General features: G+C 41.8%; 3 protein-coding genes across 4 annotated transcripts; 2 read left to right on the top strand and 1 right to left on the bottom strand.

The window, feature by feature from the left end:
- The first annotated feature begins 2,623 nt into the window (after positions 1–2,623).
- On the top strand, positions 2,624–41,102 carry LOC124286700 (lysosomal alpha-mannosidase-like). Of its 2 annotated transcripts, none has more exons than XM_046723116.1 (27): positions 2,624–2,733; positions 13,728–14,170; positions 14,585–14,702; positions 15,211–15,387; positions 15,779–15,972; positions 16,694–16,802; positions 16,976–17,052; positions 18,070–18,123; positions 21,983–22,099; positions 22,548–22,751; positions 24,686–24,749; positions 26,445–26,484; positions 27,036–27,105; positions 27,823–27,930; positions 28,298–28,414; positions 29,441–29,570; positions 29,779–29,843; positions 33,853–34,125; positions 34,672–34,790; positions 35,016–35,117; positions 35,422–35,509; positions 36,344–36,430; positions 38,204–38,294; positions 38,789–38,919; positions 39,100–39,246; positions 39,748–39,871; positions 40,403–41,102. In XM_046723116.1, coding segments are annotated over exons 1-27 (3,351 nt in total). In that variant the 5' UTR covers positions 2,624–2,732; the 3' UTR covers positions 40,504–41,102. The 2 variants fall into 2 exon arrangements, with proteins under 2 accessions (XP_046579072.1, XP_046579073.1); XM_046723117.1 differs by lacking the exon at positions 2,624–2,733 and adding an exon at positions 7,901–8,050.
- Positions 41,103–48,771: 7,669 nt separating this feature from the next.
- On the top strand, positions 48,772–84,500 carry LOC124286669 (lysosomal alpha-mannosidase-like). The gene is made up of 27 exons (XM_046723073.1): positions 48,772–48,831; positions 50,277–50,571; positions 50,915–51,032; positions 51,712–51,888; positions 52,382–52,575; positions 52,739–52,847; positions 53,360–53,445; positions 53,854–53,907; positions 55,597–55,713; positions 57,125–57,329; positions 57,824–57,887; positions 61,975–62,003; positions 62,300–62,322; positions 62,991–63,110; positions 63,958–64,074; positions 64,556–64,685; positions 65,848–65,909; positions 67,407–67,673; positions 67,926–68,044; positions 68,579–68,680; positions 70,068–70,155; positions 70,457–70,543; positions 79,627–79,717; positions 80,057–80,193; positions 80,645–80,800; positions 81,675–81,801; positions 84,321–84,500. Exons 2-27 carry the CDS (start codon positions 50,299–50,301, stop codon positions 84,443–84,445), a joined length of 3,177 nt encoding a protein of 1,058 aa, XP_046579029.1. The 5' UTR covers positions 48,772–48,831; positions 50,277–50,298; the 3' UTR covers positions 84,446–84,500.
- A 368-nt stretch (positions 84,501–84,868) lies between these two features.
- Positions 84,869–135,545, bottom strand: LOC124286708 (lysosomal alpha-mannosidase-like). The gene is made up of 26 exons (XM_046723132.1): positions 135,525–135,545; positions 127,302–127,537; positions 124,886–125,006; positions 111,576–111,752; positions 110,871–111,064; positions 105,482–105,590; positions 104,853–104,941; positions 104,324–104,368; positions 103,576–103,692; positions 101,457–101,657; positions 99,157–99,220; positions 98,491–98,530; positions 96,524–96,593; positions 94,531–94,764; positions 94,192–94,318; positions 92,329–92,387; positions 91,816–92,022; positions 91,180–91,301; positions 90,681–90,782; positions 89,155–89,242; positions 88,620–88,706; positions 88,154–88,244; positions 87,634–87,782; positions 86,673–86,831; positions 85,953–86,076; positions 84,869–85,444 (listed from the first exon to the last, which is right to left on the bottom strand). Exons 2-26 carry the CDS (start codon positions 127,479–127,481, stop codon positions 85,311–85,313), a joined length of 3,090 nt encoding a protein of 1,029 aa, XP_046579088.1. The 5' UTR covers positions 127,482–127,537; positions 135,525–135,545; the 3' UTR covers positions 84,869–85,310.
- Positions 135,546–144,179: the final 8,634 nt, after the last annotated feature.

Below are 144,179 nucleotides of genomic sequence, written 5' to 3'. Positions count from 1 at the left end.
CAAACAAACACAAAATCTTCTTCATCTTGGGGGTTCATGCTGCTCTTGTCTCTCGGGATACAATGGCTGCTATTGCTTGGAAGTCCTTATTTTTATACAATTGGAACAAACGTGCTCAAAAGCTGACCGGCGTCCACGTTTCATCCGTAGAACATTTTGACAGAACGCGCCAAGCGTGTCAAAACCTTGATGAAAACGTGATAAACGTGAGGGAACGCATCAGAACGCGACAGGCCGGGAGGAAACGTAATGACATCCGTAGTGGACTGCGGGCCGAACCGTAGTGCGCCTTTGAGCTTCCGGGACTCAGCAGCCCGTTTATCACAACGGCCCATCACGAATGCCGTGATAGACCGAGCAAAACTTGACTCTGGAGTAATCAAAATGGCCAAAATCCCACGGCGCACTACGTTTCGGGGAAACGGGGTCGCCGTGGCCGCCGGGAACATAGTGTAACCCTAGCATAAGATAGATTTCAAACCATTAATTTTCAAAAGATTGCTGTGTAGACCGTATTTTTGTAGTTTATAAATGATTCCTTTATGCCATACTCAGTCAAACGCTTTGCTAACGTCGCACAAACAGCTCGTACTTCCTCCTCTTCGTCTACTGAACCATCTCGGAAGTTATAGAGGTACGTGAGCCGATTGCCTGTTGTATAACCAGGTATAATCCCCGTTGCAAGTTTGTCCAAGTGTAGTGGTACATGTATCTAGGGAAGTTAAACACATGTTTAAATACACATTTCTCAAAAATCTTACCTAAACACCTTGTAAGTGCTATTGGTCTCTAGTTTGAACAATCATGTTCATCACTTCTATTATGGAGAGAAATAACTGATGCTGATGTCCACAGTAAGGAGACGTATTGTTTCGAAGGGACATGCTAAACACTTTTGTCAATATCGGAGTTAGCGTAGTCGTTGTTACTTGAGTAATTTGTTTCCTATACCATCTGGACCTGTTGCTTTAGATGTGTTCAACAAGAATATCACCAACTCCTTCATACGTAATGTTGATTGATGTTTAAAGGATTACCCAATAAGTACAGATCAATTACTAGACGATCTGAATCGGGGTTTCTGACTTTTGATTGATCTGAGAAGAAATTGTTGAGCAGATTAGTAATGTCTTGTAGATCATCATACACTATATGTTTTTATTGAATTGATTGGAACGATGGACATTTTATTTTTAAATATAATTTGTAACTAAACGCCACCGTGTCTTGACTCCGTGCGTATTGTAAAATTCATAAAGGGTCCTTAGTTCGTTCAATGATAGTCTTGTATGGTATTTCTCTATTTAAAATATATATTTATATACACGTCAGATCCTCGGTGATGTTATTTACGTTTCCTGAACATACAGTATCCTAGTTGTTCTCATTTGTACCATCAATTCTCATTGATGCCATCAATATTTGATAAGGCGTAGTTATAGTTTTCCTTTTAACAGTATGATTATTACGTATCATGTTGCCGTCTGTCGAGGAAGATAGGACAGTGATCGCTACATGGGATCAAGAACTCCAGAGTCCCTAAGATCCGTAACACTTGATACCATGTGTTAGAGTTATTGGTTAGTTTGTGATAGCTTCTGTCATTATTTGTTTTAGGCCGTAGATAGATTGCAAATGCTCAACCTTCTAATTGGTTTCATGGAGTATATCAATATTAAAATCGCCAGTAACGTTAATGAATTCATCAAGATTAACTGCATTGCCTATTGCTTGACCTATTAGGTTCCAATAATGTGTGTTTTTATCAGCGGGGTAAAATGATCCAATTAAGTTATTTAGAGATTTGCATTTAACCTATATCCATGTCGCCTCAAGCTCCACAATGTCTAAATAAGTCATTATTGTTGCACAGAGGTTATCTGGTACATAGACTGCCACACCACCGCCACGAGTTTTCTGAAAGGTGGTTTAAAACCAGTGATGTCATTACTATCTATATCCGCATTTAGCCAAGTTTCCGTTATAAAAAGTACTTCACAAGAACCGAATTCTGCGTTTAAGATGTCAAGTTTGTCTTTAAAGCTACGAAGGTTTAGGTGGAAAAGCATTACATCTGTACGCCATTGTTGTCCCGGATTACAGTGGACATCTACACAACATGAGTTCTCGTAACCTCCGGGGCAGGTTTGGTTGGAAACAAAATACAAAACAAGTAAATATTTCGCTGAATATTGTGCATGAAGTCGAACAGCAAAAATAGCCACTGCATGTCAACATTGTGTTTAATCATCCGTCATCCGTAACACCAGATGAGAAAAATATAAAGAGGATCCCAATTGAGCATTTAAATGAAGGCAGACACTAACTAGCTGTGAAGAACTAGCATGTAGATGTATATTTCTTGACAAACACACACAAAAAAATATTCACTCAAAACAAGGGAAAAGAAAGAAAGGAAAGTAAATGCATGAAATATATGAAATTCGAGAATAACAATCAAACCTTCGAAATCAAGATGCCCGCATTAGAAATATATCTATGCCAGTAACGCATACATATTTTATTCAAATGAAAGTTCAAACATAGAAAAAAGTTAATACAATAATGTGCTTAGGGCGCATAAATACGCATTGATAACGTATTAAGAGCATTCGATTGCGTTACACGCTCCAAGCGACATGCACGGACTGCACGCTTTCCACCTTTGGGTTCAGAACAGTGGTGTGTCATGTTGCACATTCGGATGCCATGCTCGCTGAGATATTCCAGAAAGTGAGTACATTTATATATGTACACTGTATTCCATGAAGGCTTATATTAACGCCGAATGTTTAACAATAATACGATAAAGGTTGGTCAAAAACACAAATGTGCGCGATGTTTAACCACGTGACCTTTGTTTACAAACAAGCAGTGCTGTTTCCATTTACAGTCCGTTTGACTTCATTTGAGACCGATGACTTGCTCACTAACACAAAATCTAATAAATGCAACAAAATCAAACTTTGCACAGTCACATGAAATCGACAGACCAACTCTGATGATTTGTCTCATAATTTTGGACACCCGAATAACAAAGTTGTTAAACAAACGATCATTATTTGGTTGTCACTTTTCGCTATTTTTTACGAGGGGTGACCACTTGCTGGTAGAACAGCCAGGTGATCAATAAGCATGTGCAGTGAAATTTCAATTTCACACGTTCAACTCGCACACCTGGCTGTTCTACCAGCAAGTGGTCCTCCCTCGTAAGAAACAGCGAAAAGTGACAACAAAATAATGATCAAACGGATATGTGATATTTGGGATTACACTTTCTTTGTAAAGTACAGATTCTAGTACTTTTTTGGGTTGAGTCCTATCCTGGATTCGAACCCACACCCTCAGAGTCAGGCACCTAATTGCCAGCACACAAAGTCAGACGCCAAGACCGCTCAGCCACCGCGGCTTCCACAAAAATGGAAGTCGGACAACTGGTAGTCTAGACTGCGGACTTTGTGTACCCCTCTGACTAGTGTTAATTGGTACGGCTCCCACGGCCGAAGGCTATGAAATACACAATGCCATATTAGAAAGTATTCAAATGCAACATATGTTATATTTGGGATTACACTTTCTGTGTAAAGTACAGATTCTAGTACTTTTTTTAGGTTGAGTCCCATCCGGGACTCGAACCCACACCCTCAGAGTCAGGCACCTAATGATCGTTTGTTAAACAACTTTGTTATTCGGGTGTCCAAAATTATGAGACAAATCATCAGAGTTGGTCTGTCGATTTCATGTGACTGTACAGAGTCTGATTTTGTTGCATTTATTAGATTTTGTGTGTCAGAGTGTGTCTCAAATGATTTCAAACGGACTATACGTCCGTGTGTCTGTAGACGCAGAACATGCAGATGAAGATGAAATATTCGATAGAAATATAAGAAAAGAATGGAAAACCCTCCGGATCTATCGAATAGTGCTTTAAAGGAAAACTGACTGATGTAAGAAACACAAAACCCAGGGAGTGTGCTCTTAACTGGGAGTGGACATGAAACAAATATTATAATTGGACTCTTGTGCACAAATAGTTGCGAAGCGATCAAGGACATTAGATTTAGAAAAAAAACCCATTGCGTTAAATATATAGTTTAAATGGTTATAGATTAGATACGGTCTCCAGACCATGTAAATTGATAATGCACTTTGGAATATTCTTGAAATCATTCATGTAATATATACGTAATATCTGTGGCGCGTCTGTTTGGACCAACAGTAACCTTCACAAAAGTGTTAGGTGCACTTTGGCACACTTCAGTTTATTGACCATGTATATCAATGCTGGGCGCAGTTAGGTATAAATAAACCAAGTGAAAAGATTGACATGTAGCTATCTATCTGTACTAAAACTTGTAAAGCGCTGATATCGAGGAACATGCTGCTCAAAAGCTCTGTTGTGTCTGAGAAAAAGAATTTCACTGATCAAAAAAATGAAGTTGAAAAAGTGTGTCTTTAAGTTTTGATTTGAATCCAGTAAGAGTGTTTTGGGATTTTACATGGATTAGCAGTTCATTTCACAAGCCTGGTCCGGCATATCCAAAGGCTCTTTCGCCAAAGGTCTGTGTGGGTGATGTTGGTACTTGTTGTTGGAGCCCCTCTTTGGATCTGAGTGAGCGACGTGGCTGGTATCTGTGAATAAGACTGGACAGGTAGGGCGGTGCTGATCCACCCAGGCACTAGAACACCAGTACCCGTATCTTATACTGAATACGGTACTTCACTGGTAACCAGTGGCCCATGGGGGTGTTGCAGGACGGGTGTTATGTCGCCATACTTCCTATTTTTGCTAACAAACCCTGTATGTTTCTCATAGATAAATGCCACATCAGCATCAATTGGTATTTCTTGAACGACGGATAATACAATCGGAGTTGAGCATAAAGAACAATGCATTCTCAACTTACCACGAGTCTGTGTGATTTGCATACACATACATATATACATGTATACATACATACATACACAGTCCCACATCCATACAAATGTATATATTAATGTGACAATGATTGTTCACGTGAACAATTCTATTGACATCATTGTGAGTAGTGTCCTGGTGTTAAATGGTGGTGACGACACACGTCTTTAACTTGAAAGTTTCACTAGAGATTGTATTAACTTGAGTTGTTGAATTAGTAGACTACACTTATGACCGGACGCTGGGATAGCCTACTGGTTAAAGCGTTCGCTCGTCGCGCCGAAGAACCGGGTTCGATTCCCAGCATGGATGCAATGTGTGAAGCACGTTTCTAGTATCCCCCGCCGTGATATTGCTCTAATATTGCTAAAAGCGGCGTAAAATTAACCTCACTCCCCAACACTTGTGACAGTCATATCAGCCTGCATAAGGGCGGGATCTACACACAGATAAATCCTCAATTTGTAATCTAGTTTGGTCATGGACTTACTGTACATATGTGTTAGTAGCAATATTTCCTCAGCTTAAAATCCTTAAGTTTCACTAGGATCAGACCCCCAGGCCCCCAGGTTGACTCGGTGTTCTTTAGCTGGACAAGTACCCTGGACTGTTCAGCGTGGATCGGTCTGGTTTTGGTAAGGTCTTCATTTATGAAGACTATTGGAGAGTTAGATTGTGCAGTCTTCAGCTTTAACCTATTAGCTAACAAGCGCCTCTTACTACGATGGCTAACAAACATAACAATGATGGGTCTATGATGTGTCTGAGGTGCTGGAGGAAATCGTGGAACTCGGAGACCGGCATCTCATCAGTATCCTTACCTGATGCCCCTGGAACACGCGCGCCGAGTACTGTCAATAAGAGTCTATCAACAGAAACAGTTCCTGTTTCAAAGAGGCAGTGATCAAACCTCTTCTTAAGAAACAGGACTTAGACATGTCTACCCTCAGTAACTACAGACCTGTGTCCCACCTATCATTCCTTTCTAAAGTGCTTGAAAGGTTTGTGAAGTGTAGACTCTCCTTACATCTTGACAGATTTGGTTTACCGGATAAGAATCAGTCTGCATATAGACCAGAACATAGAGCTGAAACAGATTTGTTGACATCTGTGGATGGTGGTTGTGTTGGCTTGTTGGTATCGTCAGATCTCTCAGCGGCATTTGATACCATTGATCATGAACAACTCTCAGCAACACTGAGGGAGTCGATAAGTATTGAAGGAACTGTGCTGAAATTGTTTATTTCATACCTTTCTGGTCGAATCCAGTCAGTTTGTATCGGTGATTCAGATTCTGAAACTACTGTCTTAAAGTATGGTGTTCCCCAATGATCTGTGCGGGGACCCATCCTATTTACACTGTACACTTCTGATCTGGGCGCATCCCGTTCAACCTCTAGTGTAAATCATCATATGTACGCAGATGATACACAGTTACTCAAGGTTTTCTACCCCTAAAATGCATGCCACTGATAGCATCAAGTCCTGAATGACTATACACAAGCTGAAACGTAACGACAGCAAAACGGAGTCTCTTCTTGCAGGAACTCTGCCAAAACGGTTGGCTGCTGGTGTGAAGACTGTTCGAGTAGGAAACTCTGAGATTACAGTTTCAGAATGTGCCAAGAACCTTGGTTTTGTTTTCGACAATAATCTATCAATGGATGACCACATATCTAAATTCTGTTACACTTGTTATTTTCATCTCAGGAATGCTGGTTCCATTAGAGATCTTCTCCTTGCTGATACGTCACATACGCTAGCAAGAACACTTGTATTCACAAGACTTGCCTATGCAATAGCTTGCTGAGAAATTTAACCCAGAAACAGTTTGCCAAACTCCAACGTGTCCAAAACACTACAGCACGGATCGTGACCCGAACTAAGAAGTGTGCACATGACCTCCCTATACTGGCTCCTAGTCCAAGCGCGTGTCCAATACAATATTCTTACCGTGACATATAAGTGTGCCAATCAACCTGACCCTGCCTATCTGACAGAATTCATTAAGAAATATGAACCTTCTCGGACACAAAGATCAGCTGATCAGTTACGTCTTAAACTGCTCAAAACCAGCCTCAAAAAGTATGGACAGAGATTATTAGCTTACATGGCCCAGACTCTGTGGAACGATCTTCCCTTGGGAATATAGAAATTCCAATCACTGACAATCTTTAAAAGCTACCTAAAGACATATCTCTTCCAAAAGTCCTGTAAAGATTATATTACCAGTGAAAATATAGCATCTCTACTGCAGTGTATTTTAATTTTGTGAGACCCGTGAAGGTCCGGGTTAGAATATTGATCTTCAGTAACCCATGCTTGTCGTAAGAGGCGACAAACGGGATCGGGTGGTCAGGCTCGCTGACTTGGTTGACACATGTCATCGGTTCCCAACTGTGCAGATCGATGCTCATGTTGCTTGTCACTGGATTGTCTGGTCCAGACTCGATTATTCACAGACCGCCGCCATATAGCTGGAATATTGCTGAGTGCGGCGTAAACCTGAACTCACTCACTCACTAATTTTGTGTAGCGCTATGAGCAGGCGCTAAGTGCCTGGAGGTTTTGGCGCATTACAAATCTGCTGTATTATTATTATGCTTATTACTGTTCCGTCCTACATAAATAATACATGCTGCTGCATGTTACTCATTTTCATGTCTTGAACAAGGTGCTTGAACATCAATAAATGTAATATGAATACTTGTATTTATTGTGAAACGAAATATAACATGTGCCAGTTATTGTGTTCAATTTGTGTGACAATACATGTATTTCAGACATTAAAACAAAATCATATAAACCTTCCTTTGCCAGATGGTTTAAGATAAGCTATTAATCCTTGTAATGTATGTATATGGGATATGTACATGAGTATCACAGTAACCAACACTCCCATGTAACTGTGGGATACCTGGCACAGATCGATATGTGCAACAATAAAGCTTAACTACCAAGCATTGTCTGCAGGCAGTGTCACGGTTGGTTTATTCAGGACGGGAAGCTTTTCCGCGTTCATCGCTCACTTTGCACAACATACCTGCACAGTCCTACATACGGGTAACATCTGAATGTCCCGAGTCCGCTTGTGGGCTATATGACCCTCTATCCCGGCGACATATACCGCAGGTAGGACTAAAAGTATACTCTCAACATGTCAGGCTTTGTCTGTGTGTTGTGTTCAGATGTTTCGAGCTTGTATGATATATATGCATTATTTTCTGTACTGGGATACCCGCTAGACCGGAAACACAGCCTATGGAACCACCATTCCGGATTAGCGGGTTTTCCTGTTGACATTTAAGACAAGTGTTATCAAGTCAGTATGTTGTAAATTGTGATTTGGTATGACAGTTTCTACGGTGAGCTTGTATACTGAGGCGATATTTACACGCCAATGGCGGTGTAGATAAAAACCTATATATTATTTACATAAGAGACTTTGTAACTTGGTTTTGTTGATGAGTAAAATGCTAGTTTGGTGCATGGCAAGGGGTGTATTACATTTACGATATATCAAAACTCATATTTTATTTCCTGTACTATATGATTTCTAACCGTACATTATATAGTTATCACACAGCGTCGCCCATTAAGCTTATCAGGTCACGTTGACAACGAACACACCACGACATTGATAAACACCGGTAATAAAGGAGAGCAAATTTAGATCATAAACCAGTCGGGAAGCAAACATAGCCTTAATCGATAAGGTAAATATTTGAACTGAGTGTCATTCGCTTGACCTGGATATATGGGTATATAGGGTTACCTTGTTTGTTACTTATATGTGTATAGGCCGGTGGGGCGTTGACCGCACCCTTGCCCATACCGCGCCCTTGCCCATACCGCGCCCTTGCCTATACCGCGCCCTAAATGCTGTAGACGTGATGTTACAGGTGTAACGCACTCCGTTTTGTCAAGGTTTGATTCAATAACAAGTAATTTGTGAGAGGACGTAAAATCTAAACGTAGCGCTTTACAAAGTGTGGGGATCAATTATTGATCTTGTATGCAGAACACCTTGACGAAGGATGTTGATCGATCGCAGTTGTTGTGCCTTGGTGGGTAGATTTCACAGCAGCAAGCGGCAAACCTGTAAAACTGTTACCCTTTGAATAGGCGGACCCAGAGGGGGTGGGGGTGCAGGGGTGCGCAATCCCCCTTTTGCCCTGAAGTTTATTAAAAGACCAAGTCTCGTGAAAATGAAGTGTGCACACCCCTTCCCCTCCACCCCTTTCTAAAAATAAGCTGTATCGGTCCCTGCTTTGGGATCGTATACTGGGGAAATACTAGAATGAAATAGGTCAGGTGATTTGAAACAATGATGGCGCTGTTAGCGGCTGTTGGTTCAGGACTGACCATCAAGAACCTCGACAATTTACTGGGAACATACCTCATAGCTCAGGTAAGAAGTCATGGTTACGATATATGAGACCGGACTGATGTTGAGAGATAGCTTAGAAAGGCCATAGTTTGACTGCAGTATCAGGTCCGTCCACGCATGTCTCCGTGTTGGTTTGTAGAAGTTTGTACACCATGACTCTTGTCAATGCATTATTGCCTATCGTTATTTACAATCACATAATGAATCACCTCTCTGTCATCACCCGTTCACAGGTCACTCTGCTGCAGTAACTATTATAATTGACACCGCTGTGTGATAGACATAGTTATCTTCCATGTGCACTGAAACCAGTTGTCCTAAAATAGCATTAATCGCTGTCTGTGATAACATCAAAGTCAAGTAAACCTTTAAGAGACCGATTAAAATTCTAAAAACAAGATACTGACTTACATATACTTTTCTGAAGTATATAAACCGGTTGTATATCACTGCTATAGTTACTCTATCATCTTTCTTACCCTCTGATCAGGACGGCCGACAGATTCTTTCATGTCTGCACGCGCACGACCCGTGGATCTGTTAAGGCGACTTGCAATGTTCCACGCGTCTGATGTTTTCACTTGTATATTGCCTCGAACTTTTGTCAACCACTGCGGTAATGAGAGAGTTGGCCACGAGGACCCGTATATAACATGAGCGACCACCGGCAAGCTAAATGTCAAATCCAACAACTTGTTCCACGTACGATGATGCAGAGCTCAGAGAATATGTTAAAGTATCTCGTGCAGCTCGAAACAAAATGGCCCTAGTGTAGACCAGAGGGATATAATTTAAACGATATTTCCTCCGATGATTTTCATGATAAATAAGGTAAGCATTGCATTCTTGACAACAGTAATCGCTGCGGTTACAAACATGCTTATTTCGTTTTATGACAAAGCAGGTTTAAACATGTGCCGTATGTCAATATAGCTGAACACCATAACGAATGGAACTGGTTCATTGCACATTTTCGCAAGGCTGAAATTATTGATCTTGACTGCATAACAAATAGCAAACACTTTCGATTTTAGAAAGTGGTCATATGTAACGCATGTTATATCTGGGATTACACTTTCTCAATAAAGTACAGATTCAAGTACTTTTGTTGGGTTGAGTCCCATCCGATCCCACCTAATCGCCAGCACAGTTGTCCGACTTCCATTTATACGGAAGTCGCGATGGCTGAGTGGGTTAGACTGCTGTTTTGTGTGCTGGCGATTAGGTGTCTGACTCTGAAGGTGTGGGTTCGAATCCCGCATGGGACTCCACCCAACAAAAGCACTAGAATCTGTACTTTACTGAGAAAGTGTAATCCCAAATATAACGTGAGTTAGCTCCGATCGGTATGTACTACAAATATCACTCATCTTGCTAGAACAGATCGCAAACCCTATTAAGTGTTTATTGAAATATATAGAAATGTTTTCACAAACAGCGTATGGGCACTTGGAGGGATGTGGTGGAACGATACTGTGTATAAAATAACTCTTTAGCGCGGTAATAACAACCTCATGATCTGGGTCCCGATCCGCAAAGTATTCGTAACGTTACGATCTGTCGTAACTCTATAGTTTATTATAGGCTTGCGAATGCCGCAGCGCTACGAACGTTTTGTTGATCGGGAACCAGGTCGGTAGAAAAATACCACGGAAGAAGAGATTTCAATTTAACGGCAATACTGAATCGGGGTTATAGTGTCTCAAGATATACCACTTTGTTGGCCGGGGGTTATAATGTCTAATGGCATCCTGATTTGTTAGCCGGGGTTATAATGTCTGAAGGCATCCTGAGCCGTGGTAATAATGTCTGAAGTCATCCTGAGCCGGGGTTATAATGTCTGAAGGCATACTAAGCCGGGGTTATAATGTCTGAAGGCATCCTGAGCTGGGGTTATAATGTCTGAAGGCATCCTGAGCCGGGGTTATAATGTCTGAAGGCATAACTAAGCCGGGGTTATAATGTCTGAAGGCATCCTGAGCCGGGGTTATAATGTCTGAAGGCATCCTGAGCCGGGGTTATAATGTCTGAAGGCATCCTGAGCCGGGGTTATAATGTCTGAAGGCATACTGAGCCGGGGTTATAATGTCTGAAGGCATCCTGAGCCGTGGTTATATAATGTCTGAAGGCATCCTTTTGAGCCGGGGTTATAATGTCTGAAGGCATACTGAGCCGGGTTATAATGTCTGAAAGGCATCCTGAGTCTGAAGGCGGGGTTATAATGTCTGAAGGCATCCTGAGCCGGGGTTATAATGTCTGAAGGCATACTGAGCCGGGGTTATAATACTAATGTCTGAAGGCATCCTGAGCCGTGGGGGTTATAATGTCTGAAGGCATCCTGAGCCGGGGTCTATAATGTCTGAAGGCATACTGAGCCGGGGTTATAATGTCTGAAGGCATACTTGTTGCCGGGGGTTATAATGTCTGAAGGCATACTTATAATGTCTGAGCCGGGGTTATAATGTCTGAAGGCATACTGAGCCGGGGTTATAATGTCTGAAGGCATACTGATACTAAGCCGGGTTTGTCTGAAGCCGGGTTATAATGTCTGAAGGCATACTGAGCCGGGGTTATAATGTCTGAAGGCATACTAAGGGGGTTATAATGTCTGAAGGCATACTGATTTCTTGACTAGGGTTATATATGTCTGAAGGCATCCTGAGGCATCCTTAGCCGGGGTTATAATTTGTTAGCCGTGGTTGACTAGAGCCGTTATAATGTCTGAAGGCATCCTGATTTGTTAGCCGTGGTTATAATGTCTGAAGGCATCCTGAGCCTAGGGTTATAATGTCTGAAGGCATCCTGAGTTGACTAGGGGTTATAATGTCTGAAGGCATCCTGATTTGTTGACTAGGGTTATAATGTCTGAAGGCATCCTGATTTGTCTGAAGGCATCCTGAGCCGGGGTTATAATGTCTGTTCCTGAGCCGGTTATAATGTCTGAAGGCATCCTGATTTGTTAGGCTAGGGTTATAATGTCTGAAGGCATCCTGATTTGTTGACTAGCCGTGGTTATAATGTCTGAAGGCATCCTGATTTGTTAGGGGTTATAATGTCTGAAGGCATCTGATTTTTCTGAGCTGGGGTTATAATGTCTGAAGGCATCCTGATTTGTTGACTAGGGTTATAATGTCTGAAGGCATCCTGATTTGTTAGCCGTGGTTATAATGTCTGAAGGCATCCTGAGCCGGGGTTATAATGTCTGAAGGCATCCTTGTTGACTAGGGTTATAATGTCTGAAGGCATCCTGATTTGTTGACTAGGGTTATAATGTCTGAAGGCATCCTGATTTGTTGACTAGGGTTATAATGTCTGAAGGCATCCTGATTTTTTGACTAGGGTTATAATGTCTGAAGGCATCCTGATTTGTTGACTAGGGTTATAATGTCTGAAGGCATCCTGATTCGTTAGTCGTGGTTATAATGTCTGTCCTGAGCCGTGGTTATAATAATGAAAGGCATCCTGAGCCGTGGTTATAATGTCTAGGTTGATAATGTCTGAAGGCATCCTGAGCCGTGGGTTATAATGTCTGAAGGCATCCTGATTTTTAGCCGGGTTATAATGTCTGAAGGCATCCTGATTATAATGTTAAGGCATGGTTTATAATGTCTGAAGGCATCCTGATTCGTTAGCTGATAATGTCTGAAGGCATCCTGGCATACTAGCCGGGGTTATAATGTCTGAAGGCATCCTGATTTGTTAGCCTGAAGGCATACTAAGGTTATAATGTCTGAAGGCATCCTGATTGGTTATAATGTCTGAAGGCATCCTGATTTGTTGACTAGGGTTATAATGTCTGAAGGTATCCTGACTGGTTGGCCGGGGTTATAATGTCTGAAGGCATACTCAGCCGGGGTTACAATGTCTGAAGGCATGAGGATTTATTGGCCGGGATTATAATGTATGAAGGCATGAGGATTTATTGGCCGGGATTATAATGTCTGTAGGTATCCTGAGCCGGGGTTATAATGTTTGAAGGCATCCTGAGCCGGGATTATAATGTCTGAAGACATCCTGAGCCGGGGTTATAATGTTTGTAGGTATGCTGAGCAGGGATTATAATGACTGTAGGTATCCTGATTTGTTGGCCGGGGTTATAATCTCTGTAGGTATCCTGAGCCGGGGTTATAAATTCTGTAGGTATCCTGACTTGTTGGCCGGGGTTATAATGTCTGTAGGTATCCTGACTTGTTGGCCGGGGTTATAATGTCTGTAGGTATCCTGACTTGTTGGCCGGGGTTATAATGTCTGTAGGTATCCTGACTTGTTGGCCGGGGTTATAATGTCTGTAGGTTGGCTTATAATGTATTTCTGTGCTTTTGCTTTATTACTGATACTACTACTACTACTACTACTACTACTACTACTACTACTACTACTACTACTACTACTACTACTACCACTACTATGTTACCACAGTGATGGGAGTCCTGAGGCTGGTGTGCTACCGCAGACGGAAATGTCTACATATGATTGTCATACTGGTCCCCGTGTCGCTGCTCATATCCTACATCTACTTTGGTAGCAACAGCTACACCCCAATACAACATCTACAGCAACAGGCATTAAGAGGAGCCGGTCTGGGGGTCGACTCGGTGATCACTGGGGAGAAGAGAGCGAGGGCCCGGCCAGGCCATGTCTTAGTGGCAGGACATGATGAGATGGTAGAAAACATCCCTCGACAACCGGTTCAACACGACATGCAGTACAAACTGAGGATGTACGAAGTGAAAAAAGGAATGGAAGTGCAGAAAGAGGAAGAGAAACCCTCCCCCAAACGTCCAGAATCACGAGAGGGTATACGGAACGCGAGCGAGGGTCCTCGTCACCCCCCACAGCTGTCCGGCACGTGTGACAGTACGGTGAGTGACGGCAGACTTACATCCACATATATCGGTGGTATATAACTACTATGTGACACGACACTAGTTAAGCTAGCAATTCACAATGCTTTATGGCCATCTGTTCAGTTTGTAAATCGAAACAATAATGATTTACATGGACCATGTCATGTACGCTGAAGTCACGTGGTAACAAGATTTGTCACAACATTGATAATTTGAATACGCATTGCCGGTTAGGACAGATTATATAATGAAACTGTATCCGACATCGATTTATCTACTGATACCTTAACATGCCATATGTGTAGCTGCTGAGACACAACAAGATACAACGTACTTTGTAAATGATATGTGATTGGGAATCTATCAGAGCTACTCTTCCAAGATTTGGTCTTCAATCAGCCTAACTCTAGCTGCATATTCTATGCGCAGAAATGTAACCCGACGAAGGACGGCATGCTAAATATCCACATCGTCGCCCACTCCCACGACGACGTCGGCTGGAAAAAGACGTACATGCAGTATTACAACGGGAAGTCTGGTGACTTTGGTATGTGCATCCTGATACGTCGGTTGATGTCAGTCCTACAGATGATGATGAAAGAGCTCATGATGCATCTCTTGTATCACGACATGGCAAATGATCAGAAGTATCAAGTGAACGGTTGTTTCTTGCCGAGGTTTGGATGTCGCAAGTCCCAAATATACTTCCTCGTGTTATTCAAGCATTTAATCTATATCCATAAGACAGGTTTTAATGCGACGAATAATGCAGTTACTTATGAAATAGGATCAAGTGTAGAGCTGGAGTTGGACAGGTTTCTATTAAAGTATATTCTTTATACCAAATACTGAGTTGAAACATTATAAACTGCCATAAAATACTTTGCTGTAAGGAATTCTGTGCGGATCGGTTTTATTGTATGACACTTCAGCACTGATGTACACGAAAGCATTGCCAATAACCATCCAGCTTGGATATGTAAAAACACTACACTGAGACACCCAGAAATAATTGGTAAGATGAGTGTCTGCTGTAATTCTGGCGTACCTTCCAGAGGAGACCCAATATCACGGCGGAGAGTGTACTCGCTGTATCCTCAACTCTGTTATCCCCGAGCTGCTGAAAAACCCAAGTCGCCGCTTCATCTTTGTGGAGATGGCGTTCTTCTCTCTGTGGTTCCACGAGCAGGACAAGCACAGGCAGGAGGAGGTCAGGAAGCTCATCAGGGAACGTAAGCACTACTGGCCTTGCGCCATCGTTTTACATATAACAGCATACAGCAGCCACATGCATGCATTGTTTCTGGCACTTGTACATGGGCCGTCAAAAGGTGTATGCCGGTACAATATAGTTTCCCAGCTGGCTGAACTTGAATGAGACGAAAAGTGGATTACATGGCCAGGTTTGTTGACGTAATGGATTGGTGTCATAGTAATCCCTTGGCTTGAAGCGCTGTTCATAGTTATGTTCTGTTTTCTGCTTAACGGATTCGAAGAAGGTTTTGCCAACAGTGGGTAATTGGGTAGTTCGAGTTCAAGCCAAATAAGAATTGCTTCTGTCTATGCTTGCACGCTTTCACCTGTGTCATCAACAATACTATGTTTATATGTTTGTTACATCAGGAAGATTGGAGCTGATAATAGGTGGATGGTGCATGAGCGACTCCGCCACGACGTACTACGACGACGTCATCGACCAACACACCCATGGGTTTCAGTGGATAGAACGGCAGTTCGGCGAGTGTGCTATGCCGAAAAGTGCGTGGCATGTAGACCAGTTTGGCCACTCGAGGGAACACTCGGCATTATTTGCACAGGTAACCGTAGAATCAGATCATAACCCGAGGAAATTATCGACATTTACATTTCATCTTTCCAATCTACAAGAGTCATCTCTTTCCCTATTGTCCTCATATCACATCGCCCATGACATCCAATATATGAAATGGTGTATTTGCTATACCACGGCTTATTCTCTGAACATATATCATTTTGATAGAAGCAAACGACTAGACTTATTGAAATGAATCCTCCGTGAGATAGGAGATTCAGAACATGAACCCTTTATCAATCTGGACTTGAAACATTCAGATGTATAGGAAGTCAGTAAAAGGTTGGTGGAAGGCAATATGATACGGGACTGTGAGAAAGACTAAATGTGTTTACCGTTAACAGAAATATATTCACGTGACAGTATATTCATTTCCACCGATACATACAGTGGGAGAGAACTAATTGAAACAAAGGATTGTTTTACAGAGATACCTGTCTTCAGATATTGAGTTCTCACCTCATTACATAAATATTATAAAGGTAGAATTACGTTTGCAAATATGAGTATATTCATGAAAACTGTCACAAAAGTGATAAAGTTGTAACACAGGTGACTTTAATATCTTTCGACTATCTCTTGGCTGTGTGGCCTGAAATAGACATGATTGCACGGTAAGCTAGTGAGAAGACAGCACGTAAATAATGTAGTAATAATGTAATCTCTGTAGCAGACAGCCGACATTGTCATGATCATGTCCTTCACAGTTTGGCTTTGATGGCCTGCTGGTGGGGAGGATCGACGTCTGGGACCACGCCCGGAGAACAAGCACACAGAACATGGAGACCATATGGAAGACAAGTCCTGATAACCTCGGTTGGTTAGCTTTTATACTGTGTAATGTGACACTTCAGCTTATTCTCATGTCAGAGGCCCGTGCGGCAAACACTTCCTGTAGTGAAACTGACACTTTTATTGACGAATGTGTGACAGAATACAATATAACTGCATACCTGTGTTCATGAGTGTGTGTCTCGGTTTGTGTCCAGGTGACAAGACGGACCTCTTCACCAGCGTCCTGTACGACGGCTACTTCAGCCCCGGCTCCTACTACGGTATAATGGATGTACGTACTGCAACGTGCATTCTTGACAGATATATTAGACCAGCTAGTTAGTTGAATACGCTGCTATGTGAATGTTATGTGAACAATTATAATCGATTCGGTTGTTCTCTGTGGGAGTATGGGGCGGTGGGGTAGTCAAGTGGTTAAAGCGTTGGCTCGTCACGCCGAAGACCCGGGTTCGATTCCCCACATGGGTACAATGTGTGAAGCCCATTTCTGGTGTCCCCCGCCGTGATATAGCTGGAATATTGCTTAAAGCAGCGTAAAACTCACTCACTCACTCACTCTACGGGAGTATCGTTTCAATGTCGGTGCGATATTGCTTACACCGCTGATGGAATACTGAGAATGACACCAATTCGTTGCTACCACCATTGCCACTGAACTTTGGTGCTGTCGTCATAACTATCAACTACTACCACCTCTACAACTACAACCTCAGAAACACTATGTACAATTACCACTACAGTTGCACCCACTACTACTACTACTACTACTACTACTACTACTACTACTACTACTACAGTCGCGTCCACAAAACATGCCAAGAGCTACAGCTGCTTCTACTACTTCTTCTTGTACAAATACAACACCTACCGCCACTACAGCTTTGGCTACCACTACACGTAATACTGCAGTAACCACTACTACTACTACAACTGCTACTGTTAGTTCTACAACTCCAACTAAACTTACGTTACTTCTACGTAACTGCTGAAATCGCCTCAATTAGCTGTACATAGTTGTGCATAAAACCAATGATAAACACGGATAATAGCCCCGTCCGATTATTTGATTTTCGTTAAGGAGGAGAGAACACCATATGTTTAACGTCAAACCGTTAAAAAGAATTGAGGAGCATCGTTCATAACTTCTAAAGGTTTTCGTGTGAATTTTCTCTCCGTCACCATCAACTCCAAAGAAATAACTGGTTCCTTGTGAATACATCACTGTTGCTTCTGATGGGATGATGGTGTTTAACTGTGGATTGCATGACATTATTGTTTCCCATTGCAGGACAGACGAAAGGACAAGACGGCTGAGGAATTTGTTAAGATGGCATCAAAGCGGGTATGTGAACTCATAATTATTAACGAATTACGGGTGCACTGAAACCCAGGAGGTCGACAGTTTGGAAGGTGACTATACCACGGATTCTTTTAACATCTCTGGATCAGTTTATGTTGATCTCTTAATCGTGCTATCTGGACTGGATTACTCCCAGTCATGGTTATATAGGAGCATCAAACCCTATAGAAATGCTGTGGACTTAGACTCCTACAGGCCATTATCCACACCTGGTAACCTGTTTTGATATTGTTTTACTTCTGTAATAGATACGAATGACTTCTTGGAAATAAATAAACTATTATCGCCAGTTCAGACAGCATCCAGTAATAACAATTTTCTACAATCTACTGACATCAAGATAACAACTTCTTTTTATTCTTTATACGACGTTTCAGAGCTAATTCTTGCTCCTTCATCTGGTGAATGCTGAGACAGTGCACAGAGTTAAAATATATGTAGGGCACGTGTTTAAACAATTCAGGGTGGGAGAATGTTTACACAATGCAAGGTGGGAGAGTGCCAAAAGATAACAATATAATCACGAAGCCAATTAGATGGGAATATTGTACAAAGATAACAATGTAAAGACGAACCCAATGTGATTATCAGTAACGGTAAGATGAAACCAGTGATTATAGCACAACTGAGTACACACTGGGAAGGTAGATGACTTGGTCTCGGTTAATGGCTGGCTTCATCCTGTGGATTTCAATGCTTTCTTGAAGTTCCTCTTTTTCAGTGGTTGATGATGGTATGCAGAATCTTGTTGCCAGGAAATATGATGGTCATGATTTTTGATGAAGTGTTCCGAAAGGGCAGATTTTATGTCAGATGTTTCAACAGCGGTCTTCTGGTTTTTTATAATCTGGTGGCTATGGGGCGTGATATATATTCCGTTTATTTGTCTTCACAGTTGCATAATATTTCATACAGACATTTTCTGGGGTTTGGGGTGGACTGAGTGAGACCTTTCCCATTTGCATGTAACATGTTTTGAGTGTTCTGTCAGAAGTGAAGATGACGTCTGTTTGGGCTGTTCTGGTGAGTAGTCTGCTGATCTGGTGCCTGGTAGGTTCCTGGTAGGTTCCTGGTTTGGGATGCTGACGAGGATGGGTGATGGGACTGGTTTTTTGACTTGATTGTCTACGAACGTGTTAAAGAGCTTCATGAATTCCTCTGTGTCCATGATGACAACAGCTCTGTGATGGTCTCATCGTGCTTTAATTCTGCTACATGGACTTGGTCTCATCGTGGTTGAGGTTGTGATGTGTCTTGGTGGGATTCTTTAATATGGAGATGTTTTTTGGCTGAGATAGTCTACGTTGCCATTTGGTGTCTATTCTGTTTCAGGGATAAATTCATCTGTTTTCCTCTTGGTGGATGTTGGTATAAATATAAGGCTTTAGCTAGCAGTTTCCTGGATATATGGGGCGTTTCTCTAGGATAACTTTTGGATCTTGTCGTAGACAGGTGGTAACAGGATTTCCTTCAGCAGGGTGTTTTTGTGGTCCAAGGTGTACTGTACATGGACTTTGTGACTCCTAGGTTGCTGCAGCAGGATCTTAATTAGTCGTGTGGTGCTTGCCGGATGTAGTACTTCAATTATGTCACTGTTGCATGGTTGGACAGGTGACATCAAACGAAGGCCTTTTCGAATTATCTTGTTATCTCTGAGGCTTAGTAGAATAGTCACCTGATGAAGGAGCAAGAAGTAGCTCTGAAACGTCGTATAAAGAATATTAAAAGAAGTTGTTATTCATAAAATGTGTCATGTATTCATGTTCGTCCAACTACTAAATGCAGAACACTACTAACCAGGATATTGAATAATAAAGAGAACTCCATTGTTCCTTTTTAGACTTTATTAAAGCATTTGATAACATGTGGAGAGCTGGGCTCTTGTATCAATTATTAAATAGTGGTTGAACATTGTCAGGTAAATTCTTTACATTGATGCAAAATATGTACGATAACATTAATTCGTGTGTACTTTTCAATAATATACTGAACATCATCGAAAACGCACCACTTATAAAAGTTCAGATTATTAAAAGCACGTGTAAGGAATCGATATTTTTGAGTGGATAATAACAGATGGACGACTGACAAAAACAACAACACAGAAAAGACGCTCATTCATTGAAATGTTCCAGTCAGAAAGGATCAAACACACGTGGGGTCAAATCGAAAAGTCAATATCGCGTGTGACCGCCATTTGCATTGACACATGCAGTTCAACGTCTCCTCATTGAGTCAATAAGCGTCCGAATAGAGTTCTTGAGGATGGCATTCCACTTCTGCAGTAGTGCAGCCTCAAGTTCCCGGATGTTTCGCATCTGTTGTCGCCGCGAAAGACTTTGACCAATTTCGAACTACAAGTGCTCCATGGGGGATACATCTGGCGACTGTGCTGGCCAATGAATAACCTGGATGTGTTGTTGGGCCAGATACTGCATGGAAAGACTTGTTGTGTGTGCCCGTGCGTTGTCCTGTTGAAAAGTAGGCATGAAGGCAGTCCTGTGATTGTTTGTAATTTGTTCCACCCCAGACCATGACACTCCCACCACCCAAAGGTATGTCTGAACCATACACTCATCAGCATAACGTTCACCACGTCTACGCCAAACACGTAATCGGCCGTCAGCATAACGTAGATGAAGACGTGACTCGTCAGTGACTACCACACCATGCCATTGTTGTAACCTTTACTAAAAATGCCTGCTAGCCCATTTGGACGTTGGAATTGGACGTCGAGCATGGAGCCCTGTAGCGTGTAGACGGCGTCGCATGGAGTCAGCGCTGATGACCCTCACGTCAACCTTGAACTGGTGCAGCAGCCCTGGCAGTCGCCAGTCGCCAGTCGCCAGTGTTCAATCACTGATATGGACAAGGTCAATATGGCGAGCCTGATGGAGCGTCGTAACACGTTGTTGCCAATGTCATTGAAGGTCATGGGTGCTGACTGTCTACTGATGTCGTCTATGAAGCCTAACGGTGGTGGAGTGGCCAAGTCCAAGTTGTCGAGCAATATCCCTGCTGCTGGTGCCAACATGAATCATGCCTAGTGCACGTTCCCTTTCGTTTCGTGAGGTGTTAACCTCGGAATCTCTGTCCTCGTTTCACAATCGTTAGTGAAGCAATGAGAATCGGTTCTCATACACCTGCTTTGAATGTCACAGTCAGCATAATTTCAGAATGAAATTCGCGCTTTTTCATGGCGTGGCTGCATGTTGATGCATTTTGGAATTAAGAGTCATAATGTGGACAGGAATTTGTTTCTAAAGCATCTTTTCAACTGGACATGCCCTTCGACTTCATGTTAGTTATATTCATTGATCTTTGTCATGCTGAAATCCATTTTGATGAAAACATGAAAAATTTTAGGCTGGTGCGTTTTCAAAGATGTTCAGTATATTATTACAGTATTTTACCCCAAGGGATCGGGAGTAAGGCATGAAGACTATCTGTGAGCTTTGCTCTTCTCTATTACTTCATGATATGAAATCTTTGATGCAGAGGAGTTAATGTACAGTGTTCCAATCAGTTCTTACTTCTTGTAGATGATATAGCCATATTTAGAGATTATTCTACAACTATCCAGCAGTCAATAGATGCATTGTAGGACATAAATACTCAGGGTTTATATATGTGAGACCTTCATAGCTGTTTTTGGTTGAGGAAATGCAAAGAAACCTAAACCGTTAACTTCTTTGAGTGGCTGTTTAGAATTTGTGAAGTACAATATAGAACAAACTTTAGAAGTTGTTATCCATAAAGTTTGTTCTATATTAAAACTAAACCGTCCTTCAAGAAGGACAATAGCCGATCTATGTCATGTACTTGTGATCATTTTCCGCAGGCCAAAGCGTTCAAGACACAGCATGTGCTGATACCCTTCGGCGGAGACTTTGCCTTTAACAGCGCATCCTCGCTCTACGACGTCATCGACAATCTGATCAAACATATCAATGGAAAGGTAATTGCTTTCATTTGAATATCTGCACATTGTAGTCATGTTTGTGTGTTGTTGTATTCAGCAATGCTCCAGTTGTATGACGGCGGCCTGTAAATAGCCTGGGCCGGACACTCCAACAATTGACACCACCAGCACCAATCTTGACAGGCAGGTGGATACAATAAGATGCAATAACAAATTAGCTAACCTGACAAGTCGACCTCGTTCCTCGTCTCTCACGACAAGCATGGTTAGCTAGATCCTAACCCTGATGTCGACATCTGGGTCTCTAAGTATGTTTTAAGGATGTCATCACGTTCAATACTTGACCTTGAAGGTATAGCGTCTCCAAGATAACCCATTAACACAAACATATGTGCATGTAATACTAACTAGTTGTGCTTTTGTGTGATTGCACACTTACAGTCTACATAGACCGATATAATTAATTTCCATCATTTGTCATCAGCAAAATACCGGCAGCAAGGTGAACGTCCTCTACTCCACACCGACCTGCTACATCAACAGCGTCAACAGAGAAGCGGCAACGTTTGAGACGATGTCGACCGACTTCTTCCCCTACGGTATTATCCCCAACACCTACTGGACCGGCTTCTTCACCAGCAGACCCGGACTCAAGCGCCATGTGAAAGTGGCCAGCAGTTTGTTGCAGGTATTCATTAAAATGAGGGTATTCCTCAGCCCCTTTAAATATCGGCCCTTGTCTGTATGGTGTGTTGGTTGGAAAACCTATTTTATCATTAGCCAAGAGGGACTATTTCCCGCCTACATGGAACACATGATTTAACATCTCACAGATACGTTCTATATGGGCTATGAATCTGTTTGTAGGCTAAGATAGAGCTATAACAAGATGAACAATAAAACTATGACTATGAATATCGTCATTCAGAACGTACAACTATTGCACCAGCTGGCATCGAAGCTATTAATAACGCATGGAGCAGCGATTTAAATGAATACAAAGTGAATTCTGTGCGACAGCTCATGAATGTGCATTTACTAAAAACAGAACTTCCTACCTTGAAATAATTTTCAACACCAAACCCTCGTTATTCCGAACTCTCCATCCCGACAACGTCTTTCCTTTGTATCAGGATTACCCGTTAACATGTTGGGGGTAGAACGTATATCGTTCTATGTGTTTCCAATCAATCAATCAATCCTTTATTCTCATAAACCTCCTTGGTGGTACAAGAGCATATTATGTAAACATATATAAAAATAGAAATATCCATCTGCGATGCTTTTACAAGTGCATAGTTGACATGTTCTCTCGTCCCTTGGAATATTACACCAGCGGCCCGTCTCAATAGGTAAACTATGGTGACATGTTCTAAATCTCAATAATGGTAAAGAAATACGTTTTGGAAGAAGGAGATATACGTCAAAATTAGGTGCTGATAGTAAATTCCCTTGGGACTAGAAATAATGTCATTGTGCCAGTTTTGGATAAATTGATCTTTAAGAATATGTTCAACTTTTGAGACCAGCCACTGGGTTGTACAAATTGAGGGATTTTCCAAAAAACATACGACAGTCCAGTATTGTCTAATATATTATTAATGTGCGAGAGCCAGGGATTATCTTATTTATTTATTGTTCTTTGAAGTGATAAATAATTGTAAGTTAAGTTGGTAAGTTTAAAAACACCATCTTGGTAAGTTAACTTGTGCCAAACTTGTGTTTATAAACGTTTATATATCATAATTCTAATGGGGTATCTTCTTAGTTCTCCATAAAGCATAAAACGAGGGTTTGAATTTCTTAATCCTGTAATGAGTCTTAAGAATTTTAAATGAATTTACTCAGAAATTTCAAGGTTTTCGAAAGACCAGACTTCTGCACCATAGGTCAAGATAGGTATTATCATTAAGTCAAATGCTAACAATAAACAGTCTAAAGGCAAGTCTAATTTTCTAGCTTTTTTCACTAAACTATGTATACATTGCTTTTGAAGCACTCTATCAAGTATTAAAACTGTAAGCAGTAGCTTTCTATTTCTGTGGAGCGTTATACCGAGGTAGGTATAACTATCAACTATTTCAAGTAATTTACTATCCAAATAAAATTTAATTTTTGTGCTTGTTGATGGTCCTCCCCCGAATATTACTATGTTAGTTTTGTTTCTATTCACATTTAGCTTCCATGAATCACAAGTCCTTAAATGAGTTCAAAGCATCTTGTAGTCCCCCTGGCGATTCATCAAATAATATTGTATCATCTGCATATAATAAAACTAACAACTTTACAAATATCACCATATCATCGTCTTCAATATAGTTTAGATTTACACCATTACAGTCTGAAGTAAGTAAATGAGATTTAATATCATTTATGAAAATGGAGAATAGTAATGGTGACAAATTCTCTCCCTGTCTGACGCCATTGTTACATGAGAAGTAGTTTGATACATCATTATTACATTGTACAAGTGATTTGATATTGTTATACATTGATTTAACAAGATTAAGAAATTTACCCTCTATACCAATCATTTGCATTTTTTTCCACGGTTGCCTCTCGTGGTATCTGGCTCAGAATTCCATCTTTCCAGAATACAGAAGTTACTGCATCTACTTTCAGACCTGCAAAATGCTGGCTGTTGTTGCCGAGTTGAAGGATGCTGTTCGCGGTGTTTCTGATCTCAGTAAGTGTGAGACGTTAGCAAGAACTCCCACATCACTAAAGTACTGTCGGAAATAGAAAAACAACTGTTTTAGGCAAATAGCATATGTCGAAATAACCCACATCGGCCTAACTGAGCGTTCAGTAGGATGCGTAACAGGACTTCCAGAAAAGCATGTTTACTCGTAACATAGGGAAAAACTTAGAAAAAGTACGAATAGCTGCTGAAAACAATAGATCAGACTATAGATGGCAATTAGGTCGCTCAGCCAGGTATGACGACAGACCGTCGACTCACCTGGCATGAAATGCATATGCTGCGTACAGGCACAAGGGGTCGTCTGAAAGATATTTTATGCTTTTTCATGTGCGTTGTATATGTCTCATCTGTTGATTAACATCTTACGTGTCTTTCTTTCATAAAGTTTATGTTGAGATATGTAAGAGAGTATGATACCCATAGATTAGCCATCGTATTAAATGTCTAAAAAATATATAGGTGAAATGACCACCAGTGTGAGTGAGTGAGTTTAGTTTTACGCCGCTTTTAGCAATATTCCAGCTATATCACGGCGGGGGACACCAGAAATGGGCTTCACATATTGTCCCCATTTGGGGAATCGAACACGGGTCTTCGGCGTGACGAACGAACGCGTTAACCACTACGCTACCCCACCGCCCCTGACCACCAACAGATCGGCAAGACTGGATATTATTTGTAAATTGTTAGGACATGCCGTTTATTTCCCCAGTTTAATTCCCCTATTATAAAGGATTATCTTATCTCAGCTTATATCTCTATCCCCTAGCCCGACCCCCACCACCGTCTGCGACACCCGTCCTGGTTTAGCTTTGAGACGACCCCTCATACCTGTTTCTTTTTATAGTGATAGCGAGACTCCTTGGTAGCTGCATCCCTAATAGTTTCAGTCTTAAAGTTATTATTTTTTACGTAAGCTCTCGTTTATAATGAAGCTTATTTTAATTTCAACATGGGCATTTAAAAAGTTTCCTGGGTAATACAATATCATCGCACACTAATTTGCACAAAGCAATGGTCTGTTCCAAATAAGTCGCTTTCGACTTGGAAAAAAAACTGCATTGCTCATTTCTGCACTAATCTATCCTGAGTACAGGCCTCTTTTTACGTTTCCTAGTTCCCTACCACTGAGCCTGTAGTTAGGCCCAACTTAGCTTTACAGATATTTCACATTTTCACATATTAACTACATAAATTTTAGATATAAATGCGAAGAAACAGGGTTTTTTTTCTTTTTCCGACAGTACTCTACCATTCTCGTTACCTGGAATATCCAGCCACTGGATCCGTTTGTCCGTCGCCCGACATGTGGTGATATTACCACACTGCGATATATAGTGCACGGACCATACGTCAAGTTCGCAAACGATACTCGTAGCCCATGAAAACGAGCTGTTTTCTGAGGGACCAACATCTCATTCCTCTGTAATATGTACATTAATATCTTTCTCTGAAAGGAGGAGACTAACCTCTATTTTGGACACACAACACTCTCTATAGAGTGTCCTTCATGTCCAGTGAACCATACACTGTTGGTGTTGCAAAACCTGGGGAGATGCTATTTCATATTTCACAGTGATTATATTTCTAAAACATACTTTATACGTTATAATTCAAGGTAATCAATTACATTACATTCTTCATGTGCATTTAAATGGTAAATGTACGACCTTTCAGAGGAGGCTGTGGGGATCCTCCAACACCACGACGCCATAACGTAAGTTGCTGACTCCAGAGAATATTCTACAGCGAGGAATTGTAAACTTATCCCTCTACTACCCATGATAACCTTGAACTCACTCACGTCACCGTGAAGAGGTTGTCAGTTGGGTTTATCGCCATACTGACCAATATTTGATTTATATCACGTCAGATATAGGAGATAGAATAGACGCATGTCTAAGACGTTCACTGCGTTTGTGAGACACGCATACATCTTGGTTGCTGAAGGGAATAGAATGAACGGCCAACGAATTAATTCAGATGCATCCGAGGTCCCAATCTATGTATTTGTGTATAGAAACATGAGGACAAATCAGTTGTGTTCCCTGCGTACGGGAAAGGCACTGTTGATTACTTCATGCTAGTCTGCCCTGGACTGTTTGTATAGCTCTGTCGTGGCAGAAGATGAGGTTTTCAATGTTCATACTTTCAGCCATAGCTTTGTCTGTTCCCGACTTCATTCGTAAAGGGATGCCGTTATGTAGCTAAACTACCTCGGCGTAAAATAACGTTCACTTACTTCGACAAACTTTGAATGTATTGCAGAGGGACCGAGCAGCAGCACGTAACAAATGACTACAACCTGATGCTGAGTGCTGGTGAACAGTCGTGTCAGGTAGGAGTGCCCGAGGTATCAGGTAGGAGTGCCCGAGGTGTCAGGTAGGAGTGCCCGAGGTGTCAGGTAGGAGTGCCCGAGGTGTCAGGTAGGAGCGCCCGTGGTATGAGGTAGGAGTGCCCGAGGTGTCAGGTAGGAGTGCCCGAGGTGTCAGGTAGGAGTGCCCGAGGTGTCAGGTAGGAGTACCCGAGGTGTCAGGTAGGAGTGCCCGAGGTGTCAGGTAGGAGCGCCCGAGGTGTCAGGTAGGAGTGCCCGAGGTGTCAGGGTAGGAGTGCCCGAGGTGTCAGGTAGGAGTGCCCGAGGTGTCAGGTAGGAGTGCCCGAGGTGTCAGGTATGAGTGCCCGAGGTGTCAGGTAGGAGTACCCGAGGTGTCAGGTAGGAGTGCCCGAGGTGTCAGTTAGGAGTACCCGCGGTAGGAGTGCATGAGGTGTCAGGTAGGACTGTCCGAGGTGTGAGGTAGGAGTACCCGAGATGTCAGTAGAAGTACCCGGGGTGTGAGGTAGGAGTACCCGAGGTGTCAAGTAGGAGTACCCCAGGTCTAAGGACGTTGACGAAAGAACGAGTGACATTATACACGAATTCGACAAGTGGGATAACTCTGTTCCTCAATAGATCATCATTAAAACTAGATTAAAAGAAACCATTGTAACATGTTAACGTTATCGGGGCAGGTGTTGTATACCATGTTTAATGTACTGTCTGCCTTTATGACTTCAGTCCGTGGTATCGAGGGCCTACCAGTCACTACTGAAGGTGTCCAGCCCTGTCCACTTCTGTCCACTGCTCAATATCAGCGCGTGCGGGCTGACGGAAAATCATACTGAGGTGAGGTGTCACCTGTGGGCGTGTGGGACTTAGTGTTACGTGTCATATGTCAGTTATATAGTGACTTGAACGCTGCATGCAAGTATTACAACACCGTCAGCAAACACCAGTATAATGACGATTGATGGATAGAAATACTTAAATTAAAACCAAACAAACCTAAACGTACTCTAATGTCTATGCTACCAGTACATATGTAGATGGCTACATTTGTTATAGATTGGGATTAAATCAAATACAAGGACGTTCCTATCTCTACCAGTGGCCAAACAGACAACTTGTATTACATTCTATTACTTCGCCAGCTACACATCATATATACAGAATGTGCATTCCACTTTAACGCTTTACTTCCCTTCTCACCTAGTTTACAGTGCAGGTCTTCAACCCTCTAGGCTGGAACGTCACACACTGGGTTCGACTTCCGGTTCCGGTGGCGGTCTACACAGTTGCTTCCCCTGATGGAGGAAACGTGAAAACTCAGGTAATTTCATTTGCTGTTATAGAATTTATTTCTCATCCAGTAAGTAGTATTATGAGAAACCGATATATATCAAGAAACATTTTGTAGTTTATAACTTCACTGATCTGCTCCATTCTCGATGTTAGTTATGTTAGTGTCAGGGTAGCGTATTCCCAGCCCTTTACACTTAGATCAAAGGGGAAAAACTGTCCTGGCGAATGGATTCTATCGCGGCTCCTTCTATTTTCTTAATGTCAACTTGCCCAGTAGATATTTATTCACATGGGCACTCGCGGATCGCGCCTCTGACTTAGAACATTTGTAAGTAAGTTAGTTAGGCTCACACTTAGGCTCGAACAGTAGCTGAAATGATATAACTGCATCTCAGTGTAAGGAAGATCCAACACAAAATCATCGTACCGTGGTACCACTGAAACACTGGATCCTGACACCTCCAAGTGACGCAACTCTGCACAGGAATATATGTATATTCCTCGTGATGACAAACACAGTCATGTATACTGTACCAGACAAGTGCATGATACGTTCCGATAATGTAAGGCAACACTAGCTCCAGGTGGTATGTCCAATTTAATTCATAGACAGTCTTTTCTAGGTATTTATAGATGCACGGTCGGCTCGTTAAAGTTATTTTCTACATGTATGTTTTCCACAAATGTCAGGGGCAGTTGAGTTTGGCAGTTCAAGCCTTTTCATTTGAAACCCGGTTTCGATTCCACAAACATACAATACTCTATACTCAGCAGCAACAAAACGTCAGTACGAATTCCAAATTAGATAGGCACTGTAATCAAACCATTACAGAAATGGACATAAGCGGATCAAAAACATTTTTTGTGTACAATATCTTGACCATCAATGAATACCTCAGCACAATTTCAAGACATTACGTGAACGTTTGCAGTCCATTCAGACCCTTGACTTCAGCATCTTGCACTGGACTCAGATGAACCCCATATTGCTAAGACATTGCAACATATTCACACATGCTGCTGGTGTTTGTCATCATTTATTGTTGTGAAGCAGCTTGTGCCCATACCGGAGTCCACAAAACACATTCCAGAACGAGGTTCGTCCAGCAGTGTGGCGGAGCTGGTGTTCAAGGCCGCACTCCCCACTCTCGGCTACAGCGTCTACTACATCAGGAAGGCTGGCGGTATGTTGCAGTAGTCGCAAAGTTCCTCAAACCATTTGATATAACCACGAATTAAGAATTGCTGTGTTTTATCAAATCCAGTAAAGGTCATAAAAGCTGGCGACTGCTGTTTAGCTTTAGAAAATGTATTGTTTATGTCAGATTTCACACTGACGTATGTGTGGATATTTACCAGAGGCACCACTATCACAAGGACCTTGTTTTCTAGGTTTGAATTCCCAGCCCCAGTCAGAAGATCCGGCAGGTCAGGGCGACATTACCATTGGGAATCAGGTGTGTGTCATGTCCAGTTGCATCATCAAACTGTGTGCACATGAGGGTTAATGCATGAAACATCGTGTATACCATATGTGTCTCTATATCCAATCCTTGGGCTGTCATACAGAAAGATTGCAATCAATGTACTTCTAGTCGATCTCCGTGCGCTCGGATCGCTCCGGTAGAATACTTACCAGCTCTAACATTTAATATTGACACTCCACGTGTCCCGAACGACTCTGAAAGCATGGTCCCCATGACTTTAGATTAACATGTGTACACTCATTCTTCATTCGAAGCTTGATTTGAGACAATCGACTGTCAAACAAAGTGGTGTTAGTTGTTGTTACCCAGCCTGATCGGCGTTATAACAAAACACGGACTGGTTGGCTTGTCGCCAGTAAGTAATATGGATAGGTTAAGTGAGCAAGCACACTCACGCGTGTATATCTTGATGCTAGTTTGTCTTTGAAATTGCAAGTCAACCATCTTTACAAGAACAGTCACTATTATCTTTGAGCCATCAGCTCCATTAGAAACCTCATCACAACAGAATGTGCTCATTCCTTGGTGCGATCCCTTATACCCTCTCGACTCGACTATTGTGACAGTCCGCACTTTGGCATCAGTTCAACTCAACTTCAGAAACTTAAAAAACTACAGACCTCAGCAGCTCGCATCGTCTGCCTCAAGTCCAGGGAAGATCCTATCACACCTTCACTGATGTCTCTACACTAGTTGTCTGTCAAATTCCGGATTAACGTCAATATTCTAAGTATCACTTTCAAATCTCAACATGGACAAACACCTGAATACCTCTCCAGTCTTCTCAGTCAGTACAACCCAACCCGACCATTACGATCCCAAATCACCAGCTAGTTGTCATGCCTAATTTCGACTCTCATCCTATGGGAAAAGATCATTCCAACACGCAGCCGCCAGTCTCTGAAACAACCTTCCCAAAATGCTTAACCTTTGGACTCACATAAATCTTCTCTAAAATCCCACTTTTTCCGTCTTGTCTATGTTTATCTGTCTCTCTTTGTCTGCTGTATATAGTTTTATCTGTCTCTCTTTGTCTGCTGTATATAGTTTGATCTGTCTGTCTTTCTCTTTGTCTGCTGTATATAGTTTTATCTGTCTCTCTTTGTCTGCTGTATATAGTTTTATCTGTCTCTCTTTGTCTGCTGTATATAGTTTTATCTGTTATCTGTCTCTCTTAGTTTCTGCTCTCTTTGTCTGCTGTATATAGTTTTATCTGTCTCTCTTTGTCTGCTGTATATAGTTTTATCTGTCTCTCTTTGTCTGCTGTATATAGTTTGATCTGTCTCTCTTTGTCTGCTGTATATAGTTTTATCTGTCTCTCTTTGTCTGCTGTATATAGTTTTGTCTCTCTTTATCGTCTGCTGTATATAGTTTTATCTGTCTCTCTTTGTCTGCTGTATATAGTTTTATCTGTCTCTCTTTGTCTGCTGTATATAGTTTTATCTGTCTCTCTTTGTCTGCTGTATATAGTTTTATCTGTCTCTCTTTGTCTGCTGTATATAGTTTTATCTCTCTCTTTGTCTGCTGTATATAGTTTTATCTGTCTCTCTTTGTCTGCTGCTGTATATATCTGTTTTATCTGTCTCTCTTTGTCTGCTGTATATAGTTTTATCTGTCTGTCTCTGCTGTATAGTTTTAGTCTGCTGTATCTGTCTCTCTTTGTCTGCTGTATAGTTTTATCTGTCTCTTTGTCTGCTGTATCTGTCTCTTTTGTCTGCTGTATATAGTTTTATCTGTCTCTCTTTGTCTGCTGTATATAGTTTTATCTGTCTCTCTTTGTCTGCTGTATATAGTTTTATCTGTCTCTCTTTGTCTGCTGTATATAGTTTTATCTGTCTCTCTTTGTCTGCTGTAAATGGTTTTATCTGTATATAGTTTCTATCTCTCTTTTGTCTGCTGTATATAGTTTCTTTGTCTGCTGTATCTGTCTCTCTTTGTCTGCTTTGTCTGCTGTATATAGTTTTATCTGTCTCTCTTTGTCTGCTGTATATAGTTTTATCTGTCTCTCTTTGTCTGCTTTGTCTGTCTCTATAGTTTTATCTTTGTCTGTCTCTCTTTGTCTGCTGTATATAGTTTTATCTGTCTCTCTTTGTCTGCTGTATATAGTTTATCTGTCTCTCTTTGTCTGCTGTATAGTTTTATCTGTCTCTCTTTGTCTGCTGTATATAGTTTTATCTCTCTTATCTGTCTGCTCTGTCTCTTTTGTCTGCTGTATATAGTTTTATCTGTCTCTCTTTGTCTGCTGTATATCTCTCTCTTTTGTCTGCTGTAAATAGTTTTATCTGTCTCTTTGTCTGCTGTATATAGTTTTATCTGTCTCTCTTTGTCTGCTGTATATAGTTTTATCTGTCTCTCTTTGTCTGCTGTATATAGTTTTATCTGTCTCTCTTTGTCTGCTGTATATAGTTTTATCTGTCTCTCTTTGTCTGCTGTATATAGTTTTATCTGTCTCTCTTTGTCTGCTGTATATAGTTTTATCTGTCTCTCTTTGTCTGCTGTATATAGTTTTATCTGTCTCTCTTTGTCTGCTGTATATAGTTTTATCTGTCTCTTTTGTCTGCTGTGTCTGCTCTGTCTCTCTTTATATCTGCTGTATATAGTTTTATCTGTCTCTCTTTGTCTGCTGTATATAGTTTTATCTGTCTCTCTTTGTCTGCTGTATATAGTTTTTGTCTGCTCTGTCTCTCTTTGTCTGCTGTATATAGTTTTATCTGTCTCTCTTTGTCTGCTGTATATAGTTTTATCTGTCTCTCTTTGTCTGCTGTATATAGTTTTATCTGTCTCTCTTTGTCTGCTGTATATAGTTTTATCTGTCTCTCTTTGTCTGCTGTATATAGTTTTATCTGTCTCTCTTTGTCTGCTGTATATAGTTTTATCTGTCTCTCTTTGTCTGCTGTATATAGTTTTATCTGTCTCTCTTTGTCTGCTGTATATAGTTTTATCTGTCTCTCTTTGTCTGCTGTATAGTTTTTTATCTGTCTCTCTTTGTTTGTATCTGTCTCTCTTTGTCTGCTGTATATAGTTTTATCTGTCTCTCTTTGTCTGCTGTATATAGTTTTATCTGTCTCTCTTTGTCTGCTGTATATAGTTTTATCTGTCTCTCTTTGTCTGCTGTATATGTTTTATCTGTCTTTTATCTGTCTCTCTTTGTCTGCTGTATATAGTTTTCTCTCTGTCTCTCTTTGTCTGCTGTATATAGTTTTTATCTGTCTCTCTTTGTCTGCTGTATATAGTTTTATCTGTCTCTCTTTGTCTGCTGTATATAGTTTTATCTGTCTCTTTGTCTGCTGTATATAGTTTTATCTGTCTCTCTTTGTCTGCTGTATATAGTTTTATCTGTCTCTCTTTGTCTGCTGTATATAGTTTTATCTGTCTCTCTTTGTCTGCTGTATATAGTTTTATCTGTCTCTCTTTGTCTGCTGTATATAGTTTTATCTGTCTCTTTGTCTGCTGTATATAGTTTTATCTGTCTCTCTTTGTCTGCTGTATATAGTTTTATCTGTCTCTCTTTGTCTGCTGTATATAGTTTTATCTGTCTCTCTTTGTCTGCTGTAAATAGTTTTATCTGTCTCTCTTTGTCTGCTGTATATAGTTTTATCTGTCTCTCTTTGTCTGCTGTATATAGTTTATCATCTCTTTGTCTGCTGTATATAGTTTTATCTGTCTCTCTTTGTCTGCTGTATATAGTTTTATCTGTCTCTCTTTGTCTGCTGTATATAGTTTTATCTGTCTCTCTTTGTCTGCTGTATATAGTTTTATCTGTCTCTCTTTGTCTGCTGTAAATAGTTTTAACTTTCTTCTCCTATACTAAATTTCCACCCATCCTGTCTTGATAACTCATCAGTGTATATATCGTATAAAGAAGAGTAAAAAAAACCGTTTCTTTATTATTAAGTGATATGATGTAAGCACATTTTGATTCTTAATATGTTCTCAAATCTTGTACAAACCTATGAAACTCGACACTCTATATTTTCAGCATTTATCGCTTGTCGTCAACGGCACAACAGGCCTTACACAGTCGTTAAAGAACGTCGCAACCGACGTCACCATAGACTTCGTACAGTCTTTTCTGTATTACATCGGGAGTGAAGGTGGAACCAGAATCCCGGGGGACAGAAGGGGAGGAATGGGGGGCTTCTTTGGGGGTCACAAGAGAGCGTCCGGGGCCTATGCATTTGTTCCCAAGGAAAACACGCCGCCAGTTCCTTTGATGGGACATGACGGGAAGGTCAAGGTCAAGGTGGTCAAGGTGAGATGCCGCACGAAATGGAAACACACGTCTCCATCCGGGTCATGAACTGAAACTGCCTGATTCCCATGTTAGTAAATGTAACACGTAAACGTTGGCCTGCCCTTGCATGTGTTTGTAACGTGTGCCACGGATAGTGCAGGAAATGCTAACCTTTTCAGCGAAAACCTGAGTATCACTTTTTAATTACAATCTTCAACTACATAGTTGTGATATAGCGGATATCGTCCCATAGACTCTTTTCACAAATTTCCTGTTACTATTGAAAGGGTTCGGTCAATTTGATTTTATGTGATGCAGAGTGTTTCGATTCAGAAAAATATGGATTATATTGATACATGTTGATCTAACACGAGAAAATGAATGAGTTGAGCTGTCATTTGAATTCCAGTAGTGGGACATACTTCATTGTCGGTGGGTGAAACAAACGAACACAGCTAGTGTGTTGACAAACCAAGGTCCATGATAGATTCAAACACCAGAATATAACTGTAAGATCAGCCTGATAAAGTCCTGGAGTTAAAGCTTTCCTGTTCGTGTTATCAGGGCCCCAATGTCCAGGAGATACACCAGGAGTTCAGCCCATGGGTCAGTCAGGTGGTCAGACTGTACGATGGCGCACCATACCTGGAACTGGAGTGGACGGTAGGACCCATACCAGAAAGGTAGTCTAAGATATTTCATTTCATCATTTCCTGAGAACCTTTTAACGCGGGGTCATGACATCATAAAGATTCTTTCTGATTTTATGTTACTCGAAATGTTGTCAGAGAACAACCATATTTAGAAGGATGTGTTTTGCAATAACAGCCTTCAGTGACACAAACTACAGCCACATAAAACGTGTGTTCGTTACCTTCTCGTTAGGTCGTATATGTGTATTGTTTCAGTGCCCGGCAGGCCAAGGAGGTGATATCCCGGCTACAGACAAACATGCATACAAGGAAGACCTTCTACACAGACTCTAATGGTCGGGAGATGATTACAAGAAGGTACATCATTTCCTCTTCCTTGAAGACTCGAGTCGTTAACTACGCTGGGTACAATGTGTGAAGCCCATTTCAGGTCTCCCACGTCGTGATATTGTTGGAATATTGCTAAAATTACTTAAACCTAAACTCACTCACTCACTCATTCGCTAGCTACACAAGTGATGGCCTATCAGTACTGTCAACACTCTTACTGTGATGATACATATACCTGCCAGTGAATAAAGTGTACATGTGCTGACTGTCAGTGTAACTATCACCGATACGTCTGCATGGGATCCTGGTAACTATGTATTCCTTATTGCAGATTGAATGTCCGGGAACCATTCCCCTTTAACGTGACCTGCCCAATATCAGGCAACTACTACCCAGTAACAGGACGGATATTCATCACAGTAAGCATGACCATTCTCATTGATAACATGCACCTGTACCAATGTACAATTGACCATGGAGATATTAACAATGACAAAGATGCCACCTGTTTATCTACTGCGGACGGATATAACGCATGTAACTCACATTTTGAACAGCGCATTGTCTCTCTTGTTTGTGAAGAGAGGAACAGCCAGGTGTGCGACATAGGCTGGACACGGCACAGCACAGGCAAATGAATCAATGACTTTGTCGGCACTTGTGCACGTGCCCCGCGTACACCTGGCTGTCCCTTTCTCTGCACTCCTCCCTCGTAACACATAATGAACTGTTTCAACATTTTAATGATAGTTTGTTAAACAACTTTTTTAATTTTAGGACATAAATCCTGCAAAAAACTCGCAGAGTTGGTCTGGTGTTTTGATTATGATCAGCGTTTCATTGAGTATTATATGTTTATTAGGTTTCGAGTTCGATTGCAATTCATTGGTCCGCGTTTGAGCCAAACGTACTATAGTATATGAGAAGCTTGAGGCGGACTACTCTACCTTGTTGCCAGACACCGCAGACACGGCGTCATTGATATATGCGTGCAACATGGCTACAGAAGTGAAGCGGTGGTTTTCCCAGAACACCATTGAACATCTCGAAAACATTCCGTGACAAAGCGGTTATCAGTTTTAAAAAACGGACGTGTTTTCGTCCCAATGATAATGAATGACTAAAAAATACCAGGACCAAACTAAAAGGTACGCTCAAATGCTGAGCTTTAACCCTTGCATAATGCAGTTGTGACAGATAGAGTACATGCCACCTTTTGAGCAGTGGTGTATGGTTTGTTCTGTTTTGACCAGGACGATGAGAGGAATGTCCAGCTGACAGTTCTCACTGACCGGTCCCAGGCCGGGTCCAGTCTCCAGGACGGACAGATGGAACTCATGGTGTGTATTGTGTGTAGTGTACTGATGGTGTGTGTAGTGTACTGATGGTGTGTATCGTGAGTAGTGTAATGATGGTGTGTATCGTGTGTAGTGTACTGATGGTGTGTGTAGTGTACTGATGGTGTGTATCGTGTGTAGTGTACTGATGGTGTGTGTAGTGTACTGATGGTGTGTATCGTGTGTAGTGTACTGATGGTGTGTGTAGTGTACTGATGGTGTGTATCGTGTGTAGTGTACTGATGGTGTGTGTGTAGTGTACTGATGGTGTGTATCGTGTGTAGTGTACTGATGGTGTGTAGTGTACTGATGGTGTGTATCGTGTGTAGTGTACTGATGGTGTGTGTAGTGTACTGATGGTGTGTATCGTGTGTAGTGTACTGATGGTGTGTGTAGTGTACTGATGGTGTGTATCGTGTGTAGTGTACTGATGGTGTGTGTAGTGTACTGATGGTGTGTGTAGTGTACTGATGGTGTGTATCGTGTGTAGTGTACTGATGGTGTGTGTAGTGTACTGATGGTGTGTGTAGTGTACTGATGTTGTGTATCGTGTGTAGTGTACTAATGGTGTGTGCAGTGTACTGATGATGTGTATCGTGTGTAGTGTACTGATGGTGTGTGTAGTGTACTGATGGTGTGTATCGTGTGTAGTGTACTGATGGTGTGTGTAGTGTACTGATGGTGTGTATCGTGTGTAGTGTACTGATGGTGTGTGTAGTGTACTGATGGTGTGTATCGTGTGTAGTGTACTGATGGTGTGTATCGTGTGTAGTGTACTGATGGTGTGTGTCGTGTGTAGTGTACTGATGGTGTGTATCGTGTGTAGTGTACTGATGGTGTGTATCGTGTGTAGTGTACTGATGGTGTGTATAGTATACTGATGGTGTGTATCGTGTGTAGTGTACTGATGGTGTGTATCGTGTGTAGTGTACTGATGGTGTGTAGTGTATAGTGTGTGTATCGTGTGTAGTGTACTGATGGTGTGTATCGTGTGTAGTGTACTGATGGTGTGTATCGTGTTGATGGTGTGTATCGTGTGTAGTGTACTGATGGGAACACAACAGGTCACGTGTCTTCCAGCATCCTTACTGTACACAGCTAGACTTCACGTTTGTATATAAGTACAAATGACCCCATATGATTTCTAAAGTAGTTATATCAAATTCAGATTTTGTACACCAGGTGTGAGTAAGTGTAATGTTTCAAAGGGGAAACATTTGAAGTTAGGATGTTTGTTTTTCCATTTTGAAACAATTCATTGGGTAAACCATGATTGTCAAGATGTTGTTTGTTATATACGCACTTAGCACATTAATTAACGACTAGTTCCCAGTATGTAAACTTACTGATTACCTAAATGTATTGAGATAGTTTCGGTTTACATCTGAATTATCTCCTACCGCCTCCGTGGTGTAGTGGTTAGAGCGTCCGCCCGGAGAGCGGAAGGTCGCGGGTTCGATCCCCGACCGCGTCATACCAAAAGACTTTAAAATATGGTACTTGTTGGTCCCTGCCTGGCGCTCGGCATTAATGGGTACAACAAGGACTGGTCGGCTCGGAGTCAGTATAATGTGTCTGAATGGGGTATTCATGCTTCACTGCGGCATGGTATTTCAGTGGGCTAGCACTATAAAACCAGCTTAAGTCTGGGCTAGTACAAGCAGCCGCACATACACATACACACGCATGCACGTCGTCATATGAGCGTAATATTCTCAAGCACGACGTTAAACCCAATTTCACCTCGCCTCACCTGAATTATCTCCCCTTGTCTAGGTACATCGCCGAACATTCAAGGACGACGATTTTGGTGTGGAGGAACCGCTGGATGAGAAGGGAGTAGATGGAAAGGGCCTAATAATAAGAGGTTATTAATTATGTATTGTCCCTTTATGTAGGTGAACAATTTTGTAGTGTAATGATATTAAACCCCGGACCAAGGTAAGGCGTGCCAGTCCTCACAGTGAGGGTGTAGCATTTGACGCAGTGTACACCTATAGACGTCCACCAATCACGTGTGTCGTCGTCTAATGCCACGACCTGAAGGTAACAAAGTTCAGTTACGTTGAGCAGATGGAACGGGAGTATGCTTCACACAATATACACATAGGAGCAATCGATCCTTCAGCTCTCCACATTAATGTTATAATAAATAGCTGTGTCACCACAACCCGAAATGTTAAGCTTTGAAATAACTGTTGTGACTAATTTGATGGGGGTCAATATTAAGAGACCGTATAAAAATGGGAAACACGTGACCAGGTTTATCTTTCTTATTTAATATTTCCCATGTACTGTGATATTAAATAAATGATGTTTCGGACAAGTAGAACTGTGAATGTATGCTATGTGTCTTGGCAGGTAAGCATTACGTAGTTCTGAACACGATTGACCAAGCAGCGGAGGACTATCGCCATCTTGGGCTACAGGTGCATCACTTCCCTACACTGTCCTTCATGTCGGGGGTTGACATCAAGGCGAGCAGGTCAAAGGTGAGTTGGACACTTAACCCCTCAGATCTGTGCTATCCCGCTAACTGACGCCTTAAATAATTGTTACTCATTATAGTAGATTGGCAAATAGTTAAAAATATAATTATATAACATTATCTATTACACTAAAAATTACTTTGCATGATGCACTATGATGTCCTCCATCTGGACATATTTTAGACGAGTTGGCTGAAGAGAAGCCTACCGGACAATGTCCATCTCTTGACACTTGACCAGATCCACGGCGACCCCAACCTGCTCCTACTGAGGCTGGAAAACTGCTTTGAGAAGAAGGAAAACCCACAAACTGCAAAACTGGCTTTGCTTGTTCGTATTCATTATAGTGGGGAGTGGTTACGTGTAATGGTGTACGGTATACCTATATAATCGATCTGAAAAGTATTCCAAAGAAATAGAATCTGGCATGAACATAATATAAGTCTACCAACTATATACCTGATCACTGAACTTATTCAATCAAATGTCAAACTCAGTATTCACTGCAAGTATTCACATGTAAATATGAATGGTATAATATAGACCTTTGATTAAGGATATGGACACGATACTCAGCAGTTGTAATATATAATGAGTGAGTGAGTTTAGTTTTACGCCGCTTTTAGCAATATTCCAGCAACATCACGGCGGGGGACACCAGAAATGGGCTTCACACATTGTACCCATGTGGGGATTCGAACCCGGGTCTTCGGCGTGACGAGCCAACGCTTTAATGTAATATATAAAGGGTAATGTAACAGTACACTGTGTACCTTTGTGTTGAAGTCAAGGTTCTAGGTGACGGTTTAATGCCTGCTTGTGTATTTGCAGGATTACATCGACGGCATCAAGTCGGTGCTTGAACGCAGTCTCGGCGACAACCACAACATCACAAACGTCAAGCGACTCCGCTGGCACACCCTGGAAGGTCAAACAACGCCGGAAGATATAAGCGGTAACTGCATCAATGTCTAGTCGTTCCATCTTAAACGCGTGTTATTTAGTATATACATCGATAGCCCAGGGAAAACGTTACCTCTCTTGGAACAATCAGAATACCCAAACTTGTTATACAGCATATCAATATGTAGCAATCTCACTACAATTCGATCCTAGAACTTAAATTTGATTTTACTAAGACTGGAGAGAGTAATCACTTCAGCGTTATTGAATATTTGTACATCTGTAAATAGTCCAACTGTAGAGGTCCCTTCTGTGGTTTTGTACATAGAAGCCAGTCTGGGATTTATGCTTGTGTTTGCACTATAACCGCTGATACGCTTCTTAATTGTTCCAGGCTGGCTGGCTTGGTTGACACATGTCATCGGTTCCCAATTGTGCAGATCGATGCTCATGCTGTTGACCACTGGATTGTCTGGTCCAGACTTGATTATTTACAGACCTCCGCCATATAGCTGGAATATTGCTGAGTGCGGCGTAAAACGTAACTAACTCACTCACCTAACTACTCATTTCGTTGTTGCAGATGCAGTCGCCGACGTTCATCTTCCTCCGTACATCATATCATTAAAGCCAATGGAAATCAGAACGTTTCACATACATATAGAGCGCTCAGTTGTGACGTAGCTAGTACATATAAACATAAAGACATATATTATGCATTACTGATAAAATCTCATGTGTAAATGTTGTAATTATTTAAGTATTTTGTTCGCGAGTTTTGTCATGCTGTACAAACTGAGTAAAACTGTTGAAACAGGCGCGGTATTGACTCCCGATACCGGAAATGAAAATATGTCAATTATGAGAACTGTATTGTTGACAATACTCTTACAATACAAACTGGAAAGAAGACTTTCAATAGACGTTGTGAATGCAATCTTGAATTGTGTTCCACAGATACACCCGGGGTAGGTATGAAACTCACTTAGATAAGTTTTTATAAAAAAATTTATGGATTTAAGTTGGGGAGTTTAAAGCTAATTACACGTGTGATAATAGATTAAAGTTCACAACTGAAGTGATGGGTAGGTTGGGTTTGTCTACTGGAAACATTTTGGGGCCTAATCTTACTTTTTTCAAACTTTGTTGTACACCATACCACTATGAGGGGTATCCCGTGTTGTGTGTCGTCCAGAGGATTTTCTTACCTTATCACTTACAAAAAGATGGATTTGTATTCTGATACCATTTTGTAAATAAACACACGTCATATATATGGACAATATTACTCCTGTTTATTCATTAATTATTTATGGTGGTAAGTTGAACATGGAGAGCTCGATTGTGAATGATGAATGCCAAGAAGGAGATCAAGATATGCAGATGTGACCCTGAACACGTGCAGATGTGACCCTGGACACGTACAGATGTGACCCTGAGCACGTGCAGGTGTGACCCTAAACAAATGCAGATGTGCCCCTGAACACATGCAGCTGTGCCCCTGAACACGTGCAGGTGTGACCCTAAACACATGCACCTGTGCCCCTGAACACGTGCAGATGTGACCCTAAACAAATGCAGCTGTGCCCCTGAACACGTGCAGGTGTGCCCATGAATACGTGCAGATGTGACCTTGTACTGAAAAGACATGCAGAAGTGACCCTGAACACTTGCAGAAGTGACCCTGTGAAGAAATATATATGAATGATCTCATCAACATTCCGGCGTGAACACAGTGTCATTGAACATTTTAAACCCAGGTACATATCAGATTGAATGTTTGTGATTACGCTTCAGTCCAGTGCACACAAAGGCAGGTATTTGTACTCACTGAAAGACAGTATCACGAGCCGATCTACACATGACGTTCCGACACGCTAACCCTGTGGCGGAGAAGTAAGTACCCGAGGCTGACATCCGTGCAGGAGGTGTTGTTCGAGAGATTAATGCGGTGATCGTTGAGGTACGTGAATATAGTAGGATGGATGTGGCTTAACGTATTTCTAAACAACACTTCAGTGATGTCACGGCGGGTAAGCTCGACGTTACCATGTCGTGTTATATTCTGTACCTCCTTCCACAACATCGTCGATGCAGGGGGTTAAAGCGTTCGCTTGTCGGGCTTAAGTGCAGGGTTCGATTCCCCACATGGGTACAATGTATGAAGCCCATTTCTGGTGTCCCCTACCGTGATATTGCTGGAACATGGCAACCCCCTGGATGCCACAGGGACATATATATCCTTCCCCTTCAACCCTCAATTTGAAGTCGAATAAAAATCAAAATATCCCACGCACACAAATACACTTCACAGTTTCGAATTCTGCGGGAAATGTCCTGTTTCTTGATACCATCCAATATTATTTTAGACAAAGCTCAAGTGCTGAAAATGACCTTTCAAAATAGGCTTCATCGAAAATGGCGACATTTTTGACACAGTATGAAATCGCGATTCACAGCGTTATTTGCTGTATGTTTTGAAATGTGAAAATCGGATAATTCCTGGGAGTACTGAATTTCAAAACTAACCTATTCATGATCACTGATATCAGTTTTACATGAAACCGCTAATTATAATTCTGAAACGTTGCCGATGAATCGGTTGGGATGTTTTCGAAAATGCACTTACACGAACGCCGTAGAGCGCTTTCCGCCATATTGGATAGTGTTTACAAAATCACGTTTCGCGAAGGCCGGTATTGAGACGCCTATTACATCACGTATATTTCATATTCAGCTTCGAAAAATGCATCACTGAATTCCCCATACATTTTAGAATCAAATTGCAACTGGTCTGTGTCACCAATACCAACTGTCTAGATAAAATGAGACGAAACATATTGGGTGTGAAAACGAACGCTGTGCTCGAAAGACTACGCTGGTTCGAAATGTAAACAAAGGTATGGATGCCACAGGGACATATATGTCCTTCCCTTCAACCCTCAATTTGAAGTCCAATAAAAATCAAAATATCCCACGCACACAAATACACTTCACAGTTTCGAATTCTGCGGGAAATTTCCTGTTTCTTGATACCATCCACTATTATTTTAGACAAAGCTCAAGTGCTGAAAATGACCTTTCAAAATAGGCTTCATCGAAAATGGCGACATTTTTGACACAGTATGAAATCGCGATTCACAGCGTTATTTGCTGTATGTTTTGAAATGTGAAAATCGGATAATTCCTGGGAGTACTGAATTTCAAAACTAACCTATTCATGATCACTGATATCAGTTTTACATGAAATCGCTAATTATAATTCTGAAACGTTGCCGATGAATCTAGAATCGGTTGGGATGTTTTCGAAAATGCACTTACACGAACGCCGTAGAGCGCTTTCCGCCATATTGGATAGTGTTTACAAAATCACGTTTCGCGAAGGCCGGTATTGAGACGCCTATTACATCACGTATATTTCATATTCAGCTTCGAAAAATGCATCACTGAATTCCCCATACATTTTAGAATCAAATTGCAACTGGTCTGTGTCACCAATACCAACTGTCTAGATAAAATGAGACGAAACATATTGGGTGTGAAAACGAACGCTGTGCTCGAAAGACTGCGCTGGTTCGAAACGTAAACAAAGACAAATTCCGATTTTACACTGCGTAGCATTTTCTGAAATTTTCCAACATTCATCCGTCTATTCATAGCTTGCAATAGCTCAATACCTTTTGAATATGCATGGAAAGAGTATCGTAGTAAGAAATAGGAAATTATAAATAGATACAATGCAATGATTTGATAATTCATAAGAAATTGTCAAAGTTTCCGTGCAGCGTGACGCCATGACTGGCGCAAAATCACGCAGAACGACAACTGTAATATATCAGCATTTCTGGCTTCTTCTCTTACTTACAGTGAAAACGATAGAAACATATAACAATACACAGTTAGTCAGAATCATTCTGATTACTTACATCTCATATTTATGTACAAACGATCCCTGAATCAATGGAAGAGTCCTCGCAAAATCCTATCTATCCTTGTCAGCAAAGCCGCCATTTTGTAAGAAATAGGTCATCGGTAGTGATGTCATACGTCAACATTGTTGTACATATTAGGCAATTTCTTTGAGGTGAAGGTCGGTTGAACAAGAGTAAACACAATCGCCCAATCCTTCCGATTACACTGTCAGTATTATAATGTATATTTTGCGGATAGTTCAGATACTTTTTCATGAAACTGACCTCAGTATCTACATTTAGCCTTGTCAAATATCATATCATACTTGCATATAGGGTTTACGGTGTTTTATTCTTTGAAAGGTTTTGATTGTTTGAATAATATTTACATAAGAAATTGACACATTTAGTGCAGTACACCATATTCTAAACCTTTACACAAGTGTTAGAAGATCAAACGTAGCCATAACTGCAATATTACTTTAGTTCCTATGATGTACAATATTCAATGCATTTGAACTAATATTGCAGTTTCACATGAACAGGTTAATGAATGGCGATTTGATTAAACCTTATAAGTAAAACTGATAATATTTAATGAAAATGATTTATGTATGTTATGAAATGTATATGCACACACATTTAAAGGAAATGTCTTGTTCATTGCACATTTTTGTGTCGTTTTATAGAGAAAACAATGATGTAAATTGATTGGCCAGGTGCGCGTTTGTCGGAAACGTTTTATGATTCACTATCATTGTTTTCGATAATATAATCAATTCATATTCGATTTAAAAATATTGTGATGACAGGATATCAAACTCTAACTATATTTATACGAAAATTGTTTAAAAAAAATGTATAAAGCATGTCATGTCTTAATTTGGACAAATCTTACATCCATATTCTAATATATAGTACGTACTAGTTCCATATATAAAAAGCTATCTTTTTTGCATCTTCCATTGCATACGTATGAAGAGAAATAGCTGCATAATCATAAATAAAGTAAATTCCTATCCTAAACAAAATATTCAGGTGTTGTGAATTGTTATTTTTCATTTACGTTAAATTGATGCCAAACAGGTGCGCGTGTTGCTCATGATAAGATACACAGTCAAACTGTCTAATTGTTGATATATTCAGGACACTATTTAAAATGGAAAAAACAGGCATTTTATGTTTTGTCTAAAGAGTGTTAATTCTGAAAAAGAAGCCGAGACCTTTCACACAATTAATGGAAATTAGGTGAGATATATACTAATCAGAATACCAATGTCGTCACTTTCCGACGTCGCAAAATGCATAAAACAAGCAATGACGTCAACTAAAATGTTGTATTATTTTCAGCAATTTCAATACATTTGAAGATATGGCTAGTATTCTGGTAATAACGATGCAAAATTAGTCAAAATACATCTACACAAACAGGAGAATATGGGAATCTAAGAACTAACTTATATATCGGATAGGGCCATCCAAATCGCTATTACGTGCTTTCACATGTAGTACGTTGTCATCTTTTCTTATAAATTGTGAAACTACCAAAGCGTATCCGCTCACATTGGGGAACTTTGAATTGGAATAGTTTGGTTCACCGTGAACAAAAAATAACGAAAATATAGCGTCCGTATCCACAACAAATACTCTCCATGTGATTAGAGTTACATTGACCTCGTGTTAAGAATAACGGAGTTATGCCCCCTTATCATTATACGTGTATGACCTCTCTGTCGTCGTTTGACGTCGTAGAAGAAAATCCATTTTTGACATTTATTGCGAGTCATTTTTAATGTTGAGCGTATAATGTTATGCATAAGCACATAAATCCAATTCATATACACTTATGTCGTTCAGATATCAGGCTGTATTTTCTTCGCTCACACTTTCCGTAAAGATGCCAAAATAAAAAATTCGTAGCACAGTGCTTTTATGGGTGCGCGATAAAAAGCGGAGAAATTTACTGTTTTTTAACGCATAACAAAAATTTGGACAATATTTAGCAAGGTCTATTTTTCAAACCGCCGAGGTAGTTGCACTTATATTTATACCAACGGATAGGAAATTTAATATTCTACATTTCTGTGTAATTTTATAGCCGTACGTAGATCCAGGACCACGCGAGCCCAATTCTCGCTCACAACGTTCACTTTTCAAAGCTCGTATGAAAATGTGCTGCCTGAAAAAACTCGGCAGCCAGGGGTTAACTTGCATCGATTAGCTGATCGGGGAGTCTACAGAAATCATTTTTTGTCTCACTCTCTTCACGTGTTGACAGCTATACATCAAATAAATCGCTAAGCTATCGCGACCGCCTCCGTGGTGTAGTGGTTAGAGCGTCCGCCCGGAGAGCGGAAGGTCGTGGGTTCGATCCCCGACCGCGTCATACCAAAAGACGTTAAAATATGGTACTTGTTGGTCCCTGCCTGGCGCTCGGCATTAATGGGTACAACAAGGACTGGTCGGCTCGGAGTCAGTATCATGTGTCTGAGTGGGGTATTCATGCTTCACTGCGGCATGGTATCTCAGTGGTCTAGCACTATAAAACCAGCTTAAGTCTGGGCTAATACCAGCAGCCGCACATACACATACACACGCGTGCACGTCGTCATATGAGCGAAATATTCTCAAGCACCCAATTTCACCTCACCTCACCTAAGATATCGCGCCTCACGGTACCGTTTATTTCTTTATAATTGACAAATTTATGAACGTCCATGTACGTTATACGAAATACCCCACAAATCGGAATTAATTTTGAAAGTGAGAAATAAATTCTAAACAGTATGTATGTAAGTAGATAAAAAGTAATTCATGTTTGTTTTGGGTTTTTTATGGAGTTCACAATTAGTATTTGTTAATGTCACTGTATTTTGTTTACGTGCAGGAAGCAATGTCTGAAAAGGGCAGCGTGTATGATAGAGAGAACTAAGGTTTTACGTTTTATTTGTCTTGAGTAAATCGTTCAAAACACGGTGGGGCGGTGGGGTAGCATAGTGGTTAAAGCGTTCGCTCTTCACGCCGAATGCCCGGGTCCGATTCCCCACGTGGGTACAATGTGTGAAACCTACAGTCATTGGACATAAGTATTCGTCACTGTGCATAATTTCCATAGACATACATGTTAATTTGGTGCAGCTAGAAAAATTATCTTGCATTTATTTGTCGTTTGATCTTCTTCATATTTTGCACGTGTCATGAATCTTCTCAGCTGCAAAACATAATTTCCGTTTTATTTTCCTTTCAGTATCTCAAGAATGACTGCACTTTGATTGATGCGTGTCATGGTTAAGACAATTTTTAACATGGCGGTCTATGGGGAAAGAATACACAATGTTGCATATATGTTTCTCATGTAACTACAATGCGGAAAATACTTGCGGGAACATTACATGGAAATTATGTATCTGTGACCAAGCTGATTTCCTAACAACCTGCAAAATTTGACAAACAAATAACGAAAACTGAATTAATGAAAGTTATTACAGCTACACTAAAATAACGTGCAAGTCTATGGTAATTTTGCCGACTGACGAAAACTTACGTTCCATGACTGTATTTGTGGTGTCCCCCGCCGTGCTGGAATATTGTTAAAGCGGCGTAAAACCATACTCACTCACTCACTCAAACCAATGTCAACATGATACCTTTTTTAAATGAGAAATATGATACAGTATGTGTCTAGTGAAATCCGATGTGTCTGATCTGGTGACGAGGAAAAGCTTGTTGAGAAAGTCATCATATTTCACTAGACACATGCAATATCCTCAACAGGTTGCCGTCATATATCTGGAATAATATAATATAGCTTAGCGCCGCTTTAAGCCACATGATGGTGGCTTGTAAATATGTATGTGTAAACTAGACCAAACAGTGGTTGATAGCATGAGCAAGATGGGCTTCACACATTGTACCTATGTGGGGAATCGAACCCTTGTACACGGCGTGACGAGGGAACGCTTTAACCACTTGGCTACCACACCGCCCAACGAGTAATGGGAACCGAGCCCACTGTGCCAGGCTGGCCGTTTAACAAACTCCGTAACCACTAAATATGCTAACCCCGACCTTAAAGGGTTTATGAGAGAAAGCAGCCCGAGGTTGAGTGAGTGAGTGAGTGAGTGAGTGAGTGATGTTTAACACCGCGTCAGTAATGAGTAATAGGTTAAAATCAGAGTTGAACCGTCCTCATTCATTCCATTGGTTATCCGCTGCTTAAAGTAACCGCCACTTGTTTCTCGCGGTGTATGATCGAAGCTGTGGTAATATGAAAGTTCAATGTCGGAAGCATAAACTGTTCAATCTGAACCACCACACCTGTTATTGATTTTCTAATCACCATCCCACGCAGTCGGGATGTGATGGCGCGCAGCCATCTCAGTCACCGTGTCCCACCACCGCTGCAACAGGTCGACTCTTCAACAAACATGTGGACCTAGTCTGTGTACCCAACGAGCGGTGTTGAAAGATGAATGTATCCTTTTCTTGACATCTTTAGTTAGCAACAATTTGTTTCGGTAAAACTCAGCAGAATCACAGTTCAAAAGCGCCACTTGTATGTGCAGAGAATTACCTGTACGTCTTCGTAGCTTGTGACAGCTGTGGGTACAGTAGTAAATGAAGGATCTAACGTGGTCACGTGGTGGACGAGATCACGACGTTTTTAGCTCTGAGGAACGTCACGCGTGTAAATGTATCCACAAACAGCGATTTATCAGTTAATAATGACATAGCTCTGTGAACTATCAGTAACTGAAAAGGCCAACCCTGACCTGATGCAGATAACACACCTTCACGTTCTTCCCCTTTCGGCTTATTTGCTCTTCAACATATCAAGTCAAACCGGTGTGTTCGGGCCCTGTATTCTTTTAATAAACGGCCTTTTGCTTCACGCTATCAGTTGATTTACGATGGTTATCTTCAGTTCAATATGGGTACTCCTCGCCACCATTCTGTTCCCTTGCTGGGGGTGTTGTGTTACCTGTAGTTTCAAAACATGTTTTACCTGCGCACAAAGTCGACTCTCCCATCTTGCACGTGCACATCGCCCCCTCGCCACGTTGGGTGTTGACAATAAAGCGGATTTACTGGAGTAGATCAGGTGAGAATAATCAGGTGCATTTATGATCAAGTAGTGTGTTCGAGATACTGTGGGACAGAATACAGTTAGATTGCTGTGTGTATGGTATTCCTGTCTTTAATACGGTACATGTAGTGTTCACAGTCACACCAAGTTTAACGACATTTAATGTATTTACCTCAAGACCTGCCCCCGTCCCAAATCATATTTCCAAGCTCTGTTAAGAAATAATGACCTCAACATTTGTTCTGGAGTGTCAGATTCTCAAAAGTGCGGAAGTGGCTCAAACGCTTCATTGATGGACGTCAAACCGCTTGGGGCGTGGCCATAAATCACGTGGTAGAGTACACTTACGACTTTATTGTAGATATTTACATACCTGCCAACTCTAACGCCCTTAGAGCGGTGGGGTAGCCAGGTTGTTATAGCGTTCGCTCATCACGTCGAAGACCATGGTTCGATTCCCCACATGGGTACAATGCATGAAGCCCATTTCTGGTGTCCCCCGCCGTGATGTTGCTGGAATATTGCTGAAAGCGGCGTAAAACCATACTCACTCACTCACTCTAACGCCCTTGGTTGAGACTCACGCTTGTATTACTCATGTCACGCTGTCACGGCAAAACTGGTAAATCTCTCGTCAAACTGGGTTCATATGTAAATATATACAAATTCGTTTCTCGATTCCTGTTGAGGTATGTGTAGTTATTTTCTGTAGCATGTACACTTTGACCACTTACAATCACACCAATTGGTCTGTATACGTCATTTGTCAGTAATGTTTCTGAGACGGAAACGTTTTTCTCTCTTGGGACTAGCAGCTTTGTGTATTACCTACTCAAGAAATATAACTATAGTTATTCCCCCCTCAACTTTTAAAAATGCAACATGATAAACTGACCTTATATTTGTGGTCAGCATGTATGCACATCACGTGATCAGTGAGCCAATGTCAGAGTTGGTTATGTTCCTCTCTAACCCTGGAGACTCGATTACATTTACTCATGGTATCACCCTCTGGTTTCCTCCAAGACAGTCTCGATGTGAAGCTGAGACGTTCCTGACGGAGGCGAATGTTGTCAGAGAGGCGAAATAGTCAGTGAGAAAATGAGCATGATTTCAAGCTGCTTTTTGCCGTATTCCAGCAATATTGGGCCTCACACACAAAATACTATGGGCCTCACACATTACTTGACGGGAATCGAACGCGGTTTCAGTGTGAACGCTTTAACCACTAGACTACATAGACATCCCCGTGGAATAGTAGTCAAGTAAGAGGTACAGTATATATAGATATTATGGCGACTGCCCTCGACTATCAACAGTGAGATATTGTAAATCAGAAATAAATGTTTTGGTGATGTTCAGTTGTTTAATCCAGTGTAAACGTTAGCCAGACATCCCTGTGTGGGGCTTCGACAGAAGCCTCTTTGATGACGCCTTTACAGTGTATATGTGTCTCGCAGTGTACAACGTATCCGACGAGCCATGTTTCGAGCCCGGACGAAGCGTCTAGTCTGCACAATAGCGGTGATAACAGCCATTCCATTCGCCCTCTTCTTTATGGATTCTCTCAGCCTTGGTTTGAAGTTCCTCAAGGGAGATCACTCTAGATTAAGTCCAAGAGTGATGATAGTCGACGACGACCGTCCTGTTGGCGTTGATGACACTATCCTCGAGGAAGAAAATCTGGAAAATGAGAAAGCAGACTCCGACGTGATTGAGCCGGAACCACTATCAGTTACTTGCCGCAATGACAGAGTGAGTTCAGGTTAACTGAACCATAAAATGTGATATTTTATATATTTTGTCGTCTACATCCCTGTCGCTCTTTGTATCGCCCAGACTATTATATTACCCCATCTCTCATGTGTGTGCGTAAGTAATTGTGCGGATATGTGTTTGTTGTAGTCGTTGCTGTTTGAAGCCTCAATATAACATGGTTACATAATATTGATCATCACAGGCTTACACCCGACAATAACTTTCAGAACAACATGATGAAAACTCATATGTTTGCAAAGGGTACATTTGGTTAAAAAAAGTGTAGTTCATTAAATGGTTGATTTGCACAGTATGTTCGAATGTATCTTCAATGTTCTAGAAATGTAATCCCACAAGATCGGGGATGTTCAACGTACACATCGTCCCTCACTCACACAATGACGTTGGCTGGAAGAAGACGGCAGACCAGTATTACGCTGGGAGGGGCGGCGGCAACGGTAACAACATCTTCATTCTAAACTATAATAACTTGTTTTAAAGCACGTTTTTCTATTTTCATGAGATGATATGTAATCCCATTCCTGTTGTACACACATACAAGCAACTCTTGATACCAGCTGAGTAACCTAATGTCCAGTTCGTGTGTCCATGTTATTATTATTTTAGCTGTTATCACCAGCCAAGAAGTCGGAAGGGGATATAGGTTTGAGTTCCGTCGGCCGTCCGTCCGAGATGATGGGAACAGAGTTTCTCTAAGACCACTATAGATAGGGAAACCAGATTTGGTATTCATTTTCAGGACATGAAAGCCTTGATGGAGTTGGAATATGGAAACCGTGTTACAATTGTTAGAGTTATGGCCCTTGTCATGCGTTTCTTGACTTAGTGCACGTTATCTCCAATGGGGACAGATTTTCTAATTTAACAGCTTTTGTATCTCTATTTGTAGGAAGAATAGGAACAGAACAGTTCTGTGGTTGGGGATATTGATGATCATGTCTTCTTGTTAATCATGTTATTGAATAAACAGTTTGCTATGCAATACACGGCATTTATTAGTAAATATCATCCGGTGTGGATTAATGCTCATTATGTCCACCGCTTGTTCTTCTAGTCTGAGTTGTATCAGGTTGACAGAGCCAAGCAAGATTCATTCAATCCACTGCTATATTGTAGCCGCGTCGTTCTATAACGGGGCTGAGTGCAGCCACTGCATCCTCGACAGCGTCATCCCCCAGCTGCTGAAGAATCCTACCAGGCGCTTCATCTTTGCGGAGATGGCCTTCTTCTCTCGCTGGTTTAACGAACAAGACTTGAAAACACGACGAGCAGTCAGGGGCCTTGTCGCGCAGGGTAGGTACGAACATTTTCAGTTTTTTATTAATTACAATTTAGTTGACAGAGCGTCATCAGCATCGAGAGCAGGAGGTCGGTGATTCCATCCCAAGTCGCGCCAGACCTAAACACTTTACAAGATGGAACTTGTTTTCACCTTGCCTGACACCGGGCAGTTAGGGGATAAGTCAAAGACTGCTTGGCTCGGAGTCAGTATACATGTACCTTTCTCTGAGCGAGGTATCCATGTTAGCTTGGGTATGGTATCTCCGAGGGCTAGCTGCTGTCACTATAAACCGGCATTAATCATGGTTATTTCCAAAAGACACACATTCACTCACGTTGCCAGATTAAGGCAGTTATGTTGAACACGACGTTAGGCCTATATCCCCTCATCTGTTCCTCAGCTAGATCACTGCGCAGCTCAGCCTCGACACTGCCTGTGGTACTTACCGTTTATCTTGGGACTTGTTTAGGATTGCCTATTGCGTAAACCAATTATCTTTTTTAGGACGTCTCCAGATTGTAAGTGGTGGCTGGAGCATGAGCGACTCTGCCACAACCTACTACGACGACATCATCAACCAACACACACTTGGTTTCCAGTGGATACAGAAGGAGTTTGGAGAATGTGCGATGTCGAACATCGGCTGGCACATCGACCAGTTCGGACATTCTCGGGAACACTCGTCTTTGTTCGCTCAGGTACTGGATTGTCTTGAAATTATCAGACTGAGTGTATTTGGCATGGGTTCTGGAGTATCTCGAGGACAACGCACGCTTTCATATAGTATTGAGGAATATAGTATTGTGTGGCTGTCGGTATGTATTGTACAAATGTTCTCAGTTCACTCGTACTTATCCACAGATGGGATTTGACGCCATCTTTCTCGGGCGAATAGACTTCCAGGACCACACAAGAAGAATCAAGTCTCGGGACATGGAGACAGTGTGGATGACCAGTCCACGAAATCTGGGTACGTCCTACTTCAGTACTATTTGGTGGTATTTTCCTGAATGTGTGAAGGAGCCAATGTGTTTGGTTGTGATCAGCTCAGACCCTGTGTCACCCTATGTCTTTGCCTCGGTCTGTACCTCGGTCTGTACCTTGGTCACAATATGCTAGGTATTATATATGTGACGTTAGATCAGCACACATGGCGTGGTTCAATGCTCACGATATCAACCTTTAGTGTATCGGACCGGAAGTCGATGACATCAAAGCCCGACATGCACATGGAGTTAAGTGCCAAAACGGTTCTGAGTTATCTGCCTGTATCTTCGTTAGCCTGACACACGTCCCTTTCATATCCAGTCAAATACATACAACAAATTGTATCGTAAGACATGTGATACGTCACTCGTCCGTATGTTGTTCTCTTACTGTCTAACTCACGATAAGGACCTGGATACGTTGTGCATTTGTTTATGCTCGAGGTGTTCTACTGGAATTGTTCAACTGGAGTCATACACCTGGTTGATGTTCCAGGAAACAGCTTGTTTACCAGCGTGCTGTATGACGGATACTTCAGCCCAGCCAGCCTGGCCTGGGAGGGACGCCCACCGTCAACGTCCGTACGTCATCATTCTACCGACTGAGCTCATCACATTGAAAAATAATGTACTTAAGTACTCATGTTAAAAAATGAAGGACCGAGTTGTATACAGACTCTCCGATACAGCGCCTGGCTAGGTAGTGGAAGGTCGGATTCCCAGCACCGTCACACTAAAATACGTTGAAAGATGGTACTTGCGCATACGTATATTCGGCCCGTTCTCCGGCCCATTTCACAAAACGATCGGAAGAGTTTGTTCCTTTCAGCTCATGGTTTGTTGGGCGTTATTTTCGAATCCAAAAATCTTTGTCTTTTTGGATAACCCATGTTTTCCATGATAGAACATACGTGAACAAAGAACTGTTATTGTACATATGAAAATATTAAAAGTGTTTTTGCATTGTGATGCAACGTATTTATGTTTCAGAAACGGATACAAAAGATTGAGGCTAAAACGTTGATTAACCTTGCAGTGAAGTGGGTATGTACGATTGTGTGAACGGCCTGACTGTGTAGGTGGTCGTGTATAGAGAGATGGCAGCATTTGGGTCTGCTCCCGTATATTTTAATGGTGTAATGTGTCATGCAAAAACCTAAGCATTTCTGATAATATATAAAGTGTTCAAATCCTCCACTGTATAACTGTACCCCTATGTATACCCCACAGTGAAACAATAACTGACTAGATGCTGGACCAACTGAATGTTGGACAGGGTGGCTGCATCGCTCCCTGGTTTTACAGAAGCATGGGGTTATAGTACTGTCGGAAATAGAAAAAAACTGTATTTTCTCATTTATGTCTACAATTTATGTAGTTGATATGTGCAAGTGTGAAATATCTCTTAAACTAAGTTCGGCCTAACTGCAGTCTCAATGGTAGGGACACAAGAAACGTAGAAGAAGGACTTTACTGAGGAGATATTAGTGCAGCAATGAGCAATGCGATTTTTTTCTAAGTCCAAAACGAATTATTTGGAACAGACCATGGCTGTATGCAAATTAGTGTGCGACGATATTGTATTATACAGGACACTTTTTAAGTGACCAATTTGAAATTAGACGTGGCTTCATTATAAATGATAGCTGGCGTAAAAACATAATAACTTTCATGCTGAAACTATTAATGATGTAGCTACCATGGAGTCTCACTGTCACTATAAAAAGAAACAGATAGGAGGGTTCGTCTCAAAAGCAAAACCTGGACGGGTGTCGCAGACGATCGTTGGGGTCGGGCTTGGGGATAGAGATATTAGCTAAGATACGATAATCCTTTAGGGCAATTATACTGGGGAAGTACACGGCATGTCATAACAATTTACAAATGATATCCAGTCCTGTCGATCTTCGCGATCGGGTGGTCATGCCACCTATATATTTTGAGACATTTAATACGGTGCGTTTCAATGGTTATCAGGTATCAAACTCTTTTACATATCTCAACATAACCTTTATGAAAGAAAGACACTTCAGCTGTTAATCAATAGATGAGGCATAGTCAACACACATGAAAAAGCACAATATATCTCTTTGAGATGACCCCTGGGGCGCCTGTAGGCAGCACGTGCATTTCATGCCAGGTGAGTCGATGGTCCATCGTCATACCCGGCTGAGCGACCTAATTGCCATCTATAGTCTGATCTATTGTTTTCAGCAGCTATTCGTATTTTTTCTGAGTTTTGCCCGATTTTACGAGTAAACATGCTTTTCTGGATATCCTATTACGCATCCCACTGAATGCCAAGTTAGGCCGAAGTGGGTTATTTCGACATGTGCTATTTGCAGTTGTGTAAATTTTAGGGATACACAGTAACAGCCTAAAAATAGTTTTTTTTCTATTTCCGACAGTACTATAGATTCCTCGATGTAGGTAATAAGTGCGTCCGATATGTTTATGTCCTTTGTCATAAGATAGTTGTGAGCGCTAAAATAGTTTGAAATCAAACTCTGTAACCTAACACATAGTACGCACAATGGCCTTTTGTAAAGACTTTCGCTGAATGGCGAGTACTCGATGTGCTACACGGTACACTGTATGATCGATCACATTCCTTGTGACCCCCTCCGATATTTTGCTGGGGTATTGCAAAAACACGTACCCACTATTAGTGGAACTAACATGAAACTTACGGCGTGAAACCTGACTCCCAGCTTCCTTGTGTGTGTTCTCCAGGCGGAGTCGTACAAGTCCAGTCACATCCTGATCCCCGTGGGTGGGGACTTCGCCTTCCGCTCTGCCCCCAACTGGTACCGGGCCCTGGACCAGCTGATAGCCACGGTCAACGCTGAGGTAAGTCCAGGTCAACAGGCTAAAACATGGTCTTTATTATTTGCATTGGGATCAACCGGCGAACGTGTTGCCTCGCATACTGTTCAGGAATGTTGTCAGAAAACTAGATGCCTGTAAGTATAACGTTATAACGTAACGTATTGGGATGGGACAGCCTCATGTGTAATTAGCGCAATTACCTCCGCCTCGTGGATAGGGCGTCTGTGGCTTTGTCACCGCCCCGGACATACCAAAGAAAGGTCACAAGGTAGTCGTTGTTGGTCTGCCCTCGGTATTGAGGGGATGAGACAAGGAATGATGGACTTCTGCGAGGAGTCGATGCCCATGTTGTGGATCACTATATCATCTGTTCCAGAGTCGATTACTTACAACCCGCCGTCATATAGCTGGAACATGGCTGAGTGCGGTGTTAAACAACAAATAAACAAACAAACCAACGATATGCTGTGTCCGAAGAGGCAGTCCATATGAAACTGCAGGTTGGGCTACCACTATCTTGCTCGCATTAGTGTTGAAGCATCCTAAGCACGTACAAGCACGCACGTCACTAAACATGTCCAAAAATGTTGAATGCAAAGTCACATAACCTCACCTGGGGCGGTGGGGTAGCCTAGAGGTCAAAGCGTTCGCTCGTCACGCCGGACGCCAGGGTTCGATTCCCCACATGGGTACAATTTGTGAAGCCCATTTCTGGTATCCCCCGCCGTGATATTGCTGGAATATTGCTAAAAGCGGCGTAAAACCGTACTCGCCTCACCTCACCTCACCACACAACACCACACCCACCCACACCCACACCCACACGGTTGTACATTGGCCCATTTTCTGTATGAATATATTGAACACATCAGGAGGTTAGAATGTGTCACACAAGACTTCGGTCGAAGTTCAGGTATTCAACCTTCAGTTTATCGGAGCGGAAATCGATGGCATTTCATCCCCATCTTGATAAACTGACAACGTGGTGCTTGTTCTTCCCCTGCCTGGCGCGCGGCGGTTAGGAAGTGAAACGGTTTGACTGGTTCTGAGACGGTATACTTTCCTTAGTGGGTTATCCGTGTTATAGCGTTGCACGGGGCGGTGGGGTAGCCTAGTAGTCAAAGCGTTGGCTCGTCACGCCGAAGACCCGGGTTCGAATCCCCACATGGGTACAATGTGTGAAGCCCATTTCTGGTGTCACCCGCCTTGATGTTGCTGGAATATTGCTAAAAGCGGCGTAAAACCAAACTCAGTCAGTCAGTCAGTATAGCGTCGCATGACAACTCAGTTCGGCTGGCACTGTACTAACATATCACTATACGTCCGGACAAGCACACACGAACTCACACGTGCATACAAACGTACACACACACATACACACACACGTACAGACATACACAACCACGCTTCCTATATGTTTTTGCAACTTCAGCAAAAAGTTCGGCAGCGTCGTGCACGCTTTGTACTCCACTCCCAGCTGCTACATCAACAGCGTCAACAAGGAGGGTGTAAAGTTCAGCACCATGTCCGGCGACTTCCTCCCGTACTCCACCATCCCCAACACCTTCTGGACCGGCTTCTTCACCAGCAGACCCGGACTCAAGCGCCATGTGAAAGTGGCCAGCAGCTTACTACAGGTGGGTGAAAATACCACAGCCTGCGTTGATAGTATCTTAGGCACTATAATTAAGGAAATTATGGCACTCTCATAAAAATATGGACCCGGGATGATCCGGGTGAGAATTGATCTTCAGTAACCCATGCTTGTCGTAAGAGGCGACTAACGGGATCGGGTGGTCAGGCTCGCTGACTTGGTTGACACATGTCATTGTATCCCAATTGCGTAGATCGATGTTGATCACTGGATTGTCTGGTCCAGACTGGATTATTTACAGACCGCCGCCATATAGCTGACTGCGGCGTAAAACTCAACTCACTCACTCACTTAAATATTAGTTGTAGGAATGTCCACTCGGATCTTGTCTACACGTAGTGTGTACACCGTGTGTAACTACTGGGTGATATGTGTAATAAATGTAACTTCTCAATTATGTTTCCTAATGTTCAAGACACTATCAGATTACCCATAATATTCATTCACAAAGTTAAGACGCACAAGTTCTCATTTCAGACGTGCAAACTGCTGGCTGTACTTGCACGCCTGACTCAAGTAAGCCGGGACATCGCAGTGTTGAGTAGGTACCTGTACCTGAAGGACTTGTTTGTCCACTACAACACGTGTGTGTGTGCGTGTGCGCGTGTGTGTGCGTGTGTGCGTGTGTGTGTTTTTCTCTCCCTGTCCCGCTCAAGTAGGGCAACTTAAATACTATTGTCAATGTTGTATCATTCTGTTTTATGATTCTGTAGTTTTAACATTCAGTGGAAGGTGGTCAGTTCACTCTAAGCTATCTGTTAGGATGACTTTCATTTCCCACAGTACCACGTAAGATCCGAAAACAGGGTGTCCTTGGTCAACAGCACATGTCCATGAACAAATCGACATTTTTTGCCAGAGAACAATTGTACTGATTGGAACTGGGTGAATTGCCGACGGTCTCTTGTAATGTTTTGAGATGTGTCAGTCACCCTGGACTTTCCAGTTGAAACATCATACAAACATGAAAGAGTCACTGTGTGTGTGTGTGTGTGTGTGTGTGTGTGTGTGTGTGTGTGTGTGTGTGATGTGTGATGTGAGATCACTATGCCAACTGGATGTTGTCACTGAACTTCTGAAACGGCTCCACTAGTTGTGTCGTTTGCGAGCCATGTTTGTCCACGTTCTGTCTTTCACACCCCCTGACCCCGTGCACGGATAACCTCAAGCAGACAGACATCTTAGGGATGCAGTGCCCATCAATCAGTTCTGGCCATTATTTTCTTTTACTTCAAACCCCTGTCGTATTCGTTTGTTGCTTGTACCATTAGTATACAGACACCTGTCGTATTCGTTCGTTGTTTGTAGCATTAGTATACAGACACCTGTCGTATTCGTTCGTTGTTTGTAGCATTAGTATACAGACACCTGTCGTATTCGTTCGTTGTTTGTAGAGGGTACGTAAGTCCCAAAACATTTCCAGTAAATTTAAGTATATCAGGTGTTTTAATCGTAGTATTTTTGTCATTTTAATGTATGGCTAATTCTCGGTATAAACGCCAACAGCTGAAGGGATGGTGTAAATCCAGCTAGGGTCCATGCAGGTAGCAAAAGTAATGTAAGTCCCCATGGCTCCTAGTACGGTGATCTACCTTTAGTTGTTGGCGATCTATAGCCCATTTTTATATTGTGTTGTCCCCTATAGTTAAAATGTTTTAGATTCAATTACTAGTTTTACATATATATCTGTGATACTCTAGTTGCTTTACTGTCCTTTGTCGGCAGGTTTTATAATCTCTATATATATTCTATTTCAATGTCAAGTGTTCTCGTCATGATATGGCTGAAATATTGCCGATGTGACGTTAAATAATAACTCACTCACTAACTCGTTCGTTGTTTGTACTATTAGTATACAAACACCTGTCGTATTCGTTCGTTGTTTGTACCATTAGTATACAGACACCTGTCGTATTCGTTCGTTGTTTGTACCATTAGTATACAGACACCTGTCGTATTCGTTCGTTGTTTGTACCATTAGTATACAGACACCTGTCGTATTCGTTCGTTGTTTGTACCATTAGTATACAAACACCTGTCGTATTCGTTTGTTGTTTGTACCATTAGTATACAAACACCTGTCGTATTCGTTCGTTGTTTGTACCATTAGTATACAGACACCTGTCGTATTCGTTCGTTGTTTGTACCATTAGTATACAGACACCTGTCGTATTCGTTTGTTGTTTGTACCATTAGTATACAGACACCTGTCGTATTCGTTTGTTGTTTGTACCATTAGTATACAAACACCTGTCGTATTTTATTCGTTGTTTGTACCATTAGTATACAGACACCTGTCGTATTCGTTCGTTGTTTGTAGCATTAGTATACAAACACCTGTCGTATTTTATTCGTTGTTTGTAGCATTAGTATACAGACACCTGTCGTATTCGTTCGTTGTTTGTACCATTAGTATACAGACACCTGTCGTATTCGTTCGTTGTTTGTAGCATTAGTATACAGACACCTGTCGTATTCGTTCGTTGTTTGTAGCATTAGTATACAAACCAGTGTCGTATTTTATTCGTTGTTTGTAGCATTAGTATACAGACACCTGTCGTATTCGTTCGTTGTTTGTACCATTAGTATACAGACACCTGTCGTATTCGTGTCGTATTTTATTCGTTGTTTGTAGCATTATTCGTATTACAGACACCTGTCGTATTCGTTCGTTGTTTGTACCATTAGTATACAGACACCTGTCGTATTCGTTCGTTGTTTGTAGCATTAGTATACAGACACCTGTCGTATTCGTTCGTTGTTTGTAGCATTAGTATACAGACACCTGTATACGTATTCGTTCGTTGTTTGTAGTATACAGACACCTGTGTTTGTTGTTTGTAGCATTAGTATACAGACACCTGTCGTATTCGTTTGTTGTTTGTACCATTAGTATACAGACACCTGTCGTATTCGTTCGTTGTTTGTAACAGACACCTGTCGTATTTATACAGACACCTTCGTTGTTTTGTAGCATTAGTATACAGACACCTGTCGTATTCGTTCGTTGTTTGTAGTGTCGTATTTTATTCGTTGTTTGTAGCATTAGTATACAGACACCTGTCGTATTCGTTCGTTGTTTATACCATTAGTATACAAACCAGTGTCGTATTTTATTCGTTGTTTGTAGCATTAGTATACAGACACCTGTCGTATTCGTTTCGTTGTTTGTAGCATTAGTATACAGACACCTGTCGTATTCGTTCGTTGTTTGTAGCATTAGTATACAAACCAGTGTCGTATTTTATTCGTTGTTTGTAGCATTAGTATACAGACACCTGTCGTATTCGTTCGTTGTTTATACCATTAGTATACAAACCAGTGTCGTATTTTATTCGTTGTTTGTAGCATTAGTATACAGACACCTGTCGTATTCGTTCGTTGTTTATACCATTAGTATACAAACCAGTGTCGTATTTTATTCGTTGTTTGTAGCATTAGTATACAGACACCTGTCGTATTCGTTCGTTGTTTGTACCATTAGTATACAGACACCTGTCGTATTCGTTCGTTGTTTGTAGCATTAGTATACAAACCAGTGTCGTATTTGATTCGTTGTTTGTAGCATTAGTATACAGACACCTGTCGTATTCGTTCGTTGTTTATACCATTAGTATACAAACCAGTGTCGTATTTTATTCGTTGTTTGTAGCATTAGTATACAGACACCTGTCGTATTCGTTTGTTGTTTATACCATTAGTATTGTTGTATTGTATTCAGTGTCGTTTCGTTTGTTGTTTGTACCATTAGTATACAAACCAGTGTCGTATTTTATTCGTTGTTTGTAGCATTAGTATACAGACACCTGTCGTGTTCGTTTGTTGTTTGTACCATTAGTATACAAACCCAGCACAGTCTGTTCATGTTACCGTTAGTCCTTCCTTTATCTTATCCATTCATTGCCTTCACTCTATCCCTCTTGTATTTCTCTTGTTATATCTTGTGTTCGAATATACCTACTGTTTGTGAGGGCATATATGCCATAGGAGGCAGATCAATAAACAGATCAATATGGGTTGTAATTCATAGTGGAGCTCTTTTCTGGTGTGTTTTTCAAAGAATTTATTAACTTTAATCAAACATGGTCATTTTCCAGTCAGACGTTTTCGCCTTATATTCCCTATCTAATTTCCCGTATCTAGCTAATGCTTTCTACAAGATGGAATTGAGCGTATTTCTGTATTCTTCTCAATCTTGATTCGCTTCCCCGGGTTCACGTATAGGATGGCCTCAGAATGACATAGTTTCGGCGCACTGCGTTGTTTGTGAAGTATTCGTTCGTCAAGCCAAAACTCGGGATTGGATGTTTGGTATTGGTATAGGCCTCGTGAAACTACTTCTGGGATAACGGCCTGTAATATTGACACCATTCGCAATACTCGCTCACTTTTATTCGTTTCTCGTCGCGACTTTTCAATCAACGCGTCAGACATTTTCCTCAAAACAGGAATCGGAAGCTATTTATATATACTCCTCGACATATCAACATAAGTCTGTGTCTAATGCTATCAGCAGCAGCTTGCTTGCGGTACAACATCTTCAATCACATTTATTTGGCTACATCAAAATAAAAAGACACGATCAAGACAGTTGCTCGTCTCATGCGTGGCAGTTTATTTCTTTTCAGAGAAAGCCGTTTCCCTCCTGCAGCACCATGACGCTATAACGTACGTATTGGCACCTTAATACATGTGCACATTCTGGAAACCACAGCTACAACTTGGTCTGGTGACCAAGGGAGTTCTATGGATATACAGCGCGTGCGACGTTGCTGAAAAGATATCTAACTAGATTTTAATCTATGTAAAACAGTACGTGCGAATGTATTTTGTAGATATTATTGCATTGTGTACTAATTTCTACAGCAGAAAATGAACAAATCTCAGTTTTGTCCTGTGTTTCAGGGGCACGGAGAAGCAGCATGTCACTGACGACTACAACAAGATGCTGAGCGAGGGGGGAGAGAGCCTGTCAGGTCGGTCTTCATCACACACAGGGGGAACCTATGTCGGTCCTAGGTCGGTCTTCATCACACACAGGGGGAACCTAGGTCGGTCCTAGGTCGGTCTTCATCACACACAGAGGGAACCTATGTCGGTCCTATGTCGTCTTCATCACACACAGGGGGGAACCTATTTATATAACGGCCCCCACTGCTACATGAGATATGACTGTCTGCCTCTCACTCTTGAAGAACCTGATTTACAATAAGTCCGCACAACAATGTACTGCATACGACCAGGAGATGTTAAAGGCTGATATCCTGCCTAGCCATCGGGGAATTAGTATCCTGCGTCTGTATATAGTATGTATATTAAACTACAACCGGACATTGCAGTGGGCATAATTATTAGTCCGGACCAATATAAACAGACACACACATACATGTGCACCGACGCGTCTGTCTCTTAGTGCAATAATCCTGAACGAGAGGTAAATCTCATTGCTGACACTGTTAATAGCCACACTTTCCTAACATATCCAAACTTTTCCACTGTATATTGGACAATGGCCGTTTGCCTTTGAAAGTGTGTGTCCTATAAGTCTGTACGTTACTGTACCTGTATGTGATCGGCAGTGTCGACCACTTCCTGCATACTGTACTCCACATGAGGTTGGTTCTCCGTCCAATGTTTGTTGCAGTACGTTATTAGCACAGCCTACCGGAAGCTCCTCACACAGAAAACCAAAAACCTTCCGACGCAGCATTTCTGCAACCACCTCAACATCAGCGTTTGCCACATCACGGAGACGGCCGACAAGGTTTGTGTAAGACAGTTAGGCGTACGGTACACAAATGTCCAGCAGATGGGTGTACGGGACGTAGGTGTCCAGTAAATGGGTATACAGTACATAGATTTACAGATGTACGGTACATAGGTGTCCAAAAGATGGATGTACAGTACATAGATGTACAGATGTACGGTACACAGTTTAACAGATGGATGTACGGTACATAGGTGTCCAAAAGATGGGTGTACAGTACATAGATGTGCAGTAGATGGGTGTACAGTACACGGATGTACAGTAGATGGGTGTACAGTACATAGATGTGCAGTAGATGGGTGTACGGTACATAGGTGCCCAAAAGATGGGTGTACAGTACATAGATGTACAGCAGATGGGTGTACGGTACATAGATGTACAGTAGATGTACGATACACGGATGTGCAGTATATGGGTGTACAGTACACGGATGTACAGTATATGGGTGTACAGTGCACGGATGTACAGTAGATGTACGATACACGGATGTGCAGTATATGGGTGTACAGTACACGGATTTACAATAGATGGGCGTTGCTGATTAGTAAGTCTGGAACCCCAGAGGAAGGTTTGGAAAATGTGTACGTGAGGATATGGTGTTGGAAACACACCTGACTATAATGAATGAGAATAAGTCATAATCTCGAGGGCGTCTTTCGTTGCCCATTTCCCTGTAAACCTGCCTGGCCCATGCTACCCTCAGGCCATCGTGATATATCTGGAATATAGTGGACGTTAAACTACATTCACTCAATGTAGTACATTCCTGTAAAAGTATGAGTAACGATGGTGTCCAAAGTTTTCTTATTACAACACTGATAACTAAGGTTCCCGCATGTTGCAGGTGTTCGTCACTGTGTTCAACCCCCTGGGACAGCCTACATCCTACTGGGTGCGTCTCCCTGTCACAGTGCATCACTTCATCATCACTGGGCCCAAATCACAGGCTACAGAAGCTCAGGTAAACACATGGGAAATATGAACTTGTGTTACATCACATTTCCTAAATATGCAGTGTATGTCTATCTATTGATTTACCGAGGTCACTACCTGGCACGGTGTTCATCACCACCCAACTAGTCATGGAGACGTGTACGTAATGAGAACGGTGATCACGTGATATCCCATCTTTGATGTCAGTAGCTAGGTGGTGGATTGGAAAACAATCGCCGTTCAGCGTGTTCGCAGCTGGGTAGTTTGTATAGTGTGCTGTTGGTAATGGAATTCACTGTCCGGCTCAGGAAAGTGTTCTGGAACAGCCGTGTGCCCGTGTCCCCTGTGTACACTCTTGTCATATGGGCAAAGAAGATGGATACTGGCAGGTCAGAGCTTGTGATCGGTCATAGTGTCTCGGACTCTTACAGGCCTCCATGATATGGCTAGAATATCACTGCCCGTGGTAGAAAATACCATTCACTCGTTGTCTATTCCATCGTGTACAGATTGTGCCATTAACGGAATCCACCCTCAGAATCCCTGAACGAGGTATAAAGAAACCCCGGGTCGATGTTGTTTTTGAAGCGAATCTTCCACCGTTTGGATTCGCTGTGTACAAGCTTGAAACTGATGATGGTATGACATGTGTTTATCCCCACCAACATACAATACTATACTTCTAAATACTAGGATCCTCGAAGCATTCATATTTTAAACTGTCTTTAAAATTTAGTATGTATGTGAACGCAACCATGTCAACAATGAACCTCTGCATATAAACGTGAAGGTCCGGGTTAGAACTGATCTTCAGTAACCCATGCTTGTCGTAAGAGGCTACTAACGGGATCGGGCTGTCAGGGCTGTTGATTGACACATGTCATCGTATCCCAATTGCGTACATCGATGCTCATGCTGTTGGTCACTGGATTGTCTGGTGCAGACTTGATTATTTACAGACCGCCGCCATATAGCTAGAATATTGCTGAGTGTGGCGTAAAACTCATCTCACTCACTCACCATTTCAACAATAATCAAATGATTGCAATATCAGCCTTCTAGTCGTTTAATTAAAGCACCGTTAAACGTTTATGCATGGTTCAACAGTGCAACAGTAATTCCGTGCTCCTACTTCATGTTGTATTACAGTACAACCAGAAATTATTGAGAATGTAAAGATTGTAATTTTTTATATTTTTTTCACTCATTACTCACGTATTAATGTGAATATTAGCTGAACATAACTGCAGATTCAAAGACAGGTGAACAGTTAGTATTTTGTCAAGTCACCATGGGCAGCAATGCAGGCTTCAATGCGGCGGGGCATACTACTGATCAAAGAAGTTAGAAAGTCGTGGTCCATGCTGTCCCAATATCGGACCACCTCTTCTTTCATTTCAGCAATATTTGTCAGATATTTCTTATTGACACTTTCCTTCATAAGTCCCCAATCATTTTCTATTTGATTTAGGTCAGGGCTACAGCTTGGCCAATCTAATAATGTCATATTTTGGGTCCGAAACCAGGCCTGTGAATGCTTTGAACGATGTTTTGGGTCGTTGTCCTGCTGGAAAATCCAAAAATGTCCATAGAACACGTGAGCGAGATGGAAGTAAATGTCCCTCGAGACTATCTGTGTACCGCTCACTGTTCATATTCCCTTCACATACACAGAGAGGCGTTGCCCCTAACACATATATGCCACCCCTCACATTTAATACGCGAGTAATGAGTGAAAAAAAAAAAAAAAAAAAAATAATAAATTCTCAATAATTTCTGGTTGTACTGTATCTGCCCACAGACGCTACCCTGATACCACCGCAAGAAGAGATTGGGACTGGCCGTTACTACATCACTAACCAGGTACATGTATTTGTATCGACTCAAATCACTAAGTCACATATGCTATAGAAAGCACTAAAGTACCGTCGGAAATAGAAGAAAACTGTTTTTAGGCTGTTACTCTGTATCCTCAAAATTTTCAAATTTACAAATAGCATATATAGAAATAGCCCACATCGGCCTAACTGGGTATTCAGTGGGATGCGTAATAGTATATCCAGAAAAGCATGTTTACTCTTAAAATCGGGAAAAAATACGAACAGCTGCTCAAAACAATAGATCGGACTATAGATGGCAATTACGTCGCTCAGCCAGGTATGACGAGGGACCGTCGTCTCACCTGGCATGAAATGCACGTCCTGCCTACAAGCACAAGGGGTCATCTCAAAGATATTTTATGCTTTTTCATGTGTGTTGAATATGTCTCATCTATTGATCATAAAGTTTATGTTGAGATACGTAAAAGGGTATGATACCCATGGAAAAGCTTCAATCAGCCATCGTATTAAATGTCTCAAAATATATAGGTGGCATGACCAGCCGAAGATCGACATGACTGGATATTATTTGTAAATTGTTATGACATGCCGTTTGCTTCCCAGTTTAATTCCCCTAAAGGATGATCTTATCTCAGCTTATATCTCTATCCCCCAGCCCGACCCAACCACCGTCTGCGACACCCGTCCTGAATTTGCTTTTGAGACGACCCCTCCTGCATGTTTCTTTTTATAGTGATAGTGAGACTCCATGGCAGCTACATCCTTCATAGTTTCAGTATTAAAGTTATTTTTTTTACGTCAGCTATCGTTTATAATGAAGGTAAGTTTAATTTCAAAATGGACATTCTTAAACTGTCCTTTGTAATATAATATCATCGAACACTAATTTGCATAAAGCCATGGCTTGTTCCAAATAAGTCGCTTTGGACTTGGAAAAAACCCTCATTTCTCATTTCTGCACTAATCTCTCCTCAGTAAAGTCCTTTTTCTACGTTTGCTATCTCCCTACCACTGAGACGGTAGTTAGGCCGAACTTAGTTTGACAGATATTTCACACTTACACATATTAACTACATAAATTGTAGATATCAATGCGAAAAAAGATTTTTTTTCTATTTCCGACAGTACTTTAGTATTCGTTGAAATTCATGTCTGCCTTAATGGCAATAGGGTAACCTAGTAGTTACAACATTCAAATAAGGCTAGCTTCGAGTCCCTTCTCAACCTTCCAGCGTCCCTGACTATTGACTTCCCACCCCACTACCACGGGTAACTTGTGTTAGTATTCATTAATAGAATCACCTTCCAGTACTTGTCCTGACTATAACACCACGTCCACTTCACGGGGTAACTTGTGTTAGTATTCATTAATAGACAGCGACTTAACACCACGTCCAATCTCCACCTTCCAGTACTTGTCCCTGACTATTGACCCCACCCCACCCCCCACGGGGGTAACTTGTGTTAGTATTCATTAATAGACAGCGACATAACACCACGTCCAATCTCAACCTTCCAGTACTTGTCCCTGACTATTGACCCCCGCACGGGTGTGCCCCAGACCCTGAGGAACAAAGAGATCGGCGTGGACATCAAACTGGAACAGAGGTACCTGTATTACCTGACCAGTGCGGGTCAGGCGAGGGACCCCAATGACCGCACTGGTGGGTTCCTGGGATCCCACAAGCGGACCTCGGGAGCATATGCCTTTGTGCCCAAAGAGTTCTCAAGGCCAGTTCCGCTCAAGGGGCCAAGTTCCAGAGGTGTTAAAGTTCATGCGTATAAGGTAAGATCTTCCTCAAACTACGTACGCCACTTATGTCCACGGAGCCAAGCGAAGGACCAAATGCCACTAGTCATACCATGCAGGTCAGTTCGTATTGTAAGCACTGTAGTATGTTAAACCAGCCTCTGGAAATGTAGTTTGGAAAGCCTGGCTTTGTGCTATATCATTGTTTCTCCGAATGTGTCCGTGACGTACATGCTGTGTGTCGTTCCAGAAGTGGCTCAAGCCATACTCATGGTATTACCTTTCCAGGGCCCCAATGTCCAGGAGATTAGGCAGGAGTTCAGCCCATGGGTCAGTCAGGTGATCAGACTATATAATGGCGCACCATACCTGGAACTGGAGTGGACGGTTGGACCCATACCAGAAAAGTATATCGTACTGTTAGATCCGCGTGATAACAAGCTGTCCGACAGAGATACAGAGTAGATGTAGGTTAAAGGCGTCCATCTCGCGCACCATGGTTATGAAAGAACTGAACCCACTCGTTGTCCGACAAATATCTTACCCGTAAAGGTCCGGGTTAGAATACTGATCTTCAATAACCCATGCTTGTCGTAAGAGGCGACTAACGGGATCGGGTGGTCAGGCTCGCTGACTTGGTTGACACATGTGATCGGTTCCCAGTTGCGCAGATCGATGCTCATACTGTTTGATCACTGGATTGTCTGGTCCAGACTCGATTATTTACAGACCGCCGCCATATAGCTGGAATATTGCTGAGTGCGGCGTAAAAACTAAACTCACGTCAGTTTCCTTCCGTCCTGGATGATATGTCATTGTTATATGTGTAAAAGTTCAATCAAATGTGTAGCCGGCAACGTTACAGAGGTTTCAAGTAGCGTAGTAATGTTACACACTCAAGTGTGTTCTTGTAATCATGTTGATCAATTTCTTTGTGCCAGCATGCAAGGAACGAAGGAGGTTATATCAAGATTCACAACCGATCTCAATACGAATGGAATGTTTTACACAGACTCTAACGGCAGGGAGACTATCCTCAGACGGTAACATCCGCTAGCCTATAATCCTGCTAACAACCGCCAGCCTATAGTACTGCAAGCCTATAATCCTGCTAACAACCGCTAGCCTATAATTCTGCTAACAACCGCTAGCCTACACTACTGCAAGCCTATAATCCTGCTAACAACCGCCAGCCTATAATTCTGCTAACAACCGCCAGCCCATAGTACTGCTAACATCCGCTAGCCGATAGTACTGCTAACAACGGTTAGCCGATAGTCCTGCTAACATCCGCTAGCCGATAGTACTGCTAACATCCCCTGGCCTATAGTACTGCTAACATCCGCTAGCCTATATTACTGCTAACATCCGCTAGCCTATAGTACTGCTAACGTCCGCTAGCCTATAGAACTGCTAACAACTGCTAGCCTATAGTACTGCACGTTATGCATGTCACTGTGACTGTGTTGCAGTTCCCCTGTATCTTATAAGCATATTCCAGCTCCAGGGACTGCAAGATTCGTAGGATGAAAAAGCTAATGTAGAATAATCGTTCGCTGACTTGGATTGACACATGTGATCGGTTCCCAGTTGCGCAGATCGATGCTCATACTGTTTGATCACTGGATTGTCTGGTCCAGACTCGATTATTTACAGACCGCCGCCATATAAGCTGGAATATTGCTGAGTGCGGCGTAAAATAAACTCCTATCCTCAGACGGTAACATCCGCTAGCCTATAATCCTGCTAACAACCGCCAGCCTATAGTACTGCAAGCCTATAATCCTGCTAACAACCGCCAGCCTATAATTCTGCTAACAACCGCTAGCCTACACTACTGCAAGCCTATAATCCTGCTAACAACCGCCAGCCTATAATTCTGCTAACAACCGCCAGCCCATAGTACTGCTAACATCCGCTAGCCGATAGTACTGCTAACAACGGTTAGCCGATAGTCCTGCTAACATCCGCTAGACGATAGTACTGCTAACATCCCCTGGCCTATAGTACTGCTAACATCCGCTAGCCTATATTACTGCTAACATCCGCTAGCCTATAGTACTGCTAACGTCCGCTAGCCTATAGAACTGCTAACAACTGCTAGCCTATAGTACTGCACGTTATGCATGTCACTGTGACTGTGTTGCAGTTCCCCTGTATCTTATAAGCATATTCCAGCTCCAGGGACTGCAAGATTCGTAGGATGAAAAAGCTAATGTAGAATAATCGTTGGGAAAATATTGGAACTTCTCAGGTCATTGCATTTCAAGGAAGAGGGAGGTGAGACAAGGCGAAAGAATTACGAAGGACTTGACCCGTATTTCAGTAATGTGAAGGTCTGTGGGTGGGAGGTAGAGGAATGTGGAGGTGGCTAGTAGTGGTTGTGGAGGGAGAAGTGTAGGATAACCTCATACTGTTTGTGCATAACAGGAGGGACTACCGGGAGACGTGGTCACTGAACGTCACGAGCCCCGTGTCTGGGAATTACTACCCTGTCACAGCGAGGATGTTCCTTCGGGTAAGATTATACTTCCGGCAGCTTCAGCAGCATAACATTACTTCGGTAATATACACAACACCCATTGACAAAAATCTGGGTTACCATCGCAGTGAAGATAATAGATGACTTGTCTTGCTGACAAATACAGCACCAAGCGCGCGTCCTATCTGCCATTGCCGTTACATCCGGGGATCAGATTTACGTACGACCTCTTCATTGATGTACGACCTCACCATTGCTGTTTGTTTACCCATCTTTGTATGTACTCCCAACCGATGGACTACATCCCCACTGTTTTAAGTATCATCTTCCCTTACAGGACGAAGAACGGAATATTCAACTGACGGTGCTCACAGACAGATGTCAGGGTGGGTCTAGTCTGTCAGACGGACAGATGGAGTTGATGGTGAGTACGATGCTGTTGGTAAGGTTGGTGGCTGCCTACTGTAGGTTAAGGTAGGTGGCTGTCTACTGTAGGTTAAGGTAGGTGGCTGTCTGCTGTAGGTTAAGGTAGGTGGCTGTCTGCTGTAGGTTAAGGTAGGTGGCTGTCTACTGTAGGTTAAGGTAGGTGGCTGTCTACTGTAGGTTAAGGTTCGTGGCTGTCTACTGTAGGTTAAGGTAGGTGGCTGTCTACTGTAGGTTAAGGTTGGTGGCTGTCTACTGTAGGTTAAGGTTGGTGGCTGTCTACTGTAGGTTAAATTTGGTGGCTGTCTACTGTAGGTTAAGGTTGGTGGCTGTCTACTGTAGGTTATATTGGTGGCTGTCTACTGTAGGTTATATTTGGTGGCTGTCTACTGTAGGTTAAGGTAGGTGGCTGTCTACTGTAGGTTAAGGTTGGTGGCTGTCTACTGTAGGTTAAATTTGGTGGATGTCTACTGTAGGTTAAGGTAGGTGGCTGCCTACTGTAGGTTAAGTTTGGTGGCTGTCTACTGAAGGTTAAATTTGGTGGCTGTCTACTGTAGGTTAAGGTAGGTGGCTGTCTACTGTAGGTTAAGGTTGGTGGCTGTCTACTGTAGGTTAAATTTGGTGGCTGTCTGCTGTAGGTTAAGGTAGGTCGCTGTCTACTGTAGGTTAAGGTAGGTCGCTGTCTACTGTAGGTTAAGGTAGGTGGCTGTCTACTGTAGGTTAAGGTAGGTGGCTGTCTACTGTAGGTTAAGGTCATGAACGGACAGATGAAGCTAAATTGCGAGTATGCTTGCAGGGTGAGGTTGTTATGTGCTGGTACACCCTGTGGGACGAAGAATTCACTGTTGTCACGGAGATGTGCTCTTGGCGTCATTAACCAAGAATAAAGTAACATTTGAAGACGTGGCGACAGTTATTGAAAAAATGCTTTGACAGCCAATTATATACGCTGCGACCCATTAACAGATGAGCGTTACTTTACGCACCACTCACATGAGTGAATAACATGGGCTGGGTTAAATAGCGGTGAAATAAACACCGAGGGCCCCCAACAGTTCTCTTGCAAACGTCTCAATAGCAAACCTTCCTGCCACTTTGCCTGTTTAATTATAAACATCCCAACAATACAGCATATTAGATCGACTGCATATCTATACTCACAATCACTAAGAAAGGTACCTCACCTAACTTGACTCCCAATAGTAAATACCTAGGTTCCTGACCGAAACCGGACAATCACGGGAACGTTGGTAATCTGCTACTAGATTACTAGAAGTATAGAGTATGAAAATCCCTAGCTGTAACGTTATCCTCTATTATACCACCAAGTAAGCCAGTTCCCAATAACTACTTACTGACGAAGCCTGACATCGAATGAAATCCAATAGGTTGACGGCCCGTAATCGGCCTCGAGATGGCCGAGTGTTTTTGACAACTTTGATGGGTTTTAATCCATGTCCGCGAACGTCATAGAGGACACCCTGCCCTGGGCAGCCGGGGTATGCAGCAGTCTAGTAATAAAACTGAAGTGTGTTTCTAAATATAGGGGAAACCAGAATTGCAAAATAACTACCAACCCAGTACGCAACATGTAAGTATAAAAGCACTGAATATAAGCAATCCAGCCGTACCGGCAAAGTTTTACAGGCAGATGTGTACAGTTACAGCCCAACCATAAATACATGCTAAATATCTACAAGTACATGCATGAAAATCAAAATCACAAAAACATTTTTAAACATGAAAAAGAAAGCAACTATATATAAAACACATACACATGAAACAAGTATACGGTTACACATCTGGGAAACAACATTCTCTGACAATGGAAAAAAGCACTGGGAAAAGACATTCCCGAACGGCGACAGAAAACGGACAAATATAGGAGAGGGAAACGACTCAAACGATACAGCTATTAGACCGTGCGAGACTAGGCAATTGTTGCCACCCTGTGACAACGTGAAACATTTTCCAAAGTGGCCATTATATCTATAAATGCGTTGTGGTTTCGTTCCAGTAAGTGCAGAATGCCCGTGTTGGCTTCTGTGTGCAAACATGCGGGTGACAGTTAAGCCGCGATACAAGGCAGCGTTCAGGATTCCAACAGCTGCCTCGCGACATGCCAACAAGAGTTATGTCCCTTTGTTTGTCGTGGCAAACAAGACTGGTAGACACTGTCTCCAGTGGATGATATCCTGTTATTCTGGAAATAACTGTCATCTATCGCGTTATCTCCTATTTCAGACACAACATTAATCAGTGTCTGCAGTATTCCCCCTGCTGTGTCCGCCACTGAGACCAAGCAGACTGTTTTGTAGCTCACCTAGCACAAAGTCAAGCGTGTTGACACATGTGGGTGATGGGCCATGAGTTGTACGAGCCAAAGCCGAAACTTGACATGCTTACTGTCATCAATGACGTCTTAATTCAGAACTTTTCGATGTTTGAAGTTCCTTGAACCTGTTTCTGGTCATTTCAGCATGTTTGTTCAGCACATAACAGAGATAAGTGGGGGGCCTTTACTTGTACTCAGCTCTTGTTTCGAGTTTTACTATGAGTTATACTGTTCTTCTTTGACCATGCGCTTAAATACTCTCAAAATGCATTTGCGTTCCCTGCCGTGATGTTGCTGGAATATTGCTAAAGTGGCGTAAACCTATACTCAAGCATTCATTTTCGACTATACAAGACTTCAGCATGCAAGATTTTCGTTCCTATGATAAGATATGTTTTTGAATTCACTAGGATTCTGTTGTGGTATCGTATTTCCTGTGGCTGTAACGGTTGCCAGAACGGATTTCCCAGCATTACAAACTTCATGAATACGAGGTTAAAGTAGTTGTACCTTTCTCTGAACAAAACAGGGGAGGTGGGCTAGCCTACCGGTTAAAGCGTTCTCACGTCACGCCGAAGACCCGAGTTCGATTCCCTAAATGGGTACAATGTGTGAAGCCCCATGTCTGGTGTTCCCCGTTGTGATATTGCTGGAATATTGTTGGAATATTGCTAAAAGCGGCGTAAAACTCACTAACTGAACAAAAGTCTTGTTATAAGGCCAGTTTCCTCGAAGTTCGGCATACCAGCTGCTGTGATTAGGTGATTCAGTAAGTGACAAATGAAGTGACTTCTTTAGTCCTTCTTTAAACTGTACACCGTAGGAGCGGTGAACGGCAGGAAATATTTCATAGCATGGAAAGGATCGATTTATCACGCGAGAAGTGAGTTGTATTTGTTAGGTGTAGGAAAATTGTCAATATCTATATTTGTATAGGTCACATTGTCCCCAAAATCCATGCTGTAAAATAGAAGACACATGTGCGTAATCCCACCAAATATCTTTCCATTCCGTTATTATACAAGCCCATAAGCCTGCAGAACAAGGTCTAGCTCCGGCTACGTTTCCGTACAGATGCATAAACATGTCAGAGTTTAAGGTATCATTGCTGTATAAACGACAAACAAAATACACCAACATTTAGAGTAATTATCGAACTATCTTTGTGCCAAATTTGAATGCTTAGTGTTGTACCGTTTTCGAGCTTTCATGCTCGAAAGAATACCCCATCAAACAGTTAGTGAACGATTTAAGAACCCAGACAATTGGCCATGGTGAACGATTTCATTTTCTGTTGGTTAACGATATACGGTCAACCTAAACTCGTCATCCAATTTGCTATACAGCATTACCACTAACTATCAAGTATTCAATTCTTCAGATGGGCTGTTTAAACGACGGAAATGTCACCATATCAATACTACTACTGTTCTGAACTTTTTCAAGACTTCAGTGGGGTTATATATCACTGTAATGACATTCACACAGAGAAGACAAATATTATTTTAAAACTACGTGTAGGTGACATTACAGGTAAACTCAAATAAGTACAAAAAGATTTAAAATATCTGCCAAATCATCGAAATGAAACTGATAAAGAAATTGTTGTCTCTAAGGAACATGAAAAGCTCAGTTTAGTATCAAAGGATGACGAATCACAATGTACACCAAAAGAAATACACTCTTCAAAAAAGAAACGCATAAACCATTATTAGAAGAATTTATTGCGTTAGTTTAAGAGCAATTATTTCATGTACTTTCAATGGTAAAAAGGTGAAAATCCACACGTCTATATAGAGACAAAGACCTCGCTAACATAACATCAGCCTTTATTGTTTCTGTTCACTTGAGTGCACAAGATGGCGTCAAAGTCAGTACTTTGTTTGGCCTCCTTTGGAAGCAATTACTGCTCGGCACCGTCTCGGCACAGACTGGATAAGTCGACGAAGTCAGTCTTGCGGAGTTCTTCCCAATTATTCCTGCAATGCGATGGCCAGTTGTGGAAGTGTTTGAGGCGTATTTTGACGTTGATGTACACGTCGATCGAGTTCATCCTATAGGTGTTCTATCGGGTTGAGATCTGGTGATCGGGAAGGCCATGGCAAGACATTGACGTTAGAATTGGCAAGGTAGCGGACCGTAACGCATACTGTAGGTGAAGTAGAGTTGTCATGGTGGAACAACTCCCTCTGTCGGAAGCATGTGACGTGCAAGGACGTCGTTGATGTACCGACTTGCTGTCAGATTCCCCTGAACCACCACTAAATCAGATCTTTATGTGCTGGATATCGCACTCCACACTATGACACTGCCTCCACCGAATCTGTCGACCTGTCGAATGCAATTAGGGGCAAAACGTTAATTTCTCCGACGGTAAACAAGCTGTCTTCCATCTCGCCGGTAAAGCAGAAATCGCGATTCATCACTGAACCAGACTCGGCTCCGGTTTCTAAGGTTCCAGTTCAGGACTCTACGACATCATCGCAAGCGACTGCGCCGATGGAAGTATTTCAAAACTAGGGCTGATAAATTAGATTGCAAAATATTGTGATTCTGGTACCCGTATTCCGATGCGTATTGTGATGTATCATCAACCTAAGTGTTTGACAGTGAGTGACATTGATTGTACACGCAGAGCCTATTTTACACATGCTAAAGCATAACAATAACTCAATGGTTGTGATAACAGAAATTTCGAATTTCGAATTGATTTTGAAGGATTGTATTTTCTTTATAAAATGTATTGTATGTAAAGTATGCTGTTTTGTCCATCAATTACAATTGAAAACGTCAGCGTGAATGGAAGTCTGTATGAATTTGAAATTAAACCATAAAGATAACAACAACAAAAACCATTGCAATAGGTATCGGTTTAAAGGCGTATTGCAATATACCGGTAGACCTACTCAAAACGGGCGACATCTGGCCTTCTTGGTCGAATTCCCACTCCACGCAATCGATTCCAGACAGCTTGGTAGGAATGTTTTCTCAAGCCAAGGATGCGTTGTGCAGTCTCCACGGTAGACTAAGGCTTAGTCTCTGAATATATATAATTTTGATAGTAACAAACAAGCCCATTTATATTGAAAAGGAGCCCTAGGGAGACCAGAGATTCAGAACCTGAGGGAATCTAGACTTGCTATATTTAGGGCTTTAGCACTGCCGAGAGGGCTTGGCAGTGGGGAAAATAATGTGGTTCAGGGACTGTGAGACAGACTATCTCCACGGCTGTGGCAAGACGATGAAGCAACTGAGCAACCCGGATGTAGCGGTCCTGGGCTTGGTGGTAACTCTTGTACGGACGCTTCTTGGGTGATCTTGGGCGGAATTGGTCTGCAGGAAACGATCCCAAAGGCGAGATATGGTGCTCTGATGAACGTTGAAATGTCGGGCAGACTGCGACCCCCAGCTTCAAGGCGGCCTATAATGGCGATGTTTCGCTTGGTGGCACTAAGTCGTGGCATGGTGATTTCATCTTTGCCACCCGCCGTGATGTTGCTGGAATATTGCTAAAAGCGGCGTAAAACCAAACTCAATCAGTCAGTCAGTCATCTTTTCCAGGCAAAAACACAACGTTTACCTTTTTATAATGATCGATACCCCATGGTTTTCCACTTACTTGCACGTGCATTTTGCTTTGCATGTTTTCTTAGTGACGTATTAGCGAATATTTCTTCGAACACTTCTAAAACAAGGGGACAAGTTAAAATTGCCGCGTTCTGGCGCTGAAGCACAAAAATGACGTTTTGGAAAGAAATAGTATATTTGTATTGTTTTTGCCGCAGCTACAGGAGTCCAATATTCTCAAAATCACCTATGCGTTTCTTTTTGTGAAGAGTGTAGATGATGAACTGATAAATGAAACCGCACTTTCACGGCACTGCTGTTGATTGGTGTAGACGTGCTCACAGGGGGGTGAGTATGTGTCTCGTTTAATGAGTCGTCCAAGGTGATGCCGCTCACTTCTATAGCTAGTATCTGTATCTAGGTTTTGCGACTGATATGATCATGTTGAAACAATAGTTAAGAATACAAACCACTGCCACTTTTACTCAGTTATAGAAGTTGACTGAGAGAATCCGTACATAAGAAAAATATTTACTATGTAATACAAAACAAGGTGAAAAAGAATGATCAAGTTGATTCAGCATTACGTGACTGAAATACGGATGTCTCTATATTGTTTCTCTGTGAATACACTACTTTGGGGCAGTACAGCACACCTTGTCACTAGAAACTCTATTGAATAACCACCGTAAGCGTTTACTGTGTAAATTAGAGTTCGACATGACATAGTTTACCATGATGTTCTTAAATCGCTCACTAACCGCTTGATGGTGTGTGGTCTTTCGAGGATGAAAGCCCAAAAATGGTACAAAACTAAGCATCCAAATTTGGCACAAAGATAGTTCGATAATTACTCTAAATGATGATGTAATTTGTTTGTCGTTTATACAGGAATGATACCGTAAACTGTGACATATTTATGCATCTTTACGGAAACGTAGCCGAAGCTAAACATTGTTCTGCAGGCTCATGGTCTTGTATAAAGTGGCGGTGTGTGGTCCTGTGCGTAGAGCTCAGGTCACAATCAGTTGAAGTTAAGCAACTTTGGTCGCGGACAGTCCTCGGATGGGTGACCGTGTTTGGCAGCTTGACTCCTGAGAGTTTCTAGGACTTCAGTCCTGCCCCACAACGAAGCACATGTGACGCATGTGGTCTCACCTTAGGCAAGTGAGTTTGTTCAAAATTGCCTCCGTCCACCCAGCAGTAAACTTGGGTACCTGGTATGATACGATGGTAGTCTGAATTTGAACCTTGAGCGCCTGACAGGCGACCGGTTGTATTCTCCACATGGAGTGTTCAGTACTCGTTGACCAGTGGTAATATGTCAGCGCTTTGGGCATGCAATCTGCATGGATAAACGCGCAATATAAATGGACTATTATTATTATTATTATAATGACGGAATGGAAAGATATTTGGTATGAATACGCACATGTCTTTTATTTTACGGCATGAAGTTTGGGGACAATGTGGTATATACAAATATAGATATTGACAATTTCCTATACCTAACAAATAAAACCTGCTCACTTCTCGTGTGATAAATCGTTCACTTCCATGCTATGAAATATTTCCTGCCGTTCACCGCTCCTGCGGTGTGAACTGGGCAAGAGTTAATCCTGTGGACTTGTTTTACTACTAATTTCTCACATATGATAGACCTGATTCAGACGGATCTAGGAACTTTATTGCTCTCTGTAAATTGATGATCTGACATTTGGATGGCATTATTCAAACCGATAGAGGACTCTCATTGCTTCTAATGACGTAGCTGTTCTTGACGCACATCGTAAAAAGTCGGCCAGGGCGACCTTTTTTTCTGGCACTAGACGTTCACCCAAAAATGAACTCATCAGCAATCAAACACCTGGCGCCCAGTCACCGGAGTTGCGCGTGACGTATTAAACCCCGATGAACGCAAGTGCGACAGTGTGCTACAAGGTCTTTTGCTATGCTTATTCAGTGCACAAATAATATGAATATTTATACAGTTGACTGGGCTTGGTGGAGAAGTGCATAATAAGCGGGTAGAATGCAATACCCTTGATCTTTGTTTTGATGGTGGGCTTCTGGCATTTGACCTGAATGGTATCGGCTTCTTTTGTAACGACTTATCTGATTGGCTACTGTGAGAAGGTGGAGCCAGCAAATGGACGTAATACAATTATCGGGCCAAGGTATGACATTCGGAACGTAGTCTTCCTGTACGAGTCCTGTTGGAGTCCTGTAGGGTTCTTGTCAGCTACTATGACTGGCTTTTCACTCTTCGAAGGAGTGATCGCTAAAATGTTTCCAATCCTTTGACTGTTCAGTCTCTGGTTGAGAGACGTAAACTCATGACCTATCCATGGACACAAATGCCTGACCGAAATCAGCTAGATGTAAAATAAGAAAACTTGGAACCTGGTGTTCTGAATTCTTTGTCATACCTAGTTCATTCCCCAGAATGTTATCTGTAGTGGTTAGAGCGTCCGACGTTAAACCCAATTTCACCTCACCTCACCTCACCTCACCTCACCCCAGAATGTTATCGTTGGCCGAAACAACCTACAGTACCGGTATTGGTTATGTGACTTGTAGAGAGTCAATAGTTGTGTCCTACATTTCCCTAGTGTTGACAGTTGCAAGTCGTCCTGCTATTGGATCATTCTCGACCATGTCTCTTCATCTCTAAACGATTGCAAATGAAGGAGTCTCATCCGTTGAACCTGCCAGTATGTTCACATGGATGGCCGTCGGAGTTCTTTGGACATACTTGGTGACAGTGCTTTGGTCAAATGTCCTTTCTCCTCAACAGAATACCTTGTTAACGTGATGTCCGGGTGTTGCCTGGTTGTGTATTTGGTTTAAACGACCCTGAAAGCATGGACAGTATTGTAGTTAATACATGCAGAATGATAAGGACGTATTGTACAACCTCTGATCTTAGGCTGAGAGCGGTCTAGCCTGTGTATATTGTCTGCTATGATGGAATACTGAGCTTTCTCTGTCAGGCACATCAACTCCAGGAACAGGGTGCACTAGGGCAACTTCTGAACAAGTATAGCTTCACTATCAGAAGTCTTAAATCTTCAATATATCCACTAAAATATTCCAGATTCTGGGTTGTGAATTGGAGGCACTGAGCCAATGTTCTGTAGACCATTACCTTACGTGATGTTTTTTTTCTTCCTGTGGACCAGGTTCATCGGCGGACGTTCAGGGATGATGACCTTGGCGTGGAGGAACCCCTGAATGAACGCGGGGAGGACGGGAGGGGACTTGTCTTACGAGGTCAGGGAGAAGATGGTGCCTTTGTCGTGGGCATTTACACCATAGAAATGGCCTGAAGTTCGCAACTCAAATGTCATCCTTGTGTTCAGTTTGTCCTCGGTTCGTCCCGACTAAAATCATTGGTTTGTCATCTGCGCATCACTGCGCACAAACACAGTGACCTTTCGTCGAGCATTGAAATGTTATAATTGCCCCCACCCCCAATCCCCCATAGTGAAGTGGATAGGGTAAAGGTCGATACTAATGCACGTATCTGTATCAGTGAAATATTCTTGATCCTGATGCTGAGCCCAGTGTCACCTCTCCGGACAAGTTACTGTTCCCTAATGTTCCCCACAGGTAAACACTACGTGTTCCTCAACACAATAGCCAAGGCTGCCAGAGAGTACCGAGCCCTGGGACTCCAGGTCCACCACCCTCCCACTGTGTCCTTCATGCAGCCGGATCCACCCACCACCAACCATCTCGTCACCTCGGTAAACATCTCACGATAAACGCTTCACAGATCAGGTGCCTTAGTTCTCTGTTCTGAGCTAGTCCTTTTGTACGTGGATCCTGCATTCGGGAATTCGAAAATAGATACGTTATCATTATGATGATTTATAGTTATAGTATGTATTTCTTTGGGCTGTCCTTGCCTAGTATGCTGGCACGCCGTGAAAACTGTTGAAATACCTGAAATACCTACTGTGGTGCTCAACTGAACATACTCTGAAACGCCGTTAATGATGTCTTTTTCAATTCTGCTTCTTGAGGATGCGGAGACTTCTGTAACGTACATGTTGCTGATTGCAACGTACAATAACATCCATTCACAGAAAAAACCCATCCAGAATTAAAGGCTAAAGTAGATTAAACTTCAGGATTCGTAAAAACACCGATGCTGTCATTTTAAAACTCTGATGGTCAGTTTTCCCGTGTGGTTAGTTTTCAGGCCTACGTAACCCTCTTCCGTTCAACGTTCACCTGCTGACCCTTGACCAGACCCCAGGTGATCCCGACACCCTGATACTGAGACTGGAAAACTTTCTGGAAGTCGGTGAAGCAGATGAAGATGAGGAAGAAGCGACCGTAACTCTGCAGGTTGGTTTAAGAAAACATCCACAGTTGGATGCCAATTTTGACATCAATTTTACGTTTCACGACTGTTCCTGTCTAGCCCAGCATGCAATCAGCAGTACCGAGACGTCAGCTGTTTGCCGGCCTGTACTAATTCAACCGATACGTGTCTAGACTATGTCATACTGTCAGAACGTATACCAGCAAATGTGTCATCGTGAATTAAAGGACAAATTACACCATAGGTACCCTGGGGGCCTCCTGGTGTAAGGAGCTGTCATTCACTATGTACAGTGTGATATGATAGTCTAGCATGCCGCACCATCTACCATGAGTACACGTGGCACAGTGCTGTAAGGAGCTGTCAGTTACCTTTCTATAGATGTAATGTTTCCGGACCCTATTCCCAACGGTGTACAATACTAAATGTCAGCACCGTTACTCCTGGGCTGCTTCAAAGTGGTAATTACAAATGTCTGGCACCAATGTGGACTTTTTTCCACGGAACTGAAACTCAGCTACGATAACAAACCGCCATTAAGACAATTCATTCCTTCACCCAAATTTCCAAAGAGTTGACATTTTCTCAAGGACCCAAGTTACACAGTATTGTCACCATCTCCTGCTAAAAATATATCTACACACGACAAGTAACCCAATTTCTTAAATTCGTAATGTTTGTCGGTAGAATATGTGTTCTAAGGCTTGGAAAGGGTTTACGGTTGATCCAGATCCGATCTGCGAGAATCAATCAACCAGTTCCAATGTTGGATGACCAGGTTTTGATGTTAGAAGTTTCAGAACAAGACTATTCTCGTGGCGTGTTAAGGAAACCGAGATGTTTTGCCACACCGTGTGCCAGGCTCTAACAGGCTTGTGGTGAACTGCTTCATTTCAGTACCTGTTCAGCAGGTTTGACATCACTACAGTACGGGAGCTGAGTCTGGGGGCCGACCACAATATTACCAGGGTGAGGCGGCTTCAGTGGAACACGACTGATGGTACCACCACAAGCGGGACACTCGGTGAGTCACATAGTTCGAGGCTGGTTGGTTTTGAGGTTTTGTAGCGTGTGGGTCGGTTTGACATGTCACATTACCCGGGTAGGTCGGTCTGTTTTGATAGGGTGTGTGGATTAAGACAATGGGCTGGCCCGGATGGGTGTGTGGCGTCACCAGGGTGAGATATGTGGAACGCCACTGACGATACTAGCAGTATGTGACGGGTGGGTGGGGAGTGGGTGGATTGGCGATATCCCATCACCAGGATGAGATGTGTGGAACGCCACTGACGCTACTAGCAGTATGTGACGGGTGGGTGGGGAGTGGGTGGCTTGGCGATATCCCATCACCAGGATGAGATGTGTGGAACGCCACTGACGATACTAGCAGTATGTGACGGGTGGGTGGGGAGTGGGTGGCTTGGCGATATCCCATCACCAGGATGAGATGTGTGGAACGCCACTGACGATACTAGCAGTATGTGACGGGTGGGTGGGGAGTAGGTGGGCGATATCCATCACCAGGATGGATTGGCGCCATCCCATCACCAGGATGAGATGTGGGGAACGCCACTGACGATACTAGCAGTATGTGACGGGTGGGTGGGACGGTGGGTGGTTTGGCGATATCCCATCACCAGGATGAGATGTGTGGAACGCCACTGACGATACTAGCAGTATGTGACGGGTGGGTGGGGAGTGGGTGGCTTGGCGATATCCCATCACCAGGATGAGATGTGTGGAACGCCACTGACGATACTAGCAGTATGTGACGGGTGGGTGGGGAGTGGGTGGTTTGGCGATATCCCATCACCAGGATGAGATGTGTGGAACGCCACTGACGATACCAGCAGTATGTGACGGGAGGGTGGGGAGTGGGTGGTTTGGCGATATCCCATCACCAGGGTGAGATGTGGGAACGCCACTGACGATACTAGCAGTATGTGACGGGTGGGTGGGGAGTGGGTGGCTTGGCGATATCCCATCACCAGGGTGAGATGTGTGGAACGCCACTGACGATACTAGCAGTATGTGACGGGTGGGTGGGGAGGTGGGTATCCCATCACCAGGAGTGGGTGGAACGCCACTGACGATATCCAGTATGTGACGGGTGGGTGGGGAGTGGGTGGCTTCGACCATCACCAGGATGAGATGTGTGGAACGCCACTGACGATACTAGCAGTATGTGACGGGTGGGTGGGGAGTGGGTGGCTTGGCGATATCCCATCACCAGGATGAGATGTGTGGAACGCCACTGACGATACTAGCAGTATGTGACGGGTGGGTGGGGAGTGGGTGGGTGGCTTGGCGATATCCCATCACCAGGATGAGATGTGGGAACGCCACTGACGATACTAGCAGTATGTGACGGGTGGGTGGGGAGTGGGTGGCTTGGCGATATCCCATCACCAGGATGAGATGTGTGGAACGCCACTGACGATACTAGCAGTATGTGACGGGAGGGTGGGGAATGGGTGGCTTGGCGATATCCCATCACACAAGTAGGAGGGTAGGTAGGTAGGAGTGGCGGTAAGGATAGTATGGTCTGTTTCGGGTTTGAGGTATGATATAGTCAGAGTGAGACGGTTTGTGCGGGAGACAACTGAACACACCCTCGGCAAACATGTCACTGCTGACATAAGCGTTAAAAACAACAGTGTGCACATAGAACATTCTCAGTACTCGAATCAATAATCGCCATTATCGCTAGCCTGATCGCGACTATTTATACATTCCGTGTAATAAATCTGGTATCACTGGAAATGAAGAACACATCGACAGGTTGATCCTGCACCAAGTATAACTGCTGTGACGGGTTCATTCCCAAGTAGGGCTGTGGAGTAGCATAGTGGTTAAAGCGTTCGCTCGTCACGCTGAAGCCCTTGGTTCGATTCCCCACATGGGTACAATGTTTGAAGCCCATTTCTGGTGTCCCCCGCCGTGATATTGCTGGAATATTGCTACTAGCGGCGTAAAACCATACTCACTCATTCCCAAGTTGACAATTTAAAGTTGACAGGGAAACAGTTCGTAAAAGAAGGAGATGTGAAAACAACAAACACATGCACTATAATATACAATTGTATTCTAAAATTAACTAATTCACACACACACAGAGGTATGACAATGGCAGTACAATATTGTGTGCCAGTATTTGTGCAGATACAGTCCAGTAGAAGAGCAGTGTTTGCAGCAATAGAGACATTGATAGTAAGAATAGTCACCTCTCATTAAAAAAGTAATCCAACTCGCAACTAGGTAATGCTGAGTTAACTCCCCTTATACACCCCTAAAAGGCAGATGATTGTGGAATAGGTACCTTCTGGGTCTATCCAAATCAATCTACATTGTTCTCAGCGTGACTGGAGATGTCTGCGAGGTTGTAACACAAGTCTAAATACAGCACAGCACTGCCCCAGCTGACTGCACAGGTACAATGTACAACAGGTGGAACACTGCTGCAGCTGATAACACTGCCTTATAGCGCCAGTTATGTAAGGAAGCAGTGTGTCTGTGTCTCCAAGACTCCGTGTTATATTGTAGAATACGCCGATTCCCGTGACGTCCATTCCCCACCGTTTCCCATCCTCCTCCGGCCAATGGAGATACGGACATTCAGAGTCACCACCGGCCCCGCCACGGAGCCACCCTCGGACAATGGCGTTTAACTGTTTGTGTGCAGGTGTGAGTGATGTATTTTGTAAATAAACCTTACCGAGAAAACCTCTGGCTCATCAATTCACATGGGTTGCAGTGTACGTCTTCGTGTGACGATACCGTCGTGGAACAGACCCCCTTTCACCCACAGACAGTTGATTACAGGGACAGCCAGGTGTTCGAGAAGCACGTTCACAGACAAAGTTATTTATTCATTAACCTGTGCTGTGCCGTCTCCATCCGTTCTCGAACACCTGGCTGTCCCTTTCTCTGCACTCCTCCCTCGTAACAAATAGTGAACTGTGTCAATATTTTAATGATAGTTTGTTAAACAACTTTTTTATTTTTAGGACAAAAATTCTGCAAAAACCTCAGAGTGGGTATGATGTTTTGATTATGATCAGCGTTTCATTGAGTATTTAATGTTTATTAGTTTTCGAGTTAGATTGCAATTCATCGGTCCGCTTTTGAGCCAAACGGACTATAGTTTGATTTCATAACAGCGCGGGGCACTCCACGCCGTCGTCCTACATGCTGATAACCATCCCCTTGACGGTCGTCAAGTTTCCGGATGGCAACGCTAGATCTCACCACGATCGCCCATTTGCAGAGCAACGCCATCTAACATTAAAAGATCCCATAAAGATCCCCAATATCCCTTTGAACATTTGTGGGACTATCTTCCGATGCTGAGAATTAGAAGCTTGATTGCCGGTTTGAGTCCTAACTGAAATACTCTTCAAGACGGCGTTAAACCAGTGTATCCCTGACAAAAACTGATGAAAGAGAAGTAGGTATAAAATAAATAAATTTATTTGTATATGTATATTATATCACAGTAAATAAAAATAAATATTACACATTGAGCAACATTTGCTACCTGAAAATATTTTTGAAAAATGATTTGGAATGTTTGATTTGATCATCGACTTCTATGTGGAATGTTCTGATCTCCATCGGATTCAGCGTCACTTGAAGGGGGAGGTCCCACTGCAACTTTACAGCAGCACCTGCAAGTACAAAATGCTCACAAATAAAATATGATATTCCACATAACGATGTGTCTCCAAGCATCGGAACAAGCAGAGTCCATTGTATCTCAAGTTCTCGTGAAGATTGGAACAGGGGACTCTTGATGTCAATCACTTGATTGTCTGGTTTAGACTACTGTGCCTCGAGTATAACACCCACACATGCACTAACAAACACACACACTGATACAGGAAGAGAGACAGACAGGAAATGGAAGAGGTACATTTAAATTTAACATCTAAAGCAGGATGACATTTAATGTTTCCTTATCAGACCTTTACTATGTGTTTAGGATATAATGGTATATAGTGTGTCATTTGAAGTGTATATCCTGTTCACTGATCCACTAAGCATGGGGGTATTTCAAGAGTGTTGCCACTTCGGCGTATCAGGATAAGGTTCAGGATATATTTCACAAATGTACCGTTACGATGGACTGTCACGACGGTATCCGTGGTGACAAATAACGACCCGTCTCAACGTTACCTATTTCCTCTGGAGTGAGCCCAGATTCTGTTCTCCACCTCAGCCTCTTCACGTGTGAAGCCATAAAGTTAGCACCAAGACTCAGCTCCTCTATTCCTACTATTTGAAAGGCACCAAACAGATTCTGTAACAAAACATGAGAACAGTCAGCTTGGTCTTGTAGATTCACCCAACAAGCACTGCACAGTATCACCGTTTCATCTTCTACACAAAGTAAGGGTAACGAATTCCTTCATGTAATTGATATGAAACAGCTGTAGGTCCTCATTCACAGATATCTCATATGAGAGGTCGACCATAGTTTTGCTTTTTCGTGTAACATTTAATTGAACTTGCTAAATTTGTTAGTGAACAAGGATAGAAAGAAGGAGCGAGTCGTCTCTAATCAAAGAAAATTACCTAGAGCGTGTCCATGGCGTACTTGTATGTCAACCTACGCTATGGATTATAGAGGCAGATTGACTTTGTTCTTCCTCCTAAATCTAGGTCCAGGTCAGACATCACAGACCTATGTGTCTGCAGTATATGTAGTTCCACCTACTGCTCGATCTACAGATCGCCGCCAAGATCAGTCTGGCTTTGACCGCGAAGACCCACCCACCTCCAGGTCTACATTATAAGATTGACCGCGAAGACCCACCCACCTCCACGTCTACATTATAAGATTGACAGCGAGGATCCACCTACCTCCTGGTCAACAGTATCAGTAGATCCACCTACCTCCAGGTCCACTGTTGAGGGTCGGGACAGCTCAGGGTGTTCCCCCTTCTCATAGAAGTGTTCCAGTCTCAACAGAAGCACATCCGTGTTGTTATCCTCTACATAGTCCAAACTCAGGACGTGCACGTTGGCGGGGAGACTGGACTTCAGCCCTGACCACTGGATGGGAGAAGGGCTGTGTGTATTATTTGCGTCATTTGTCAGCTGGTTCTACGATCTATCATTCAACTTGAGACAGTAACTATAGTCTGTTTGCAGTGAAAACGTACCGATGAATTTCACTCTAAACAAAAAGGTAAATCGAATAAAGTGAAATTAAGATTGCGAATCCTCATAATTTTACCTTGCCAATTGAACATTTAAATCTCAGAATTTTATTCAACTTAGGATAAAAGTTGTTTAACAAACAATAATAGTTTCAAATCACTATTATTGGTTTGTATTACAAGGGGTATGCACTTTAAATGAAACATCGAGAACAAGTAGTGTTGGTTTAAGTTAACGCTCATCACGTACCGCACGTGCATTTGTTTCACTGTTCCATCTACTGCGCTCACCCCCTTGTAATACAAATCAATAATAGCGATTTGAATCTATGATCGTTTGTTAAACAACTTTTATCATACGTTGAAAAAGATTCTGAGATTTAAATGTTCATTTGGCAAGGTAAAATTATGAGGATTCGCAATCTTAATTTCACTTAACTTGATTTACTTTTTTGTTTAAAGTGAAATTCATCGGTACGTTTTCACTGCAAACAGACTATAGCACGTATTTCTGATTCTCTGGTAGACTCTCTCGGCGGAGATTCCTCTCACTACACACATAGTTCACTACTGTAAAGGGAACTGATGTTGTTTATGATATATTTGGACATTCTATTTCTGAAAATATTGCCTTTACAAATTAAAATTGTCTTGGAGATCATACAATCGCTAGAACAATTCATAAGAACACTCACCGCCATAGTCTCTGCCGTGTCCCATCTGTTTCGCTTATCAGAATCTAACGGTATAAAAGACAGTGTTGGTTTGAAGTGGATTTCTTGAGCTTTTTCTCGTTGGAATTTAGCAGAACTTGTCTTCGTACCAACATACAAATAATGAGTTCCTGAAAAAGTCAGACGAGTTTTGTTATGTCAAAGAAAATGGTCATGTTTATCACATATCAGGTTAATAGCATTCATTACACGAAATGTATTTTAATATATGGGACGTGGAGTACATGTTATTAATACACATAATATATGACAACTATTTGAATGGGGGACATGTTCGTGAAATACAATGGTATAAGTATTGTTTGAAAAATGAAGGAGTTATGGCCCATAACATTCATAAAATCTGACGACAAAGGGAATGCGTGGAAAGTACATTGTTGCCTGGTGGCAAACACTCGGGTACAGTCAGGAAACACTTTATTTTGTCAGCGTTATCATTGGACTTGCAAATATTTTACTCTTGTCGACTGTTTCAACTCACCCCTGTATATGAGCCCCTGGCGATTCTTCCCTCTCTCATTTAGGGGCTCCCCGACCCCAAGGCCGTCGTCAAACAGCGTCCGGCGATGTACCTACAACATGGCCTATCAATGTGCATAAGGATTCCTTCAGATAGTGCCCATATCTTCGGACCGCCTGAAGAGTCACCATAATCATTGCTTTTAGCTACACTAGGTTTTCATATACCTTAAAATGTTCATTATGTGATCAGGAAAGTAGTATAGCATAAACAGCATCAATGTAAGGCCTTTTGCCGTGATGGGTACATATGTGAGTGAGTTGGTTTTACAGCTATGAAGGGTGTTTCAGCTATTCACATTACAACGAATAAGGGACACCACGACGAGCGGATCCAAACGTGAAAAAGACGTAACTTTGCACATCAACACCTTAACTACCAGAGTACTCTTGACACAGTATCTCCACTGTACAGCGACAACACTTACCATCAACTCCATCTCCCCGTCGTGGATGCTGCCACCACCTTGACACCGGTCTGTCAACAACGTCACCTGGACGTCACGGTCAGCGTCCTAAGGCAGAAAAGAATGTGTGACAGCTCTTCAAGTGTCTCTACTGCTAACGACACTGCTACTTAGGTCCTACTCAAGTCACCATAAGTACACAATCTGCATTATGCCTCTTGGTCTGAAACACCACATGCAGTCTCAAAGGGACCGTTAGTGGTATCTTTCGACAGCCGCGAACCCAATTCTCACCCAATACCTGAGTGAGGGGTGTGGGGTGGGGGTGGGGTCGATAGTGTCAGTGTTGGTGAGTCGCCTGAATGGTGATACCAAGTTTATCGCTTTAACCGCTCGCATCTGTAACAATATTCATTATGTATAAGTTTAACGTTTAGTCCCAGCATATTGGAACCCACCAACATCCTCATCCAGTTTTTGTATCATTCTGATAATTTAATTTGATAGAATCAGTCGAAACTGCCCAGAATTAAGCCACTGGCAGTACAGGGTTTACCTTTATAAACATCCTGCTTGTTACTGGATAGTAGTTCCCAGCCACTCGGTCTTTGACGTCCAGGTTCCATGTTTCCCGGTAGTCACGTCTAGTCAACAGGGAAGTAGTATGTTAGTCTTAAAAACAACATGTACACCGTATGTGGATGGGGGTTAAACTTGCAGCTGCTTGCGTTAAACCCATGTCGGTTTCTACGATGCTAGCCACAATAACCCGCGTCAGGCAAATGTATCAACAAGTAACGCGTCTTCGGGTGTGACGAGGACTGGGGATGGAATCATCAACTCCTTCCCCTCTCCAGACACTATATTCACTCCATCAGGAATGAGTGTGTACGCAATAGCATAAGGCTGGATGACTGGTATTGATAAACACCGGTGGCCCCAGCCTGTCCGAGCGCAGTAAAATAAACTTAAGCCTATTTTTTACACCCAAAGCGCTGCCACTTTCCACGACTTTTTAGGCACAGGGAAATTATAGCTTGCTGAAGGTAGCAGTTATCTCCCCTCATTTGTGAATTGACACGTTAAGTGATTTCTTTGAACCCTGATGTGTCGTATGACAAGATCTTAAGAGACAGAACTGTCATTTAAACCCACAACCCCAAACCTCTTCCTCGCCGCACACACGCACATTGCGTCAATTCAAAATAATCCATTTCACTGTATTGCGTTTTGTAAGAGATCATTTGAAGACTGCAAAATGACGTGACTATCAAATATAATATATCGTTGCCGTATCCCGGCTGCGTGCAAAGTAGTATTTCAATTAAATGTGAATAATTTAAAACTAGTGATATGGGTTTCTCACCACACCACCACACTTGAACAGTATTGCAGATGCTCCATGATCAGGCGCGTAGTAAGCCAATATGTTCGTGTAAGCCCGATAGGTTGTAAAGCTTTACATAATGGTAGCTTCGCCCCTGACGACGTGTCAGCAGAGCTGGGAAAGATATGTAATGCAGGTCAACGACGTTTACCACCTTAGAGAAACCCACGAGCACGAGACTGGTGCTGGCAAACCTAGATACATAGTCGGGGAATCCCGGGATTCGAACTCACGATCAGAGGTTTCTGGCTGCCCAAGGCCGGATTGTGGTGCCTCACACGACCGGACCTGGTGTGCCTCGATACACATGGCCGTTTATAGTAATATTAATATTTCATTGTGTGTAAACCCATCAACAGAAATACGTAAAGTTAATATGAAAAGGCATAAGATGACTTCCTATATTCTTAACTAATCCTGTTATCTGGTACTATGTTTGAAATGCTAGTTTATGCATCCTTGAACATAATTACAGTAAACCGTGTAGGTTTTTTTTCTTTAACCCAGACAGTGCATTATACTGTTTTCTCGAGACTCTAACAATGATTCAGTTGAATCTAAAGTGTACGTCACAATATTTCAGTAATAGCACGGTTTATCAGACAATAAGAGAGTGCGCTCCAATGAAGAAACCGGCTCAATTAATGACCTGGTTGTGTTTGATTAACATCATACAGCAACAGACTGGGACTTACTTTCTTTTGAGGTTTTCGCGACCATTCGAGTCAGTGTAGAATTCTCCATTCGTTTGTAAATTTGTCTTGAAAAGAGATACTACTTCCTTGCCCACATGGTCTCTGTGAGGAATCAAACAGATGAAATCATTATGGCATGTAATTAAGTCTATCCGTAAACAGTGTACACTATCTGTAAAAAGAGGATCGTCTGAGATAGTGGGCTACAAAATCCTTTTATCGAAGTGTTTATGACCTTTTGTGTAACTAATCGAAATAGATATCATATCGCTCATGCTGTTCATGTAAGTGTAAAATTATTGAAATTCAATCAATATTTTGGAACGTTTTCATAAAAGACTTGATTATTCAAACAGAAAGGTTCGTTCAACAAATGCGAAATGGTTCAGTTTCTGCCATCAGTGTGACTTCTATACTGGGGATTAACAAAGATTGATGGCGGTAACTGTATTACTGGAACTAGGTAACAGCTGAATCAGTGATCCAACATCTGACGTACGTCTCAACGGGGATAGGGCCGACAGTCCACTCCAGCGTCAGGTAGTCCGCATCGTTGTAAAGTCGGACCACTTGTGATACGTACTCGTTGAACCTTTGGTGAACCTCTATCGACTCGGGACCCTGGGGTCAGAAGGTACAGCATAGTGTGCTTAATGTGGATATATAAGTAATACGTATGGCAGAGATCCCACGCTAATCAGGATAATTGGTCAAACATTGGTTTTCTTGCAAGAATCGATGTCACAGAGAGATTCTCATCAGGCCACTTTGACAACCGAAATATCCGTTTCCTTTTCAGTGGATCACATAATAGAACCTTTAGTGTCGTGAAATATCCAACCACTACTTCAATTTGTAGATCAACAACTATATTGCGTATTCCATGCAAACAGTGTCTTGACACATGTTATCCACACGTTTGGTCATGTTATCATGTTCTACCAACACAATGCACATGGCGGTCATTATGTAGAAGTGTCAAATACTGTATGTGAACGGACGTGGGTTTGTTGGGACCTACCCCAATCACTCCCCTCACTTGCATTCTCCCCACGCATATGATTCGATCCCCATCCTCATCCAACTCATCTCCAAGTACCCGGTCTTGTACAGCCGTGTTTGTACATGTACTTACCTTGAAGATCTTTACAACAACTGGCTGTTCCGTTACAATGGGTTTGACGTCACTAGACCTTGGGGCAAATATATAGGCACCGGATGCACGTGGAGCGACTCGACTCTCATAATAACCATATTCCTGTTTGAGTTCGACATCAAGGTCAAGATCAAGGTTTTTTATCTGTGATATCAGACCGTCATGATCGATGGTCACTTTGAGGTGCTGGAAGAGAAAACGTGTCGATCAAGCATGCTTCAAAACTTTACCTTCAATTTAACGTATACACATGGTAGAACCAAAGGTAAAGAAATCTCGCGAGTACAGCATTTGTACAATTCCAAATTTACCAGTGACTTATTCTGGGCTTAGCTGGAATTATATAAAATCGATCACAACATAGTTGTTTTATGTGATGCAGATTATAAACCATAGTTTGCCTACCCACACCACTTATTCTGACCCCTCTTTCGTAAACATTCAAGGTCGTATAAAACATAGAATTAATTCCTGTTCAAAAGACATACTGACCTCATTGTCAATTACCATAGGCAGCTGCGGACTGGTGGTAACGACTCGGCCAGTGTCACCTAGAAACACAACACGAGACCTTGAGATATATACTCAGGTGTAGCGACAGGAGCATCGGAAATATAGTCTGTGTGCATTTGACAGTTCCTCTTACAAGGATATTGCTATCGCATTAAATTTCATCATATTCATTAAATTTTCAAACGCTATTTATTCTATTGGAATATCAGCTTATCCCTGGAGCATCGAGTGGGTGGGTGATGTGGGTTGAAGCCTTTTGGAGCAATATAACAGTGTTAGCACAAAGTGGACACAGAACCAGTTGTAGATGGTTGCCTAGCCATGATTACTGCCGGTGGATATAGAATTACAGAAATAGGTCAGAAATGCCGCCTCTTTAAACAGATTTTCACTCCATCAAACACTGCAACTGTAACCAACCTGTAATGGCCTATCCACGACCTATATATTCATCGTCGGAGTGAAGCGTTATTATTTGAGTAAAAAGTAGATGATACTCCACTGATACTCCCCCAGGGCGCTGTTCCAAAAAAACATCTTAGTTCTAGAACATTCACAAATCACCCACTCTACTGGCTGTAACGTCCTCTGTGGACAAAAACATAATCACGCTATCACAGCTCGAAATGAAAGGCCATTTCTTACGCATAAGTGACAGTAAACATTATGTTTGTTTTTGTCCATTAGGGAATAGAAATGACTTGTCGTTCGCCGTCGATCAAGCATTCATCATAGACATGACTGTTCTTTTGTGTAACGTCCTCACACAATGACACAGAAATAGGTCGCTTGTTGCTGACAGTGCATAGCGGTGACACACAGCTCCAACAATGAAATACATGCCTTTTTGGTAGTTTAATTGTGAAATACACACTTTGACATGAATTACAGACACTGTGCCGTTCTTGCTTCACTGATTCCAGGCATACATCCGATGTAGAGACCACCAGCTACCCCACCCTGTACATGAGAGCATGGGTCTGGGGTATACGGATTCCGAGCCGAACAGTAGGGCGCCAGGTGAAGTACCAGCAAGTACATGCACCATCTGTTAACGTCTACTGGTGCCCAGGGGATCGAACTCCCGACCATGTGTCCCCTGGACAGACACTCTGCCCACTGTGCACCATGCAGGCGTCTGAACAGGACACGTACCCGTGAACATTGACAACTACTGCCTGTCCGGCCACAATCGTGTGAAGAAGGAAGCGGGATCTGACCCCAGGATAACACGTATAGAGGTTCGCAATAGGAAGGTAGCGTCTAACGATGTACAATGAAGACATAAACCAAAGTACCCATGTTATTCTGATTGCTTTTTCCATAACAACGGTGACAAGGAAGATGTTTTGATGTAGTGATGTATAGAAATCAGACAATTCGGCCCCTCCTTAACACTACATATTTAAACTAGGGTTGATTTCATAAAACCTGTACATTTGGGTGTGAAACTATTCGGGACTTGAATGGATTTCAGTCGTTATCAGAGTGGCGTCCCTGAACAGCCATGGCCGGCTGTCTGTGGGATACCCGCTCCCCATTACGTTGAAATGTATCAAGCCGGAGTGATAACAGACGTTATAGACAACTACGTGTATGGATCTCAAATGACAAATATAACACATATACCTATATAGCTACGGACTGTCACATGATCCGTATATGTCTGCCGGAACTACTTTTAACATCACCAACATTGTTACAGACGTTCAGTAACAAAGTGCTGGTGTTTGAGATATGGTGAATATTGTTTATAGCTGAATAAGAACCATGATCCACGCAACAGTGATGGCAGTAAACGTTATATACAGTATATTAGGTGTCAAGTGTGTAAGCACCTACCTGGTTCTCCTTGCAGAACAAAGCTCGCCATGCCCATTGCTGGAAGCTCCGCCTGGAACACAGCCTCGAGCTTAGCATCGGACCTCCGGTCTGAGATATTGGAAGTTGACTCTGAAATTGGAGTCATCTGAAACAAAGGTCCATTAAATATACACTGTGGTCAACACAGATGAGAACAATTCATCTCTGTAAAACTATCCCCCTGAAAGTACAACAACTGCTTTGCCGTGAATGTAACAAAACGAAGACATTTTTGTATCATACTTTATGTTTTTAAGTCGCATATATTTTTAGGTCGCATATATTTGTGTTCATTTACAAAAAATACTCTTGTTTCACCTGAACAGGTATTTCTCCATCAGGACCCGTGACAACGTAGCGCGCATGCGTGACCGGAAGTCTAATCCATGATGTGATCGATCGTGACAACGGATTATATATGAAGAGGGCCAGTTGGTGACTTGACTCGGTCACTGGACACATCGTGATGTTCATGTCCGGACAGAAGTGCTGGTGCATGGAATGGTCAGGCTGATCGCTGGTCAAGTACTGATAGGCCTCGTCAATTACGGTCTGAACCAAACAAATAGCCAGGTATTAGTGTAGAAGGCTCGTGCTAATTGTTATCACTACATGTCAAGTATCAAATGATGTTATATTAATTGAACGCTTCATACTAAAGGAATGTGTTCTTGGCCCATGATATTATATCCCGCACGATCCCAAAGTTTAGAACTCTCAGCGCCTAGTGGTGTATAAAACCCTAGCTGCCTATTTTGTGAGTAGAAATTGTAAACTAACATTGACAAATCATCCTATCGGGTACCTATCTATTAGATTTTTCATAGTCTGGGTTTCAATGTTGGACATGGGCGAAACACCAAAAACGCCCAGGTGCATAATGATCAATTATGCAAATTTTAATCTGTCTACCCAATAACCTGTGCACCCGCTAGAAAGTCTACCCACTAACCTCAGCACGTTCACTCCGTCTACTCACTTATCTGTACACCCATCAAGCTGTCTACCCGCAATCATGTGCACCAACTACCCCGTCTACTCACTAGTCGGTGCACCCATTAAGCTGTCTACCTACAAACGTCGCACCAACTACCCCGTCCACCCACTAGTCGGTGCACCCATTACACTGTCTACCTACAAACGTCGCACCAACTACCCCGTCTACTCACTAGTCGGTGCACCCATTACACTGTCTACCTACAAACGTCGCACCAACTACCCCGTCTACCCACTAGTCGGTGCACCCATTACACTGTCTACCTACAAACGTCGCACCAACTACCCCGTCTACTCACTAGTCGGTGCACCCATTACACTGTCTACCTACAAACGTCGCACCAACTACCCCGTCTACTCACTAGTCGGTGCACCCATTACATTGTCTACCTACAAACGTCGCACCAACTACCCCATCTATCCACTAGTCGGTGCACCCATTACACTGTCTACCTACAAACGTCGCACCAACTACCCCATCTATCCACTAGTCGGTGCACCCATTACACTGTCTACCTACAAACGTCGCACCAACTACCCCGTCTACCCACTAGTCGGTGCACCAACTACCCCGTCTACCCACTAGTCGGTGCACCAACTGCCCCGTCTACCCACTAATCGGTGCACCCATTACACTGTCTACCTACAAACGTCGCACCAACTACCCCATCTATCCACTAGTCGGTGCACCCATTACACTGTCTACCTACAAACGTCGCACCAACTACCCCGTCTACCCACTAGTCGGTGCACCAACTACCCCGTCTACCCACTAGTCGGTGCACCAACTGCCCCGTCTACCCACTAGTCGGTGCACCCATTACACTGTCTACCTACAAACGTCGCACCAACTACCCCGTCTACCCACTAGTCGGTGCACCCAATACACTGTCTACCTACAAACGTCGCACCAACTACCCCGTCTACCCACTAGTCGGTGCACCAACTACCCCGTCTACCCACTAGTCGGTGCACCAACTACCCCGTCTACCCACTAGTCGGTGCACCCACTAAGCTGCTGTCTGTCAAGTTCTAATGTTGTGCTAGCTCACAGCTGTGCCAGAATCTCACACAAATCGTGTGACATGATGAAGCTGTGGTCCTTGACAGATCTCCAGACAGATTAACGCTTATCTTGTCTCAGACAATTAGGATGTTGCGGGGTTTTTCGTATTGAATTACCCGGTGCACAAAGTTAGTAACTGCTATAGACAACGAGCCAGATACACAAACTGAGTGTTCGACATCACTGACTGTTAGCACTATAATGTCTGTGTATGCGATATATTCTGAGACTATTGTGACTAATATGTACCTGGCACTGGTGGACACCTTCACTCAGCATCCTGTTGTAGTCCTGTACAACGTGGTGTTTCTCTGTACCCCTAAAAGTAAATAACAAACGTTGTACATTGTAAATTGAAATATGCCCCAGGAAGCTTCGTCGGATTAACCAGAATCTGCCTGACGAGTCCCCTCCTGGATATCCCCTGTCCTGCTTAAATGATCGGTATTTATCTGGTAGCCCCTATAGACAGCATCCTCGATAATATCCAGGGTATACGTTCCAATAAATCTCCACTATACCCTGGATGCATCTACGGCTCGAGCTGATGATTTGATTACCTCCCTTGGTTGGCTTTTTATCAAATCAGGTGTCTACACTGAGAAGTTGAGCGTACCAATCACAACTCACTTTCGCTTTTTCAATTATCTACCCGATTAAACTTGGCAACATAATAATATATTGTTGCAGAGGTACTCTGAAAGAGGTAGAAAGAGTTTTTGCATATATGTTTTTAAGATTTCAGACCTGTCAATATGTCTGTATGTTTTCCCCCCAAATCTGAGTCGCACTGCGAACAAACTTTCGCGGCTGCGACCGCTATCTCTGTTGACACTGGCAAGCTCGGTTGTAACGGCGGCTTATCTGATTGGCTCCTGTGAGAATGCGGAGCCAGCAAAGGAAGGTAATTTAATCATCAACTCGAGCCGTAGACGCATCCAGGGTATAGTGGAGATTTATCGGAACGTATACCCTGGAGATTATCGAGGTTGTATAGGCAGTAGGAAGATGGTAATTATAAGTGCTTGGATTGTGATGATGTTGTCAACGTTGTACCCATTACAGTGTAACAGTTTGTGTCCGTGGGAATCGAACCTTGTAGACGAACACCTCTACCAGACTGCGCTCATCGTACTGCACACGTGTATCAAGTATCGAAGACAGAAGGTATCTCCGTGTTAGCAACATACATTGGACAGTGTAAACATGTAGCTTCCACAGGCCCGGGTGAGATTGAAAGTTCACACCACATGTTCTCTTGGGCATGCCTTGTTGTGGACATATGGACTGGAAGGCACAACCAGGAGAATGATGAATCACCAGCAACATAATAGACAGATAAACCAGGCATGCCCTTGTCCACTTGCCGTCACTACCTGTGATTACGTGGAATCGATTTCAATCAGAATATACATTTTGTAAGGAAATGCTAAAACAAAAAAATGTAAACTTAATGGAAACTCCAAAGCAGGTCAATCAATAGAGTGATCGATATATCCCCTGGGGCAGTCTTCCTGTCAACATCCCCTTCATTCCTTAACGTTAGAATTGCTTCCTGCCAATTTATACAACACGTTTGTCTAGATCTGTTATTCTATAATGTGTGTCCTGTTTCCCGGTGCTTGGTATGCGTACTGACAGAGAGCAGTCATCACCAGGGACATGCGTCTGCAGCTACTCTGCTTGTCTCCAGGTGTAATACATGACACATCAAATCTCGACGATCTTACTCTGATTTCAGTGGTTTTTATGTTCTGCTTAATCTGTTAGCCTGTGAAATAACATGACCTTTCATGTTGTCGCGATAATATAGTTCATTATTTGTACCTACTGTGCGTGGACATTTAATACAAACTAGAAGTATTACAATATAATTATATTTATATATACATTACGTATAATTACCAACAACATGTTAGATGGTAACCTAAATATTTGCTACGGACATGTGGCAGTGGAATGACGCACGTGACCCTTTCTGTTATAATGGTTAAGTATGTAACCGATGTAACATGTGTAACATAGGGCTGCTAGTTGTCGACACTAGATATATATACATTGGGCTGCTAGTTCTCGACACTAGATATATGTACATAGGGCTGCTAGTTCTCGACCCTAGATATATGTACATAGGGCTGCTAGTTCTCGACCCTAGATATATGTACATAGGGCTGCTAGTTCTCGACACTAGATATATATACATTGGGCATACTTACGTGATTGCATCGTGATGTTGCAACACGCCCATGGCCGCCTCTGTGAAAAAAGTGCAAAATATACGTATGCAAAATATTTTTTTAATTATTTGTTTGTTCATTTTCTGAATAAGTTTGCAGCTTTGCATTACAATTACTGTCGTTCAACTTTATGCTAATTATAATTGCCTTTGAAATCCTCGTTAAGGGCAAGAGTACACCGTAGGTAGAATGCGCAACACTGCTTTCTACATAGTGACTGTGTAGATGTCACACTAATTATGGTAGACTGCTTAATGTGATGCTACTTTGTTACGGAAGATGACATACAAATAAATAGTTTGTATGTAACACTATTAAATACGTATAACTACTAGATACGTAATACGTCTATGTTGTACTAGTTCCTGTAGGCATTGCTACTTGTTACTGATACGTATATTTGTCCTCCTAAATCTACTGTTTTCGAATCTCTGTTAAAGTTCACTGAGCACGTGTACGAGGCTGATGAAGTAACCAGGTGAGCAAACACAGCGAATATAGGTTCCTGACGCACCAAAGGGACATAACTCTGTACACATAGGCTACTGACACGTGCATGAGAGAAATACTGTACTACTGGACAACGTTCGTTCTATCAAGGTACTCTGTCAACACTTGTTGTGCATGCAATTGTTGCCAACTTACTTAAAACATGCATTCTCCTGAATACATCCGACAAACCGGAAAAGACGCTTAACTGTTTACACGCCTGAAAAATGAAAAAATAATAATGAAAATGAATGGATGTGACTGGTCTGGTTGTCGCCGATGTGCTTACACGCGTGTGCTCAATGAGATCTAATGAGTGTATCTCATTTCATGACAACGCTCATGTTTCAAACCAAGCAATGTGGAGGAATCATAGTTACAACAAGCAAGTGGTGGTGTGTGTTTGGGTAGTGGGGTGTTTGTGATTGTTTGTTTGTGTGTGTGCGTGGACGTGTGTGTGTGTGTGCGTGGTGAGTGTGTTGAGGGGGGGGGGGGCGTAGAACATGATGCTAGTCAGGACAATGGATATACCTACAGTGATACTTGGACCTCGGGGTTCAGCCACCTCCACCTCAACACCAGCCCTCTCTGACCAGCTATCATATAACTAATATGTTGACACTTTAAAGTGTCGCCGATGGCATTCATGTCGTAAACACAAGAAATTAAGTAGATCTAATGTGTCCTCCACCTTATTATATTCAAAAGGTTTCAATTTCGGAGTTGGACGGCTGGTAGACAGCCACGCCAACACAACCTGTGGTAAATGTGTCACATGACGTCAGGCGGGTCTGTATATGACTTGTACATTCTTGTATCCACAGACCAACTGTTCCAGTCATATTTAGCTGTGATTACCTCTTGTCAATACAACTACATTCGCGACCGTAGTCTGTCCACACACTCGAATTGTGAAAGAAGCAGTTATATCCATACTGCCATCAGAGGGCAATAAACTACACTACATCAAATCTAGATATCCTGGGTCCTCGAACAGATCTGAAATACTTGGAAAATTATAGTTATATTAGTGATTTTCCTTTGTTATTAGCTTATTGTTAATATCAAATGATACATTTGGATGACCGTGTGGTTTCAAAAGTCTCGCAGATGTCCCGAGCGTGCGAAACGTGCATGTTATGCCTTTAACTTTGAAATAACTCGAACCTGATCTAATCATTTCACTTTCATTCAGGAGTGTGAAAAGAAGCATGCACAGACGTGATGATAAGGCATCAAATCCTGTATGAAACGAGTTAACTTGGCACCGAGACTCTCTCAATGACTGGTAATACCATGTACACTCAGCATTCACTTCCAGTCGCACTCTAACATAATGTCTTATTTATACTAGTTCATTGTCAACCAACGATGCGAGATTAGATCGTTCCACTACCATTACCTATTTACCTGTCTAGGGTAACAAACATTATGTGATACATTGTTTTCTATTCGAAACAGAAGTTATTATGATGCAGTTAAAATATTCAGTAGCATAATGAGAGTAGCCATCATTGTGACATCTCATACATAAGGCATTAACGTCACACATACATAATGTGCGTGTTGAGTGTTTTGCTGATAGAACATTGGAGCTGTCGGTTCCTTTCTCTCTGCGTCCTCTGTCCACGTATAGTGTCATAGCACATAAGTACCACACATATCAAACTAGTGACGAGGTATACCAAGTACAATCACAGATCGGGAGGTAGCTTCAGAATCCTTTCTACCAGGAGGCACAGGCGAAGTGTACGGGTGGTTCCCGTTGATGACGTTGTGGATGTTATTCCATAATTTGTGTAGCAAGGCGATACTTCTGTTATCGTCCTACGTTAAGGTTTAAACAAAGGGAGGATATCAATTTACTTATATTTAAAACCCAAATGATAATCAAATGTCACAGATCTAAATTTATTTTGAGATATAATCAGCAATAAGAGCTTCCACGTCACAATCTAGTCCAGGAGTTGACCTATGCACTAATCGTGAACCTATTCGCCTATGGCCTGATATAACACCATCTGTCAGTCCACAATTACAATTATATCGAACGTTCTCAGTCTCTGCGGAATGCATGTCCATTCCAAATCAGTTTACCAAAATGTATAAAGTTTCTGCAGAATGACTCATGATACCTATTCTGAGAGACATACCCAGTGTGGACTTCCTCAAGGCTCAACTTTTCAGTTCTTTTCTGACGGGAGAAATATACACAAGCCACACTGGCCAGGAGTTATTAAGTGCCATACTTCTACTGCTTCTACTACTAATACTAATACTAGTAGTAGTCGTAGTAGTAGTAGCAGAAGTAGTAGTAATAGTAGAAGGAGCAGGAGTAAAAGCAGCAGCAGCAGTAGTAGTAGTAGTAGTAGTAGTAGTAGTAGTAGTAGCAGCAGCAGCAGCAATAGTAGTAGTAGTAGTAGTAGTAGTAGTAGTAGTAGTAGTAGTAGTAGTACCTGCAGTAATGCCCCTGCTTTCTTCACATGTAGCTTCAGGCCCGCCTTACTCGTGAAGAAGCCCGTCCAATAGCCGTTGTCAACTGCGTATGGAAAGAAGTCATCGGTCTTATTGGTCCACGTTACCTTCGCCTTATTCACGCTGTTGATGTAGCAAGATGGCGTGGAGTAGAGGAGGTTGATTTTACTTCCTTGTTGTTGCTGGAACAATGTCAGTTAATAGGTCTATTTAGTATCCAAAGAGTTGATTGGTTTATTGGACTGCCCAACGCCATTAACTGGAATGGGCAATGGGTAAAAACTGTAAGGTGATACTGTGAAACTGTTTTACTTCATATGTGAACTTAGCCGTAGTAACAGAGCTCTGTCAACGAAGTTATTGGCTAATTGAATGAAGCGGTTAGGGTCGTAACTGCAATTATTGAAAACACATTTCACTGTGGGAATTCGCTACATTAACTGTCCGGAAATCAACTGTGTATTCGGACTAATGACACTGTTGTATTTGACACTGACAAGCATGATGTAATGCTTCACTTGTTTTCCTTGTAAGAACACGTACCGTATTTACATGATGAAACCGCCACCCATGAATATATTTCAGACACGATTTACCCCCAGCCTTTAAGAACAAAGATGAAATAAACACAACACGACACTTAACCCCATCCCGGCGTCTAAACAAGGAAATACGGTTACAGATGATTGATGGGCATCTAGAAGTTGGAAGGTAACATAACAACGTATGGTATGGATTTACAAATTCTTTAATATTTACAGTTCGACGAGAGTTCAAAGAGATTAAGTGGTACGTTTATGCAATGAATGTGCAGAGTGTTTATACAACGAAAAGGATATACATGATAGGATTGATAGGAAGCCACTTATGAAAACAATGATAGGAAGCCACACATATGGAAACACACATAAAGCATGTACATCGATTAAGGGGAACATTGGAGGCTTATTATTCTATGCACCACGCCATCTGGATCCACAGCACCAAACCCGAAATTAACAGGGATCAGGGTGTTTTCCTACCGAATGCGTGGTGCATAGAATAATAAGCCTTCAATGTATATGTTTTCCCATGTTCCCCTTAATCGTTGTACATGCTTTATGTGTGTTTTTATATGTGTGTTTTCCTATCATTGTTTCTCATAAGTCATAAGTGGCTGTGACAGGCCGATTAATTATATATCTATTCCACTTCCAGCCCCCAGTATAAATTAACAATTTCGAGCAGAGACACCATTCATTCGATGCACATCATAGGAGCCTTAAAATCTGTTAGAGTTTCGGCAACCCTTTGTAACATTGTTTTCATAAGTGGCTTCCAATCAATCCTATCATGTATATCCTCTTCGTTGTATAAACACTCTGCACACTCATTGCATAAACGTACCACTTGATCTCTTTGATCTCTGTACATCTCAATCGGTAATACTATCTCACTGGCTTCCTGTACATACTATATATTTTGCTTGTATCATATTCTGTCATTCACCTGATGAAGGGCAAGAGTACGACACCAGCGATTACCCCCAAGGACCATGCCCTACACAACACGATCAACAAAAGGTCCTTGCAGCCGAGAAACGTCGTGTTGTTATGAAATACGGTAACGTAGGGTGAAACCCATTTAGCCTTGGTGGACTGCATATTGAACAGTTGAAACTCTAAACTTCTTAACTTTTGCTATGTACGGTAAATTCCAGTTACCCTCTTAGAATATGTGATGCAGTAACCCACGTTGCTCTGTTAGAATAAGTATTCCACTGTATAACAGCAAAACATGGTACCCTCTTAGAATAAGTAATCTAGAGTAAAACTGTAAATCCGGTTGCCTTGTTAGAATAAGTACATCGAAAGCCATTTCGATTAGTAAGGCAATGTAAGGCAATGTAAGACAGTGAAACACAGTTAACCATGTTGATGTAATGTAACCTGAAAACTATTTCACTCGCGCAGACCTTGTGAAATCTTCCTGATTAACAGATCTGCGAGTCAACAATTCCTGGTATTGAATAATTTCCAGTTGTGTATATGCACTTCTGGATGTTCTCTGACTGGAGAGGTCCGAGTTAATGAAATTAACACATCATTAGCAGGTACTTACCCTGGCATTTATCCTTTCGATGAGTTTGTCCAAATTCTCAAACCATTGACCAGCTTTCCTGAAACCAAAGTCGCTACCCATTGGGATCATGACGTGGTTTGTTTTAAACGAAATTCGCTGCAACAAATACAAAAGAGTTTTCATAATATCCCAATGACATTATATACACTTAATATTGGTGAATCAAAAATGTTATTACACAGCACGTTTAATTTAAAATGGGGGTGTGGGTGGGGTGGGGGTGGGGGTGGGTGTTGTTTTGGCAGATTTAGACTTGACCAGACAGTAGGGCTAGTAACAAATCTATCCTCTATCAGATGGTCATACAATATTGGCACTGAGCATAAACTACCGCTCACAGACAGAAGTAACCCGGGCACCGTAATCCGTTAGATTTATCGTTAAGTAACAGTATTGTAATGCTGATATTTACCCATAATGCACAGTAACACGCAGTGGTGTCATGGATGCTTGGCTTTTCATCTATAGCATATAGGAATCCCTGTATCATTAATATCCCAGGGCATTTTGATGAACTAAGGTGATTAACTGGGTTTTAAGAGAGGCCGCTCAATGAACACAAGCTACAATATACTGTGCAGTCTGAAGCCTGAAGCTCGGCACGACAAGGTTTCTGTTGATAACTTGCTTGGGGAAAAGATATTATAGTAAACCACAAGAAAAAATTGCTCTCACTAAATCAGAGGTCTTTTATACAGAATTTGTTTATAAAACCTGTCCGATTTACCTGATTTTCTATCTCGTCGAGGAATTTTTGCAGATCCATATTGTCCTGGAATGAAACCGGAAACCCTTTAATCGTCATAAACCATGTTCGTAATTGCGGTGTAAAATCAAAGATGGTAGAAGAGGAACATGACTACGAAACAGTTATCTTTCCAGAGTCCATAGCAGCAACCGTATCTTTTGACGCCGTGGCAGCTTGATGCAGAGATGATAATGTTTAAGTGATGATGAATTGGATACATTTCTAAACACAAAGAACATTGTTATTTCTGTTATAAGATATATTGGAATACATCGGAGTGATCACATAGCATTTGGCAAAACCTGTTGAGGTCTCTTTTATCTTATATATACGATCTCATGTTGTTGTGTTTGTGGTTGTTTGTTTTGGGATTTTTTGGCAATACAATTCTTTCAATTGCGATAAGTGTTAGGAAACATCAGTGTGTTGGACACAAATAGGTCTTCTGTCGACCCACGTAGCTCGTAAACCTTAACAACAAAATGCACAACAACATCGCCACCCTCACCATTCTGTCTTCCTTCCAGTCGTCCATGACGTAACCTTTCGGCGCGTAGTATCCCCCGGAGATGTGCGTGAAGAGCGACCCTTTGTCACCTGAAATTGAGAAAACAATATTACATGACAATACAAAACACAGAACCTCCGACACTGCTCTACCTGATTGGTTGTTTAGGGACACAGTTGACACTATTCGACGGGAATCTGTCCATAATCCTCTCTAGGCCAGACGATCCGGTGATTGATACCATGAGCATTGGCCCACTCACCGGATCACATGCAACGTATATCATATATGCACCAAAAAACTTCTTTTCGAAAAATATTGTTTTGTAATTTTCTCCCAAATAAACTAGAAAACTCTTATTCCTCGTGCATGCGCCATGATATAGTAACTTATACTATCGGTACGCTCGGGAACACACTGGGTGTTATTAGAGGCGGGAACAACACACATGTTCAGTTTCAACTTCATTAGTTCAGTGGTTTCTGGGGAGGTGATGACGTTTCGAGAGCCTAAAGCGCATCAAGAGAAAAAGTAATACCACATTTGAAACATAAAGGTCGGGAAACGTGTGATGAGCTTTTACAAGACTGGAGATGAGGAAGGGGCGAGTTGATCATACAAGGTCTTACCAAGGTTATCAGGACTACTTTGCCAAACGAGCTCTCGTGTTTTGCTTTTCGTTCGAGCAGCAATGTCCTGATAGTCAATGCGGCCAAGTACTATTGCGTCGAAACCCATCTGTAACATAGAAACACTCTCGAGTCAGTCCAGATAAACTGTATCTTCTGAAAGCTCTTAATCAATAGGTATAACAGTACATTCCCTGTTTAGAGGGTGCACACGTACAACTATATACACATGTGCATTAATTATTCATTACTGAAGCAATTCAAGGACACTTGCTTTGGTCCAAATAGGTGGTCATACCCACGCATACTGGAATGCACGTGTAAAATGCTCCACAGAGTATCGCATGGGTCGCATGTTCACGTATTCAAGCACAATGGGTATACATTTCATAATTGCAGTAAATGCACTACATTTTTTTCTCATCTGACTGAAAAGAACTTAAACCTAACTCTCCTTGAAAATTACAGAGGCTGCTCTTGTCCAGAGGCCTCTGACGGTCAGTGAAGCGCGATCACTGCTTGCACTTTCAACGTGGACCTATGTAGGGACTGAACCTGTCCCGAGACGTGAAACCCAGTCACCCCTGCTTACACGCGCCTAACAAAATGTCCCCGGCCAAAGTTAGAGATTAGTCACTCTCACTAGGACAGCAAGATAGACCGCATGTAGCGTGACCTTTATTCTTAATCCAGCATAGCTTGAGAGGAAATATAATTTTTTTAAAAACGTCTCGATAGAAAATGTTCATTCCTGGCAAACCTCACCAATTTGGTACAGACGCTGGTGGTTCCGTGTGTTCCGGGGCTGTACCGTTCATATAGTAATTACTTGGTTATGACAACAGTACCACCCAGCTGGGCTTTGGCGACACATGACATTAGAGAGGTCGGCCATCTTTAACACACCTTAAGGCATCTGACAGATGTGTCGACATAAGTTTTATTGGATGTAATTTAAGAACATGAGTAGCAAAGACGTCAGAGAGAGCTGTGGATGGATTTCAACATTTGTTCTATTTTCAACTAATATCTAGGGCTCACTGTTCGGTGATTGCCAGGATTATATTTTTCTGTTTTCATTTTCTCTAGATTTACACGTGCATATATCTGCAAATGTACCTGTACAAACACTAGACCGTTTACCTGCATATTTACCTGATTAAAGACATGAGACAACGTGTACATGGTCGATTCCAACGAAAAGTGTACACAGCTAGGTACAAGGGGTCCAAAATAGAATTGCTTGCACCTTGTAATTCTTTTTACCAATGTAAAGTCAACATATTTGCCTCTTATGAAAGTCAGTTGCTATCACTAATCTCTAAAAGTGATAAGTTGGTGGATCAGTGAAGTTGAAGGCTCATTTTCTGAATTACCTACAAATACCAACATCATACCTTGTATATCCTGTGATTAGATGGGTTGTATGTTGCCTAACATCCAAATTCACTGTTGTTCTGCATGCACAATATGTTAATGACTATAGAAACTCTGAAGCCATGTCATGGGTTCTTTCATGTTTTGTAACCTCAAGCTTTACGAAAATAGAACAATTTTGGTACCTTTGTTTGATGGCAGTGAGATAACACCACTTAGTGTTCTTTTCACAAACAAATCATTATTACATATCTATCTTATTCATCTGAGAGACAACGGGTGGAACTTTCGGTAAGTACAACAAATTTGAAAATGCATCAAAAACTAAATTTTCGGTGGAAGATAAAACAATGTACATGTAGGTAACAAATATCACATAATTCCTTGTATTTCATAAATGTTTATATATGTCAAACTAAATCATAGCTGGTTTATTAAAACATCGAACAGTTTGGAAATTGTATATCTAAGTGCATAGGACATGTGAATAAAGATTGTATACAACCGGTTTAGCCTTTCTCTTTGTTTTGTCTCAGTGTATGTCGAAAAGTAGCAATGTCATTTTAACTGATGGAAATATACTTCTCATCACAAGTTTAGACTCACTAGAAACACCCACTATATGTCAGTATGTATATATATATATATATATAGTTGGAAAACCAACTACAAACCATATGCAAATGAATTGCACGAGGATCATGCATCACATTGTTGAAAAGCATGTGCAAATATCGTGCATGTGAACAGCTGCATTTTGGTGTAAAGGTTTGTTCAGAATTCGCCAATTTTCACTGATTTTTATCATTTACTGAACTCATGACAATAATGTTTTCAACGTTACAAATTTGTTTTACAATACATTAGTTCATGAGTAAACAGTTCCTTTAAACGGTATGGAATATGTTGTAAAATTTAGTTTTCATTTACCAAATGCTTCAACTGACATTTCTATTCAAAGAAAGCACATCACAAATGTTTAAAACGCTTGAACTATTACCGTATACCATATACCATTATGTAAAGATAAACATGTCACTAAAACAATCAATACATTATACGTCTTACTGAACTATAACTCTGCTTTAATTACCCATAATTTGCAATGACAATTGCTATTAGATAGACATTTACAAAAGTTTCAGCTACAAAACGAGCTACCTACGAATAAGACATACCTTTGACAAATCTAATTACTAAACCCATGCAACTAACTTCTACTAAATACTCAATTCTCCTGTGTTCGCAAGTGCATCGGTGACAGCCCTGAACAAGACATACATCTTCAAACACACTGACTGATGTTACCTACAAATACGGATTGTTACCAACGAATACACATGTTACCAACGAATGAACCGTTGATCGCGTGATATCATGCAAACTTTTACTTTTATCACCAATATCAACTTGTTTTCTGACATTTCAATAAAAAAGAATGCATTATATCACTATAATAAAGGCTAAACCACGAACTGCAGTGCATCCCTGAATAGAACATTTTTATTGAACGCTCAGTTATGTAGCCATTTGAAATTCCAAGGAACCATTTCAATCTATTAATATGCAGTACTGCGTACCTAATCAGTTTTCTTATCATCTGCAATAATTGTCTTCAGTATAAATTATGTTATAGCAGCGTATTGTGTTCTCTATTTCATTTTGTTAACAACGAATACATGTTACGTACAAATGCCGTGAGCCACAACCGGGGAAATCCCAGCGGAACACCATGTCTTAAAGATTTTAGCCGCCATGTCAATTCCACTTGCAGTCTGAGGCTTTTTGTTACAATAATAAGACTTAAAACCTCACTAAAATTACAGTTGGTTATTTGTAACAAGTGTCATATGCATCCTATGTTATTGTGACATGGGTTTATTTATATAACATTCTTACAGAAAATCACCTACTCATCACCCAGATATTGTCTGGTCTCATCTATGATGACTTCTAAATGAAACACATGTCACGTGTTGTCATTCCACCATCTATTTGAATGTGATCAGTTGTTGGTACTTGTAGGTAACATTTTGGAGTTAAAATTTACCTACGAATACAGGTTATTTTGTGTGATATCTTCGTAAAAACAGCGCAGAAAATGTTCAGATGTGGCACACGTATACCTTGTGGCTCTTTGCACTTGAACTTAGGATATCATTCACTAATGTGTTCATCTGTGGAAACCCCAACATATTTAATGGTATTTGTAGGTAACGTGATTAAGAAACTTCTGTTCATCCAGTTTGACCAGTATTTAACACACAACATGTTTTCAACAAAACATTTTTAAAATATAAGTCAACATGAATAAATATGACCTGTTTTTGTCTCCCATAAGCTTAATTTTAAACTAAAAATAGTCATGTTATACATGGCACGAATCGTCTCACTTGTGCCGATGTGATGGGCACCCCGAAATAAGTGAAGAATGTAATGCTAATTTGTTATGGGCCCAAACATGTTGTGTTCACTTTTCGTTGGAATCGACCACATACACCTGCAACTAAACCAGCTCTACTTGCGGTAGGTTAATTTACCAGTACACACACCTCTACATCGACCTGTTAATTTACCAGTACACACACCTCTACATCGACCTGTTAATTTACCAGTACACACACCTCTACATCGACCTGTTAATTTACCAGTACACACACCTCTACATCGACCTGTTAATTTACCAGTACACACACCTCTACATCGACCTGTTAATTTACCAGTACATACACCTCTACATCGACCTGTTAATTTACCAGTACATACACCTGTACATCGACCTGTTAATTTACCAGTACGTACACCCGTACATCGACCTGTTAATTTACCAGTACATACACCTGTACATCGACCTGTTAATTTACCAGTACATACACCTGTACATCGTACATACGACCCTTGTACATCGACCTGTTAATTTACCAGTACATACACCTCTACATCGACCTGTTAATTTACCAGTACATACACCCGTACATCGACCTGTTAATTTACCAGTACATACACCTGTACATCGACCTGTTAATTTACCGGTACATACACCTCTACATCGACCTGTTAATTTACCAGTACATCTACATCGACCTGTTAATTTACCAGTACATACACCTGTACATCGACCTGTTAATTTACCAGTACATACACCTCTACATCGACCTGTTAATTTACCAGTACATACACCTGTACATCTACCTGTTAATTTACCAGTACATACACCTCTACACCGACCTGTTAATTTACCAGTACACACACCTGTACATCGACCTGTTAATTTACCAGTACATACACCTCTACACCGACCTGTTAATTTACCAGTACATACACCTGTACATCGACCTGTTAATTTACCAGTATATACACCTGTACACATACATGTACATTTACCTGTACATGCAACTGTGCACATACCTGTAAATATAATAATGGATGCACCTGTATATGCATAAACGTGGTTGCACGACAGCATGGTACTGCAAAGAGTTTTGACTTATTTGGGCAATGCTGGTAAACATCTTATGTCAACATATTCTCGATGCTCCTTCCATTAACACCCGGTCACCGGCATCTAATGTAAACATATTCTCGGTGCTCCTTACATTAACACCCGGTCACCGGCATCTAATGTCAACATATTCTCGGTGCTCCTTACATTAACACCCGGTCACCGGCATCTAATGTCAACATATTCTCGGTGCTCCTTACATTAACACCCGGTCACCGGCATCTAATGAAAACATATTCTCGGTGCTCCTTACATTAACACCCGGTCACCGGCATCTAATGAAAACATTTTCTCGGTGCTCCTTACATTAACACCCGGTCACCGGCATCTAATGAAAACATATTCTCGGTGCTCCTTACATTAACACCCGGTCACCGGCATCTAATGTCAACAAAACGACACCTTAGTTTACCAGTACCGTTGCAGTATACCAAACAATAAGATGAGTTATAGCTTGTTGTCTTGGGGAAATGTTGCCAATGTGGTACTCCCGTCCATGCGAAGACCTACCTGTGCAAATATTGACGAATGTTCTCTAGAATGTCCGAACTGGTCGACATGCCAGGCTACCTTCGACTGGGCACAGGGTCCAAAATTACTGTCAATGAAATCAAAACCTAGTGTGTGCTGGTCGATGATGTCGTTGTAGAATGTCGTCGCTGCGTCGCTCATACACCATCCTCCAATGACAATCTCCAGGCGCCCTTGGGAGAGATCAACAAGCTGGTAATGATCTGTGACTACCATCACACACACCGCCTACAGTAACACAACTAGTCAGAGCCGAGCTTGTTGGACTCAAACCATCGGGAGGTCAATACCTTAATAACATACATATGATCTACAAAGTCAACAGTTACGACCAACTTGGCCTTTGATGCTTGCCTACATTGCCTGTCTAATCATGTACAAGTACTGATTGTCTTCAATGAGGACGGCTTTGTCATGAATGTACGCCAATAAAACACAATTAGTGTATAGAGAGACGGAAGACAAACTGAAGTCGACTGTGAGAGCCATTACAGTTACTAGTACAGCATGGAACCACGAGCTCGTGGGACGATGCTTTCAGGCATTCAACGACCGTCATAAGCAGGATTCAGTCTGGGATTTGAATCCACAGTGGTTCAAAAATCATCTAAGTTACATAACTCTCTATTCTGCAATAGCCAGACACCGAACAAACCATTTTATTACGACGTGAAATTGACATACTCTGTTTGATGAGTTCCTTGACCTTGGCTTGTGTCTGCTGGTCAATTTCCTTCCACCACATGGACAAGAAAGCCATCTCGATGAAAATGAACTTTCTTTTGGGGTTTTCCAAAAGTTCAGGAATGGTAGTATTGAGTACGCAGCGAACACATTCATGGCCAAAATGGTGGGAATAGCCTGGAATAAAACAAGTATTGTTATGAACGGGTGTCTTAATGTTTATAAATGGAAAGGAAAAATGAAATTAACCTGGAATGCCTGTTACTGTAGTTGTAGTGGGGTTGTATTTGGAACCGTAATGTTTGTAGAAGTAGTAGTACAAAAGAAGATGTCGTGAGAATTGTGGTAGTGATCGATAACGCGACCTTAACAGGTCATGTTAACGGTTCATGAAATGCTGGTCTCTAAATAGGCACAACCACTGGATGTAAAATAGAACAGGACAAGCAGTAGTAGCAGCAGCAGCAGTAGTAGTAGTAGTAGTAGTTGTTGTAGTAGCAAGTAGTAGTAGTAGCAGTAGCAGTTGTTGTAGTATGAGCAGTTGCAGTAGTAGATGTAGTAGCAGCAGTTGTTGTAATAGTATTCATTGCAGTAGTAGTGGTGGTAGTAGTAGTAGTAGTAGTAGTAGTAGTAGTAGTAGTAGTAGAAGTAGTAGTAGTAGTAGTAGACTGACTGAGTTTGGTTTTACGCCGCTTTTCGCAATATTCCAGCAATATCACGGCGGGGGACACCACATATGGGCTTCACACATTGTACCCATGTGGGGATTCGAACCCGGGTCTTCGGCGAGTAGTAGTAGAAGAAGTAGCAGTAGTAGTAGTTTTAGTAGTAGTAGATGGTGTAGTGGCAGAAGTAGTAGTAGTAGTAGTAGTAGTAGTAGTAGTAGTAGTAGTAGTAGTAGTAGTAGTAGGAGTAGTAGTAGTAGTAGTAGTAGTAGTAGTAGTAGTAGTAGCAGTAGTAGTAGTAGTAGTAGTAGTAGTAGTAGTAGTAGTAGTAGTAGTAGTAGTAGTTTTTTAGTAGTAGCAGTTGGTGCAGTGGCAGTAGTAGTGTCAGAAGTAGCTGTAGCAGAATCAGAAGCCTAAGACGAGGAGGAAGGACAAGAAAGGCAGTGGTAGAGTGAGAACATCGCTCACAGAAGCAGTATGACCTGACAGGCAGCGACGGTCAACCTATATCCTTTACAATACAAGTACATAACTCAGTGACGGTCCCCTCGCAATAAACAGGGTATCAACTCATTTGTTCCATGTTTCAAGGAGTGCGATGGCGTGTTAACTGAACATGGCCCGAGGGTAAACATTATCAATTACACGTATGATGAATTCATTCCGACCCCATGTTTGCCTCACACTCTCAAAACACGGAATATAAAAAATATAAATCAAATTGACTAAGGTAAACATTGGAGAGGAAGTCAATGGTAAGGAAGATACTTTCCGGGCTTATTCCAAACCCTGTTTGTATAAACTTTGGAGTTCAGTTCCACTGTCTCTAAACCAAAAGTAATATTTGTGTTTTCACAAAGTAAATTGAATATTTCAAACTTCTAAATCATTTTGTCACAGTATGCAGGATGTTATAATGTGAGTCAAATAAAATTTACGGATTACCATTAATTGAAACGTTTTACCAACAGGCGATTGTCATATCATCATGGCTGTACACAGCCGACATTGCTTTACAACCTTGCCAGACATGACCGTGTCTTTCTCTCCTAGGTTTGGCGTTGGTCCAGTCACACACGACCTACTGGATATTATAGAACAAACAAGTGACACTTGGCATACGTTTCAAGAAACTCCATTTCAACAATGGTTTCGGCCCTAGTTAAGATCAATGGCAAAGAAAAGCGAAAGTGGACAGTTTTTAGCCTGATGTTGTGTTTCTAGCATTTAATTAAATAACACTTCACAGTCTTGGGAAAACAACGCTGCATGCTGACGACGTTTTTGAGGCACAATCTTTGATGGTTTTGTACACCGTGACCAAGACGTATTCGTGTGAGGATGATTTCGTCAGGTCTTTCGCTTAAGTGCTTGATCCACTTCGGTATTTTTTGTATATTACGATCTGCACGAGACATCCATCGTCCTACATTTCTATGAACTATTCTAATGCTTGCATGTGTGGTGATTGATCACAACACCAACCGCGCAGAATTAACGCACAAAGTTTCAGTTTTGTCACTGCCTATCACCTTCCTTTAAGATGGCCCCGTGGGTATTCCGGTTCTGAAGAGTGGCGGATGGGTAGCCTATAAGGTATTAAAGCGTTCGCTCGTCACGCCGAAATGCTGGGTTCGATGTCCCCTATGGGTACGATGTGTGAAGCTGGAAGATTGCTAAAAGTGGCGTTAAACTAAACTCACTCACTCACTCACTCCTGGTCTAAAGTGGTCCCCAACAACCTATGCTAGGAGGTAACATGCGAATTAATTGATCTTTATTCCGGTCCAGTCTTGATTGTGTAAACGTCGCAGTTATACCGCTCGGATATGACAACTGGTTAAACAGCAAACAATCAAAGGCTGAATTCAGCAGGGTGTCGTTGTACAATACAACCTTAGCGTTAAGTCTGTTGTATGTTTATGTCAAGGTATGGGAGTTGCGGTCACCTTACGTTAAGTCTGTTGTATGTTTATGTCAAGGTATGGGAGTTGCGGTCACATAAGTGCTAAGGTCGCTTTGTACAACGGCTTGTAGACTAAAGCTTAGTCTCTGAATGTATATGTAATATTGATTGTAACAAATTAACCCATTTAAATTGGAGCCCCCGGGAGACATCACCTGGGCAAATCTAGACTTGATTCATTTAGGTTTTAGCATTGCAGGTAGGGCTAGGCAGCAGAAATAATAATATAGTTCAGGGACTGTGATACAGACTAAACGGCACCACAGAGAGGATCGCAAGTGATGCAGACCCGAGAGTGGTACTCAGAGCATATTTACGATGACTTCAGACCCGAGAGTGGTACGCAGAGCATATTTACGATGACTTCAGACCGGGCAATGTTACTCAGTGCATATTCACGTTGTCCTCAGACCACGCAGTGTTACTGAGTGCATATTTAATATGACCTCAGACCGGGCAGTGTTACTCAGTGCATATTTACGATGACTTCAGATCGGGCAGTGTTACTCAGTGCATACTTACGATGACTTCAGACCGGGCAGTGTTACTCAGTGCATATTTACGATGACTTCAGTCCGAGCAGTGTTACTCAGTGCATATTTACGATGACCTCAGACCGGGCAGGGTTACTCAGGGCATATTTACGATGACCTCAGACCGGGCAGTGTTACTCAGTGTATATTTACGATGACTTCAGACCGGACAGTGTTACTCAGCACATATTTACGATGACTTCAGACCGGGCAGTGTTACTCAGTGCATATTTACGATGACTTCAGACCGGGCAGTGTTACTCAGTGCATATTTACGATGACTTCAGACCGGGCAGTGTTACTCAGCACATATTTACGATGACTTCAGACCGAGCAGTGTTACTCAGTGCATATTTACGATGACTTCAGACCGGGCAGTGTTACTCAGTGCATATTTACGATGACTTCAGACCGGGCAGTGTTACTCAGTGCATATTTAGGGCATATTTACGATGACCTTCAGACCGGGCAGTGTTACTCAGTGCATATTTACGATGACTTCAGACCGGGCAGTGTTACTCAGCACATATTTACGATGACTTCAGACCGGGCAGGGTTACTCAGCAGATGACTTCAGACCGGGCAGTGTTACTCAGTGCATATTTACGATGACCTCAGACCGGGCAGTGTTACTCAGCACATATTTACGATGACTTCAGACCGAGCAGTGTTACTCAGTGTATATTTACGATGACTTCAGACCGGGCAGTGTTACTCAGCACATATTTACGATGACCTCAGACACAGTACTCAGCACATATTTACGATGACTTCAGACCGAGCAGTGTTACTCAGCATATTTACGATGACTTCAGACCGGGCAGTGTTACTCAGCACATATTTACGATGACTTCAGACCGAGCAGTGTTACTCAGTGCATATTTACGATGACTTCAGACAGGGCAGTGTTACTCAGTGCATATTTACGATGACTTCAGTCCGAGCAGTGTTACTCAGAGCATATTTACGATGACCTCAGACCGGGCAGGGTTACTCAGTGCATATTTACGATGACTTCAGACCGGGCAGTGTTGATCAGAGCATATTTACGATGACCTCAGACCGGGCAGTGTTACTCAGTGCATATTTACAATGACCACAGACCGGACAGTGTTACTCAGTGCATATTTACAATGACCTCAGACCGGGCAGTGTTACTCAGTGTATATTTACGATGACCACAGTCCGGGCAGTGTTACTCAGAGCATATTTACGATGACCTCAGTCCGGGCAGTGTTACTGAGTGCATACTTACGATGACTTCAGACTGGGCAGGATGACGTCAGTCCGGACAGTGTTACTCAGTGCATATTTACGATGTCCTCATACCGAGCAGTGTTACTCAGTGCATATTTACGATTACCTCAGTCCGGGCAGTGATACTCAGAGCATATTTACGATGACCTCAGACCGGGCAGTGTTACCCAGAGCATATTTACGACGAGCTCAGACAGGACACTGTTACTCAGAGCATATTTACGATGACTTCAGACCGGAAACGATAACTTCAGACCGTGAGCATGTTTGAAACAATATTCAGCGTAACATTCTGAGTGCGCTTAGTCAGCCCTGACCACGCAAATTAGCGTTTGGCATTGTGACCCTTCCATGATCGCGTTCGACTACGTTGTGGCCCACACCAGTTGATATCCCCGACACCCACATCAGTTATTATCCCCGACACCCAGACTAGTTGCCATCCCCAACACTCACACCAGTTGTTATCCCCGAAACCCACACCAGTTGTTATCCCCGAAACCCACACCAGTTGTTATCCCCGAAACCCACACTAGTTGTTATCCCCGACAACCACACCAGTTGTTATCCCCGAAACCCACACCAGTTGTTATCCCCGAAACCCACACCAGTTGTTATCCCCGAAACCCACACCAGTTGTTATCCCCGACCCACACCAGTTGTTATCCCCGAAACCCACACCAGTTGTTATCCCCGACACCCACACCAGTTGTTATCCCCAAACCCACACCAGTTGTTATCCCCGAAACCCACACCAGTTGTTATCCCCGAAACCCACACCAGATGTTATCCCCGAAACCCACACCAGTTGTTATCCCCGAAACCCACACCAGTTGTTATCCCCGAAACCCACACTAGTTGTTATCCCAGATACCTCCACAAACCCGTTGTTCCCGGTAGCTTATTAAACTCAAAGAACCGTCACGTTTCATGCCATGCGATTGCATGCAGCCATCTAGATGTGTTTCAATTGCCCATCGCTTCTCCTTGCCCGGTATCAACATATAGAATTTAGATTTCATGACAACGAAGATACTAATACTAGTGTCTGGTCATTTAGATTACAGGATAAGAGATTTCAGCAATACTAGTATCTGGTCATTTAGATTACAGGATAAGAGACTTCAGCAATACTAGTGTCTGGTCATTTAGATTACAGGATAAGTCACCTCATCAATACTAGTGTCTGGTCATTTAGATTACAGGATAAGAGACTTCAGCAATACTAGTGTCTGGTCATTTAGATTAAGGCATAAGATACTTCAGCAATACTAGTGTCTGGTCATTTAGATTAAAGGATAAGAGACTTCAGCAATACTAGTATCTGCTCATTTAGATTACAGGATAGGAGACTTCAGCAATACTAGTATCTGCTCATTTAGATTACAGGATAAGTCACCTCATCAATACTAGTGTCAGGTCATTTAGATTACAGGATAAGTCACCTCATCAATACTAGTGTCTGGTCATTTAGATTACAGGATAAGAGACTTCAGCAATACTAGTGTCTGGTCATTTAGATTACAGGATAAGTCACCTCATCAATACCAGCATCTGGTCATTTAGATTACAGGATAACAGATTTCGGCAATACTAGTCTGGTCATTTAGATTACAGGATAAGAGATTTCAGCAATACTAGTGTCTGGTCATTTAGATTACAGGATAAGAGATTTCAGCAATACTAGTGTCTGGTCATTTAGATTACAGGATAAGAGATTTCAGCAATACTAGTATCTGGTCATTTAGATTACAGGATAAGAGACTTCAGCAATACTAGTGTCTGGTCATTTAGATTAAGGCATAAGATACTTCAGCAATATTAGTGTCTGGTCATTTAGATTAAAGGATAAGAGACTTCAGCAATACTAGTATCTGCTCATTTAGATTACAGGATAAGAGACTTCAGCAATACTAGTATCTGGTCATTTAGATTACAGGATAAGTCACCTCATCAATACTAGTGTCAGGTCATTTAGATTACAGGATAAGTCACCTCATCAATACTAGTGTCTGGTCATTTAGATTACAGGATAAGAGATTTCGGCAATACTAGTCTGGTCATTTAGATTACAGGATAAGAGATTTCAGCAATACTAGTGTCTGGTCATTTAGATTACAGGATAAGAGATTTCAGCAATACTAGTGTCTGGTCATTTAGATTACAGGATAAGAGATTTCAGCAATACTAGTATCTGGTCATTTAGATTACAGGATAAGAGACTTCAGCAATACTAGTGTCTGGTCATTTAGATTAAGGCATAAGATACTTCAGCAATATTAGTGTCTGGTCATTTAGATTAAAGGATAAGAGACTTCAGCAATACTAGTATCTGCTCATTTAGATTACAGGATAAGAGACTTCAGCAATACTAGTGTCTGGTCATTTAGATTAAAAGATAAGAGACTTCAGCAATACTAGTATCTGCTCATTTAGGTTTAAGGATAAAATACTACAGGAATACTAGTGTCTGGTCATTTAGATTAAAGGATAAGAGACTTCAGCAATACCAGTGTCTGGTCATTTAGATTAAAGGATAAGAGACTTCAGCAATACCAGCATCTGGTCATTTAGATTACAGGATAAGAGACTTCGGCAATACTAGTGTCTGGTCATTTAGATTGAAAGATAAGAGACTTCAGCAATACTAGTGTCTGGTCATTTAGATTAAAAGATAAGAGACTTCAGCAATACTAGTATCTGCTCATTTAGATGACAGGATAAGAGACTTCGGCAATACTAGTATCTCGTCATTAAGATTAAGGCATAAGAGACTTCAGGAATACCAGTGTCTGGTCATTTAGATTACAGGATGAGAGACTTCGGCAATACTAGTGTCTGGTCATTTAGATGACAGGATAAGCGACTTCAGCAATAGTAGTATCTGGTCATTTAGATTACAGGATAAGAGACTTCAGCAATACTAGTGTCTGGTCATTTAGATGACAGGATAAGCGACTTCAGCAATACTAGTATCTGGTCATTTAGATTACAGGATAAGAGACTTCAGCAATACTAGTGTCTGGTCATTTAGATTACAGGATAAGAGACTTCAGCAATACTAGTGTCTGGTCATTTAGATTACAGGATAAGAGACTTCAGCAATACTAGTGTCTGGTCATTTAGATTACAGGATAAGAGACTTCAGCAATACTAGTGTCTGGTCATTTAGATTACAGGATAAGAGACTTCAGCAATACTAGTGTCTGGTCATTTAGATTACAGGATAAGAGACTTCAGCAATACTAGTGTCTGGTCATTTAGATCAGGATTTCAGAATTACAGGATAAGGATAAGACTTCAGCAATACTAGTATCTGGTCATTTAGATTACAGGATAAGAGACTTCAGCAATACTAGTGTCTGGTCATTTAGATTACAGGATAAGCGACTTCAGCAATACTAGTATCTGGTCATTTAGATTACAGGATAAGAGACTTCAGCAATACTAGTGTCTGGTCATTTAGATTACAGGATAAGAGACTTCAGTAATACTTTATTAAAAGACCGGGTGGGACAACTAAGGAATGGCCAGCGAGTCCTAACTTGACACACAGATGGAAGCGAGCTACAAAGACATATTTTATATCATTGGAAAGATCTCGAGGAGATGAACTCAAAAGTTCATGTGCCAGTGCGCTCACGTGTTCATAAGCTCACAAATGGGCTCTGAAAATGCATTTCTGCAGAAATTACTGGCAGAATTAATTTTTCCCGCAGAAATTTCTGGCAGATTTTTTTTTACCGCAGAAATTTCTGGCAGAATTTTTTTTTCCCGCAGAAATTTCTGGCAGAAATTTTCATTTCACTACCAGAAATGTCTTAATTGAAAATGATTAGACACCATCTTTGAATAATTCAATATGGACTTTCTTCAAATGATGTTGTTTTCTCCTGTAAACAACTTCAAGTGGGAGGGGAAATGGTTCCCAGAAGTAAATACTCGTAATGGCTAATTATTTGGGAGAGTGTGTATTTGACCGTCCTTTCACCTGTATCAGATAATTTATGAGGCACCTGCATGTGGGCCACTTCTTGTTTATTCTAGGTAATTAGCAATCAGTGTGATCAACTGATCTGGATCTGATCTTGTTGGGTTTGGGGTATTTGCATCAGAATGACAATAACTGATTCATGATCAGGAAACTAAAACTATATACACTTCTGTTATTACCTCAAAGACCGGTTTGAGGAATTTAAGCAATTCATATCATCATGACATTAGATGTTTTGGTTCAGTTCTGTGTTGGACCTATTCGATACACTATGTTTCAGGTGTACGAGGTCAGATAAAGTAGGTTGTATATATATATACAAATTATACAACAACGTCATGAACAGCAATTATGATTGTATGTTTCATTGGCTTTCTAGCATGCGGCTTCTTAATAGCAACTTCTTGTTCTTTGCATAAAACAACGTGTGACGAGTAGTGACTGACGAAGGGTACTACATACCATAGCCTACGAAGAGCTGACCAAGCTATAGACTTCAATCAGCACCCGTTTTTTTATGACTGTTTTTACAACTTAATCCGTCCTGCTTATCGGCTTCATGGCTGTGCTATTTATTGTTCTTACTTCCCACCTGGCCTCGTCCAATTATCTACCCCTTGTTATTCAAGTACACGATGTTTGTCACAGCATTCGATCATTCTAATCACTTGGTTTTTGTCACCGTTAGCTTGAACATGGTGTGAGAACCTACACAGAAACGTTGCTCTATGCAATTAACAAGAAGTTGCTATCAAAAAGACCGTATGCTTTTATTAGAAATTTTGCTGTCGCATTCCTGGGAAATTAGAGACAATTGTGAATGTCGAGTCACCACTGATTTTTTGAAATGATGTTAGTCACCCAGGATTCCTACAAAATATCGTGTTAAATTGTTTGAAAATATACCAGTCCTAATGATTCATTCATCCACATCTCTTGTTTACCTAACACTGCCGTTGCAATAAACAACCTATACATTGGATCAGTAAAAGAGCAAAACTTGCTTATGAAAATATCTCTTCAGGTAATGTGTTGAAACGGCTGGTTTGTGCACATAGATAGTGCTAAACATAATGTACCATTGCACAAATGAAATGCATAAAGTCAGTATTTTGAAGTCAGTGGTCCAACAAACTATAATGTCTACGTTCTATCGAAAAGGTATCAAAATTTTCTTGGATAAAATGGTGAATACGTTTGGAAAGAGCTACGATATATACCTGCAAAACGCAGAGGTTGTTCGAGATTTATACAGTATTGTGATTTAAACAGTATTTTTAAAATTTCCATTAATGTTTACATTTTTCATAATACACGACATAACAAAATGAAAATAGGATTAGCAAACAGGCCATATGGCCTATGTCAATGCTTCTCCGCATATAGTTCGTTATTATCTTGACTTAATTCTATGGAGCAGACATTAGGACATTAATGAATGAATCAAAACAAAAGAAAATAAAGAAAAGAAAATAAAGAACAAGACACCAAGTGCATTTTATGTTTATAGGTTGTTACTTGAATTCCGTAAAGCGGTTAGTTTCAGTTATATAATTCTGAACGGATTTTATAAGGTTTTCATTGTCTAAAGGAGATAAATCGTCATTGCCGTGAAGTATAGTATATATGCTGAGGTGGTTAAGGACAAAGTATCTCCTCGATGAATTTTCACATTGTTTTGTCACTGAACAACACGCTCCATGCTGTTGCTATCGAGATCATAATATATAGATCTTATCTATTTTATGATTTGTGTTGTAATACGAGTGTGAAAGGAAACGATTATTCATACAATAATATCATGAGAAAATATACCAATCACGAATTAAACGCATATGATTTGCACACCACCATATGATTTTAGAGCCTCACGTTAGTGACTTACATTCATATCATTCCTTCAACACATTTTCGCTTCATGGATGACAACGTCTATATTATATAGGATGCGGCGTTTCAGTATAGATTATTTATACCGTTGTCAAGCGAGACTGAGGTGCTGTAGCAGACTTATATATACATCAACATGGATTAAGCAAATCAAATCCGCGGACACAAGCCCTCCATCAACAGAGATGAAGGATATCTCATCCCATCTGCATACAATGAACTGATAGCAACAACTTAGCAGATCATTCCAGCCATGTATATTTTCTACCTCTTGGACATTTGACTTCCCCCTGTTGTCACTGCTTTATTACCCTATCCTATAGTTGTTGCTGTTAATCCCTTTGATGCACGCCTACATGTTGTTTTACTTATTCCCTGTAAAGTCTGATCTGTGCAAAGAGTGGGCACCTGCTCCTTTTGATAATTATGATTACCCCCTCTCTAATAGAGTTTTGTCATTTGCAATGAATTATAGTAACCCTTATCGTAGATTACCCAGCAACATATGTTTGCTTGGACACTGAGCCGTTGCCTACCTTTTCCTGTACCACATAAAATCTGCATGGTATGCCGGTTGATATTGTTATTTGAAATCGGCCGACCGTGCACACCTGTTGTTGCTGCAGGACAATGAATATTTCCGATACGACATTGTAAGTACTTGGGGGTGCAGACATATGACAGCCCCATAAACAACAAATTATCAGGTGTGAAAACAATTAGATTTTCTCGGGTATTGTCACTTTGAACAGTGATACATTGTCGCTTAGGTATTGTTTATCATCTCAGTTCGGTACGCTGGTCATGTTGAGCGTGTTGATGGAGGCATTTCTAGGAATATGTAAATGATGAAATATTGTTATTATGTATCTAGTATGTGTCCAAACATATTGAATGCATTTATATTTATAGGAAAAGACTGAGGGTTTTTCATGTTGTTCAGAATATATGCTAATAATAAGCTTTCAATGATTTGAATACATGAATTAATTCACCTAAACTATATACAATGTATATATAGAGAGATGATATATATCCCAGGGTAGAGATTGCAAGCGGAGTCTGTACTGGTAGAAACTTATTATATAGAATAACCTATGCAATTGCAATCTCTACCAGTGGAAGCTCCATTCTGATCCTACATATGATATTTTCATATGTGAAACCATAGTTTGTATCAACAAAATGGTCATGATTAGGACATTATCAATTAATGCAATTTGTATTAAAGTGAGATACATTGATATGGAATTATTTGAATTTCTTTACATTTTTCACATATTAAAATAACATGCATAACAAATGAATATTATTGTTCAGCAAATAAAGTGTTGTTTGCCTACAGAACAATCAGGGTTTCTACCAGTTGAATTGGAAATTGTACTGGTAGAATCGGATCTGACAGGTAGGATCCGATTTCAATCTCTACTAGTAGGATACTGGTAAAGACTGCGAAGTCTCTACTGGTAGAATCTCCGATCAGATCGCAATCTCAACCCTGACAAATATTTATATATATATATAGGACACATATTTCTCCGAGAGGATCTATCTCTGAAACATTTGGCAACAGGGCTCATGTCTAACATGAAATGACTGTAACTTCGTCCAGTGAAACTCATGTTATACAGAACGTGAATAAAAGATGTATAAAAAAAATCACCATATTATTTTTTTTTCATTTCGTCTTGATAAGATGTTAAAATATGCCTTGTAAGATTTGTGCGGCGATCTACTTCTGGGAACCATTATCCCCTCCAACTTGAAGTTGTTTACAGGAGAAAGTAACATCATTTAAATAAAGTCCATATTGAATTATCCTAAAATGGTGTCTAATATTTTTCAATTAAGATAATTCTGGTAGTGAAATAAAAAAAATTCTGCCAGAAATTTCTGCGGGAAAAAAAAATTCTGCCAGAAATTTCTGCGGTAAAAAAAAAATCTGCCAGAAATTTCTGCGGAAAAAAATTATTCTGCCAGTAATTTCTGCAGAAATGCATTTTCAGAGCCCATTTGTGAGCTTATGAACACGTGAGCGCACTGGCACATGAACTTTTTGAGTTCATCTCCTCGAGATCTTTCCAATGATATAAAATATGTCTTTGTAGCTCGCTTCCTTCTATGTGTCAAGTTAGGACTCGCTGGCCATTCCCAAGTTGTCCCACCCGGGTTATTTACATTAAAAGATCAAATACATCAGTAATAATATCTACTTCTTATTAACCCAAGGTTGTACTAATAAGCTTTCATTACGGATAAGAGACCTCAGCAAACCAGAAACAGGTCATCATGATAAAGGTTAGGAGACTACAGTAATATAGTAGAAACTAGTAACTGGAGAATATGATATATAATGAGATACTATAGCTAAACTAATAACTAGTCATTATAATAAGGGTATAATGTCCACATGATATTATCATTACTATTCCGATATATGATCAGTCGGTATCATGAGACTTGATAATTAGTCCCATCTACTGGTACACATCGTCTTACCTACTTGTGCAGTAACCTACATGTTTTTGTCTAGGCGGGAACCAGATGATCTACATGATCATAACTAACATATTACATAATTCTCGTCTTAAATTCTTGTGACTCACGAGGGGCTAGCATACAGCACTTGCAGATGGCATAAATCACCATTTAAAAAGTGCCTCTGAAGGCTACAGCCAAGAGAATGTCTTTTCACCGTGATCAATGATACTATTGTTTTAGACTCTACCTGTTGAAATTTCATAGGAATTGCGAGAGTATTGCATCTTGTCAGTGATGTAATGAAGACACTTAAATGCGTCATTATTCACTGGGTAATTAGAATATAGTTGTATTAGTGGATATCATTTACTGGGTAATCGCGGTTAAATGTATTGTAATTTCCTAAAAGGTATGACACACCTGTAGGCTTACTGATAACGTCATACAATCCAATGGAAGTTCTCACTAACTCTTTGTTTTACGTGTTGCGGACGTTAACGCACCGCATTGACAGAGGCACCTACCCGACCCTACGCTCTTCTCCCCCGTGTAGTATTGATCCATTGTCTTCAACCAGCCCACGTCGTCGTGGGAGTGGGCGACGATGTGCACGTTCAGCATGTCGTCGCGTACTGGATTACACAGCTGGAAGTAGACAGGTACGGGGTTAATTTACACATGTGCCTGTGGTGACAAGCATAGATTTCACGTTTCACATTTGACATTTAGAAAATGAAAGATACCAAAATATAAGTATTTATTCGCTAAATAGGATTGTAGTACACAATCACTACCATATATGTTTTTTCAGTGAACCTATTCTCTGCTTACATGAAGTATTGAATGCACAGCAGCATGTTCAGCCCCAGAGACTGGTGTGATGAGGACATTATAGACCGTCGCAGATACCAGGGAACACTCGCACGACACCCAGACACACGGCTGCCATTTGGGCGTAATGTCTATATTCAGTTCAACTAAAACAATTTTAGCTTTCTCATCAAGATGTCTGGTATATAAATGAAACGTTATATTCTTAATGGACTGACTACGGCAGAGGGAGATCTAGAGCTATTCGAGACGACCCTTCTCCAGATTAAAACGTGACTCGTGTACTTCTTAATTTGGCCCGCGAGTCACGTTAAGTCTATATTCAGTTAAAAGGCATTGGAACCAAAGTGATTGATGATATGAAAATATGTAATTGACAGGGGTGAGTGAGTGAACTGAGTTTAGCGTTGCTTCAAGCAGTGTATTGTTCTTTTTAGTTCATGTCACGTCGTCTTATTGCGAAGATGGAAAGCTTCCCACCATATGTGATTGTGTAGTCCCAAGTAATTAAGCCATAGGCCTTATATACTACATGCAAAACTTCAGCGACACCATATATACATATTATACCATATTTGGCAATTCGGGTACACGCAATATACATATTATACCATATTTGGCTATTCAGGGACATCCTATATACTATATTTGAAAATTCAGGGACACGCTATAGACTATGTTTGAAAATTCAGGGACAAGTATTCTACGAGTGTTGGAAACAGCAAATGACAGTGGTGTTGTGTGGTTACTACATGTGAGTGGTGCCTCTCTCAAAAACTGAGTTATCTTTCCTTGGCAACCACTACGAAAAAGTATGATATGCACATACTGGACGAAATGTATCTACTCTCGCTTAATACACAGGCCGGCTTTTCACGCCAAGGTTGTTCCTGTGGATCGGCTTTAACAGTCTGGCATATCGTGACTGACAACATACACATTTAATCTTCATGACACAATGTTCAAACAAAACTCAGATTTCCCTTTCCCTTGATCAATAAAAATATTACTTCCTATAATTAAAACCGGCGCATGGAAATAGTGGCGCTAATAGTCATAATTGTTGCGTTGCAATAATGTGGCCGTCATATGATTAATAAAGATTAATCATATCAGCCCGTGAGAGACAGTTACAGAAGAAGCCATTTCCTTAATGATCTACAAATGAGGAACAATTATACCATTATCGGTGCTGGAAGTACTGCGGGCGGAATCGCTGCGGACGATACGGTTACAGCTTACATTAGCACCATCTCCAGGAGATGGGGAGGCATGGAATTGAAGGGGGTGAATGGTGTAGTGTTAGTAGGGTGGGGGTTGGGGGGAATGTACGATAGTTGTACAACACTACCTTGTATCAACTTGGCCAAACAGCAGCTTCAATCGATGTTTATTAATTTCACTTATGAAGCTAAGGGCACTTTCCTAGCAAAATAAATACATTTCTGAGAGTTCCAATGCCTTTAATTTAACTTTGTTAACATTTTGAATGTTGTAGAAATAGTCAGGTACTTTTCATCACATTCGCCACAGCGTTGTTCTAAACACTCTGCGGTGTATCTAGGGTGTATTCGTACACCATTCTGACCGGATTGTCTTGATTCAGAAACAGATCCTACAGAAGCCAGTGTTCAGTTTGCTGTATAGTTACATGTATTCCAAACTGGTGCAGCTGTTATAACAATCAGGCAACAGATAGATATTCCTCGCATACACGACGTGAATACAGGCGATTGACCATTTATATATTCATAATTATGTATTAATACATCAAATGTATAATGACTCCTATTACTTTCTGGTGTTGAATCCCTTTTCCAGAATTGCCTTTTCCAGCGCATGCCAAGCTCATAAATTGAACGTTTACACCGTGAGATCTTTTGTCACAAGGAAACTGTCAATAGAGGGGGTTTGTGACGGACACTAATCACCATGGAGCCACACGAATCTCTGATGTGTATATATTGCCCATTCCACAATCTAAAGAAGTTTTCTAACATAATGTCATTATAAAACCATTAACGCTTCAGTAACACATTATCCAACGGCAGGGCTATCTTCAATCGGTTAAGGAATGTCAACAACATCGATCGATAAGTATATACTTACATCAGGATTGCATGTTCCAGTTAACTCTTGCTTTGTTGGCAAATCTCGACTTTGGAAATGTTTCAGAGGAATATAAGATTTCCGCCCAGATCGACCCCTGGCACCCCAATACATGATGACAACTTGTACCGCGACGACCAGCAACGCTGCATACAAACATCGACGTATGTGTAGACGCATCCTGCACTCGCCATCGACACCAAGCAGTCCAGTTGTTTCTTGACTCCACACTGAAACTATCAACAAGCGCCTATAAGCTTAAACACAACGTAGATGTGCTTGGTAAAGCAGCATGCTGGCGAGGGGGTTTTGTCAACAGCACAATACAGCTTTCCCTCGCAGCCTACCGCCCTAATTCTCCCCGACGGCTGGTTATATAGCCCCACCACATAAAATCTATTGCCCGCTTAATTGGCCTACAGTAAACCGGTTACAACTACGATCCACTAGTCATCCAGCAGTAATCCTTTCCGCTGCCTGATGTGCTGTGTGTTAATCTAGTATAATGATTCGCCAATTCAATACCTGTTAATAAGATAATAACCATTCAAGATTATAGCAAAACCACATTCAGAAATACCGTCAGCGTGACAAGCCTGCTCTATGTGCAGAATTATATTTGAATATGGCGAGTATCGATGGAACTATATTCTCGTACCTTATTACATCAAGTTCATTAGATGAGAACATTCTGTTTTTCTCGCTAATTAAAACACAGCTGTCATGCCACACTCTATTGTGTAAATGATCCATTAATATCCACAAACGGACACTTTGGTCGTCAATTATTCATGCTTCCAGTATCTGGACCGCACATTCCAATTAATGTACAACTGTATAATTGGAATTGACTGTTTCTCACTCAAGTGAATGATTTCAAGTTAACGGGAAAAGACGTGTCGCCAGCAGGGCCCGAACGAAATCGTAAAGATTTTTGTAAAACATTTGGAAAAGTTCAGCCAGCTATGGTGTATGTACTAGTGCAGCAACTGCTTACATCATATACCCATGTGTGACCCAGTGACGACCCGCGCTCTATACACATTACAACAGAGTTAGAATCATTCCTTGCAAATATTTTCAACAGAAGTCTAACAGCAGGAATGCATGAAAGTTGAAGAAAGTTGGGAATTTGTGGGGAATTTGTTGGACTTTTTCAAGTCGACTCGTCAATGAGGGCTGCCGCGACATGGCGTACACAGCCGTTTCTAATTGACGAACCACCAGTTATTCGTATGTCCTAACTTCATAACCCCCACGAACGCTGTTCCTGTGTCTGGTGAGCTGATGTCGCGGAACGGGTGTTCCTGCATTCAATGTATATATTATTATTCATGAATTCACGATGAAAGATACTGTAACAAACTCTCTGGAATCACCACGATTATTTTTAAAGCCAATAACGGTCTTTGATGTTTTACTGTCTGTATGTATTTTGTATTTTTTACATTTAGAATATCCTTGCTTGCATATATTTCATTTTATCAAATTCTGAGTCACAGTTTTAATGATCGGTTACACATAATTCAATGAGTTTTATTCGTAAAGATGAACTAGAAAGCTGTGAGTGTGCGAGACTGTGCTTCAGGCAAACGAATTGAATATTTATCTGTGTTGGCAGCGTGGAAGCTAGTGCATATGACATCGGAATACAAAACGAACTCGGGACATATTCGGCACTATGAACAGAGGAGAAACTAAACTCAAAGTGACCGAAGCTATGATTATGGAGATGGGATACACTGTGTGGGTTGTCGTGATTAGCAAGGATACATAACGCACTGCGGATCGCATGCAATACGAAACAGTGAAATTGACAGTTCTCCTCACATTGCTATTTACAACGTCACTCATATGTCAAGGTTCCGTCTCTGGTTGTTGTATTTACATAGTGTAACCGCATCCCTCCTTAACAGGGTTCTGGGAACTGCCTTGGCAATTAAGGGTTCCCTTTAAGGAGTTGAAACAGTTTGACAACTCTGTTTACTGGGCTATTGAAATACGGTTTGCTAAAAGATGAATGGCGAGGATTTGTTTTACAAATGAAGACTACAATAGCAGAAGATACATCGACCTGTCGTCGTGTTTCAATCGCGCGGTTGTATATCTGGATAGATTGGCAACAGCACACATCGTTCTAGGTTTCAATCGGGAATTTCAACATACAGTGACCATTCGTATGGCGTCCAAGGTAACTTATATGGCGTCCAAGGTAACTTATATGGCGTCCAAGGTAACTTTCGGTTGAGATATCTTGGCCACATTGTGACATCAGAACAAAAGCGTCTCTAATGAAAACCCGTTAACCCGTACAGTAACTTCGGCGAGTTCGTTAGTGGTGGAGCTTGTCCAGACAGACGGGTGAGTGAGTGAGTGAGTTTAGTTTTACGCCGCACTCGGCAATATTCCAGCTATATGGCGGCGGTCTGTAAATAATCGAGTCTGGACCAGACAATCCAGTGATCAATATTATGAACATCGATCTGCGTAAGTAGGAACCGATGACATGTGTCAACCAAGTCAGCGAGTCTGACCACCCGATCACGTTAGTCGCCTCATACGACAAGCATAGTCGCCTTTTGTGGCAAGCATGGGTTGCTGAAGACCTATTCTACCCCAGATCTTCACGGGTCTCCAGATAGACGGGACTCACACTACCACACTTTATTTTGTACATTTGCCAAAAGCTTACGACATGTTCTATAATTTGAAAACAAAAACAAGTGCGTTCTGTCCAGACGAAATAACACATATTTGTTAACAAGCATATCAATACTGTCTAGCCGAGGTATATTTATTTGTCAAAGTCACCTACTTTCGGAAATGTGCGATTGTTATGCATTCATGTCTGCACGTGTTATGCACGCTGCCTGGTCGCTGTTTGATGATTGTGTATGTTCTATCCCCACTGGGGGGGAACATTTATAACATTTAGTTTTCTCTGTGGGGAATATAACAACATGATATTAGTCTGATTGCATCAAATGTCAGCTATGTCGGCCGCTACCACTAAACAGCTGACAGCCATTGGAACAGAGTATTCCTCGCTATGCTTGAACTCGGCTGGGACATAACCATTAATGACGACTCTGTTGGTGAGGGCAGGGTTGACTAATAGGATAGAAGCAGTATTGTGTTAAAGACAGGCGAATATACAAAACATTATTTTTACTCAAACGTTGGGTTTTCTGTAAATATTACCTAGCTGTGACGACAGATGGTAGGTGGACGAATTTTGCTTCAACAACCTTCACGTCATCTAAGATGACACATCACAAAATTTCCTTTGCTCTGCAGTCAAACTTTGTACGAACGTAAAGTCATCGTAGAACAGGTTTAAAGGTCTCACCTGATTTGTATTGGACAAATTGAATTCCTTTTTCTCCAGGCACTGATCACAAGATGACAGCTTCTCATTCACCTCTCTATGACCTTAAACAACAGATGTAGACCATTCGTTCTGACAATTAAACAATAACGCACCCGACAGTCGTATACTACTCGATAAGCGATTCATACAGGCAATCTATTCGCGTAGCATTGCAGTTTCCTTAAAACTGGTTCATGTCGCTGCATAGACGAAGCCTAGTTCAGTAATGCCGAGCCTGGTGTATCTGAGAAGTGCGACAACAATCATGTGAATCATGTGTCTATATCCTGTTGTATCTGATTACTTCCGCTACCAAACCATTCCGGGAATAATCAGGAAGGCGGACTGTGGTCTCTCTGGCATTAAATCATATCAACTTTCATAATTAGTCTAAACCATTGTCACATCATTGACATGAAACTTTACGATTATTACACTTCGATCGATGCCTATTTCATCAGATGAGTGATTGCGCAAGGCGTCTAGTTTCCCAGATAGAGATCACACTGCACATTGATTTCGGTCGAATGGAATATTACAAAACATAACACACGAGGGCGTGATGGCGGTTGTTTTTAATATAGAAGTGATTTGTGAAAAATTAGTACAAATGTACTTAGTAATTAAGCGCTGGTAAAGAGCGGTTGTATACGTGCTTAGTGTACAGTTTACTTGTACAGTATCTTTAGTTGTTTCCAATATTACTGGTCAACGACTCAGCTACAAATGTTTGATAATCATTGTATTACATCCACCTCGAAGGTAACGTGAAAATTCGGCAATATTGTGAACCCATTATACCTTACACCAATGCCGTATATTATGTTGGTCTAATAAACACACTACTGTGAAATGATGCCATGTTCCGTTATTTGTGTTTATGAGTATATCATATCGCCAGATATAAGTTGCATTCATATGTGCGTATGAGCTACGTACATAGACGCCGTTCATGTAGCAATGTGCCGTAAGAATTTATAGTACGGATTTGATAACAAACATTCTGTCTAGATGAGCGTTACAGCTTACTTCTTACTTTTATTTCTTTTTGCTCCGAATACTTCACTTCACTTAATTTCATTTCACTTCAGCTCAGGTCACTTCAGTTCAGTTCACTTTTCAAGTGTACTTTAAGTTTTCTTCATCTTTCCCCTGTGACCGCTGAATCACGTACGTGGCTGATGTGTCTAAACCGCACTGTACGTGACCGGTGTGACCTCCACCCTCTCCTGATACTAATTGGTAGTATTGAGGTCGGGACATGTGAGACACACAACATAGCACAACCACCCACCGACCACACCCCCGGCGGGGCCTAATGGTTACAGTGCTAGCTTGACACGCACCAGGTCTTTGTTCAATACCAACTGAGCTATGTCAAACCTGAGGTCACACAGCGGGTGCTACGGCGCTATCTTTTTCTCAAAAGAAAAGTTACTCACACCTTCCTGACATGTGTTTTGTGAAACAAATGATTTAATCTGTTGTCTTGCTGCTGGAGACACGTCATCACGATCGATTCGAATGGACTCAGTCCTGCTGTGATCAAAGCGGTTCCGTTCGGTTATTCAGTGGTTTGGTTTTTGAAACTGAAGATGTCACAGCGACCTTGACCTGTATATGAGACACGCGAGTATTTTGTGAAATGGAGCGCACGAGCGAGAGCCTTGGCCACAGCTATAGGATATTGTATGAAACACTGTACCGTCTCACATTCTCACGAGATTTCCACATTTGGACATCCTGTCCATCGATTTGTTAAAATAATCCCCCAAAGTCCAAAATCATGAGAACGCGACCTTTTCCAGAATTCCGTACACAGCGGGTAAATTAAATGCAAAATGATACTAATAAACCACATACATTGGCGTGGCACGATACAGCATTTTCAGCTGGAATATCAGACTGATTAACATCGGTGGCACTAATTGCTAGGCCATGTAAATCTCTAGGGTGCCGGAATTAAACGTCAGCAGGGTTTGGGTACGTAGAGGGAATAGTGTGTGTTGGGGATGGTGTGTGTTGGGAATAGTGTGTGTTGGGGATGGTGTGTGTTGGGAATAGTGTGTGTTGGGGATAGTGTGTGTTGGGGATGGTGTGTGTTGGGGATAGTGTGTGTTGGGGATGGTGTGTGTTGTGGAAAGTGTGTGTTGGGGATGGTGTGTGTTGGGAATAGGTGTGTGAGGGGATGTGTGTGTTGGGAATGGTGTGTGTTGGGAATAGTGGTGTGTGGGGAATAGGGATGTGTGTGTGTTGGGAATAGTGTGTGTTGGGGATGGTGTGTGCGTTGGGGAATTGGGGATGGTGTGTGTTGGGGGAATGGTGTGTGTTGGGAATAGTGTGTGTTGGTGTTGGGGATGGTGTGTGTTGGGAACATGATGTGTGTGTGTTGGGGATGGTGTGTTTGGGGGATGGTGGTGTGTGTTGGGGGAATAGTGTGTGTTGGGGGATAGTGTGTTGGGATGATAGTGTGTGTTAGGGATGATGGTGTGTGTGGGAATTGTGTGTTGGGGATAGTGTGTGTGGGATAGGGGATGGTGTGTGTTGGGGAATAGTGTGTGTTGGAATGGTGTGTGTTGGGAGGTGTGTGTGTTAGGGAGGTGAATAGTGTGTGTTGGGGGTGTTAGGAATAGTGTGTGTTAGTTGGGGATAATGTGTAGTGTATTTGGGGATAGTGTGTTGAGAATAGTGTGTGTTGGGAATAGTGTGTGTTGGGAGATAGTGTGTGGAAATAGTGTGTTAGGAATTGTGTGTTAGGAGTGTTGGGGAATGGTGTGTGTTGGGAATAGTGTGTGTTAGGAATGTGTGTTGGGAATAGTGTGTGTAGTGAATAGTGAATATGGTGTGTGTAGGGGATGGTGTGTGTAGGGATGTGTGTGTGGAATAGTGGGTGTGTTGGGTGTGTGTGTAGGGGGTGAGTGTGTGTGTGTGGGGATGGTGTGTGTAGGGATGGTGTGTGTTGGGGATGGTGTGTGTTGGGGGGGTGTGTTGGGTGTGTGTGTAGGGGATGGTGTGTGTATGGGATGGTGTGTTGGGGATTGTGTGTTTGGGATGGTGGTGTGTGTAGAGGATGGTGTGTAGGGGATGGTGTGTGTTGGGGATAGTTTGTGTTGGGGATAGTGGTGTGTGTTGGGGATGGTGGTGTGTGTTGGGGATGGTGGTGTGTGTTGGGGATGGTGGTGTGTGTAGGGGATGGTGTGTAGGGGGTGGTGGTGTAAGGGGTTGGGAGTGTTGGGGATACGTTTGACTATTGTCTTTGCAGACTTAACATTACCGAATACCTTCCTGTACATCAACATCGTGACTGAACTAACAAAACCTCAATTCGTGACTCCCCATTTGAACTGTCTGTCACTTGTAACTCTGTGTAGACAGATCCTAATCATTGCTAATACAACCGTCATGAACTGGAAACTCTGGACCAGGACATTTAGCATCATCAGGCTTGCGCCTCATCAATCTAATGAATAGTGTATGCGTGTGTATGTGTGCTCGCGCGCGCGATGGTGTGTATGATGAGAGCCGTGCGTGTGCATGCAATGACGTGTGGGACTGGAGGGCGACGGTGTGTTCTCACAACATTTCTCATAAATCCAGAAAACCAGGCTGAAGTTTCACATGAGCCCTCTCGTCAAACAAGCGGGCTGCCCCGCTGACACCAAGACGGGTTTATGTCGAGTAGGCACCCACAGACTTCACAAATAATTGTCATTTTCCATGCCTCACAGAATCGTTTGTTTCTCCTGCCCCGTTTAGCCCCTTAAACCTTATACCACTAGACATGTCCTTTTTCAAACATCTGGTCAGTGATCAGTGACAAAATCGGAGTTGTAGCGGTTCACTGCGATGAAGTCAACAAGTATTGTGTTCAGTGACACAATGTACTAGGGTAATTGCTTGAGGCTGAGAACTGGACCATTTCGGCCTGTTCTGTCGGGATGTATTTGTTCTGCTGCAATAGTTGAAGGTAGTAGGCTTGCCCTCATCATTCATAACTTTCTGGAGCTACAACAACATGTTGATGTGTTTTGTGTCGTGTATGTGTGATAATACAAATATATAACGCGATGTGACGTTAGTAACAGAATTGTTTATCATTTAATTATTTCCTAGTGCACGTTTATCTGTTGTATGATGACATGTGTGCATACAGACACTTGAGTCTCGGTGAAGTTGGTGCATACCATAGTATGCCTGAAGATAGATGCTCATTACCTCACTCAATGGAGTTTCTGTTTTAGCCTGGCTTAGCAGGCAGCTGGGATATGGCCTAGATAATGACGTTAATCGACAGTATGATTGACATAAATATCGGAATTCAAAGTTGCTTGAGGTAGGTGTAAATACCACACCGGTCACTGACGCTGTGACAAACCAAAGGTCTTAATCAGCCGAACCTGGGATCTACAACCACAACCAGCAGATCCATTGCCACAGCAGCACCATCCCCGACACACACGTCCCCACGGACTACAGTTGCTGATAACGTATGCCACATAGTGACGGTGTGAATAATGCAGGCTATGCAACAACGTTTGACGACACTGTGTCGGGGCGACGTGTTTAGCCAGTCGCCTACAGCGTCTACTGGGTCTGCTCACAGTTGTTCTCTCCATGATAGTGGCATTCAGAACACCGAGACATTGACCTACGAATACACACCCTGTGAAATAAAGATTCCTGTCACGCGGAACTTTGTTAATCGTTCCTTGTTGTGTGTCTGTAACGTTTGTTGGTTTGATCTTGTTATATCACGGTCAAATTGAAATAACTGAATCGCAGGCATAACCAGTGTTTCATAGCTCGAACGAAATATTTAGTTGCCTCTTGCGAAAAGCGTACTGATAGCTTACCGTGAATCTTAACTTCGTCGGAATATCCACTTAGGAGATATATGAATGAACTGTATTTTAACAATGTGGCCAACTTGCAACTATATCACAGCTATACCACAATACACGTGCATGAAGAAACACGTGGTTGATAGCACGAACACCGACCAGCACCTTTAGGGCACGCAGCTGTAAAATCGGTCCAACATGATTATGATCCTAGTTTGGATGAAGCATGAGTTACCGGGACATCTTCTTTCTGTAACGAATTCCCACTGAGCAACTCGAGAAGAAATCTTTCAACATCAACATTCAAACACCACAGCTTCACGGCGATCATTTGATTTTCAGTTATCCTCCTTCAGAGGCATCATGGCCATGGGCTGTATGTGACCCTGGCATTCTGTAACACCCATCGGGAATATCCCCAGACCCTTTGTGTATGGACATCAGTAGACGCCACATCAATAACCCGTCTCGAAACGGACTCCACAACACAAACGACACCAGTTTGTAAACTATTCATGCGTGACATGCCTTTTCTTCTCACCCACGACGGATTTAGCTAATCATTGGAAGAGCCTGAATACACCACGGACGATGAGTGTCTCATCAATAAGTCCGCTCTAGGGGATGTAGTCGTCCGTTTATGTGTAACTAAACTTCGATGATTAGATTGTTGAATTTGCAGTTTCTGTGACGTAAACGTCTTAATGACAAGCGTATTATTTGCATTCTGCATTTAAAGAAATACTAGTACGTCTGATGAATTAATGTCCATCACTGATATCCTCCATCAACCAGCATCGGAATCATGGAATCGATAGTTGATGAGATCATTAGACTATGGCATGTAGATGGAGACAGTTATACTGAACCAAACATACTCAACAATATACACAGGTCACGTAACTGACACCCTTCGTAAGTGGTTGAACAACGTCTAAAGCGTTTCCAACGATATAGCGGCCCACTTCCTTGAGCAAGATTGTGTCCCTTGGGTGTGTCACAGACTTTTGGTTCTAATCCCGGTTTGACCTAATTAAGTTTCAACGCTTCTCAGCACCATTTTCCCGTCTTGTGGGTTTCGCCGGCGCGGTGAACGTCTAAACCCAGCATTAATTCGGGTTTTTCTCACACATCGCCGTACTAAGTACGACAGTGTCCAGGGAGGTGTTGAATCTCTCTACCGCACTCACTGACATACGATTGTGTCACTGGTTTCCTCTACACATTCAGTTCTTTTCATATACGCACGATTTGGTTTACATGGAGGAGATCCCTATTCCTTACAGTCAACTTGGTTTACACAACATCATGTATTCTGATGTTTGAAAACGGTGTAAGTATCTATACAGAAACATCGCTGTTGTACAGTGCAGAAGTTGATCATCCATAAAGACGTGTCATTCCTATCATATGGTGTACCCAATAACCGCTGAAACTATTTTCAATAAGATTCATTAAATGGTTGTTTAAGTTAAATCTGTACATAAACCTATACACTCTCCCTTCACAGTGGGTAAAAGGCAAAGTGTGACACTTAGGCAGCGCACAGAAATTTGTATTTGTCAGAAAAGTTTAATTGCAATACGGTATTGTTCAGGTTTAAACGATACATCCGTTCACGGGGGAGGTGATGAATGTCAGTCTTGTTGGGCATGCAACCTCGTTCTTTGTGTGGAAGAAGGCTGCGGAAACAGCCTGTCATCCACGGAGAAGTCGGTGTATTTGAGTGGAGTAAGAAACGCGGAGCTGCGTCTGTACGCGACATCACTACATCACTACGGCACACGTACCGCCTCCACGCCACATGGCCAGTCAGACGCCCCCTGTCAATACTCGTACAAAAAAGTCATCTGTGTCCAAACTGCCATAAAACAAGCATGTTACACAATCTTGATAGCCAGAATTCTCTGTGACCATTTTCCACATACCCTGGGAATATTCTGTCCAAAACAATCGACTGTAACGAAACATCTTTCAACTGGTGATATGGTTGTCTGTCGAAATTTCTTCACACTCAGTAACTGATGAGCGATTTATTACTGAGATTGTGTGAAATGAGTTTTTTCCCCGAAAACGATTGCAGCCATAACACGGCGAGACACCAGGGCACGCCCATACACGGATTCGATCCAGGGTCTGTGCCGGGAGCGACCAAAGCATGTACAACTTGGCTACCCCATGGCACCTTCACTGCTTACAGAATTATTAGTGCCTGTTTCAGTAAAGACACTGAAGATTTTCTATACCAACATTAGCTACAAATGTGGTGTGTGACGAATAAGGTAGCTGCCCCCGATAGTCCCTATATTAAACATTATCTTCATACTAAAACAAATTCTTCATCAGTTGGATATTGTGTAAGACAGAGGTCTTTACATGGGTATGTATATGCCTGTTGACCAGTCCTATTCTTTCTAAAATATATTTTGTTGAAGCCACATTGGCATGATGTTAATCCATACTCTGGATCACCATGATTAGGAAACTCGTGGAGTGAAAGGATATATCCGGTGTGTGACAGCGGACTTTCACTGTTACATGTGTTACGCCGTTGTGTTTTGTTTTCAGGTTTTTTACAGCTGTCATGCAGTACTGAAAGAAGAGAAGCAAAGATCTAGCTTTCGCCAAGACAAAGAGAGTGCTAATTATTAATTTCAACGTCCCATATCGACTTTCCCACGCCTCGGAATTAGAACAGCACTCATTGACTGAAACAGTTGTTTTACACAAATCTACATGAATGTATAGTGCATGAAACGATGACATTCACTCTCCCATGTATTGATGTTTTACTGCTAATGGACCAACCGTCATGCGTGACCGGCACTGTGTACGTGTCGGGTGGGATTCCTTCATCTCTGACGGGTGCAGGCGTTTACATATTTCATGGCGAACAAACACTTCAAGCACTATCAAACACTTTTAAGTACTTTGTGCTGTATGCTCCGTCAGACACAATGCACTGGTAAGAAGTAATACTCATTCCATCAAACAACGCACTGACGTAACCTGATACTCACTCCACCAAGCACAACTGACATGACCTGATACTCCCTCTGTCAGACACCACGTACTAACATGACCTAACAATTACTCCATCAGACACAACCAACCTGACCTGATACTCACTACATCATCAGACACAACCAACCTGACCTGATACTCACTACATCAGACACAACCAACCTGACCTGATACTCACTACATCAGACACAACTAACCTGACCTGATACTCACTACATCAGACACAATGTACTAACCTGACCTGATACTCACTACATCAGACACAATGTACTAACCTGACCTGATACTCACTACATCAGACACAATGTACTAACCTGACCTGATACTCACTACATCAGACACAACCTACCTGACCTGATACTCACTACATCAGACACAATGTACTAACCTGACCTGATACTCACTACATCAGACACAATGTAACCTGACCTGATACTCACTACATCAGACACAATGTACTAACCTGACCTGATACTCACTACATCACAATGCACTAACCTGACCTGATACTCACTCCATCAGACACAACTAACCTGACCTGATACTCACTACATCAGACACAACTAACCTGACCTGATACTCACTACATCCGACACAATGCACTGACATGACCTGATACTCACTCCATCAGACACAACAATGTAACCACTGACATGACCTGATACTCACTCCATCAGACACAACCACTGGCTGACCTGATTCTCACTACATCAGACACAAGGCACTGACATGACCTGATACTCACTCATCAGACACAAAGCACTGACATGACCTGATACTCACTCCATCAGACACAAGGCACTGACATGACCTGATACTCACTACATCAGACACAAGGCACTGGCATGACCTGATACTCACTGATCAGACACAAGGCACTGACATGACCTGATACTCACTCATCAGACACAACTGACATGACCTGATACTCACTCCATCAGACACAAAGCACTGAGGCCTTCAGTTTACCATCAGTATGTGCGGCTGTGTATATAAATGTAGATCTGAACATTATTGCCAATTTTCAGACAGCACGAACAAACAATTATCATTATATATTGATATACATACATTACCACAGGCCATCAGACAGTTATGGAAACAGGTGGTATAATGAAATGGATTGTTGGAGAAACTGCTTCTCGTCTAGCGTGAAGCACATGAATCAATTCACTGATGGTGGACGTGTATTCCCATTGTGGGAATATCACAGCGGCACTGCCAGTTCATTCACTCATCATACATACATAGACGTGTTAGATGAATACAAACATGTCAGCTACTAGTTGGGACATTAAATCGCTCATATACAGCTTGCTGCCTGTTACTTTATCACTTTATATATTCAAGTCTCCGTATCCAGAGGATTCATTTACAAAATCATCATATGCCACCACGAACTGGCTGTGTAGAGGGTAAGGTGTTTGTCCATCACACTTCAGACCGAGTTTCACACTCGATTCCAAAGATGAGGATAACAAGGACATCGGGTGTGTGCCTGCCGTGTCATAGATACAATACTGCTGAGTTAACAAAGAGAATAACAAGGACATCGGATGTTTCCATGTAACATAGATACAACATTGCTGAGTTAGTCTAGGGGATAACAAGACAATCGGATGTTTCCATGTAACATAGTTACAACATTGCTGAGTTAGTCTAGGGGATAACAAGACAATCGGATGTTTCCATGTAACATAGTTACAACATTGCTGAGTTAGTCTAGGGGATAACAAGACAATCGGATGGTTCCTTGTGACATAGTTACAATACTACTGAGTTAGTCTAGGGATAACAAGAAGATCGGATGTTTCCTTGTGACATAGATACAATATTACTGCGTTAGTCTAGAGGATAACAAGAACATCCGATGTGTTCCTAACAGAAGAAATTGTTCTATATACTGGGGTTTCGGGAGATGCATTGCCATATATACATGAAATTAGTGATGTTTTTCCACAGTGCATTCTAATTATACCCCAGTGCTGGCTCTACATGCTATGTATGTGTAATTATGTTCACAGTTAATCCACTGACGTCATTAATCAAGATGCAAATGTCGATAATGACAATAATGACTCGTGTTTTGGGTTAATATAATTGAAATTGGCCGCTAAACAGGCCGTTTGGCAAATGGCCAGATGCTACCAGATGCGTTGAGTTTCTTTCTAAAAGAATGAACACATCGAGTTGAAACTTTCTTCACTTCATCAAAATAAGCCGCAATCTAATTATATTTTGTGGAAGCGAATTCTTAATTGAATTGCATCATTTGCAACAGGGAATAGGATTTCTACGAAAAAACATTGTCTGGAAGAATTTTGAAATCTAGCTCACTAACTTATATCATTTTCTGTATTTTTAAAGTCATTTATAAAAGAAAATTGCTGTTTGGTCTGATGCTTTTTTTTCTAGCGAGTAGTTGAAAGTCGTTTTGTGTGCCTGTGTAGTTATGTCACGGTGGTCTCTAAATAGGTCAGTTTGTTTTCCTTATATTAGATCCTCCTTCAAAACGTCATCTCGCTGAAACTGACCGTCACCACGACTATCATTGTGAGTGTGAATGGATGTGATTGATGTATATATATATATGAATATTTTTTATAATACTTTTTATTCAATTTTACTGAATAATATATGTATTTATCTGGTGTCATTTAGGCCAGAACCGGCCCGGTGTTTGTATAAGGTAAAGTGCCAAAATGTATTACTACATGTAACATATGACACAGTAATAAACTATTATTATTATTATGATTATTATTATCATTGCTAAATAGTTGATTAGAAGGACTGATGTTATGCCGTGACGCTTGAGTGCCGAGTAAACAATGTTATATTCAATCAGTTACTTGATAAACCCCAAGACACGGAAGTACTCTACTGTATGTGATGGTGGTTGAAACGTTTAACAACTGAGAAATGGTTAGTCAATGTCTATAGATTGATATCAAAGCTGTGTTTGGTAACTTCACAATAGTTAACAAAAGAACCGTTTCAAAATTAAAATGTCCATAAAGTGCCATGTATCCTATGTTAATTTACGCCGCAACGTCACATCCACGCTTTTCCGGGCTTTACTCAATCATCGCGGCAATAAAGATGTCATGTTATCGCTATCAGTCGATAGATGGTTGACCAGGAGACATCGCTTAGACCCAAGGCAAACTGACACAAATCATCTCCGGTGATAACACGGCCTCCTGTGTTAGACACTTACCACTTGTGTGCCCGTGGGTGCCATCCTACCCTGATACTGGTGTTCGCTACTCACCAGTACAACGTGATAAGCGTTTCCTGTTTCCAATCACTGACTTGTCTCTGTGGATATTTTCTGGGTCACGTTTGATGTTTGACATTTCTCAACAACTATATTATGCATCATCGTAAGTTTTGTTTACGACACTCTTCAAAACAAAAAGGAAGGGTTTTCAGCAGTTTATTTCAATATATTTTTATAGCATTCGTCATTAAGACAATTCCTAAGTTTGAATCCCGTTAATCATGTCGTGGGCGTTGTGTAGTGCGCGCAAACGCATCCCAAACGTTTGTCATAAAAAACGAAAACGATACATGAAAAGTACCTGCAGAAAAAGTTCTCTACGTAACGCACGTGCAATGTGTCGGACACATGAGTAGAGACATTGATTATAAAAGGTCAAACCAAATTCATCATTTCATTACGAAGTTTAGGACGAAGATAAAAAATGTCAAGATTGAATGCTACTGACCGAAATATCGCCATTGGACGTTTGGAAGCAGGGGAGTTCCAGTCTGCCGTTGCAATACACATCAACGTCCACCAGAGCACCATATCTCGATTATGACATCGAAATACCCGCTTCAGTTCCACCTAAGATCGTCCCAAAAGAGGAAGACTAAGCGTGATTCATCCGGGTGTTTCACTCACGTCATCGATTTTCTACAGCAACGGACACTGCAGGACAGGTGATCTTCGAAGAAAATTCCGACCAAACTATCACAAATCATCTGAAAGGAGTGAAAATTCTAGCATTTCGACCAAAAGCTGGACCTGTCCTGACACGACTACACCGACAACGATGTGTCTAATAGTGCAATAGGCTACAGGCATGGAACCAAGGAAGGACTTGCAATTTATTTGTTCTTTGACATTTACCAAATCCGTTTCTACCAACAAGTCGTCAATGTCGTATTTTTGTTATTACCTACGAGGGCGAAAATATCGGGATTCATATTTTTCATACGATGCCATAGGGCAAAATATCACTTTTTCATGGTGACGTGACGTCATGAACAATGCTATGACGTCACGTTTCTTCTGTGACGTTGTGTTCTACATGCGGCGACGGCGGGTAACCAGCCTATGTTTGAAAGTAGATTTGGGTTTCTTTTCCTCAAATTGACGACTTCGGTAATAAACAGAATATTATATTCGTGCCCGTATCATACTATGTGTACGACACTCGTGCCTAAATATCGTTATATCCCTCGCTCTCGCTTGGGAAATACCAACATTTAGGCACTCGTGTCGTAAACATAGTATGACATGGACACTCATATAATATCCTCTATTTAATTTCATCTAGTACAAGTGTGAGTGAGTGAGTATGTCTTTACTCCGATTTGAACGATGTTCCAGCATTACCATGCTGGGGACACCTGAAGTGGCCTTAACTCCAATACTGGACATGTAAACATTTGCTTATAGAAATTTGTGATTGTGTTGCGTCATTATTCGTGAACACAGATTCGTCCTCTGCATTTTCATTAGGGCTCAATCAGCCTAGTCACCTCTGTGTATTGACTCTCAACAAACGGCTCTATGTATCTCAGTCATTTATGCTCTTCATATTGCTTGTATTCTTCCTTTATCATAACACTTCAGGCTAAACTTTACTGATCTATCGGGCTTGACAAGCGACCAGGAAAATATACCTTGGGCATTCTTTCACAGTGATTCATAAACCTTGGCTCTGTCACTGTATCGCATAGTGACAATCACTGGATTGTCATACAGCTGTAATACTGCTGAAACAAATATCTGCTCATGATATGGTCACAATTGTACAATCGACTCTCCTTTTGGTAGAGATTTCTTATGAATGTGGAAAGGGTTTTGTCGCTTCTTTTATTGTGATCTTGTATTACGACGGATGTAGCCGAGCAGGTTTTACGTCCAGTTTTCAGACGACCGTGGTAGTATAGATCTACATAAAGAAATATGGCTAGATAATTGTTCAGTGGACACAGTTTTTAGCAGAGGATGGACGAGGAAAGGATATTTTCACGGAGTGTATTATTATATATGGCGCAGTAGAGAGGTTTGTAGTGAAATCCCTTCAAGATTTTATAGCGAGGCTGGTAGAGGAATATGGCGCAGAGGTTTGTAGTGAAATACCTTCAAGGTTCTATAGCGAGGCTGGTAGAGGAATATGGCGCAGTAGAGAGTTTTGTAGTGAAATACCTTCAAGGTTCTATAGCGAGGCTGGTAGAGGAATATGGCGTAGTAAAGAGGTTTGTCGTGAAATCCTTTAAAGGTTCTATAGCGAGGCTGGTAGAGGAATATGGCGCAGAGAGGTTTGTAGTGAAATACCTTCAAGGTTCTATAGCGAGGCTGGTAGAGGAATATGGCGCAGTAGAGAGGTTTGTAGTGAAATACCT

Source organism: Haliotis rubra, unplaced genomic scaffold (assembly GCF_003918875.1).
Source record: "Haliotis rubra isolate DU_JTF1 unplaced genomic scaffold, ASM391887v1 Scf39, whole genome shotgun sequence".
NCBI lineage: Eukaryota > Metazoa > Mollusca > Gastropoda > Lepetellida > Haliotidae > Haliotis > Haliotis rubra.
The sequence above is the reverse complement of the archived record's forward strand: the minus strand, read 5'-3'. Positions and strand labels throughout refer to the sequence as shown.

Excerpts from the sequence above, each read along its gene's own strand:
- LOC124286700 (XM_046723116.1), top strand. Across the intron at positions 22,752-24,685 it reads TGGCCAGCAGTTTGTTGCAG|ACCTGCAAAATGCTGGCTGT; the intron begins GTATTCATTAAA and ends ATCTACTTTCAG. Across the intron at positions 36,431-38,203 it reads ACGGACAGATGGAACTCATG|GTACATCGCCGAACATTCAA; the intron begins GTGTGTATTGTG and ends CCCCTTGTCTAG.
- LOC124286708 (XM_046723132.1), bottom strand. The coding sequence starts at position 127,481 with ATGCGTCTACACATACGTCGATGTTTGTATGCAGCGTTGCTGGTCGTC. Across the intron at positions 96,594-98,490 it reads CAACATCACGATGCAATCAC|GGGTACAGAGAAACACCACG; the intron begins GTAAGTATGCCC and ends ATTTACTTTTAG. Across the intron at positions 87,783-88,153 it reads CCAGGGGCTCATATACAGGG|GAACTCATTATTTGTATGTT; the intron begins GTGAGTTGAAAC and ends TGACTTTTTCAG.
- LOC124286669 (XM_046723073.1), top strand. The coding sequence starts at position 50,299 with ATGTTTCGAGCCCGGACGAAGCGTCTAGTCTGCACAATAGCGGTGATA. Across the intron at positions 67,674-67,925 it reads TTAAAGTTCATGCGTATAAG|GGCCCCAATGTCCAGGAGAT; the intron begins GTAAGATCTTCC and ends TTACCTTTCCAG. Across the intron at positions 80,801-81,674 it reads AAGCGACCGTAACTCTGCAG|TACCTGTTCAGCAGGTTTGA; the intron begins GTTGGTTTAAGA and ends GCTTCATTTCAG.